The 142,985-nt window shown below is 46.2% G+C and overlaps 5 protein-coding genes across 7 annotated transcripts; 4 read left to right on the top strand and 1 right to left on the bottom strand.

Annotated features, from left to right (window-relative positions):
- The first annotated feature begins 8,766 nt into the window (after positions 1–8,766).
- On the top strand, positions 8,767–21,584 carry sepsecs (Sep (O-phosphoserine) tRNA:Sec (selenocysteine) tRNA synthase). The gene is made up of 11 exons (XM_061252309.1): positions 8,767–9,125; positions 9,460–9,614; positions 9,909–10,027; positions 10,795–10,953; positions 11,334–11,487; positions 12,572–12,674; positions 13,114–13,243; positions 14,922–15,013; positions 17,974–18,067; positions 18,680–18,770; positions 20,866–21,584. Exons 1-11 carry the CDS (start codon positions 9,012–9,014, stop codon positions 21,101–21,103), a joined length of 1,449 nt encoding a protein of 482 aa, XP_061108293.1. The 5' UTR covers positions 8,767–9,011; the 3' UTR covers positions 21,104–21,584.
- A 2,916-nt stretch (positions 21,585–24,500) lies between these two features.
- Positions 24,501–30,949, top strand: lgi2a (leucine-rich repeat LGI family, member 2a). Its single transcript, XM_061252490.1, has 8 exons — positions 24,501–24,773; positions 25,147–25,218; positions 26,411–26,482; positions 27,051–27,122; positions 27,245–27,316; positions 28,445–28,614; positions 29,503–29,667; positions 30,075–30,949. Exons 1-8 carry the CDS (start codon positions 24,595–24,597, stop codon positions 30,890–30,892), a joined length of 1,620 nt encoding a protein of 539 aa, XP_061108474.1. The 5' UTR covers positions 24,501–24,594; the 3' UTR covers positions 30,893–30,949.
- Positions 30,950–36,667: 5,718 nt separating this feature from the next.
- On the top strand, positions 36,668–63,647 carry ccdc149a (coiled-coil domain containing 149a). Of its 2 annotated transcripts, XR_009709377.1 has the most exons (14): positions 36,668–36,853; positions 41,029–41,190; positions 42,830–42,868; positions 44,514–44,621; positions 44,919–45,035; positions 46,162–46,334; positions 47,551–47,623; positions 48,138–48,222; positions 48,832–48,976; positions 49,182–49,258; positions 55,295–55,396; positions 56,943–57,721; positions 60,761–60,796; positions 61,914–63,647. XR_009709377.1 is itself a non-coding variant. In XM_061252152.1 (12 exons), exons 1-12 carry the CDS (start codon positions 36,803–36,805, stop codon positions 57,506–57,508), a joined length of 1,698 nt encoding a protein of 565 aa, XP_061108136.1. In that variant the 5' UTR covers positions 36,668–36,802; the 3' UTR covers positions 57,509–63,647. The 2 variants fall into 2 exon arrangements, 1 of the variants encoding a protein (XP_061108136.1); XM_061252152.1 differs by having other exon boundaries at positions 56,943–63,647.
- On the bottom strand, positions 63,518–65,802 carry sod3a (superoxide dismutase 3, extracellular a). The gene is made up of 2 exons (XM_061252161.1): positions 65,666–65,802; positions 63,518–64,898 (listed from the first exon to the last, which is right to left on the bottom strand). The coding sequence occupies exon 2, from the start codon at positions 64,895–64,897 to the stop codon at positions 64,265–64,267; it is 633 nt and encodes a 210-aa protein (XP_061108145.1). The 5' UTR covers position 64,898; positions 65,666–65,802; the 3' UTR covers positions 63,518–64,264.
- A 3,938-nt stretch (positions 65,803–69,740) lies between these two features.
- dhx15 (DEAH (Asp-Glu-Ala-His) box helicase 15) lies at positions 69,741–119,230 on the top strand. Of its 2 annotated transcripts, none has more exons than XM_061252146.1 (14): positions 69,741–69,950; positions 76,606–76,957; positions 79,250–79,443; positions 81,021–81,180; positions 82,407–82,625; positions 87,614–87,781; positions 100,009–100,095; positions 100,745–100,894; positions 104,359–104,467; positions 111,876–112,067; positions 115,581–115,703; positions 117,054–117,244; positions 118,078–118,247; positions 118,379–119,230. In XM_061252146.1, the coding sequence occupies exons 1-14, from the start codon at positions 69,943–69,945 to the stop codon at positions 118,494–118,496; spliced, it is 2,241 nt and encodes a 746-aa protein (XP_061108130.1). In that variant the 5' UTR covers positions 69,741–69,942; the 3' UTR covers positions 118,497–119,230. The 2 variants fall into 2 exon arrangements, with proteins under 2 accessions (XP_061108130.1, XP_061108129.1); XM_061252145.1 differs by lacking the exon at positions 69,741–69,950 and adding an exon at positions 69,980–70,137.
- Positions 119,231–142,985: the final 23,755 nt, after the last annotated feature.

The raw sequence follows: 142,985 nt of genomic DNA, 5'->3' as shown, positions 1-142,985 counted from the left end.
TAACCAGCCTGTCAAGTCTGTGTGATTATTATTGCATTGCAGCATGAAATGGAAACATTTTATTTTTCAAAAGATTAAATCCTTAATTCCAAACCCTGTGTATCACAGATCTTTTTTTAAATCCATCAATCATACAGTATGCTACTGTAGCTGACAAGTAGCAAACTGGTGTTGTTCAAGAGATGTTCATGTTTTCCCAATTTCTTCACCATTTGGAATGTATTTGTGGGATGGTCCAATTGCTGCAACATTATCTGTCAGTTGAAGAGAGCACAGATTAGGATGTATTCTTTAAGTCACAGGCCGCAGGCCACTGCTCCTCCGCTGCAGCAGGTGGGCTGACACCGGTGGAGAGGGCCTACCCTTCAGACACATCTGGGGCAGGCAGTAGATCGGGTCATGGAGGCCGGTCTACTGTCTAAACCAAGGCCACTCCACTCGAGAAATACGAACAGCCTGCCGTGCTAAAGACAAATGCTCCGCAGCTCAGGGAACTAATCATTCTCTTATTGCCTCTCCTGGGGGGACGGCACATACTGCAGCGGACGTTCACGTCCTTAAATCACGTCCCTGAACTTTGTGACTGTTGCACTTGCTCAAGGAGATGGGGGTGGGGGGGAGGGGGCAGTCGGAAAGAGCCACAGTCAGCACTGACACCCTCAGGATAAGATTCCGGGGTCTGGGGAGCATCATGGTACGTACCAAGAACCAAGAATTAGGGCATTTAGTCACACCGTCCAGTTACCCCAAACAGTACTACGTTCATCCAAAATGTCTATGCTTGTGTCTCTGAGATCAGTGTGCAATGAAACATGGTCTCACCTCAAACTGGTACCAACCAAATGGATGACAAACTGAGGTGGAAATTCCAGTACTTCTCCCTCCTGGGTGTTTGGAACAAATTACTGGTGATAACTTTTACTTTCTGAACCTGGATTACAGGCAATGAAAATCTACCTGATTGGTTTCCACATATAACAATTATATGTATCATCATTCTGCCATATCCACAATATCTGAAAACTCCCACAGAGTTGATCCCAAAGGTGCAACACAAAGTGTTTTTCTGGTCAAGGTCAGGACCCGATATCGATGTACTTTACGCACACACACATACACACACACACACACACAATTATGAATGCTATATAATGTAAGCTATATAGAATATTGAGATCTTTAAGTTCATACACAATGTGTGTGTGTGTGTGTGTGTGTGTTATACAGCCACAACTATAGACAGGCACAACTGGGATGGAGGTGGGATGACTTCCCTGTCAATGAGGTATTACTCCTCTCAATAACAATCTTTTATCACCTGTTCCATTAAGATGGTTTCTCTGGAACATGCAAAGGGCAGGGTTGTTGTTTCACCAGGATACAACAAAACAACACAGATAGGCTGGATGTGCGGGGCTGTCAGGTGGAAGCTCATGACTTAGAGTGTGTGAGTGAAGTCATATGGGAAAGCCAGTGTCTGTCATTTTGATGCCTTATTGCATCTGACGGATGACCGTATGCCTTGCTTCAAGGCTTCGGATAAATTTAGAGTATAAGACTTTGCCATACATAGAGCTGAAGCGATATGTCTGGATACATACGTTCAGCCCCTCAATTTATCAGTAATGAACTTCAATTTCAATATAGGCTGTTAAGGCATTCTTTGTTTTAACATCATAAACTGGTGCCCTTTGGCCTATATTCACATAATAATTAACATATGAATGTACTCCCACACCTAAACTCGGGGAATGCCTGGCTATGTTTTTTTATTTTTTATTTTTTCAAATTCTGCCGTTTATGTGATCATGAAGAAGCATGCACATTTTGAAGTCCACTAGTCTTTTTGCACACTGTGCTGAAAATGAATTCAAAATGCAGTGCAGTTTTCATTTTGAATACATTGAACTTCGTTTGCATTGTTTTACAAAAGGGGACAAGAAAGGGGACATTTTATACTGCACAGTTAAGATAAAACTTTGGACATTAATTATTTGGAAGGTAATTAGCAAGCTTGTTAAGAAAGTAAAATAAATGACCACAGGTTGACACCAATTCATATTTTATCGGGAATATTTCTGCCCATCCACCCTGCATTTGTAGGTCTTGCCGCTGGTTGAAGGTATGGGATGAAATGCTATGAGTACTGAAACTCAGTTTGCCTGAGGGGAAACTACTGTCTTTTTAGCTTTTCTAGCAGACCCATAGTTATGCATTAAAATGTTCATTTTAAAGTCTGCTCTGATGAGATTTCCCTCTGATACCACTCTGATACCATTCCATGCCTCTGGGGCTCGTATAAACCGTGTTAGAATAAAAGTTATGCTGACTGTTTGGAGGTGGTAAAAAAAAAAGAGATCAAACTCAATTTTAAAGTTCGCACAAGGTTTACAGGGAAAACTGGAGCAGAGATGGTGAGGATAAAAGAAGAGCTATCCTGTCTGATTCACTGTGATCTCAGCTCACTGCCATACTCTTTCAGCATCTCAACCGCCAAGACTCTGCTGATGACAGGTGACAATACAGTGGACCCTTGGCACAATTCCCAACTTTGTTTTATTTATGTAATAATTGTTCTCATCCCAGGGGAAAGCCCCTGTAGCAGTGAAAGAGGCTTGTTAAATGGTCACGATATCACATGGCACACAAGGCTGGTAGACCAATTATGCACATTCATAAGTGGCTTTATTTAGACTGAAAACCCCAGTACATTAGTAGCAAAACATACTTCACAAATTGCCTACATGAAAGAGAGAGTGAGAGAGAGAGAGAGAGAGAGAGAGAGAGAGTTTTGACTGTTGAATGTTATCAGCATTCCCCTCTCAACAGTAACAGCTGCAGATTATTTTTCAACGGAAGCATCTCCTGCCAGGACGTACAGGCCCAGAGGCCCTGGCTGACCAGTTCACTGGGCACACATAGTCTGCCAGTGCCACTGAAATGTAGGTTGGATGGTTGTATAACTTGTTTGACCTCAGGATGTATGGCAGCTCTGGGCCCAGCTCCTGGGTGTCTCTGTGGAGTTTGAATACTCTTCCCAATTCGCATATCAGTTCCATGTAGTCCAGTTCTCCCCTGTGACCCAAGAAACGGACAAATAACTGTGCATCTACCCCGAAATAGAACATCTATGGTCATGCCCACTCATGTGCTTCCACCAATCAGCTGTAGAGGAGGAGCTTAGAGGATGGCTCAGAATAAGTTTTATATTGACGTCTACCACTTTATTTATACCATCTCCACCACTTTTTATACCATTTCAACTCTCTTTTACTACTTTGCAAACTTTGCAGCCTTCCCATGTAGTGTACTCAAGGAACACTCACAAATCGGCCATTTGGTTATTCTGCAGTAAATGGAAATCTTCTCTCACTCCTCTGACTGTGCTCAATTAAGCGATCCAGTCCGCGTAGGTCAGATAAATCACTTTTATCTTCGTTGTGGTGGAATTGACAGAAATGGGTGACTAAGGGTAATGGCGGTCTGCAGCAGTGGGCTTTGTGGGGGCTTGCAGCTGGTGAGTGGGGCAGTGTGCTGCTCCCGAGCAGGGTGGTAACCGGAGAAGACCCAGCCCACGGGGCAGAAAGGTCTGGGGCGGAGTCCCGGAAGGCAGCTGATGCCAGGCTTCAGCGCTGCCTCTTCCTATTGGACGAGGAGGCAGGAAGAAGGAGACGCGATTGCCATCTTGCTCCTGCCACTTTACGATGCACTTCTGTTCTGCTGTGTTTTGCTCGCATTGTTTTGCCATCTTCTGTGCAGGACTGTTCAAGGGCCATGTTTTAATTGCCCGCACAAACAGGATAAATTTAGGCAGCTATTTAAAAAATGCACCTGTCTGCACAAGTATGGTGAGATCAGTTACTTTCGAGAGCTACATTAAAACAGCAGGTGTTAAATCATAACCGCCATTAATCAAAAGTGACTGGGACTGCATAGCTGCATAGACTTAGCCAGGAAAAGCCCACTGTTCACACATACAGACTCTCCCTCACTCCCTCACACACACACCCACATGCACAGGCACACACACATACGCATGCACTCATGAACGCACGCACGCACGCATACACACACACACACACACACACACACACACACACACATTTTGCTGGCTGTGATATGAACGTGCTTCTTCGTGTCACTTCCTGAGTGATATAATACATTTTAACTGGGCATTTTGCTGCTGGTTGCTAACCTGATTCTCCTTCAAATATGGTTCTGCTAAGTAAAATTAATGATTCCTTCAACGTATTTGGCCATACCACGTGGCATAAAACACACAAACGAAACACCAGCAACACCTTTGGTGCCTGTGTTGTTTTCTCCTTTCCACTAAATTATTGTTTTCATTTTATCAATCATTTGTGTCTGCAGAAGTTATACTAAAGCAGTCACTTTCTCCTGGCAGCACATCTTGGGGGGCTAAACCTCAATTATACATATGCTGTTACCATGGATAAAATCTAATTCTTCAGCACACTATACCTCAACAAATGCTCTTAAGCACCTGTACAACTCTGTTGGAAAATTCTCAGATAGAGTGTTGAGGAAGTGCCATGGCAGGTAGCTTAAAATCATTTTTGTTGGGGCATGGACCGCCAGCCGCGGGCAGTCTGGTGCAGGGGAGTGAAAACTCTGAGGACTCCTGATCGGAGTCGTCGCTCAGCTGATGTACGGCCCCCCGGCGGCCGAAACGCCAGACCCATATACTGTAGCCGCGCAGCGGCGAGCCCGACATCCACACCGGCACCGGCAGGGCACCCGCGAGAGGACCCGAGACGCATGAGCGCTTCACCATCTGCTGCGGGGCATTCATCAGCGGCCCGGGGCCGAGCCAGGCCAGGGGCTTTCCCGCCGGGCTGTCAGGCTGGAAAGGTTACTCCCGACGCTCACTTTCAAAAGGGCCGATCGCATTTACTGCAGGTCAGGGCCGGCAAAACCGGCCGATAAAGGTCTACATTCCGCACGCGGTGTTGCTCCGCATTTTAGCCGTGGCGAGAAGTGGTTTGGAGCCGTTACATTTTCCTCATGGTTTTCCTGGTTTCCTGCACTAAATAACACAGCATTCCTGCAATGTTTACCCACCGCAAACCAACCTTCAGCAGGTTTGGTTTATGTACTGCTCGATTCCGAATGCTTCTTGTCACCCTGTAATAAACATTATTATTTTCTCATTATTATCCTTTGTTCAGCCTTCTATAATAGTAGATAGATAATAGTAGATCATAGACCCAAGGCAATAGTTAAAGTTGGCAATCTGTTGTCATGTGAAGCAAGCAGTGTTGGAACAGTGTAAAATTAAAATGTTAAAAATGAAAAGTTAAAGCATCAGAGTGAGAATGAAATAGCAGCAGAGTTAAGGTGTAAAATTCCATGGATTGGTGGCAGCTCAAGTTTACACTGAGGAGTATAGCGCCTCGAAACATTTTAATGTCACAGCATGCTGCAGCATACTCAGGTGCATCATAAAATATACCATTGCTCTGCTGCTACACATAATGGAGTATCTTAAACTGAACTACTGAGTAACTACATTACAGCCATTTTTATACATAGTCCCCCCATTTCATGGGACCAAAAGTAATTGGACAAATTCATCTTAAATGAAGCGTTCATGTTTAGTATTTGGTTGCATGACCTTTGCAATTAATGACTACCTGAAGTCTATGACCCATAGACATTGCCAGATGCTGTGTATCTCCCCTGGTGATGCTCCATCACCTGGCTTTCTGACTTAATTCCTACAGTTAGCTAAGAAGTACCCCTGCAGCACGCCTGCAGAGTTCTGGAAAAAGGTCTTGTTTCTGCCATAGGTACTGTCTCACTTGTCTTTAGTAACCGCTGATACATCAGCAAAATGAATTCTGAAGTGTAAAGAAGCCTCTTACCATCTCAAGTTCAACCAAATGCCTCCAAACTAATTGCAAGGGGCTCCTGCAGTGATCCAAAACATTGTGCGAAAACAACAATGGAGTTCTTCAAAACCAAAACTGAAACGGAAACTGACATTTCTTATGCTGAAGTGAAAATGTAAGGCAAATAGACCCTGAAACCAGCAGGAGCTGAAGATGGCTGCAGTTCATGTCTGTGACACTAAGCACCACGTGATGCCTATGGGTCACAGACTTCAAGCTGGCATTGCATATGCGGCAAAGTACTGAATATCTTTCATTTACAGAACATTAATATATCCCAAACATTATGCTGCTCTGAAATGGGGGGTGGGGGATAGTATGTATAAAACGTTCTGCAATTTCAAAATCTGCAATGTGTAAAATCTGCACTTTATCTATATGTGAATTGCATGGTTACAAATGTAAAATTGTGGAGTGCAGAGCCCGTATGGACATTGGCCCTGGTTAAGTATATGTCAGTTAGCTGCCAGAATGCCATGGCTGTCTGGAGAACTATATTAGGGGCCTGGGTGGAGGCAGTGAAGGCCCCAAAACAGAATTTGTTGTTACAGAAACATGACTCTGAACTATCCATTTTGAGGGAGTAGTTTTTCATTAAGTATGCTGGCATGACATGATAGTAACCCGGAAGTAGATGAATGAGTTTCTGGTTTTATGGGTGTGTGGCAACTGCAGCATAAATATAAGCATGAGTCAGTGAGCAAGTTGTACTATGCTGGACATAGAAATACCTAATAATTACACCTGTTCAGTGAAAAGGCATTTTTGGTCTGAATAGTGGTGACTGTTTCTGAAATCATCAACCTTTAGTATACGATCTCTGTCTCCGTTATGTGGACTCTAGCAGTTAAGCTGGCATTTGAAAAGTGCAAACTTGGAGTGAGATCCAGTTTCAAGCTCTCTTGTGGAAGCAATGCTGGCTTGTACTCACTCGATACCAAAGGAACTCATTGAAAAACATGATACAAGTTGTGAACTACTGTTCACACACTGAGACATTTCTAGAATGTCCATAACTGAAAACAATCAAAGTGACATTATTGTTGCAGCCCTGCTATCTGCAAACTTCCTCTCTCTCCCGGTCTCTGTAGCACAGCAGAAGCATTTATGTCTTTTAAAAAAAGCAATCCAAGATATACTGAGCTGTCATCAATACCCTTAGAAATGCCAGGCATGTGTGGTTGCACCCTCCTGGCTCCAGAGTATCCCTTTCACACGTCTGAGGGACACTAACCCAGCTACAGCCACTACGGAACAGGAGTGCAGTTCCCCCATGACTTCCAGATGTGGCAGGGGCTGCAAGCACAATGCGGGAGGTGAGCCTCCCCATGTGGTCTTAGGTTCCAGTTGGGGACAGTTACGTACATTTGCTATCCTTATATCTTTGTTGCTATCGCTGTATCTCTTTAAGCTGCTCCAAACTGCAGCAACAGGTTGCCCAAACTGACATTGACGTTAGGCTACCTGTTGCTGCAGTTTGGAGCACCTTAAAAAGAGCCTCACCTGTTTATAGCAACAATCTTTGGCTCCGGGAAATATTGTGAAATATTGTGACATATTGTGTGCGCACTAATTCACACACATTCCATTGCTAGCTGCTTCACCCTGCACTAAACACATTCAAGATCAATACCAGTGTAACATGATGTTACAATATCTGGAGGATGAACAAAGTCTTTCTGATTGTCCAAGGCACATTCATTTTCACTGGACACTTCCAATTATTTGCAGTCCAGGTCTTGCTTCCGGACTGAAGGCCTGTTGAATGAGGAATGGTGTTTATGTCATATGTACCAGCAGAGGGCGCCAACGCCCCCTCTAGGATGAGATTCCTAATATGGAGAGAGTCTGCGCAGACAAAACTGTTCATAGGGTTTGCATGAAAGAGATGTATTTATTGATACTTATAGTTGATAAAGAATAAAATAGTTTAGTTTTTTCACAGTGGTCAAATTCTAAGAGAAGAAAATTGAGTTGCATCCAATATCATGTGAGGCTATTATAATGTGTCATATAGCAAGTATGTGGTAAGTGGTTTTAATAATATGGAAGATGGAAGCAACTCAGTGTCTTCTGATATTTTTCACGGAGAAATCTAGACTAAATATCGCTGTATGGGTGATCTTAGCCTTAAAAGTTAGGTTGATTGTATTCCAGAATAAATACAGTTGCTGTTTTTTCATCTAAAGGGGGCACACACACAAGGCTTTAGTGTACCTTTCCATGCAATACTGACATTTAAGGATGAAACTACAAACATTCATACAATATTTGTTGTCATTTTTACAGACATTTGATTTGAGCTGCCCATACAGATCAGTGGATTCAGACAAAGTGAAATAACTGTTCAAACTTACACATAGATAATCTGCTGTATATTCTGTAGTTTGTAGACACCTTCAAAATATATCACTAAAATTTGTATTTTGTCACTGAATGGTTGATATACTAGAACATTTCTTTAATGATGTGTGCGCGGCAATTTATTGTAGGGGAAAGAAAGTTAAATTATTCTATTTCAAAGAAAATGATTTGCTTTATTTTTTGATACCCCTTGGTTTTCCACAAATTAGCAATATGTGATTAATGTAGGCTATGTATTATTTTAGCAAAAGAGCTGCATTCATAAAATTAAGCTTTTAGAGCACGCTATTTAAAATAAAATAAAACATTTTTTAGAGACCCTTCTGAAAATGTAAAACATGAAAAAACGCTCTATTTATATTTTATTTTAATAGCGACTGTGCGCATCACATGCTCGGAACTGACGCTCGACACAGAAGGCGGGGTTGTACCAACCCCAGGTTTTTATTGGTTTAGCGTAACCCATGGCTTTCCTACGCATATTGTGTGCGTCTGTACATGTTATGATCCACCGGTAAATCACAGTACAAAGGTTGAAATCCCCCGATAAGCTTGCAGCAAACGATCATTCTGATTTAATGGCATCAACTATGATTTGATGCTTGTAGGTGTTCACGGTTAGTTGTAGAGCTGGTTGTCGTTTGTATTGCCGAGCCGGTTAGGTTGCTAATGTCAATTACAAAACATTGTTAGTGTAAAGTGGGGCTACATTCGGGCGCTAGTATTGCAAACATGAACAGTGAAAACGTTTCTATATGTGAGAAGATTGTATCATCTTCATACATACGCCAGGGTTCTCAGGCTCGTCGCAGTCACGAACAGCTAATACGCGTGCTACTAGAACAGGTAATATTGTATTTGTCGGAAAAGAAACGTAGCTAGCTAACTCACATACGACTACAATTGAATTACAGTTTAGCGTGATGTGAAATGGTCAAGTAAGTGCCCTCGAAGCGTGAATAATAGTTATTGTGATCCTAATGATATGCTTTTCAAAGCGAAAAAGTGAAAACAATATTTTAACCGCAGTTTCATGGCACTGGAATAAGAATATATATATATATATATATATATATATATATATATATATATATATATATATATATATATATAAACAGGCTGACATTGTACCAGTGTTGCATACAGATGCCAGTTTGAATTTGACTGTTTCACTGTAAAGGGAAAGTGTCCTGAGGAAGGATGGAGCGAGAGCACCATAGAACTCTTTCTGAATGAGCTGGCGGTGATGGACAGCAATAACTTCCTGGGTAACTGTGGGGTCGGGGAGAGGGAAGGGAGAGTGGCTTCCAGCCTAGTTGCCAGAAGACATTACAGGTAAACTCCACAGTAGAATGAGTAAATCTATATAGATGACTGGTACAAATTGTTGTCATGAACACTTCAGCAGTAACAATTCAGTTTCCCAGTAGCTCAGTAATAAAATCTTTCATCTTTCATCTTTATCTTCATTTCTATTTTGCAAATGATGCAATGAAGTGAAATTTTTATGTGACACAAATGCTTTGGTCAGTGGCCCTGTAGGACCATGGATTCTGTGTGTGTTGTTCTTAGTTGAACTGCTTTGGATTATATATATTTTTCCCACATGGATCGTTTGTATTTCCCCAGACTTATTCATGGAATAGGTCGCTCAGGAGACATCGCTGCGGTTCAGCCCAAGGCTGCGGGCTCCAGTCTTCTCAACAAGCTGACTAACTCAGTCGTGCTGGACATTATTAAAGTAGCAGGTTAGTGGTAATAATAAAGTGGTACCTTTCCTGTATCCTTTTATAAGACGAACTGGGTTAATAAAGTGTAACAGTGGCAACCACCTTAAGAGTCTGCAGATGTCATGAATAATAAATGCAGATTTCAAAATGGCCTGTTACAGTTCTATTTGTAGATGTTTAAGTAGCTTAAAGTATAACATGGAACAATAACAAAATGTATACTATATGATTTAATTAATCATGAGCATGAATGTGCCCAAGGGAACATATGATTGTGATCAGCAGTATATCTGTATCTTTTAACATTGCATGACATCAGCACAGCATCATAAACAGTATGATGATGGCATAATGTAGCCTACAATTGATCCGCTAGCATCATTTGAGTGGTATTCTACTCTTATGAAACCCTTGAAGCCTACAAAAGGATCAATTCTAAAAATACCTTTTCATTACTAATGATGTAGTCTATGGCATTACATTACATTAATGGCATTTTGGCAGACGCTCTTATCCAGAGCGATGTACAGTTGATTAGACTAAACAGGAGACAATCCTCCCCTGCAGCAACGCAGGGTTAAGGGCCTTGCTCAAGGGCCCAACGGCTGTGCGGGTCTCATTTTGGCTACACCGGGAATCGAACCCCCGACCTTGCGTGTCCCAGTCATGTACCTTAACCACTGCGCTACAGTCTAGTCAAAGCAAGCTTGCCATGGGATACAAAGATGGTTGAGTGTCTTCCCCTGAAAAGAAACTTGACTAAGCCTGTCGCTTTCTATGTGGAGGTGTGCGGAGCGTGGCTAGTTGTTTCGTGGTCCCCATGGCAACGGGAATGAGCCTGACGCTGTGCTTCCTGGCCTTGAGGCACAAGAGACCCCGAGCTCGTTACATCCTCTGGCCTCGCATCGACCAGAAGTCCTGCTTCAAAGCCATGATAACCGCAGGTGAGGGAGTCCCTGCCCCCCCCCCCCCCCAGTTTGCCCTGTTACCTCTGCCTCTTTGCTGGCTACTGGTTTGTCGTCACACTTGCTCAAATTGCTTGATGTAGATACCTCACGTCAAACTGACTAACATAGTTTAGTTAATATATCCCTGTAAATGTAGCACACTATGTTATTTCAGACATTCTTCATGTCAGTTTTTGCACATCTCTTATTTTTACGTTGGGTGTCAGTAAATGGTACTCAGGAGCATGTAATAGAGTCCTAAATAGTAATTAGTGACGAGTTTTTATAGTTCAAGTAGAGTGACAACCTTTTGCCTTTTATTTACTGTACTGGCCCGGGCCTAATACCAACATCTTTCCCTTTTTTCACGTCGGCAGGGTTTGAACCGGTGGTGGTTGAGAATGTTCTGGAGGGAGATGAGCTGCGCACCGACCTCGAGGCGGTGGGGAGGAAGATAGAGGAGCTGGGTGCTGACAACATCCTGTGTGTCCACTCCACCACTTCCTGTTTCGCCCCGCGTGTCCCTGACAGGTCAAATTCACACCAACCGTGTCCCGCTTCACTCTTTAAATTACCAACTGACACACAGGGAAGTACTCACTGAAGTGTTTCAAACCTTTCCAAGGGTGGCTTTCCAAGTAAAACGAGCCGTTGAGCTAACTGTTGTATAGTGTACCAGACGCACTAAAATCCTGGTTGAAAATTATACTCTGTCAAATAAATGAGAGAGAAAAAAAATTTGAATGGCAGTGTATGTTTTTGATGAATTTTTACACTGCCCATAAATGTTCTATAAATAACTGGGGCTTATTGGGTAATGAAAGTTACAGGTAGCATCTCTGTCTCCTACGGAGATCTGTGCGCTGGTATATACTGATCCATAAAGGTAGCATTGACATGATTACTGCCGCAGTTCCGGCTTATTGCTACTTTACAGTTAATTAACTTAAACTGCCAATAACCAAGGACTGAGTGTCTGCCAAGATCTATGGTAATGGTGATTTTTACGGGTATGATATATGAAGCGCATTGCACTGGCTGGCACCATCTTTGCTGGTACAATGGATTGTGAAAGTCGGATCACCACAGAGCACAAAAGAAATCAAAACCCCTCTACCGCAGAACTATTTCTCAGGATAAAAGGGCAGTGCTTCTGAAATATGTGGCATATGCGTACAGCAGAGCCTATTTCCGCACGTTATTCATTGTAACATAACTGAAAATTACAGTGTGAGTTGGCTTTTCTTAATGACTTGCCTGAGGAAAAAGTATTTCAAAGCAATCAGATTTAAGTTGGAAAGAACAGATAAATCAACCATACGGTATTAAATTCAAGCTGCATATGAGTTCACATTTTATTACCCTCAACCTCCTATTTTGCTTTGAAGATGAACCTTGTTGACATGCAGTTGTGTAGCATTGTGGTGCATAGCACTGTCTCCTCACAGCAAGAAGATATTGAGTCCAGACCGAGGGCCTTTCTATGTGGAGTTTGCATGTCCTTCCCACGGTCGTGTCGGTCTCCCACAAACAGGCCTTATTGTAATTGATTTTCTTTATGAAATAGGAAATGTAATTTGTAATGTAATGTAAATGTAATTCTGTAATTTTACAGGTTGGAAGAGTTGGCAGAGATGTGTGCCAAACATGACATCCCCCACATTGTCAACAATGCATACGGGGTACAGTCATCCAAGTGTATGCACCTCATTGAACAGGTATGAGGCTACCATTTTTTAATAATCTAAACTGTTTTAAAACATCCAAACAACATTTTCTTAATTAGCAATACTTAATGTGTAATTGTATTGTTGGAGTAGTTATGTTGCATTTAATAGCCCATTGCTATAAACTAATCTACTGTATGGTTCATTAATGGTATACTGCATTGCAGTATAATAATAAGCATTAGGTGACTAGCTAGCAATTAAAGGTAGTAATAATGGTCTCTTAGTGTAATAGGTTCCAGTAATATGACATTATTGCCCTCTTGGCCATTACATTAATTAAACTGTCTAGCCTTTGAATTGAATGATTGTGGTGGAACATTGAAAGGAATCCAAGACTGAACTGAAATTTAAATAATAAATTTAAACAAAAAACAAAAGCTAACGATTTACTTATTACAAATGTTTTGTTTTTCCAACTCCTTTTCAGGGGGCACGTGTTGGAAGGATAGACGCCTTTGTTCAAAGTCTGGACAAAAACTTCATGGTTCCAGTAGGTGGCGCCATCATCGCTGGTTTTGATCAGTCCTTCATCCAGGAAATAAGCAGAATGTACCCTGGTTAGTTCTTTTATTTTCATTATTATTATTTTTCCCTTTTTATCCCAATTTAGTAGCCAATTGTACCCCGCTCTATTCCAATTCGAGTTAGTGTTAGATACACCGTCCACACCCCGCTGAGGAAGAGCGACACGTCTTCTTCAAGACATCTCATCTCTCTAATTGTGTCCGTGATTCCGAGGCGTCTGAGGCACTTACTGTGCGGCGACCAGCTAACCCGCCAAGACCCTCCCTCTGGAGCAGCGAGCCAATTATGCCGCTCCACGTGAGCCGGCTCTTGCCAGGACCGGGAATCGAACACCGGTCCTCAGTGTGCAACTGCAGCAAACTGCAACCGCAAGTCTGCTGCGTCTTAGCCTGTTGCGCCACCGCGGCCCCCATCCTGGTTAGTTCTGTTACCCACAGTGCTATTTTACACTTTCCTATAGTTAAATGTGTGTGGCGGTTAAACTTCAGTGGGCATGGCTGGGTCTTTTCAGTGCTGAAAGGTGTCTTTTCCTTTCCCTCAGTGTGAGAGTACAGTCTTTAATTGTGAATAGTCTATTTTAAAGGGCGTGTAATTTGCTGGTTAGCTTGTTGTTGCATTGTTGTGTGTCCTGCAGAATTTCGCTGCCAGGAGGTGAGTGTAGAAACCATCTACCTTTACCCATGCTAGTGGTTTGCTCTCAGTCCCTGTTCAGGCTTCTGGCCTTGCTAATGTCATAGATAAACAAGCAGTTATCAGACACTTTGTGTTCTTACTGTGTATCTAGGCCTGTGGCCTGTAGCCATGCCTCTGAAGAGCCACATGGTGTCCTGGTTTTAATTTTAACTCGCCACTCGATTGGTCAGGGAATGCAGTTGATTTACGCAGCTAGGTCCTAATTCCTCAGCTATTTCAGGGGGCTGATCTGGTTGTCAGTGACTAAATAAAGTGCAATTGTGAATGTCAGTAGATGACAGAGCATCAGTAGGATCTACACCCCTCTTTAACCCCAGCCCTGGAGAGCCACAGGGTCTGCGGGTGTTTGTCTTCATCTTAAAATCAACAACCGGTTCGGACCAAACGAGGCAGGTCAGGTGTGTAACAACCTGTGGCCCTCCAGTATGGGAAGGCAGGCAGCCTGTAGTGTAGTGGTTAAGGTAAAGGACTGGGACACGCAGGGTCGGTGGTTCTAATCCCGGTGTAGCCACAATAAGATCCACACAGCTGTTGGGCCCTTGAGCAAGGCCCTTAACCCTGCATTGCTCCAGGGGAGGATTGTCTCCTGCTTAGTCTAATCAACTGTACGTCGCTCTGGATAAGAGCGTCTGCCAAATTCCAATAATGTAATGTAACGGAAGGCCTGCCCAACAGGCAGCACAGTGCTATGGGAACGAGCTAGCATCCATCGGAGGAGAGGTGCATCCCTCACTGATGTAGTGCTAACAGCAGGACTCATGGCTGACTTTAGCCACCCTGCCCCTTGCAGGATGGGGCCAATCATGCGTCTTCACTCCGGTGTGCTAGCCATAGGCAGCCAATGGCATAGCCCCGTCTCAAACCTCCAACTGTAGGTCACGCTCTACGCTGACAGGGATAGCCTTTACCAGCTAGCCTCAGGAGCCCAGAGGTCATGTTTTTCCCTAGCTCCTTCTACCTCCCCGCTCTCAGAACGGGGGGTATTGAGGGGTGTCGTTTTTCGCCCTCTGCCCCCAGGTCGAGCTTCAGCCACGCCCTCCCTGGACGTGCTCATCACCCTGCTCACCTTGGGCGCGGGCGGCTACAGGAAACTGCTGAGGGAACGTAAGGTAAGGCAGCGCCGCGCGCACCGCTCACCGTTTCCCCTCTGTCCAGATCACAGAGCGCTGCGGTTGCTAGGGCTACGCTGTAGCAGGCAGAAATTGATCCCGGGGAAGCGGAGCCATTTACAAAAACCCCCCCCGCCCCCCCCCCCCTATCGCTTTCAGAGACACCACAGCAGCGCTGTAGAGACCGCGATCTGCAGTTTTCAGGTGAAAACAGGTGCCGCTGCGTAATGGCGTTTCGGAGCATATGTGCGCCTCGCGTCGGGGTCAGGCTGCCGTCTCGCGAGCGACCGCCGCTCTTCACGCGATATTAATCACGCGTTTACATATTCATTATCGTTATATCACAGTATCGCCATTATCGGGAGTCATTTCAGAATTAATCATCGTTACCCGTACCTCTGTGGCTTGGCTTCCGCAGTGATACGAGACTTTTGCTTTATAGTCCCCAAGAGGACATTCGGATACAGTGCTGCAGCGCTGCAATACAGTACATCCAGTACAGATACATGGACAAACACTGCATATGGACATTGGGGCCTACTGGCTAAGTTGCTTGGCTGAGACCCAGATGGTTGGTGGTTCAAACCCCGGTGTAGCCACAATAAGATCCATGCAGCTGTCGGGCCCTTGACCCATTACATTTCATTACATCACATTACATTACATTTATGGCATTTGGCAGATGCTCTTATCCAGAGCAACCTACAGTTGATTAGACTAAGCAGGAGACAATCCTCTCCTGGAGCAATGCAGGGTTAAGGGCCTTGATCCTTGTCCCCAGCTTAGTCAAATCAACTGTAAGTGGCTTTGGTAAATGTCAGTGTTTGTTAGTTAGTGTCAGCTAAATAACTAATGTAATGTAACATTACATTAGTACATCAAGCCCTTATAGGCCCTAATATAAATATATCTGGAGGACTGGTCCTTATCCACTGAGCTGACACTCAGACGGGCCGAACACCCATGGGTCTCACCTGCTCATTCTGTTCAGACATATTGTTTACAGTGCGTTGGGCCCCCAGCTCTTAACATGGGAAGGGACTGACACGGCCTATCGATCTTCGTGTGTCCCATTCATGAATATTTGATGTAAAAACCCCTGCTGATGGAATATAATTGCATATATGGAACTGAAGGATATCCTTGTATCCTCTTAAAAGAGTAAAAGGATCCTGGATAATACAGGAGGAAAAGTGAATCTTCCCCCCCCCTCACACTATACTTTGTGAGGGCCATACATTTTATATTTGGCTAAGAAATCCTGGTTCAGTCACTCTTACTTATGAGGATACAACACTGTTTCACAGATGAAGCAATATCCTGAAACACTTTTGAAACGTTTGCTTCATCTGATGTGAAAAATTTTGTTCTCTCCCCACTTCTTTTCCCCATTTTGGAACTTTCACGCATATTTACAAGCAGATTGTCTCTTTCCAATTTGGAAGAGCACAGCCAAGCACACATGTGCCGTCATGCCAGGCCACAGATTCTATTCACGAATATACACGCTGGAACCAAGCCTTAACCGTGGGGCCATCTAACCGATCGATGAGGGTCGCTACTGAATTCTCTCAATGTCTATATGTGTGCTGTTAACCCAAAGAGCTGAATTAAGAGCAGAGTCAGTTCCTGTTTAAAGTGTTACTAATCCAGTCCTGAAGTGTCCTGCCGTGGTTGGGCAGTAGCAGCCTCGGGCCTAATTGGTGGGGAGGTTTGCTGAGGTCAGAGCTGGGGGGGTGGTGGTTATTGGTCCCGTTGGGTGTGAGTGTTGTTTTGTTCAGTGCTCTCTGCCCCGTCCCCAGGCCTGGCTCCCTGCCAGCTCAGCGTCTGTCCGATCGTATCCCACCAGGCTCCTGTCCCGCTGCCTGGGCCCCGGAGGGAAATAGGAGCTATTTTTACCCTCCATCGCTGGCCCTTCGTCATCCTCCACGGTTGTAAAGCACAGAGAGAGAAATAAATAAATAAATAAATAAAATAAATCAGTAAATAAATAAATAAATAAATAGTGAAAGGTGCTGGGGCATCAGTTTGTGTCTCCCGGGTGCTGCTCGTGTAAAAGCGCTCAGCTGGAACATATGGAAGGCGCTCCAACATCGGCGATGTCAGGGGACCGTATTTAAAACCGGTGCAGTTTTAGAAGGCCGTCTGAACACTTATTTGTGTTAGTGAATTCTGCGAAATAAGCTTTTTGTGTGTGTGTGCGTGTGTGTGTGTGTGTGAGTGAGTGAGTGTGTGTGTGAGTGTGTGAGTGAGTGAGTGTGAGAGACAGAGAGAAAGTGAGAGTGTTTGGTGCTCTTAGTTAGGTGCATTAATTAATGCACAGAGATGAGTTGAGAGGTTTTTGTGGCTGTAGGTGGCTCATTCGGTTTCTCCAGTTCAGTGCTCGACTCACCCCCTCCCCACAGTAAAAGATTTTTAAATACGGTCATTAGATCCTGCACCCACGTAACCCCCTTTACGGTAAAGACTTCTGTACACTACCGCCTTGGGTTTCCTGTATAACAAAACGTTATTTCGGTGCCAGCGCTGCAGTGTCGGTTATGTAACTCCCCATTAAATTCTCACTCCACGGCAATTTGCACCTTCTTCTGTTGTTCTCCGTCACTTAATAAGACCTCACGGCTGTACAACTTTTATCACCGCTGTACCATCCGGGGACTTTGATTGCTCTGTGTACAGTCGCGCAAATATTTCCCGGCTCCTCATTATCGCGTAATGAAAACCCACAGGTGAGTTTCGGGTTTTAATGGCGTTTCTCATTTAGCGGCCCAGCCGAGGCAAAAGGAGTTAATGGTTTTAAAGCGAGCCCCGTTCCCGGAGCGCTGGCGTGTCGGTGGCACGCTCGCGGTCGGGAAATTGCTAGATTAGCGATAAACAACCCCCGCCGCGCGAAGTGGAAAAGAGGGGGCGACGAAAACGCTGTGCTGCTATTCATAGATCTTCATTTGCATTCGCTGAAGGAGATGTACGGCCACCTGGCGCAGGAGCTTCGGAAGCTGGCTGAGACGCACGGGGAGAGGCTGCTCGAGACGCAGCACAACCCAATATCACTGGGTGAGCCCACGCTGCCGCCTTTTTACTCTAGTCTCTTACCCCCAGCCGTCTCTCCCTACCGTCTACAATGGCATAAAACGTTCTCGCGACGTTGCTGCTGTGCAGTTGCAATGTTATAACATTGACAGAACATTCCAGAATCATTGTGACGATATTTTGTGTAGCTTTCGCGGCCTGACCAATAAGTGGCTGGTCCCGAAGGCATGCAGATGCATTTGGAAACTAGTCATTCGGAATCTTTATTCATGTTTAGTCATTTATGAATCTAAGAATAACTGGCTACATTGCTTGGACCAGGTGCGCTTGTTGAAATCACTCCATTTCTTCTTAGTGCCACCTATTTGTAATATATATTTATTTTCTTAAGAAAAATAATAACTTTGACTTAGGCATTTTCACAAAGTAGCCATCTAAATACCCATTCAACCAGCAGTATTTCTCCACCGTTGAGTTGGACTCGCTCAAACGGAAACTGCATGGCTTTGCTGAAATTGCTGTACTCGATACCGCGCACCCTCGTGAAGGTGATTCTGTCCTGAGAACAGGCAGGCAGGTGGGCAGCGCAGGCTGGCGGTGTAATGTGCACCTGTTCTGCTGTTCCCTCTCTTTCAGCCATGTCTCTGGACAGCCTCCAGCGGCACAGCGACAGGGCCGTGACGCAGCTGGGGTCCATGCTGTTCACCAGACAGGTGTCTGGAGCCAGGTGAGCGCCTCCAAAAATAGCCCCCCCCCCCCCCCCCCCCTGTACCGGCTCGTACCGCAGAGACCAAACAGCCTTCCGCTTCAGCGATGGCGAGGACGCAGAGCACCACGACTAATATCAGCCCCGTCAAAACAATCTCCTTCGTTCACACTGCGCCGTCGCGACACGTGAAACCAGGCCAGCTCAGGTCCATTACCCCCCTTGCCTCCCAGTCTATTACTGGAACAGCGAACGCATTCGTTCGGAAATTAAAAGTTCCCTTTGAAAGGCCGGGCCTCCGAATTTACAAGCGATTCCTGAAAGTAATCGTGTTAGCGTCCTAATGAGAACGGCTGACTTTGCTGCCGTATTAATCTGCGGGTTTCTTGCGCCGGTTTTTATTAGCGCAGATGGCGCTTACGGCTCACCTCTGTTCTCAGGGGGCCTTCCAGAACTTTCCTCATGAGCTGTCGCTTAATTGGCGGTGCTGAAAAAGAGGGAGTCCTAATTTTATGCGTTTCAGATGGTTCGTTTAATTTCAGAGTTTTTGTTTTACGTTTCACCTGCTTCTCATCTTGCTGAGAGGACACTTTTCTGTGGAATCCGCAGTAAAATATATCTTAGATGCATAACAATACTACATAGCGTGGAAACCAGGGAGACTGCAGTGGTGATATCGCGCGGTTTTATTTGGATTTAATGTGCTTTAGAACCGATGAAATCACAGGCAAAGGGAGCTAACGGCTTCTCACACGTTCCCCGCTGTCTCTGTCTGCGTTGCTCTGATGGTTTTAAAGCACTTTCTGTTTAAAAAGTCATGACCGCTCTGAGCCGATCTCTCCATGAATGGACCTGTTTGGCGCAGAGTCGCGTTCGGTGTAGACATTAGAGCTCAGGACTTCTCCCAGGGAGAAGTCCGCTCTCCTGTTTTTTCGGAGTCATTAGCATTTCCAGCTCAGCTCTGCGTGACCTCACCTCCCTGTCTGGGCCCTTGCAGTACATGAGGTCAGGTGATCGATAGGAACTTAATGGGGACAGCGTCCAGTTTATTAATGCACTCTTCCTATCAAACAGGCTCCCCCTCTACCCCCCCCCCCCCCCCCCCCACGGCCATTTTGGCTCAGGATCCTACCATTGATTTCTCATTGTAGTGTACACTTATATAGCGTTCCCTTGCAGGGATGGCACACTTTTCTAAAAGCAGAGCAGGAGAGAGCCGCTGTTACTAATGTGCTGGGGATGACGATGTGTTTGTTGCTGCCAGAGAATCATCAGCCGACTCTTTCTTCCCCATCCTCCAAAGTCACCAGCAGGATAAATGGAGAGAGAGAGGGACACAGTCAGTGCCTTGTTTCGACAAAGACACTAAAACTCCTTCACTGTGCAGATTTTGTCGGCAGCAAAGAGGCATTGAGGAGCAGCCTGACTGCAATTCAAATGAGATGGCTTTCAATCAGAGACGGCCACGCTGCTCCAGCTAGCACTGCCGCAGTGCGTCCTGTGTTCAATTTAGCCATCGAGTTTTGGAAGAGAAAAAAAAAAGACCCAAAGCTGGATCACACACAGAGTGATATTTTAGCGCACTCCCAGGGATTCACAGGCAATGAGGAGTGCGCATCACGCTTGCCTCGTAAAAGGTTAGCTTGCTGCCCCCAAACTCTTGTTGTGATGAGTGATGAAGTGCCTGTGATCAGCTTGTTTTATAATTAGCCCTCCGCGGATCTGTTTTGGCTACGGACAATGCAGCACACACAGCTGCTTCTCTGGTCTGGCCTTCCCTTCTGACATGACCCAAGCGGGAAGGGGGAAGGGTTCTGTAGCCACTAGGCTAGGCATGACCCGGAATGTTGGTGGTTCAAATCCCCCGTGTAGCCATGATGACATCAGCACAGCTGTTGGGCCCTTCAGCAAGGCCCTTAACCCCGGATCTTATTGTGGCTACACTGGGGATCGAACCACCGACCTTGCGTGTCCCAGTCATGTACCTTAACCACGACGCTACAGGCCGCCCTGTGTAATGTAATGTAATGTAATGTAAGGTAATGTAATGTAATGTAATGTAATGTAAGGTAAGGTAAGGTAATGTAATGTAATGTGAGGCCCCTCTCCGTTGCAGGGTGGTGCCCCTGGGGAACGAGCAGGTGGTGAGCGGGTTCACCTTCCGGGGGTTCATGTCGCACTCGGAGGCGTACCCCCGCCCGTACCTCAACGCCGCCTCCGCCATCGGCATCACCCGCGACGACGTGGCACTGTGCATCAAGAGGCTGGACAAGTGTCTGAAGAGCCTGCGGAAGGAGGGCTGCTCAGAGGAGACGGCGCCCCCTGCTGGGGAGGATGGTACTGCAGGGGAGTGAAAAGGTAGCGCTCAAAGGGCCTTTAGCGCGTGCAAAGCCCTTTCAGCACACGCAGAGCCAGTAACATGGCCAGTGATTGGTCGTGGTATTTGCTTTGGACCAATCCTTGGCTGTGTTATTAGTTTTGTCTGTGCTGCATGTGGTTAGTACATCAGGCCCAAAGTCTTCAGCGGCGCACGCTTCTATATGTGGGCGGGGCTTGCGGCAAGATGGTCTCAGCGTCAGTCAGTATATCCTCCATTACGTGTTGTCTGTCTGTCTGTCTGGCTGCTGAGATATACATGTGGTTTGTATTCTCGGTTGTTACATTATTTGCAAAGCCATGACCTTACAACAGTGCCTTTAGTCTCTTTTACCAAATGAGAAAACCATTCCCGTTGTGATTATTTTTCTGAAAATGTAAAATGCTGCCTGTGGCAATATGGCCGATGCTCTGAGCCTTGAATGCCTTTTCGCTGAATAAATGCTCATTTCCTCTAAATCTGTTTTATGTGTTCTTGTCTTGTTCGGCATTGGTCGCTGTGTGATGTGCGGGGACCTGAAGTGCCCAGCGCACCATGTTGCAGATATGACCAACCGGACCAGGCTGACTGACACGATTTCAATCAGACGCTCATTAAAATTCTGGCTGATGCTCTTTCACACTAGTCCCTAATCTCATTAAACTGTGTTTAAAAGGCAGGCCTCTCTCAAGGCAGAAACATTGGATCAAAGACATGTCAGTCTTTTTTAGATGCTATTTAAATCCCATCCCAATGGCAGTTAACTGGAAGTGGGTTTTTCTGGAAGGTTTTTTCTTTTATTTTTTTTTATTACTGACCCAGTTTTGCTGTTTTTAGACCACAGTGCTAGTGCTGGCTTATCATTTAGCATAACTGAAACACAGGTAATAAATTACACAGCAAAGGCCATAGTGCACCACATCACGTATAACAATAGAGCAACTGCAAGGGGCACATTAACATTAATGCATACAAAACATAGAAGCTATAATAAAAACAAATAATAGACCTTTGTCAGTGACATCCATATCTCCCTCCTCTCTATTTACTGTAAGGGAGGCTCTCTTTGAGGAAATTGGATCTGCAGGCTTGTCTCTAAGAATGCTAATAGATTAGTGTGTCCGAGAGCATAATGCATCCTTGTTGGCTGATGGCTAATCTATATATGGATTCTGTACATTCTCTGTTCACGTCTTGTCGGAGGTAATGTGGTTTCCTCCGCTGAAAGAGGCATCGTCCCCAGCCATTGTGAATTCCTTCCTTCACCATTGCGGTGATACACAGACAGAGGCTGCCTGGGAAGAAAGGAAGCAAGTATTCACTACTGAGCTGTACGTGGCCGTTGACAAAGTAGCGTAGCAACAAGACACCAAAGAACACCCACAACACAACTCACTGTCTTGTTTTCAGTTCCAGTTCCTTCCAACCTCCCCTTGGGCATAACCATCCAGGCAACAATGAGAATTTATTTGTGACCCCCATTGTCATGTTCACACAGATGCGACGTGTCCCTGTGATGCTAGTTGTGTTTATAAGGGTTTACGGTTTAAAGCGCGGGGCAGCATTGGCTCAGGCAGTAAGAGCAGTTGTCTGGCAATCGGAGGGTTGCCGGTTCCATCGCCGGTCTGTGTCGAAGTGCAAGACAACTAACCCCTAAATGCTCCTGACGGGCTGGTTGGTGCCTTGCATGGCAGCCAATCACCGTTGGTGTGTGTGTGTGTGTGAATGGGTGAATGAGAAGCATCAATTGTACAGCACTTTGAATAAAGGCGCTATATAAATGCCAGCCATTTACCATTTGTGAAACGTCCATTGTTAAACTAGTGCTGTGCTGTGCTGTGCATGTGCTGTGCTATAGGAGCTGACTTAACGCTGAGGTTTTACAGTGTGGGCAGGTGTGAACTCCTCTCCCTCTCTGCAATCTCTGGTCGGCCCTCTCCACACTCCTCTCCGTTCTGCGGGGCCTCCCTGGACTCTGCGTCGGTGTGTGTGTTGAGTGTTTTTTGCCCCCAGGCTGTGAGAGCAGCTTCTCTTTCCCACGCCCGCTGCTCCCCTCTCCTGATGACTCCACGAGTGTGAAGTGCCGGAACACCAGCGCGTTTCCAGAAACTTCTTTCACGGCTGCAGACTTTTGAGGTGTTGCGTATCGATTGCGCCTGCCGCAGTGTTTAAATGTTTAAAAGACCGCATGCAGCTTCTGTTGCGCTATCCGTTTTATGGACTCGGACTTGTGAACATGGCCAATGAGACTAGATTTAATGAGTACTTATTGTACTGCGGTTATTTTCACTCTAATTAACAATTAGCACTCAACTGTGTTCTAATGAAATTTTTAGCTATGTAAATTGAAATAATATGGAAGGCAAGAAAAATTTCCCAACTTTGCTCATGTATTTTCAAATAGCAAGGTCACTGATGTACTTGGGTATATTATGATCAGATATGCAAAGTATGTTAAGTGCTGACGAATCGCAAGTGCTGAATAACAATGAAAAGTAGTGCATTTCAGGATCAGGATCGCAAACCCAATTATAGGGCAATCAGCCTGACACCAAAAAAATGTACCTCTTTAATCCCTAATGCCTGACGTGTACTATGTCATCCTCGTCCTGAAAAACCGCTCGCCAGCTCCCACACGGTGTCTGCTATCATACTTTACTCAAATGCCTCCCAGCCATGACACAGATTCCCGAAAATAGCCCGAGACGTCCCTCCCGTATCTCACAACACTCCATCATCGGCACGGTACCTGCCGGTTCTTCCCTGGGTGACAAAGCGCGGCCCATCGGCGTAGAGACCTGGCGCTGCTTCATAATCACTCAGGGCCCCGTCTGCGTCACAGGGGACACGGCGACGCCTGCACGCCGCCCGGCTCTTCACGTACGTCCTGCGGGGCTGTTCAGTCACGCAGTTTAGCAAACGTGGCCTTCCTGGTAGCGTCACGAGATGAAACGAAAATAAATGTGTGGGTGTCTGTGTGTCTAATCAATTATAACAATTATTTGAATAATGAAATGTAACAATGATTTGTTACTATGAAATTTCAGTAAAGGTTTTAAGACACCTACATAATGGTGATTTCAAAAACTCACGTTACAAATGATCTCAATATACAACACAACTGTATATCACTGAATCACTCAGTGAAATCTTGATTGGTTTCTTCAAGACGACCTTTTATTTTTATTTTTTTTAATTGACACAAAATTTGAATTACTCGCTCAATGTTATTCTGGGAATGCCATTAATTGTTACTAGCCAGTGTTGTGAGTAGTGGGTATATTTTCTGTATGTTTAAATTAAAGGGGACAGTCTAACCAAGAATCAACGGGATAGCGTGCGTAATAAATAATGAATTCGGCGAAGGGGGCTGCAGCCGAAATGCTGATGTCAGGGATTCGGTGCAGCATTCCATGGTGCAGGGTTTAAGTGTAGCAGTCTTGTCCGGCGTTCTTATTCTACGATATCCATGTGAGCCGGGTAGCCGAGATGTTGTCTATCGCTATGCATTGTTCGATACTATCTTTGATTGTTTTATGCTTGGCTCCACCGGTTAATCTCCGAAGGGTTTTCAGATGTCCTTCTGCGTGCACTTGCTCCAAGGAGTCGATTATTTGTGTCGGGTCTTCGTCTGTCCCACGGATTACACCTTACGACATCAATTCACTGTGAGTATTTAGAGATCAGTGACGAGTGAAGATATAATATATGTTTTTAATGCGCGTGTTGCGTTTAACATGACAATATAAGAGCAGGTACGAGTATTCCGATTGTTCAGGTATTTCGCGGTTTGCGCAATGCTTACTTAATGTTTCAGTAAGTTGTTTCAGTGTTTATATATTCATGAGCGTTTTTAATAATTCGTCGGATTGTGTTAATAACAAATGCATCTACCTGTGTTGCCGTTTACTCACTGGAAACGTTGTCAACGATAGTTCCGTGCAATTATGAGATGTTTGACATAGATGTGATAGTAGCCTACATATGTTATTAGTGTTTAGTAGCGTCAAAATCTTGATTCATATCTGTTCCTTTTTCCAGGAGCATTGTAAATGGGACATTTTCCGAAATAAAGGAGGCTATGTTCTCACACATGCCTTCTATACAATTACTGTAAGTCAATCTATCATTCATCTATCTTTTTTTTTTTGGTCCTATAAAATCTGAAATAGTTTTCTGCTCAACTCACCCCTTATCCTTCCTAAACAAAAATAGTCAAAGACAATGTAGCTCATACCTTTTAGCTTAGAATAATATACAATTGACAAAAATGCCACCAGTGACATAGAGACAATTAATGCAATCACCCTAATGCCCTTAAGAAACAGTACACCCCGTCTGTTGAAACACCCTCCTTATTTGTAGGCCTATGGGTGATATTATGGGAGTTATCTTTGTGTTTCTGTCATGCACGACTCAGTATCCCAGAGGGTCCCACTGTGGTACGGACTATAAACAAACAGCACTGTATCTTGAGATGCATGCTCTATGTTGACCATCCACAATATAAACTCATCGATTAGCCCTGTTATCGGGAACATTCATACCAACAAAAACAAAAAAAAGATCTGCCCTGGTTCCTACCAACCAAGGGTGAACGAACAGAGCTACAAGCTGTATGAATGCCCCCACGGCACTGGGCAAAAGCTCTGAGCAGTTGGGTTGTGCCTGCTCAAAGCTGCCAAGTGATTGTTAGCAGCTGCTCGCTGGGCACTGACACCAGGAGTCCCACGTGCACATTGAGCCCTTGGTCTGAGGAACAGAGTGTAACTGTCCTACAGGACATTAGGACATTATACCACTGTGTCTCGTCTCTGCTGCCACAACAACAGGGCTCCTGCTGGTAAACACACTGATGGAACAAAAAAACAAACAAAAAAAACAATAAAATAATAATAATAATAATAATAATAATACATTTTATTCATATAGTGCCTTTCCAGAGCCCAAGGTCTCTTAACAAGGTTAAAAAAAAATCAAACAGCAAGAAGCGTACACGGATACAAAGGAAGCTCATAGGTCAAGCAGGTTAGCAGGTGAGTTGAGTGAGATAGGGAGGGGGCAGGTATATATACAGCATATACTGTATACAAAGCATTAAACCTCCATAATAGCCACTTTGATCTTTTAGGGGTGCCAGCAAACCTGATATTGCTGACATGTTTTATAATGTTAATGTGTGTGAAATTGTGGAAAAACTATCATCAAAGAAAAGGTTGTATTGCTAACCCTACATTAAAGATGTAAGTACAAGTGGAAATATTCATGCCAGTATAACCAGTCTTATTATTCCTCTTATCCATAGGCTTCTCAATTCAAATTCAGTCACGAACATAAGGGACGATGCGTTCTCCGGACTTCCGCACCTGGAATATCTGTGAGTGTCTGGTTTCCGTGAGATTACTGACACTGTGCGGCGATTGAGCGGAATAGTAATGTGGAGAAGTGAGGTGACACACCCCAAGGACAACAGCATGACTGTGCAGCACTGCCCCACACTCAGAACACAAGCACTGAGGCTGTCACACACGGGCGTTTAGACTCGCCAGCAACGTTTGTGGTCTGTGGGCATGGACGGTCGAGGACAGAGAAGGAATGAGATTAAAGCTCTGGCATTTCTCTTTAGTCACCCTCAGGAGAGCTAGATTCTGCTCTGGGTGGTAATGTGCAAAATGTTAACTTGACTGTCATTTGCTATGTGTCACAGCAAAAGCAAGCCATTTTTGTAACATTTAATTTAACCTCTATTTTATCAGGAAGTCCCGGTGGGATACATTTCCTTTCCAAGAGAGACCTAGTAAAATAGCCGCGGTACACGGATACATCTTAAAAGCATGACGTGGGCTAAAAGGTTTACAGCGTTCGGTTCTTTTTCACTTCGGGGTGTATTCATTGCAGATGTGCTCTCTCTGTTTTCACAATCTTCCGCCATTTTGATTTGACAGATTCATTGAGAGTAACAAGATACAGACAACGTCTAGATATGCTTTCAGAGGTCTCCGGGACCTGACCCATCTGTAAGTCGCAATTATTGTCATCGTCACTGGATTTCCCATTATTCTGTCACCCATTGGATGTGGAGGTGCATACGGTACAGGACTGACTTGCTGTTGTCTTTCTCAATTGGCTCATCCCACAGGTCTTTGGCAAACAACCACATTAAGGCTTTGCCAAGGGATCTCTTCATCGATCTGGACTCTTTGATAGAGCTGTGAGTTGGCAATTCACTCAATACAGTGATGTACACAATAAGTCATAATTTTTTAACATTCTTTCCAGTATCAATATCATTAATAGCATATGTCCAAGTGCATTTGTACTCAAATGCAGCTGAAACTTTCTTCAAGCAATTGGCATTGCCTCAGAACTAATTATTGTATTTAAACACTTTTATTGCATTTGATATCTACTCTTTGTGCTCCAGAAGGGACTGCATTTAAATTTGCACATGCACACATTAAGCCATACATATTTATATTTAACATTTATTTATTTTTTGTCCATGGCAATGTAGATTTGTGTTTATATGGACAGTGGGTGGTTTTCTTTCTTTATTGTGTGACAACTTGCAGATGACTGAAGGAATATGATGCATTCTGTCATCAGTACATTTGAAGGCAACATAATATGTAAGAGGATCAGTTGAATTTGGATTCAAATTTAATTCCTTCTTTGATTGTTATCACAAAATTAATTATATTTTATTCAAATACATTTAAAAATATTTTGGGAAGAATAGTTTTTTGGCTAGTCATTCACCCCCAAATTAATTGATGATTAAATCAGATTATTAAAATATAAAATTAAATATAAAACACTGTGTTGGAAAGTGAGAAATGTATTGCTTGCAGCCCAGAGTGTGGTACAGTAATTCTGTTTTTGAGATGTGGCTATAAAAAGCACCATGGGTTGTGTATATCAATCCTATAAAAATAATATATATTTCTTTGCTACACACAATAAACCCTGACACACCTGCATCAAAGAGATTTAAAGATGAGATTCAATGGCTCACTCTGCAGCCCACTTTACAGAACTGACATTGTCTACATTCCTATTTTTTCATTTGTGTATATATTGTAAGAAATATAAATCATATATACAGTCTATTTTTTGGTTGTTTTAATGAATCCTTAATAAAGGAGTGGACTTAAGACCGGAATAAGTCCATAATCAGTTACTCAGATGACCACATCAGATGTGGCTCCTATGCACTGTAGCTGTGCATTCGTACTGCTCCCGGAGATACTTACAGCACTGTTGCACTGAGGAGAATTTAAGGACACGCACTCGCCTGGGATTGATTTGCTGTTGATGATATACATCCCCCCCCCCACAGTGACCTGAGGGGGAACATGTTTGAGTGCGACTGTCGGGCCAAGTGGCTGATGACATGGCTGAAAAGCACCAACGCCACGGTGACGGATGTGGTCTGCGCGGGCCCCGAAGACATGAAGGGGAAACGCCTCAACGACCTGGCCAGCCTGCGGAATGAGTGCATCTCCACAGGTGACTCTATAAGCACCTTTCGGCTGGGATGACACCTGCGCTGGCCCAGTGATATAGACACTGAGCTTGAGATAGTATAGACACCGAGCTCTGGAAGGCACAGATACTGAGCTTGAGATAGTACAGACACTGAGCTCTAAAAGGCACAGATACTGAGCTTGAGATAGTACAGACACAGAGCTCTAAAAGGCACAGACACTGAGCTTGAGAGTACAGACACTGAGCTCTAAAAGGCACAGACACTGAGCTTGAGATAGTACAGACACTGAGCTCTGGAAGGCACAGATACTGAGCTTGAGATAGTACAGACACTGAGCTCTAAAAGGCACAGATACTGAGCTTGAGATAGTACAGACACTGAGCTCTGGAAGGCACAGATACTGAGCTTGAGATAGTACAGACACTGAGCTCTAAAAGGCAGAGAGACTGACCTCTAAACGGTACACACTGAGCGCTGAAAGCCATAGACACTGAGCCCTAAAAGGCACAGACACCGAGCGCTGAAATTCACACTAACTGAGCTCAGAAAAGGCTTGCTCAGACATGGTTGCCATGGTTTTGTACTTTGGCAAGTTAGAGGAAACCAGTGTCACTTACACCAGAAATTCAGCTTCCCAGAGGATTGTCCCTGATTACTGCCCTAAGAAATAGGTCTTAAGGGTTTGATGTGAATGTGGACTCACAGTTTCCGCCTTCTTTTCAGTTCTTCTGCAAATTTTTGTTTTAAGCCTGTTATTTTTGATGCCCATTCAACTATTTTGATTTTGGACATTCATTAGTGTTATCCTCCACAGAGAATCAGATTACTTCTTTCTTTCACCCTTCCCCTTTTATGTCCTGGGATGTGCTGTGTGATATGTTTGATAATCCTCCATCCTCTCTGTTCAGACTTTGTCCTCCATCAGTCAGTGGCCACAGAGTCTCTGTCAGTGGACACCTTCTCCTATAAGAATGACGTGTACGTGGCAATCGCTGCCCCCACCGCAGAGAGCTGCATGGTCATGGAGTGGGACCACATTGAAATGACCTTCAGGAGTTATGACAACATCACTGGTAGGCCCTTTGTAATACAGCTTTGATGCTCTGCCTCAGTTAAGTCTGTTCTCTGTGGCATGATCCCTATGGAGACAGAGGACTGCAGGTGATGTAAAATGATTTCCAACATAGCACAGCAATAGAACTGCCAAGGTCTTGCTAAAAGAAGTATCTCAAGTACAGCCCCGCTCATTCATTTTGCTCAGTACAGATTTAATTGTGCCTATTTGATTAGCATACTTCATCCTTAGGCATTTGAAGTTGGGAAATGAATATTAGCAGTTTTTCTGGGTCGTCAGCTGACTTAAAGTTTCCTATATATCATTTTTAAATAGGTCTTAGTAGGTGATATCTGTATGTGGTTCTTCAAAACGTATTTTGGCCGTGTTGTTTAGAAAGTACCCTTTGCGTTTGTTGAAACTCAGGACAGTCGATCGTTGGATGCAAGTCTGTCATCATTGAAAACCAGGTCTTTGTCATCGTGGCCCAGCTGTTCGGAGGCTCGCACATCTACAAGTTTGACGAAGACCAGAGCAAGTTCACCAAATTTCAGGACATCGAAGTGACCAAGATCTCCAAGCCTAATGACATCGAAGCCTTCCAGATTGGCACCGAGTGGTTCTTCGTGATCGCCGACAGCTCCAAGGCGGGCCTCTCCACCCTGTACAAATGGAACGACAAGGGATTCTACTCCTACCAGTCCCTGCACGAGTGGTTTCGGGACACGGACGCCGAGTTCATCGACCTGGACGGGAAGGCCCACCTCATCCTAGCCAGCCGCTCACAGGTCCCGGTCATCTACCAGTGGGACAAGAGCGCTCAGAAGTTTGTGCAGCACGGCGACATCCCTAATATGGAGGACGTGGTGGCAGTCAAAGCCTTCCACATCAAAGAGGAGCTCTACCTGGCTATGACCCGGTACATCGGCGACTCCAAGGTCCTGAGGTGGACCAACAAGCAGGTAGTGGAGGTGCAGGCCGTGCCCTCTCGCGGCTCCATGATCATGCAGCCCTTCTCCTTCAAAGACCGACACTACCTGGCCCTGGGCAGCGACTACACCTTCTCACACATGTACCTGTGGAACGAGGAGAAGAAAGTCTTCGAGAGGTTCAAGGAGGTCTACATCCAGGCGCCGCGGTCCTTCACCGTGGTGTCCACGGATCGCCGGGATTTCCTCTTCTCTTCCAGCTTCAAGGGCAACACTCAGATCTTTGAGCATATCATCATTGATCTCAGCTTGTGAATGTCGGTCAGGCCCCGGGCTTCTTGCCCTGGTCCAATCTCCTCCTCTGTCAGTTAGAGATTTGAGAGAGAGAGAGAGGGGCGGGGCGGGGGGGGGGAGATAGTCTGAGGGACAGGGAGAGGATACTTGCGTTATCAGGTTTGAATTCATACTTTTTTTTTTTCCTGCATTTGTATAAAAGTTTTCAAATTAAAATATCTCTTGCAGCACTCTTTTAAATATTTAATATGCACAGGAATTGACAGAAGAGAAATTAGGCTTCTTCAGCTTTATCGTAGAGGTTAGAAAATAACATTCAAAATCACAGTAAAGCCGTTTTAACTTCAGTTTAGGAAGATTTAAAAAAATATTTGTCGTGTGACTTTAGTTGCCAAATATTCTAGTGAGACAAGAATTGCCTTACCTCTTCAAAGACTATGTGTTTTAAGCCCTTTAGCATCCACTGGCATTGGCCTTGTTCATGATTGTCACCAGTAGAGGTACTGTACAAGCTCCATTTTGAATGCAGATACTGTAGACCCTCATAAGCACAAATTCCCAGACAAGACCACACTGATGGATTCAAATAACCCTTTACCTCAAATGGTCAAGATATATTGTGGTCTTTTCTGCGTTGTATTCATTGTTATATGACATTTGCAGTGTTGCCAGTAGGGCCCTAGAGTGTTCTTGGCATTTTTCAGCATCCTATCAGTCAATCCGTTAGGTCAGGGGTGTCAGACTCCAGTCCTGGAGGGCCGCAGTGCCTGCAGGTTTTTGTGGTTTCCTTTCAATCAGTAGCCAATTAAGGCCTTGAGAACAAGGCGTGTGTACTCCTTAGCCAATGAAAGACTTTCAAATTCATATCTTGTGCTGATGCTCACCAAAACCCAGCAGACACTGCGGCCTTCCAGGACACCCCTGCATTAGGTGAACTGACTGATTCTAGCTAACTTGATTCATATCTTCTTATGCAGTGGGACCTGCCCTGGGTTTTCTCTTCCAGTCAGATTTGTGTCATTTCTAATACATTTTCTACTTAACTTTTAGTTAAATTAACAAGTTGTGCTTGATTTTAGTGGAGTTTTTTTGTTACTGAACTCATAATTTAGGGACTTATACTTGCTCAGTTCCATTACTCATGACTAAAGACAAATTGTTTTGTGTACAGATTGAATCAAGGTCTGTATTTCAGTGTATGCTTGTTTTGATACTAAAGCTTCACTTACCTTTATACATAATCTCAGATATTGTTCAATACTGCATCGTGAAACTATTTTTTATTGCAGTATTATAAAGTCTTAACATACTGTATAGAGACAATAGGCATAGCACAAATCCCCAATAGGTTTATCTTTCAATCTGAGTAAAATTAATGTTGTGACAGGTTGGGAAGTTTGGGTCGTACTTCAGGGAGTTTAACTAGGGGTGAATGAAAGTTCTACAGGACAAGTGTTTTGAAAATGATCCACGGGAGAAGAGAGAGAGATGGAGTGGATTCTTTGTCTCGCTCAGCGTCCTGACAAAGCACGTTCTTTCTCCCAGCATTCACCCAGGCCGCGTGTCTGAGGATGATGAACTGCACCCTTTGTGGTAGCTGTCCAGATTAGAGTCCTTCCACACGTAGAGTTCTCTCTTTTTCCATCCCATCCGCACGTCACTTTAATACAGACGGGCTTGTTTTTCGCTTGCCAGTTTGGCAGACCTCGGGAGCTCACACCATGAAACTTAAAATGATTGTGCTTACTGCCAGCTAAAATGGTTGAAGTAAATAACGTTTCATGTATGGCCTCCTGGGTGGCCTAGAAAAGGAGAGGTTTTAAAAGGACCAGCCCCTTTTTGGGCATTTCAATAAATGAAGACCAGGAAGTAGAGATGTGGCCTGTACCTTCCAATATTTTGCCACTGTCAGTATTGTTTTGGACGCGTTTAAATGGGGTGAGATTACATTTTTAAATGTGTTGGGCATTGTACCTACAAGGTTGCGGTCCACTTCTGCCAAATGTCCAATGTTCTGTATGTTCTGTCATGTTCCTCAGTACTGGTCTGAGTTGTCATATCATCATAGTGAATTAACTTTTATTATTTATTTATTTTTTATTCCAGAACGAACAAAGGTTGTTGATTTTTCCTGTGTGGATATGTGTGTGGAATATACATTTCATCATCTGTCACAGTCATAAAAAATCTGTTATTTCCTTTGTGTAATACAATAATGTAATTGAGTATGAAATCCCAACTTTAACATTGATATTAACGATAAGGAAATTAATATCTCTGTTTTCAGTGTCTAATGCCACTTGGAATGCCATCGAAATGGTTTGCACACAACCGATACAATACTAATGCAGCCAGTTGAGAGCATGCTGTTCCATAAGGAATGTCCAGTACATTCATATCTGATGATCTTGAAATCTTGGAAAAATCTTCATTGCATCCAGTACTACTATCACTCATATGGAATTCCTTTGGTATTGTGTCCTATGGCATTACTTAATCACGTATGCAAGCTGTATGACATGTAATTGTTTTGTATCAGGATAGAAACTTGGTTTTAAGCTTATCGAATGTTATCCATATCATTATGACTATTCTTGAAACTGAAAATAAAAATGCTAATGATTAAGAATGGTCTCCCTTCATCTGTACACATTCTCTGATGAGCAAGTAGAACCTTATTTTGATATAACTCCTGGCTTTTGGTGGATGTCTTTGGACAGGGTTCAATCAAGGTATTACAGAATAAATGATGGCCATCAAACTAGCATGTTTGGCAGATGAGTTAGATACCATGGAATCCAGGGTGACAGTACTGTAAATAAAGTGGTATAGTTACTGTACTATACATGAGAACATCTACATTCTTGGTATTTACAGTACATTACAATATTTTAAACTGAACTAAATGCATTAAACTGTTCATCGTTTTCATTTTAAAAAAAGATCATTCTGATTCCCCTGACAAGATCTATTACAAGAATAGATATTTTAATACATTGCATACACTATTATTGATCATCTGACAAAATAAGACAACTCACTGATGAATGCTTTAGCTGAACATCTTTGGCCAGTGAACATTGATTAGTAGTGAGGAAGGACCACACAGATAGAATATATGGGTTTCTATATAATTGTAGGGTAATCCATCCATCCATCCATCCATTATCTTAACCCGCTTATCCTGAACAGGGTCGCAGGGGGCTGGAGCCTATCCCAGCATACATTGGGCAAAAGGCGAGAATACACCCTGGACAGGTCGCCAGTCCATCGCAGGGCACACACACCATTCACTCACACACTCATACCCACGGGCAATTTAGACTCTCCAATCAGCCTAACCTGCATGTCTTTGGACTGTGGGAGGAAACTGGAGTACCCGGAGGAAACCCACGCAAACACGAGAACATGCAAACTCCGCACAGAGAGGACTCGGCCGACCGGGATTCGAACCCAGGACGTCCTTGCTGTGAGACGGCAGTGCTACCCACTGCATTGTAGGATAATATGACACATTAAAAAAACATACAAATTTGCTGTTGCATTGCCAATGAAATGCAGAAGGGGTGCAAAAGGGTGACTTTATGCTCATTTGCATCCCTTCAGACATAATTTGCTGGAAACATTTCCACAGAATGATTAAAAAGAGGCTGGGTTGTGGTGACAGGTGTGCTTATGTGAGTGAGGTAAGGTAAATGGTCTGCTCAAGGCAACTTTCCCCTTGATTTTGAAAAATAGATTTTTGGAACATTATTGTAGAAAAAAATCAAATAAACGAATGCATAAAAACAAAAAAGACCGAGTCAGGTTTTTTTGGTCCAGACACAAAATAATATGAAATTTGGTGCTTCATCTATGTGATCATAGAAAGGTCCAGCCTACGTGGCAGTGTGAAATTAATCACTCACGGAATGATGCTACACCAGGAGGGTCACTAACCAGAGAAATACCATTCTTGCTCTTAATGTTGTATTTTGAAATAAAAACAGGATAAAAATCTAAACAGTAAATGGCTTCTCGTGGTTCTCCGCATGCAATTCAAATCACTCACTCACCATACCCAGCTGTGAATGGTATTAACCCTGCCTATCTTCAAACCGTATACAAACCAAACGTCTCAACTCAGCCGTCTGTCCCAGCTCTTTGAGCACCTGGCAGCCACTCCTTACGGCCCTGGCTCTTCTCTCTCCTCTCTCCTCATCCCCCGTTGGAGGAAAGACCACAGTCACAAAGTAGGATTCACTGGCTGCACGTTTTTCATAAACATTAAAAACACACACTCAAACTATGCCTCAATGTTTACGTTTAATTTTTTTTTTTTTTTTTTTAGTTTCCTTTATCTTGCGGGTCTTGAAACGTGCATCTTGACAATGCCACTTAATGTTGCCGGTCTCCAGCCCTTGTGGCGTTTGCTTACAACAGCATGCGAAGTGCACTTTTGTAAGTCACTTTGGCTAAAAGTGTCGGCTGAATGACTAAACTGTCAGTAGAGGGCAGCAGAAGGATGCAAGCATGGGACCAAAAAATGAATGTGACCCAAAGGGGCTAGGAGACTGAAATCACTATAAAAATCGACCTTAAAACCCATTGTCCAGTAAGTACTTTGTGATGAACCTAATTTCATTGTCCACTGATGTAGAAAAAATGATAATGTAATAATGGCAGGTCTTAGTTCCCTTATGTGACAAGATTTTATCCTCATACGACAAAGACGCTGCACCCTCTGACGCTGATTGACAGCATGGCCATGAATAAGAATGAGTATAACCTATATTTGGCATAGCGTTGCAGTTAACGTCATCTGATACTTGCACAAAATACAGACGTTAACTTTTACTCTGATGCTTGTTTTGTATGCAAGGATAAAATTATTGGGGAGATTAATTCGCAGGATGTATATTGTAGGGAGGTTTGCTATGGTAACATTCAGGTGAAAATGCTTAATATAATAAAACACTAGATATTTCCCTTTCAGATCGAATCTCATCTATCTAGACGCTATAGGCCTTATATACCCCGTGCTTCACCGCTAAGCCGTAATCACGGTTGGGACAAAAAAAAATGCAGTATTAAATATATTTACACGTAGGCCTACATCGCAACGCTAATAATACGTAACTATGATGAAAGCGGAAGATTTAAATTTTTCATAAACTATACAATCCAACGTTACCGAGCTCAGGTACCCCATCTTGTGTTCAAAAATAGGTACTGGTACCATTACGCCAAATGCGATAACACGTGGTCTACCTAATGCAGGTGCAACAATTCACGCATTGATGTTTCAAAAAAAAAATATATATATATATATATATATATATATAAAAATGAACATTTCACATACTGAATATGCACTAGTCGCCTGTACATAAAGAAACGTCCGACAATAAATCATACTTCCACGGCTTGCATTTTAAAGGATGGATGCACCCTCAACAATGAGTATGATTATAGCCGAAGTGTGATTCTCCAAAACACTTGCACCCTAGAGCGGCCAGCAAAATAATATTTAAAGTATTGTACGACTCATTTGTTACCTCTTTATCTTGGTTGGCATGTTTTGCATTGCTTGCGTTTTTATGTGGCACTTGCTGAGTAAAAATAATTTTGCAACTCCAAAAATTATTAGACGCTATAACATGGGCTGTTGTACTTCAGATTTGACGCAATATGCTCTGTATTTCTCGGCCAAAGAAGGATTGTAACCTCAAACTAGTCAAAATCCGGTTCCTTGTACTCTACATCCTGGCCCCGCCCTTCTGCAACAGCTGACGTAAGTTAAACGGCAGATGATAGAAGTGAAGTGGCGTACGAAGAGGAGGAAAATCCCGGATAACCTGCCTGCTTATTATTCTGTACAGTTGCTTTCGCCAGCATCCGTGTTTGATACTTGCAAACGTAACATTTTAATTTTTGAGAAAGCCAGCAGAAATGAATTCTTCCAGAAGGAACGAAAATGACTGGCAAGGTTTGGTGAGCGAGGTGAGTGCGATACAGCCTCTTTTGACAGTCGAAAATGATCCAGTTTCGTTGGAGGAAATTGCTGTCCCAGATCAAATGCAGTCCTAGTGATTTTGCCATCTGCTAACGAAACCCCTCAGCGTAACGATGCGCCCCTGCAGTAACCAAACCAACGTAAACACTACGAGCGTACAGCAAGTGAAAATCATTATGCCCTGTGCAGTTGAAAAGTTGTATGTTAGCTTTCTGACCATAGAGTCGTAAATAGCCTGCTGGTGCCTGTCCATTTTGGTGGCCCTGTCTGTCGTCGTCATGCCATATGTGTATCCTACAGTACCCGTATCTTGTAATAAAGATTTACACCCACACGAAAGATGGTGCTGTCTGCATCGTATGCCCTCCACATACACGGCAAGGAAGTTGAAATTGCATTTCACCACAAACCAAAAGTATTTTACATGGGCTTGCAATACAAGTGCAACAATACTTCTAACCTTTAATTTGAATGAATTTGCAAAGCTGTTTTTGTGCTTTGCATTTTACACTGATGGGTTACCGTGCTGAATTGCCGAAAACGTAATAATATGAAGTAGATGTATATTCTGCTATTACAGTATAAACTCCACTGTGATTCGATGGTCCAATGTGAACATATTCCAATATGAACTGAACTCCAGTGTGAACACTATTTATGTGCTGTTTGTTTTTGTTTTTTGGGAGATGGAGAGCTGAAACAACAATAATCACATACTATGTATGAATCAGTATCTTTAATCATGAAAGATTCCTAGGATCAAAGGTGTGTGATGCACTGGGCTGATAGTTGAGCCACTGGAAACACTGGGAAACACTGGGAAGTGACTTGGAAGTCCGGGAAAAGAAAACATACAGCATCATGAAATTACTTGCATAGACTTTTGAATGAATCTTTTATAATATGACGCAATTAAATATTTCCAAACCAAGGAGTATGTAAAATTGCTGTTTTGTTTACTTTATGCGCTGATTCCAAAATGTATGAATAATATTATCACCTCTGTTTCTCCACATGGCTGTATTTGATTCTACCTCTACATGTAGGCCAGCAGACTGAATTGGAGATTTAAAAAGTGTATTTTGTAATGTACCACAAAAGGCAGATGTCCTGGATTTAACTCATTGGTATGGGATTCACGTATGAAACAGATGTCAGAAAAAGATGAAATTCTCTCAGTTTTAGTCCACATGTCTGATTAGAAGCAGAAAATTGCTTGATTGCAGGTTACAACCTGCAATCTCTTCTTCCATGTTCTAATGATCTAATTAAGCATTAGAACTAAATATGTACAAATTTAGCTGATAATCATAGTGAATCCGTATCTGGAAACGGACTTTGAAACTTTGCAGTTTTTTTTTTTTATGGAATAAACTTTGACAAAATTAAAGCAATACAGGCCTCTTTGAGAACATTTTTGTGCCACCTTTTGGCAGAGATGATATAGTTATCAGTCTGGATTCGCGCAACACTCCTTTCTGTGTCTTAACAATATGCTTGTAAGGCTTTTCCATCCTCAAGAACAAAGCTCCAGTCTTATCTCCTACCTTTAAACAGGTTTTGTGTTTGTTTTTCCACATGTGTAGAACAGTGTGTTTGACTAGTTTCCGGTGAAGAGGGAGGGGCTTTTCTTTATCACGAGGCTAGTGGTTCAATATCCAATATCAGTCGCAAGGTTGAATTGGGTGCAGTTATGAACACACTGTTCTGTCTCTAAAACCCACCATAGCAGGGTTACTCTGATGGTATGTATTACTTGACAGGAACAACATGCACACTGAACTTCTTTTTTTTTTAAGCTGTCGTAGGGTGTTGACAAAATGCAGTGAAAGACAATCTGGTTATTTACCCAATGTGCAGTCTTAGTTTGCAGATTTGGATAAGCATAGAGGTTTGCAGGGCTGTCCGTGACCCATCTTCTTCATCTGCTTGGTCACCACCTACCAGTGCGTTTCAACTGAGTAGTCGTAATGGCAAAGGTACGGAATAAGGATTTATTAGTCCCTGAGGTGAGCTTCACAGGGCAATGGGAACACTACAAATGGCCTGTTTCCCGAAAGCACAATTAACCAGCCAACAGGCAAGCAAACCTTAAACCCGGTATACATAAAAGAACAAAAACACCACCGTCAGAACCCGAACATATGCACCGTACTGTCACACAGGCCCCCCCCCCCCGCTTCCATTCACATGCAGTCATTAAGCATCTTATTGCTGCAGGGAGGAACGATGGTCAGAATTCCTCCACGGAGCGTCTTGGTGCAGTAAAAGGAGTGTGGAACGTGCTCGGCATTCGCATCAGTGTTCTCCTGTAGAGGATAGAGGAGAGGCTCTGGTCTGCCGTGTACCACACAGTGTCTCTGGTCTGCCGTGTACCACACAGTGTCTCTGGTCTGCCGTGTACCACACAGTGTCTCTGGTCTGCCGTGTACCACACAGGCTCTCTGGTCTGCCGTGTACCACACAGTGTCTCTGGTCTGCCGTGTACCACACAGGCTCTCTGGTCTGCCGTGTACCACACAGGCTCTCTGGTCTGCCGTGTACCACACAGGCTCTCTGGTCTGCCGTGTACCACACAGTGTCTCTGGTCTGCCGTGTACCACACAGGCTCTCTGGTCTGCCGTGTACCACACAGGCTCTCTGGTCTGCCGTGTACCACACAGGCTCTCTGGTCTGCCGTGTACCACACAGTGTCTCTGGTCTGCCGTGTACCACACAGTGTCTCTGGTCTGCCGTGTACCACACAGTGTCTCTGGGATTTGCTGTTCTGCGGTTACTACAGGCAAGTTCAGCTTCTTTCCAACTCTGGACCCTGCCTGCTTCGCTTAATCCATTTGTTCGGTTTATTAGTATTTTTCCACACCCTCACAGAACACCGCAGCATAAAGCTTTACACTACCTACCGTATCCAAAGTAAACTTGTGTTGTATATTCCTACAATCAGTATATGATATGCCCGTGTTATCATTTTTCCAAATGTTCTCTTTTATTCAAACATTGAATACACATTCTTGTTTTTTTCTTTTCTGAATTAAGGGAAATATAATTTTCTTTTCCAAATTAGGTTCACTGCACCGGCCTGTTAATTCACAGTTAACACATAAGATTTATGTGTGAGCCAGTTTCCACATGAGTGTTGTAAATGCAAATGTGGGATGGTCTCCACTCCTCTCTTCTAGAATACACCACCGGCTCTATTGTACTGAATATCATGCAGTGATATTTAATAACCAATGTGAGTTCCACCCTGAATATTATTAAAGAACTCTCCAGCCTCTGCAATGCCCTGAAATCTTTGATCGTGTGTAGTCGATATCTGCGTAGAAATTGCATTTCTTAACTGTTTTTTTTTTTGTTTTTTTTGTGTTTACTCAGTAGGAGCTTGGGGAATTCTCGAGGGTAACTTGCAATTCGTTCAGCAATTTAAAAAATGTAAAAGAAAGCAAAATCCAAACAAATAATGGAAGTGACCCATCAGTCCAGGTGCACTGTGCAGAATGAGTTATAATTCAAATATTTTACTGCCATTTTCCCCTTTGCGTGCTTGGTCCTTGTGTCAAAAAGCATTTGAGCACCCAAAGCACAAAAGTCAAAACAATGGTCCACTGTTTATTTAAATGGTCCACTTTCCAGCTGGGCCACTTCCACTTGTACCTTTCGAGCAACATACTTAACCTAAAATTGCTTCAGTCAATGTCCTTCTGTGTAATTGGATTGTATGTAAAAGGTTATCTGTGTACGGCACCCTCGGTAAGAGTGTTTGCCCAATGCAAATGTAGGTTTTTTTTTTTTGCTCCGGAACTGTCAAACGCATTTGTGCTTCCCCGGCGTTTCTGTGTCGGGGCAGCAGTGCCTCTCTTTGCTTTGCCGTGTTCAGAGTAAATGTATTCCCTGCTCACTGTCACAAAGAGAAAGGTCTTCGCTTCACAATGGCAGTGGAAAAACAAAGGTTGACGTGAGCTGTGGAGAAAAGCTTGAGAAAGCCAGGCAGGCTGAGCTGGGCCTCGGTGAGCCCTAGAAGATAAAATGGAGCCCAGCCACCAGGGAAACAATGCTGCACTATCGCCGGCCTGTCTCCCCTGCTCTGCGTCCTGTTGTTTTTCTCTCAGTCAGGCTCCAGTTTTTCCCCTTCCTCTCTCTCTCTCTCTCTCTCTCTCCTCAGTTCCTGGTCTGCAAGCGCAAACTGGAGAGCAAGAAGGAGGCCCTGCTCATCCTGTCCAAGGAGCTAGACTGCTGCCAGCAGGAGCGAGACCAGTACAAGCTGATGGCCAACCAGCTGAGGGAGCGGCACCAGGGTCTGAAGAAGAAGTACAGGGAGCTCATTGTAAGACAGCATCACACTCATACATCACACTGTGGAGCACCCGTAGGGTAGGGGATATTATACATACATCACACTGTGGAGCACCCGTAGGGTAGGGGATATTATACATACATTACACTCTGGAGCACCCATAGGGTAGGGGATATTATACATACATCACACTATGGAGCACCCGTAGGGTAGGGGATATTATACATACATTACACTCTGGCTGTTAGACATACATCACACTATGGAGCACCCATAGGGTAGGGGATATTATACATACATCACACTATGGAGCACCCATAGGGTAGGGGATATTATACATACATCACACTATGGAGCACCCATAGGGTAGGGGATATTATACATACATCACACTATGGAGCACCCATAGGGTAGGGGAGATTATACATACATTACACTATGGAGCACCCGTAGGGTAGGGGATATTATACATACATTACACTATGGAGCACCCGTAGGGTAGGGGATATTATACATACATTACACTCTGGCTGTTAGACATACATCACACTATGGAGCACCCATAGGGTAGGGGATAGTATATGTACATTACACTATGGAGCACCCATAGTGTTGGTACTATTATCCATACATTACACTTTAGACCGCCAGTTCAATGCGGGTTATTATTCATAGACTACACTGTAGAGCACAAAATAGGGACTATTATCTGTACATTGCACTATACACCACCCATAGTATAGGAAATGTTTATTTTGACTGGACATTTGGCTTGCCATCTGTTAACTTGAAATGTAATGTAATTGTCTCTTTTGAGAGATAAAAAACATTTTTTTTATCCACAATTATTCTTCTTTCTCTCCTGTTTTGGAACAAATCATATTTGTCCGCAATTCGGTAGAGCACTGTGTGTGCCCTCCCAAATGCCTGCGGTCACTTGCTGCTCCTCTGTAGTCTGCCGTCCCCAGTCTGTACCCTCTGCCATGGATGAATGCACAACTTGTGCAAGTGCCACAGGCAGAATGCTGGTCCTTGACTGACCAGAGAGGGCGCTCTTGCACCAGGAGGCAGGGAGTTCTCTGCGGACTGGATCTGTTCCTACTTGGCCGATGTTCCAGTATGTCCAGTCACATGCTGCCCTGAGGATCTAAGTGTGGACCCTGGGCTAGATCACTGTACGGGAAACCAAATGAGCCCTTTTTGGTAACTAAAAAATATGTAAGAAATGGAAGGGTCTGGACACTGAACATTCATTTTAAACTGGTGAATGGATAGATTGCATGTATTTGAACAGTGTCTTATGAACAAGTTTATCAGAAAGAGTCCAATTGTAAATGCTGACCCAAACACACAAAATAAACCACTAAAACATCTAAAAGATGGTGGTGTTTAGGTGATGCTTATGCTAGTTGTTGGTTTTCATCTTTAGATGGTAAGTTACTAAGACAAATGAATGGATGTATTCCTTGAGATGAATGGTGTGTGTGTTTCTTTTGCATTCCTCATCGTTTCAAAGCACGAGAGCAGCAGGAACATGCTTTTGCAACATCTGGCAGAGCTGCGAGTTTCTTACCATTGAGATTGTGAAGTGGGAAAAATTGAGATCGCTTCACGACCACAGCTGTATATGGGTGAGTAATTACTAATGGTGTTTTAATGTTTATTGCAGGATGGGGACCCCAGTTTACCCCCTGAAAAACGAAATCAGGTATGTGTTGAGACAAGAACGTCTTTCTCTTTTCTTTTTTTTCCTGTCCTATTTCTGTCTTGGTATTATTGAAATATTTTTCAATTACAGTATGGCATTAAAGAGCATTCCATCTGTTTGTGCTGTAACAGGGTCTTGCCAAATAAAGACAGCGTTCCCTTTGCACCATGCGGTTGTCATGCTGTTCATATAATAACGTGCCTTTGTGGTGACCTTGCGTTCTGTGTGTCTATGGGTACACTGTGTCAACAGCAACGTTTGGTTAGCTGTGGGAAAATGTCATATGCAAAGATGACAGGTGAATGTCAAATAACCAACGACCTCATGTGTTAAGCTGGAGGTTTATAGAAATTAGGTTTCAATGGTATAATGCTTGGAAAGCAAGACAAACAATCTGCCGTGCAATAGAATTGGCCACTCAAATGACAATGTGTTTGCAATGCATTCACAAGTCAAGAGGCCTCTTTAGGTTATGAATAACATATCTGGTGTAGAAAGCAGCATACATTAAGTCATGGACACTGAATGTTTCAATTGACACAAAGTATATGTGGTTGCAAAAAAACAAACTTAGCTATATGATCTTAGATTTTATCTTATAGAGTTAATCTATTTCACCAAGGGCTTCACATGGTATGGGCTGTTATGCTTTTCATTTCTAAATGTATTCTCTTTGAGTGTAGGCGTTTGCATGCTGGTCTTTGATAGTGTGCGGTGCTGCAGTGATGTTTGGGTTCAGGAGAGGGAGTAGCAGGGTGTTTGCATGCTGGTCTTTGATAGTGTGCAGAGCTGCAGTCATGTTTGGATTTCAGGAGAGGGGTGCTTGGCGTTTGCATGCTGGTCTTTGATAGTGTGAGCAGATGCATTGATGTTGCTTCTGAGCGGGTAAGCAGGTATTCTGGGCGGGTAAACGGGTATTCTGGGCGGGTAAGCAGGTATTCTGGGCGGGTAAGCAGGTATTCTGGGCGGGTAAACTGGTATTCTGGGTGGGTAAGCAGGTATTCTGGGCGGGTAAGCAGGTATTCTGGGCAGGTAAACTGGTATTCTGGGCAGGTAAACGGGTATTCTGAGCAGGTAAGCAGGTATTCTGGGCGGGTAAACAGGTATTCTGGGCGGGTAAGCAGGTATTCTGGGCGGGTAAGCAGGTATTCTGGGTGGGTAAGCAGGTATTCTGGGCGGGTAAACTGGTATTCTGGGCGGGTAAGCAGGTATTCTGAGCGGGTAAGCAGGTATTCTGGGCGGGTAAACGGGTATTCTGGGCGGGTAAACGGGTATTCTGGGCGGGCAAGCGGGTATTCTGATCGGGTAAGCTGACAGACACAGTAACATCTGGAGGGAAGGTTGGTGGCACACGCTGCTGTGCTGGGAAACCTTCCGGTGCGTTCTGTCTCTGGCTTATCCCTTCATTCCATCCTTCTTTCTTTCTCTCTTTCTCTCTGCTCCCTTCCCCCTTTTCTCTCTCCCCCCTATCTCCTTCCCCATCTTTCTCTTTTGTCTTTCTCACTCTTTACTCATCTGTATTTCTTTCTGTTCCCTAATCTCTCTCTATCTCTCTATCTCTCTATTTCTCTCTCTCTCTCTCTCTCTCTCTCTCTCTCTCTCTCTCGCTGTCCCTCCCCGGTCGTCTCTCCCCCTCTCTCCCCAGGTGAACCTGGCCCAGCTGTTGAGAGATTCCCGGGAGAGGGGTAAACAGCTCGCGGAGGAGATGAAGGAACTGAATCAGCGGCTGGCAGAGGCCCAGGGGGATAACAAGGTACAGCATCCATCTCCGCGCCCCCCTCCCCTGCCCTCCCTCCCCCCCCCCCCCAAATCTGCGGGCGCAGCTGTGGGCCTCGTGCTCCCCTTCCGCGGAAGGATACGAGGGGAAATTCTTGGCTGCTAATCCGCTTCAGCCCAGTGAACAGGTGCACGGCGCCCATGGATAACGCAGAGGCGGGGTGAACTCTTCAAACCGGCAGGGTCTGGCTTTCACGCGACCAGCCTTCGTGGGGAAACGCTTGCGGGAGTGAGTGACCACGCCCCTGAGCCCCTGGCCCTGATCTTCCCGCAGCTCCTGAGGATGACCATCGCCAGGCAGAGGCTGGGCGACGAGGAGGTCGGGGTGCGTCACTTCCCAGCCCACGAGCGCGAGGGCCTGGTGCGGCAGCTGGAGAGGGCGAGAGTCCTGGTGAGAGACTGCCGGCACCACTCCCGGCCACTAGGGGGGGGTGCTTCAGTAATGCGCTTCCAATCCCCACCCCAAAGCCGAATCCCCAAACGGAATGGGGATAATGTTTATTTCCCTTTGAAATTGTACATTCCACTGTAATCTAGACCTACTGTAAAAAAAAAACTAGAAGTAAAACGAATTGTTCGGTTCTCTTGTCCTTTTCCAGGTGTCTGTCATCTGAAGTATGTGGATACAGATAAGCAAATTAAGTGTGGTGTTAAATTATTCTGCTTGGGAAGGAAGCAGCCTGACTTGCGTCAAGGCCTGATCCCATAGACCAATGTCTCTGCAGGAGTGCCAGCAAAAATTAGTGTAAATATTCTGCATTGTGGAACATTGTTGGCCACATACCAAGAGCATTGTAATGACAATAATGCACACACAATAGCACAACTGTAAAAAAATTCAAAATCAAGGCTTGCTTGTCTAAGGCTGTTTTCCAAAACGGTGTCAAAATTACACTGAAGAATGTGTACAGGATTAGTTTCAGTACAGAAATGGGGGCTCACTTGATCCCAAGTTGGTATGACACACGATGCCTCAAAATGATCAGATGTTCAGATGTTAGATGATGGTAAAGGGGCCAGTTACCTTGTGTTGCAATTGTGTTATAATCATATTTTCTTCTATGGAAATGTATGTAGATGTAACATCTCAAATTGACTACTGAAAAGTGACACTCGGGTTGCCTTAATGGCGTATGTACATTTACATTTACATTTTTGTCATTTGGCAGACGCATAGGTTCTACCACAAGTCAAAGCATCACATCCAGAACTAGGAAAATACACAAGGAATGCTGTTCTAAACATATAGTCGTCATCATAAGTGCAATTTTTTTTTTTTTTGGGGGGGGGTTAGACAAGGATAGGGGTAACAGAAAGGGGGGGGCGGGGGAAATCAGGAGGGAGGACTAAGGTAGACTTTGAAAAGGTACAAATGTTCATTAATGCTAAATTAAGTGCTGTTTTTCTGTATCATGTAGCATAGTGCTATATTAACTGCTATAATACGTAATATGTATTGTGAAGTGTTACCGCATTTAATGTCCTGCAGTCTGTGTCTTGGTGCTCGTGCTGTGCAGACTGAGGAGCTGGAGCACGGCCTGAAGGCCTCCACGGACGAGCTGCAGGATGTGAAAGCCGAGCGGGGCGTGTTCCAGGAGAAGGCCAACCGCCTCAACCTGGAGCTCAACCACGTCCTGGGCGGTCACGAGAACCGCATCATCGACGTGGACGCCCTCTGCATGGAGAACAGGTGTGTGTGTGTATGTGTGTGTGTGTGTGTGTGTGTGAGTGTGTGTGTGTGAGTGTGTGTGAGTGTGTGTGAGTGTGTGTGAGTGTGTGTGAGTGTGTGAGTGTGTGAGTGTGTGAGTGTGTGAGTGTGTGCGTGTGTGCGTGTGTGCGTGTGCGTGTGTGTCAGGTTTTCATTTGAAATTTTCTGTGCTTATTTCCAGTACTTGCATGCTTAGCCAGATGTCAGTTTTAATGAATGCAGTAAACATTAATGTCTCAGGCACTTTATCATTTCTACCATCTTGACGGCCTTTTTTCTTGCGTAGTTCTTTTTTTTTTACCACAAGGGTAGTATCATTGGAAACAAAACATGGCAGTTATTTTTGAAAACCCATTGCAGTGAAGAACACCTCGAAAAGATCTGAAACTGTTCAGACACTCCATTGTCTTTTGTGTTTTTTACCTTTTATCTGGAGCATTGACATATCTGTCTAAAGCTTCAGCTCCCTCAAAAATATGAACGTATGCAAAAAAAATTAAAATATAATTTTTAAAATGTTTGACACATCAGTGGTTCAAGTGTACTTACTCCATCAGAGAGCTGTTGGCAGTAGATTGTTTGGCACATTTCAGAGATTTTTAAATAGTCACTCCATTAGCTTGTATTTCTGAAGCGCTTTCCTTTTATATCTTTTTAAATGACAACCGAATGAGACCGAATATATCCTGAGGCTGTTTTCTGTAAGCATCTCCATGGCAATCCTAGCTTCGTGTTCAGAGACTGCCTGCATGCTCTTTACTTCTGTCAGTGAAATAGGCAGCAGACACTGCAATGGGGACGCAGCTTAACCCCACATTGCTTAGTCTAATCAACTGTAAGTCGCTTTGGATAAAAGCGTCAGCTAAATAGCATGTAATTGGAACCCGGGTTGTTCTTGGGCTGAGGTGATGCAGCAGATGAAGTCAGGAGACATGCATATCTATGGAGACCCACGAGACGGGTTCCTTGACAGAACCATCAGGATTTCAAACGGACCGTTTGAGGATTCGCATAAAGCTTCGTTTTATGGCTGTTTTCTGTCAGCCAGACAAGTTCTCGTTGTTCCTTTTTATCGGAGTAAAGTGCTTTATTTTAGAGAATCGCCAGGAGTCAATGTGAGTTGTGTGTGTGCGTCGCTGTTTTGTCAATGAAAAGATAACCCAGCGCGACTTCACTGAAGAAGCCATTTCTTTGACAGATACCTACATGAGAGATTTAAGCAACTCCAAGAAGAGGTCAGCCTGCTCAAAGTGAACATCATGAAGTACAAGGTAGACAGCAGTTTAATCAAATCCATCCTTGTAGGCGCAAAATGAAATGAGTGTGTGAATCTTGTGTGAAATGTGTTCTGTGTGTTTGCGTGTGTTTGTGTGTGTCCGCATTTTACCGTACACTCAGCTCTAACCCATATTTGCCTGTGGAATAAATTATGCTCAGATAAAGTGAATGTTGGGTGATGAAAATACCAACAGTATCTTGTGTGGAATGCGTTTTTTTTCCCAGATGGGAAATGTGTGTTGGCATTCAGAATAATGTTTTATCATAATTTGATATGCAGTATATGAAGTACGAGATGCAGCATAAAATTGTAATGAAATTAGTAATAATAATTATGCTCAGACATTGTAGACTTTCAGAGTCTTAAAGTATGATCATTATTTTTGGCAAATGAGTGTCATATTGAGTGTTTGAAGTCTCCATTAATGTTGTTGTGTTCTGAAAATGTGTGTGTGTGTGTGTGTGTGTGTGTAATGTTTGCTGCTGTCAACATGTGTTGATTTGCAGAATGCCCTAGAGCGGAGGAGAAACTCTAAAACGTGCAGTAAATCCAATAGCAGTGGTCTCACGGGAGTGCTCTCAGCCAAACAAGGTAAGACTCACTCTAACTTCATTTCTGAACTGGGGGGGGACCGGCATCTCGCAAATGAGCTCCACAACTTTGTGCTTTCTTTGAACCGCGTTCGATCACAATCTCGCTATACTAACGCCGCGGCCTGTGTTCAGGGTTTGTTATCAGTGTTATAATTACCTGTGGCATTGAATTAACTGATAAAGAGCTCGGTAAGGAACCTCCTGTGATTGTTGTGCCCCGTAGAGGTGACTCGGGAGTTCTGGATGTTAGTGGCGCAGACGTGTGAAGCGGTGTTATTAATGCGGCTAAACAAAGGGCTGATTCAACTGTCAGAAGTATATTTGTTTGTTTGCTGATGGAGGACTGAAATGGCAGTGCTGTGAGTTGGTGATTGACGAGTGGGGCTTAACAATCTCCCGTGGGGGTGGAGCTACTGTTTGTTGTCAATCCCTGACTTGTTTACCGAGCCAATCCTAAAAACATGTCTGGAATCGAATGAGGCACTAATAGCGTCTGATAGCTCCACCCATGTTGCGGGTCGTCTGCGTGAGTGTTAACCTCTGCATTACGTGCTTAAGCGTTAAGGAGAGTCTAAGGGGAGTCTAATGTTTGGGAAACCTGCTGCAGTGCACGAGTTGCTGGCTGAAGACGGCGGGTGTGGTCTCCCCGCCACACCTCAGTCGGTCTCTGACCTCAAGTCCCTGGCCACCGCCTTGCTGGAGACCATCCACGAGAAGAACATTATCATCCAGCACCAGCGCCAGACCAACAAGTACGCAGCCCCTCTGTCTTTCTCACACTACTCCTTCCTTTTGTTCTTCCGTTCTTTTGTCATTTTTCCACTTTGTTTCTGCCTTTTATATTCTTTATTCATTGTGCACATTGGCATTTTGACAGTATCCAGTTGCAAGTGATGTATTGGGTTTAGTCCGAGGTCTAAAGACGAATGGCTGCCTTCAAACTCTCGCCTCGCACAGGATCCTGGGAAACCGAGTTGCTGAGCTGGAGAAGAAGCTGAAGACCTTGGAGGTGTCTGGATTGTGGAGTCTTCCAGGTTGGTGCCGCACTGGTCACCATTGAGCGCCTGTACTCGGCATGACAGCAGGCATGTGGTCCTGCATGGAGGGCAAGGCCTGGCCTCCTCGCGGGGTGTAGCAGTGGACCCTGAGTGTGCTGCATGTCAATGCATGAAGGGTGCTTTACTTCAGTACGGCTCTTTTGGTAACTGAACTGCTGTTTTGGTAAACTGTGGATGACATTTTTCACACAAGACTTCTTGGTTCTCAAGTTCAGTCCACAGGACCCCTGTGTATGCTGGCTTTTGTTAACAACGATCTTGTGCAATTAATGCAGGTTTGGCTGGTTATCATTTGCTTTGTCTGTGAATTCTTCAGTGGGTTGCAAACGGTTGGTTAGAGTGGCCATGTATCACCAATTAGGAGCCTTTTTATTCACCTCATTTTTAAATTTGATCAGTTATTTTTTAAAATTGCAATATAGCACTCTGAATATGGGACTTCTTCATTGCATGTATAGTTATTTCTGACAAAATGTGACTGAAAAAAAAACTTTTTTAAATTTGATTAATATGGTAAATAATTCCTCAAAACATGGAAAGCGTAATTAAGAAGAATGAAGAGCTTCTTAAAATTCTGGGATTGCAATGGTGGTTAGAACGAAAACCAGCTTACACCTGGTACCCCCATGGTCTGAACTTGAGAGCCAATGTTCCAGCCTAAACAACGGTAGCCCATCATCCATACAGCACAACCCCCATAGCCTGTTACAGCTCTGAGTAAGTGTTAAATGTAAGGAGTGCGGTTTAATCAGGCTAATGAACGTGGGCCAGTTGAAGTTAAGCAGCCAGGCAGGGAACGGTATTGCGCAGTGTGAATGAAAGGCAGCTTGTTTAGGGTTTGCTGCACGAGTGTGTATGTGTTTGAATGATGGTACTGATCTAATGAGAGAGCCTGTGAAACCAGTAATGTCTCTGACCACCCCCACCCTACCCCTTGCACTGCTATACATGTACAATTCATACTCACTGTGTGCGCACCCTGCCTGTTTCACCTAAAGTCTGTTAAATCATGCAGCACTGCTATGAGAATCTTCTCCCTGCATGTTCGCAAACTCCGAGCACCCAGACGACATGAAGTCCCCAAGCCTAGTCCCTGCTATTTTTATATATATATATATATATATATATATATATATATATATATATATATATATATATATATATATTGCATCAATATGTCTGACCCCATTTGAAGTTTTTCATTTCTTTATTTACAATATTTACCTGAGTAGTATGAACAGTTGTGAGTGGACCGTGTAACTGAACTGAGCGTTTCTCCTCTTCTCCTGCTGCCCAAAGGCCTGACCTACAGTGTGTCCCTGGGATTAGGGAGTATGTTTCTGCTACCCTGATGTTTGTTCCGTTCCATCCATTGTGTCGTGCCAGCAAAAATCCTGAGCATTCTGCCAGAAACAGCCTCACCCCGGTGTATTCCACTCCCCGCGTTCGTCTGTGTCTTATTCAGAAACCACGCTTCTGTGTGCAATTTGTCTCGCACAAGATGTATAGATAGTGCTGTTTTAAATTGTATCCAACAACTGTTATTATTGCACCCTCAGTTTAGTTTGTATTTACCAATCTTACTTTTAATTCTAGTGCACCATGTTTAATGTATTGACCATACACTCAGTTTGGCCTCTTAGCAATACTATGGTAGAAATCATAGTGATAGGTTCCTTCTCAATGCCTTCCCTGTGTGCTTAAGGTTTTTATGGTACAGTATTCAGATATCTGAGATGATTGAATGAATGTCGTGATGTAGAAGTAAATCAAAGTAATTGAGAGCCACGGAACAGCTTGTATTTGAATGAGCTAATACGCTAATCATAGCTTAATAATTATAACATGCATTTCAAATCTATTCCAATAACTTGATCTCGATTGAAATGCTTGTCCCCCTAATTTGAAGTTGAAGTTTGGGGAAGCAACAAACAGAAAGAAAAAAAACCCCGAAACTGACTAAATTGATTTTTTAAAATGCCTGGAACAACTTTCAGTATTTCTTAGACATAGCATTCGTGTGATACTGCGCTGATCTCAGAGATCAATGCCTGGCTAAGCTGCCCTAGGAGAATGAATTGTAATAACAACAATGCACTTTGATGTTAATACTCGCTGTCCCCACTGAGATTGTAAAGATATGCAGGAAGTGTTGTTCGCGATTAAACACGCCTCATTTGAATTAACTGCATAACCAGATTTTTCAGTCCAGAATATCAGGGGAGGACTACAGTGGTCCAACCACAAATCCAAATGTCTTTGAACATCATAATATGTGAGCGGAAAGGGAAATCAAATAAACAGCCGGTAAAAAATATTTTATTAAGCGAGGCTGTTCATCAATGCAAAGCATTGCTGCAGATTTCTTTCAAAGACATCAAATTTCTCACTGCAGGACTGTGTAAATAAATGCAGTTCTTCCCATGTCCAGTAGAGGGGGATGTGGCACTTTGTTTCAGGCTCCTTATAGGCTTGAGAAATCCTGCACTGTGAAGCTTGCCTGTCATAAGACTGTCATTCTCCCACCATAAAACTGACAAGCATCCATTACTGAAAATGATTGCCCACATTACAAACACATTTAGGGAATGTGCTGTTATTAGGGAATTTGTAGACGAGACAGAAAGTGGCTCATGAGTCAGTTCATGAAAGTGAAAGTGGGGAAGAGTGGCCTCGCAGAGACGGCCAGAGACCGGTGAAAAAGGGCTGCTCAGGCGTGTGATTAAAGCCCAAACATTAAAAAAAGGAAAAACGCATTGTTGCCATCTGGGGGAAAACTAAATTTGAGTCAAACAACACAGCACCCCCCCAACCCCCTCCCCACCACCCCACCCCCAAAGGGCCTTCCCTTTAAGGAGTCGCCAAAAAACATACCATCTGAAAAGCTGTCAGAGTATATCACCCACACAGGCAACAATGAGCCCACTCACCATACCGAGGACGGGCAGACAGAAACGTCCTGAAGGGCATCGTATAACTAAGGTCTGTTTAAACCGAAAAGACCGAGCACAGTGTGTTCTTTGTCTGTCCAGACCACTCATGTGAGGTAGACACAGTGCCGCTGCTCGATTGAGGTTATTACGCGCTGGCTTCCTTCCCGCTCTCTTGTTTCCGTGGCTTCGCGTCTCCGCGGAGCAGCGCTGATGTCTCTGGCAGTCACGACGGAAGGCACTCACAGCGCCATTTCCAACTGACAGACCTGCTGTATTGTCAAAATAACCTTTGCGGAGTGCATAGGTACGTTACTCCCTGTGCGACAACACGGTCCCGGTGACTCGGAGAAGACGGGCAGCGGGGTGTCTGTTTATAAAAGCTGGAGCAGGGCGAATTGGGGAGCAGACGCTCGCTAGGAGCTAAAACGCGCTCCTTAGTCCCTCTCGTTATTCAGCAAGCCACGGCGCGAACCACGCCTGATGTCGTGGGACTCCGGCTTTGTGTAGCATACATAATTGCCGCAACTTTTAATTGCCTCCGGCAAATCTGCAGAAGAAGTTGTCAGCAGTCCTGTTGTGGAGGCCAGTGAAAGCAGTTTGTTATTGTTTGACGGCTCTGCCTAAAAGCTCTTCTGTGGAACATGTTTCAATTGAATGATATGATGACATCATTGTCACACTTATCTTCACAGTGAACGTTTGTTTACACAGTGTAATCATTGTCATTATCGCAGTCGTATTGCAAGCCAAAACTGGACATACTGGAAGATTTGTGAATGTGCAGAGAGCCTTAGTCATTTTCCTCACACAACTACGGCAGTCTGGCTGACCACCTCAATTTGTATTACATCGCAGTTCAAAACGCATCCCTGGGGCATACTTACATGGAGCACTAACAGTTGTTGGAACCAAGAGGGCTGTTTTTTTTTTTTCCGTTTTTTTTTTTTTTCTAAATATTTATCTACCAGTTTACTTTCTATGTCATACCGTAATTTGCAGGAATGATACAGGTCCATATTTTGCTCCACAGACTTCAAATTGTCCCAGCCACGGTCGGCCGGCAGTGATTTTAATGCAGAATCGGTACAGTGGCACTCGACTCGGTTCCCCTCTATTTTTCTTGGGCAGAAAGTGGAGCCCTGTCTGATGCTTGATTGGATTACAACAAGCCCTCTTGTGAGTGAGACGCATGCCTAATGATCTGTGTCACTGCGAAACTCCCCCTCGGTTAGGCACCCAGGATCCAGACACGGTGCGGCTCGAACGGGACCCGCCCCTGTCCGTGAGGAACAGCGTTCACCTTCTGCGAAAAATCACCGCCTGTCCTCCCCCCCCCCCCTCCCTCCCCTCCAAATAATCTAGAACAGCCAGGGTCCAACAGCCAAACCGCGACGACGAAAATATGATGTGCTGAGATGTGATTGGTGCGTCTGACCCCTGGCAGGAGAAAATGCACTTTGGAATGGAAAGGAAAAACGCAGTCAAAGGGGGGAGAAGTCGATCAATTACTTTTATGTGCGGAATGACATGTTGTGCTCGGACAGACATGGGGCACGGCATCAGATGGTGGCGGAGTGCTTCATTTGAGCCGCATAACATCTGCGATCCATTATGTCCCTGTCCGCTTGTGACACGGTCAGTTTGGCCAACGGTCCCTTTTTTTTCCCAGACCCGTGTCTTCCGCGCAGGCTTGCATTCCCGTTTGTTTCTTCCCCAAATGTCAGTAAACAAGCCTTTTTTATAATCTGGTGTTAAGGTAGGAGCCATGGCGGAGCGCGGTTGTGATGTCTCCAGCATGCAGTGTGCGGTCCCCAGTGAATAGCATATGGCGTCAGTCCATGAGGCGTACGAGCATCACTAATGAAGACTGATGAGTGGGAACGAGAGCCGCTTCCTGTGAATCCAGCGCTGTTCATGTGTGAAACCGCCGTCTTTTCCTGCTTACACGCGCACCTTTCCAAAACAAGCCCTCGCTAGCGGCACACGGCAGCGACGCACAGCGTTTTCTCTTAATTAAGCAGATATAGGTATGCGTGTCTGTGAATGTGTGTGTGTTTGCGTCTGCGTGCACGTGCAGGTGTGAGTTTGTTTGTTGAGTGCAGGTCTGCGTGTGTTTGCCTGTGCAGGTGTGTGTGTTTGTGTGTGAGGGTGTTTGCCTATGCAGGTGTGTGTATGTTTGTGTGTGAGGGTGTGTGTTTGTTTATTTGTGCCTGCAGTTGTGTGTGTGGGTGTTTGTGTCTGCATGCGTGTGCAGGTGTGTGTGGGTTTGCCTGTGCAGGTGTGTGTATGTTTGTGTGTGTGCGTTTGCCTGTGCAGGTGTGTGTATGATTGTGTCTGCATGCGTGTGCAGGTGTGTGTATGTTTGTGTGTGTGTGTTTGCCTGTGCAGGTGTGTTTGTTTGTGTGTGTGTTTGCCTGTGCAGGTGTGTGTATGTTTGTGTCTGCATGCGTGTGCAGGTGTGTGTATGTTTCTGTGCGTTTGCCTGTGCAGGTGTGTGTATGTTTGTGTGTGTGCGTTTGCCTGTGCAGGTGTGTGTATGTTTGTGTCTGCATGCGTGTGCAGGTGTGTGTATGTTTGTGTGTGTGTGTTGCCTGTGCAGGTGTGTTTGTGTGTGTGTGTGTTTGCCTGTGCAGGTGTGTGTATGTTTGTGTGTGCATGCGTGTGCAGGTGTGTGTATGTTTGTGTGTGTGTGTTTGCCTGTGCAGGTGTGTTTGTTTGTGTGTGTGTTTGCCTGTGCAGGTGTGTGTATGTTTGTGTCTGCATGCGTGTGCAGGTGTGTGTATGTTTGTGTGCGTTTGCCTGTGCAGGTGTGTGTATGTTTGTGTGTGTGCGTTTGCCTGTGCAGGTGTGTGTATGTTTGTGTCTGCATGCGTGTGCAGGTGTGTGTATGTTTGTGTGTGTGTGTTGCCTGTGCAGGTGTGTTTGTGTGTGTGTGTGTTTGCCTGTGCAGGTGTGTGTATGTTTGTGTGTGTGTTGGGGGGGGGTGGCGGTAGGCAGGACTTTTGACATGTGTTGGGTAAACTGAACCGCAGTGAGAAGTAACCGCCACTTCTGCGGGCTTTATGATTGTGGGGAATAGGAGGACGAGACGCCATTAGCCTGAATGAGAGCCAGCACCCCCGGCCCCTTCTGCTGGGTCCCCTGCAGCAGCCTGCACCACTGAGAGCACTGCCACCCAAAGGTGAGTGTGTAATTGTGTGTAACTGGCTGCGCTGTTCATTAACGATGCCCTCGGCGGGCGACAAAAGTGGCGTAATTAGTAGTGCATGCTCTCCTTCCCGCCTCTTCTTCACAAAGCCCTCATTGGTGCTGATGGATAAGTACCCATTCCTCTCAAATGCCATGGCATTTTGAAAATGCTAGCAAATTCTGCCCACTGACATTCAAAAACGTGGGGCGTGTTTTGACGGAGGCCTATAAATATGGGCTCGGCCGTGCGAAATTGTGTTTTTTTGGGGCGGGTGTTCGGGCCGGTGGGGGAGTTTTCCTCCCCAGCGCGCAGTCTTTAACCTTTTGGCTGAACGTTCACAAATATGGGTCAGTAATCCCTGAAATGAGAGCGGCTTTTTGGGGACGTGGCAGAACTAAGCCGTTCCCGTCAACGGGCCGGCAACTCTGCTCGCCCTGTTCGTGTGACGTAATGTAGCAGCGCTAACGCTGGCTGCGCTCTTAATTTGAAATGTGAGGCCTCTCCGAGGTCTTCTTCTTCTTCATCTTTTGTATGTTTATGGGCAGTTTTTAGTCCATAGGACTGATAAAAGAAAGAGTTTCTTATTGTAGAATTGTCTTATCTCCATGCTGCATAGTTTTACTTTGACCTTTTTTGCTCCTTTCCGCTCTGTATAGAGGATAGGCTGCCTTGCCTTTGTGAACTGCAGGGCTGTATTGATTTGATTGATCTGTGAGAGGTGGAAATAACTTTATTTATAACAAAGTACGCTTGATCTTCTGTTTGTGTGCCTTGCGAATACATGTTCACTGATGTACCTTTTTCTTTCAGATTTTAACATGAAAAAAGGGCCGTATTATTAAATATCATGATTATTTATTTTGCTATGATGGGGCATCTGTTTGTGTGCCTCAGCAACATGTTGAGCAGATCTCTATGTTTCCTCATAATTGCCCCCCCGTCAGTGCACATGGTTGCATCTGCGCGGGGTTCCACGACCAGAAGGGTGCAACCATGTGTGTCCTTGACGGGGGGCCGGAATTTTCAGATGCCTTAAATCTGTTCCATTTCCACTGTGCCATGTGTCTGCACCAGTCCAAATGCCAAATGAGTGACCTAGCCCTTTTTCAACCCCCCCCCCCCCCCCTCCACCCTCCCATCCTCCTGACAGCTACATTTGCACTAGAGGCAGGCTTTTTATGTGACCTCAAAATAGACCCCTGGTTATTGCAATACAACCGGTTATTCTTCCCGCCTCGCCGAAAGAAGTTTCTGCGGCGGACTAATTCCAAAAACCTTGATTGTATTTAACTTCTCTCTCTCTTTTTTTGTGTGTGTGTTGTTCATATCCTATTCAAAACAGCCGCATTACAAAATGTAATTGCTTTATAAATCCTTTAAGGCTTTGGCATGATGAAGGAGATGAGCTGTCATCGGCCAGTCCCTGGCCTCGCCGCCTGTCCTTTGCTTAATAATGCATTAGCAAATTGGGATGCATTTCCATTATCGCCGAGCTCACACGATGACCATTAATCTTGTTTGTCTCCAATCTGATCAGATGACAGGACAGGAAGTAAGGAAGCTTCAGCCTGGGAACGTGGCACAGCTGCCTCCGACAGCCACCCGAAAGTGTGTCCGGGCTCCCAAGCTGTTCCAGATGGCAGCGGAGGGGGAGGCACACCTGTTTGTTTGGACACCTCCGCGTGCAGCGCCAGAGAGGGGGTGGAGCCCGCAGAGGAGGAGGAGGAGGAGGAGATGGAGCGGGGGGGCGCGGCCATCTTGAAGCTGACGGAGGAGCAGGCTAATGATCAAGCTGCGCTGGAGAGTCCGGTCGAGGAGCAGGAGGCCCCTGCCCCTGACGATGTCCCCTCTCGGCCCGAATCCGTCGTAGACGCCGCCTCGACACACCCTCAGTCTCAAACGCCTCCTGCTGTCTCAGGCCCTGCCCCAGAGGATGTGCCTCCTCCATGCCACACTCGGGCGGAGGAGGAGGTGCTGACAGAAACCTCTGGCCGTGAGGAGGCATCTGGCCTCATATCTGTACTGTGCTCCCAGGCGGAGGAGCCGGGGTCTGACAGTAGCGCGGAGAAGAGTGACACCTACTTCTGTGAGAGCCGTGCCTAGTTGTGTGCTCTGATCTCCCTGGTGATGAAGACGTAGAGCGCTTCACACGACCCGCGCGGAGAGACGGAGAGGAAGAGGGAGACGCCATTCCGCCTTGGGCTCCGGCTGCAGAACGTGCTTTATCCGCCACGTCGGCTTTGTTCCCGGGGTTTCACGTGCTCCGTGCTTCTTTACCAAACAGTCGCTTCTGGTGAAATGCAAAGGGGTCATTAGGTAAGGGTCTCTCAGGTCTCGGGGGTCTCTGTGGGTTTTCCTGCTGTGTTGCTCGTGAGGATACCTACCCGTGAAGCACACAAATGCCCTTGGACAGATTGACAGATGGATGGGGAGGGTGTGTGCGCTGTCCAGTGAGCAGATATATTTTTGGATTGCTCCCAAATAGGCTTTCTGCACGCTACTGTTCACGAGAGACTACCCAGGAACTCCGTAAAACCCAAGGAACTAGGAAATGATTTTCAAATATAAAATTAATTTATGGCCGCACTACCTTATTTATTATTTATGGGGTATGGTATATCGCTAATGATCAAGCTAATATAAGCGTACTTGAAGCATAAGGCACAAATTGCCCTAGTGGGACGTTGGTAAACTAGCCATTTCTTAATGTTTGTGGTTCTTAAACTGGGCTGTTATTTTTGTTGATTGTTCAGCTCAGAGTTCAGGCTCTCCTGCTCAGCCTTGTGTGGTTTATTGACTGTACATAGGGCTTCAGAAAACATGATCATGATCTACAAAGCACATATCAAAGTCCAAAGGCTAGCAGCAACCTCTCGTGATGTCGTTGCACAACATTTGTCCCGGTCATAGTCGTGGTGGGGGTCCGAGCCTATCCCAGCATGCTTTGGGAACGAGGCAAAGAATCCATCACAGCACACACTCTCCGTTCACTCACACACTCATACCTACGGGAAATTAGCAGTCTCGCATTGGCCTAATTTGTTCAGTGTGATATTGTGAGCTCTCGTGTTCCGCTCACCACGGTGAGAATCGACAGCCAGACCCCTTTCATTTCAGGAGATCGTTCCCATTGCCGAAACCATAAGCATGTTTCATTATTTTCTGGGGATGTAAGTTACATTAAATGGGATCTCCGTGTGAGTTTGTACAATGCCTTCATTCTCGCTCGCGCGCCCCTTCCCTAAGACTCAAACCCGTCACGCCAGCTGGCCTCACTGAGAGAAAAAAAAAGAAAAAAAAAAGCATGGTGCCAAAATTCATAAACTGCTTATTTCGCAGAATGCCGTTTTCTATTTTTACCCCGCCACAACGTTGGCGGGATTCAGTACGCGCGCTTCCCTGCTGCCCCGCAGCTGATTTGGCAGATTGGCGCGGCGTTCGAGGAATGAGATGGCTTTATAAAACTGATACAGTTTTTTTACCAGCGTTGTGTTGTAGCAGCGTGGGCTTTGGAGGAGCATTAAACCAGTGTAGCGGCTCGCAGTGGCGTCCGTTAATCGCAGCCATCGCCGGGGCCTGTGTTTTGTGAAATAACTGTTGACGGAAGCAACATTTCTCTCCTCTTCCCCTCGATGCAGTGCCGAGTGCTATCTGAATAAATCTAATAAAGTTTGAGTGGGTTTCTATGGGAGACGACAAAATGTATCGCAACTCGGGATTGAGCGAGTTGAACAGTTTCAGCTCCTGCTGAGAGGGTGAAAAGCAGGCTTTGTCTGGGCGCGAGATGGATTGAAGTCGACAATTCACTTTTCATCCCCTTCTCTTGCAGATTGCCTAGCGCAGTCTGTCATTGGCGCAGTGGGAGAGCAGATCTTCCCGCTGCATCTTCTGCCTCTTGCCCGATTAGAAGGGGAGATGCACATTTGCAAAAGCTGAGGCACCGTTCAATTAAACCTGAGGGTGCCTGGGCGAGATCTCATTCCGTAGTGATGGATCGAACCCTGCTTTTCGGACACCGCATTTTTCTTGCTGGAGCAGACTTTCTTTTCTGGTCCGTGATGGCGTAGGCGGTTTAGTGCCGTCCTGTGCTTCTCTGGACCAGGGGGGGGTATTTCACAAAGCTGGCTAACTTACTTTGCTTGACTTCTGCACTGAATGAATCCTGGAACCCCCTCAAATATGGAACAGTAAAAATGGCTGTTCCGGGTTTTAATTGGTGCTTCGTGAAATACCTCCCAGGTTTCTGATGCAGGTCTGGCTGGAGGTCTGTAGATGCCGGTTTCAGTTTACGGCCTAACTTCAGCACTAGTGTGAACAGAAGATCCAGTGTCTTCCACTGGAATGGTGGGAAAAATGCGGCCACAGTCGCTGTTGCCCTTCCCACTGCCCATCGGAGTAATTTTAGTTTTTCATACCCGTATCCCAGCAGCAGTGTGTAGGGAGTGCTGATTGGCTGTATGGGAGCAGGGTATGCTGGGAGGGTCCAATGGGCAGAGCCCTCTCCGCTTGGTGACAGACGCAGTCATCTGACTCCAGGAGCCAGAGGGGGGTGTAATTAGGGGCGCCACTGGGGAAAGCACTCATCTACTGATTTTAATCAAACCCCGAGGAGCCGAGTGTGGTGCATCAGCTGGGGGTCACAGCGGGAGGCCTAGTCACTGCAACAGGAACCAGCCTTTCCACACAGTCCTCCATCGGGTTAGTGCAGGGCTCGACCACCCTGGTCCTGCGAATCTAAAGTCTTCAAGCCCCAAAGGTCTCTCTGAAGTTTAGCTTTTTTTTTTTTTTTACTTTGGTGGACAGGTATATAATTCAAAACTGGAAAATAACACTGAACGCTCAGTAAAGCGTAATGCCCTTGTCTTGTAGAGCATTTGACTCCTTGTTAAAGTCTTCTCATGCATTGATTAACAAGATTTGTGCAGAAAATCAGTGTACCATATTTCACACAGTAACTGGACCCTATCTTTTGTTCTTATTGGATGAAATTGGCAAAAAGTTTTATTATTATGATTATTATTATTAATGATGGAACTGCAGATAATCTTTTTGAATGTTTTGTCTGTTTCTTTATTGTCGAGGAATCAGTGTTTGTATAATAAACAGGCATAGTAAAGTATTAAATTGCTGTTCCTTCTTTCAACTGCGACAGCTGCCCCCAAACACACTATTTTAGCTGGCTATACGGGGGTGATCATGCTTTTGTTTGGATTGGCCTTTGTATTAGTAATTTCTTAAGGTCTCCTAGTTTGCTATGTGGTTAAACCTTCTTTTTCTCTTATGTTCCAGTGATACTGAGTTGTGCCTCTTTGAGTTATTTATTGCCTGTAATTATGCTTGTTGTGTTTCCACAAGGGCAAATCCTGCGTAAACCGTTGGTGGAACAGAAGGGTCAGTGCACTTTATGTCATTATTTATCTTCCATTTCATTTGTTTATGTATTTTGAACCGAGGTGGAGAATATGTGAATAGTTATGCAAATAAAGTACATAAATCACATCATATGCTGCTGAATGCCCTCCCGCGCAAAGGGGAGAGACCCAGTCAACTTTGTTTTATTCTTTCTGCATTTCTGGGTTCCTGCAACTTACTGGGGAGCAGGCCCCGAGACTGGGAATATTTTCTAAGCCATTGTTGAATGAATATTGTGACATTTAGCTGGTGACGTCACTGTTGAAAAGAGATACGCTTGTCAAGAGCAGATAAGCGCGGGGGCCATGCAGCAAGTCTGCAGCAGCTGGGCTGTACAGTCAGATCTCTATTAAGATAGTCGATTATGGGCCTGCCTGATAGCAGGAGACAAGAGTACTGATATCTAAAGTGTAACAGAAGTAATGGACTCTATGCAGTTCTAATGCGAAAGCGCTCTAGAAGGGGGCGAATTAGCCAAGCTAGCAGAGTGTGCGCCGTTACAAATTTAAATCCCGAGACTTGCCATCCTTTGTATTTCCAGCTCATGACGATGGTTATGCAAATGCAGGGCCACATTCGAGCACGACGTGGTTCTAAAACCCTGAAAATGAAGCCTTACAGTTTACAGAAAAAAAAAAAAGAATTGAGTCTCTCACGTTGTCTCCTAATAGCTTTTCCTTCGCAAGTGAAAGTGTGCCCTGCTGGGGAGACCCCTCCGGAGTGACAGTTGGTCGCTTCAGTGGCCCGGCAGGGTTCGACTCCTCCAGTCCTGGAGGGCCTGCTACCTGTGGGGCTTCAATCTCAATTACCGCTGCCTGTGATTAAGACCCGGAAAATCGCAGCTTTTCACCTCTTAATCAACTGACAAGGCCCGAGGTGGAAGGAAAACCAGGAACTAATGAAGGACCAGAATCAGTCAGCCTTAGTCTGAGAGCCATAATGCATCAGCAGGTGCAGCCCAGATAAAAGTGGCCGCCACACAGTCACTGAAGGTGGGAGTGAGGCTGGCATGAAGCACTTTGTATGCCTAATAGGAGGGCGGGGGGGGTCCTCATTTAAAGTTTTGACATTTCTGTCTCTCTTTCCCCCTCTCCAGATCTCATCAGCAGTGACCTTTAGCAGCTCCAGATGTGGCTAACTTGATGAATGCGCCGTGGATCTAAATAATGTTCCCTTTTATGAAAGAATAGAGTACTTACGCCTTGTTATTTCTGATATACGCTTCATTTAATGGTTTTATTAAATCTTTAAGCCCTGCATTTGGTTTGTCTTGGATTTTTACTTTTAGATGTTGGAGATATTTGTAACGTATCACTGAAACACGACAGTGGAATTATAGCAAGTGAAAGTGGTACTGCTATATAATAATTATGACAGTAAGTTGAAAAAATTAAAATGACAATTGAAATGAATTCATCTGGATTCCAGTAGAGGAATTTTCTATTAATAGGATTTTAACAGAGGGAGTATGCACAGATGGCAGTCTCAGCCCCCATGAACACAATCGTACACTATCAGGTAGAATATTTGTAGAATAATGTTTTGATCTTTTGCATAGCCAGACTGCATTTCACATTTTGAATGTTAAGCACAATGTTTTGGACGGTGGTCAGACTTATGAATATAACTAAAACAACGTATCAGAATTAAAGCGCATATGCCAACACTATAACTATACGATTACACTATACTGAATAGTTATGTTTAATGTAGGCTCTTGTGAGGTTTAACTATTTCCAAAGATTTATGACCACCCCTCCAGGCAGATTCTCCAGCTGCTTCACATTTCTGGAGATCGTAGTGACCATTTCAAAACCTTCATCTGTCTTTCCTGGAAGGTACTTCATGGTTGACTTCGAGGTATGCTCTGGATCATTATCTTGCTGGAATATCCAACATTTCTTCAACTTCAATGTCTGGACATTAGCCTCTACAATTTCTTGCTATTTAAGTCTTTCTTGCTGGTGGAATCCATTCTTCCTTCCACTCGCACAATATTTCTTGTGCCCCCAGCTGCCACACAACCTAAAACAATAATGGATCCACCTCCATGCATCACAATTGGCAAGGTGTTCTCTACAAAGGCTTCACCCTTTATTCTCCAAACATACGTTCTTTGATGGTGGCCAAAAAGTTCCATTTTGGTTTCCTTCTGGCAACTCTGCCATGTCGGTCTTTGTTGTTTAAAGTACGTTGTAGTGTTGTCCTGTGAACCGCTAGACCTGTGTCTGCTACTTGATGTGTGGGTTCTTATGAACATTTCTCACCAGGTCTCAGGCCATTCTATCTGAAATATTTCTTGGTCTTCCAGACCTTGCCTTGACTTCAACTGTTCCATTATCTTCCATTTTCTAATAATGTTTCTGACAGTGGAAATATGCAGTTGAAACATTGAGTTTTGGTAGGAAATTAACCATTTTTGCACCCCACTGTATTACACATTAATCCCTCAGGTCCTGCTCACTTGTTGCATTGCCTTTCTGTTCAGTGTTTTTCATTCTATTGTTGTAGTGCACATATCTATACCTTTTTTGATGTATATTTGAAGGATTAAAGGAAAGTAGCCTGTGCTGATTTACTTGTATAAAAGTTTTATACCAATATTATTTGAGCCTTCAGCAAACAATATAAAATTCTGTCTTATTTTTATATAACTTTTTGAAGAACTTATGTTAGGTTTGATGTGATTACAATACACAATTCAGCTTTTCCAGCGACCTTTATTTTGATGAGTAACACACAATTACACTTAATTATTATCACGATATTATTCTGTGTAATATTGTCATAACAAAATAAAACGGCAAAGAACTGCGATTAGTAATGCTAATCTAGACTGTCAGTGGTAGATAATTATTCTGTATGTCCTGTGTCATTTTCCAAAATACATGTCATTTTTGATCACCTTCACTTCTCCCTCTGATTTTAATTTTGCTTCACATCACTGCATCCTATCACAGATTCCTTACACCAGCCAGAAGGCTAGCTCCTGCTTTCCTTCCATCCTGACTACTTTCTAGGGTTTGTAGCTATATTAATGTTTATGAATATGGAGTACACTACAGCCATGACCAGAGAATTGTCCATTGTCATGCCCCCTTCATGCAAAAGATATAAAGGTAATGCTTCATTTTACAGCCTGTTAATTACCTAGTATTTACTGGGTAGGTACACAGCTACTTGTGTAATTATTAGTATTACAGTACTTTCATTTCAGTTGGCAAGTACTGTGAACCAAAGTCAGTATTGAAATCAAAATAAAATATAATTACCTAATAAGTACTAGGTAATTAACAGTCTGTAAAATAAAGCATTGCTGATATAACTACTAGAAATGTTTCAAAGACTGAGAAATACACCTTTGAAAGTGAACACAGAGCTGGATATCTGGTTGCTTGTTTGGAATCTGTGATGATACCCAGTGGCTGATAACGGCGGTCACATGGTTTATTCTTCCCTGGTGGGCTCCAAAGTCTGATCCCAGTGTCTGGAGGTGCTGATTCCAACAATGCAGCAGGCCAGCCTCCGACCTGCGTTCCCATGCAGCAGGCTGCCCTCGTCGCCTCCCAGGCCCATGTCGTCCTCGTTCTCGTGGATCACCACGGCCCGACCCAGGATGGACTGCTCCCCGAACAGCGTGGCTGGGGCTCTCAGAAGCTTCTGGATGTTCTTGTGGTGAGCCGAGAAGTTTCCGAGGTCCCCAGGGTGATTGGGGTGGTCGACATGCACTGGGTTATAGTGGCCACCGGTGGACTCACAGCCACTGGCTAGGTCCCCAAACTCGTGGATGTGGATAGCTCTGGACTGCTCATCCTTGTGAGGGAAGCCGTGTAGGTTGACCATTACCCATAATGTGCCCTTGGGGTGACCCTGCTTGAACAGTACCTGCCCATTAATCTGAAGCTTCCCCTCGGGCAGTGAGAAGCTGGGTCTCATCTCGCAGACGGCATACTCGGTTCTATTGAAGTCAGGGGCGTCTTCACTTAATGGGATCCCTTCACAGCAAAATGTTTGAAAACCAAGAAATACCAGTAGCTGCAGGTAGCTGAATGATGGTCTATTTCTTGGCATCTTTGTCATCCTAGAAAATATGAGTCAAGAGTAAATTGTTTTAAAAAAACCAAAAAAAAAAAAACCATGACATAGAACAGTAATTTAAACATTCCTTAATAAAATGTACTTGCAACAATGCACAGTATTATTAGAACAGTATTATTAGAAATCAAAAGGAGCAAATATATTTCTACATGACATGCATTACACACAGGTAACGTAAAATGTATTTACAGTTCAGAGGCTAGAGTAAATGGACTATATGCAATAAGGATCTACAGCTGTTTATACAAACATAACCTGGATGTAACCGTTTTTCGGATTCTAACGCAGCTAGTGCTTGTACCAGCTGAATTCCAAGCTTTTCCACACACGTCTATCATCTATCATCTCAAAAACAAATGTTTGAACTCGCAAGTGATATTTCTGTATTTATTTATTTTTCGTATTAGGATTACAAGAAAGACTTAAATATTATGTCGTGCGTTAGCTTATAATGCATAGAGTACCATGTTTTGCATACGCAATACGGATGTTGCAAAAAACGTGGCCAAAATGTCATGCAAAACTGGTTGTTCAACAAAGGATTACAAAGAATAAATCACTTAATGTATCATACAACAAAGTGATTAATTCAAAGACAACTCAAGAATAAGAAATACAGTATAAAAAAAAGCAACTACGACATAAAAAGCAACTACCAGTTCTACTACAGAGGCACCCTCTGTAAACACAAGCCGCGTGTAGGATGAGAAATCCTAAACCTAAAAAGTTGCTGTAATAACCTGTACTTACTTGTTAATAGGCTGAGCATGAACGATCTCTACACAGCCCAGAAAACGCGATACAGTTGCTTGCGAAGACAAATCCCCTTAGTTTCCAAACGAGAAGAACTTTAACCAGGCTTTAGACAAACTTCAGAAGTCTTACGAAATTATCATATTTACAATGCAAATACGCACGCAATGACTCAAATTTGGGCAGGGCTTGCATAACAAGCAAGCTGCACTACGCTGACGATTGGATTATACTGACAGACTTTTTTCCCATTCAAATAAAATGGCAAATCGTTACATGCAATATAAAAACAATAAAAATGAATGTGAAATTACTTTCCTCATTTAAAATTGTGCAGCACAATCACATGTTGATCAATGGTTCCCAAACTTGGCCCTGCGTATGCTGTTTTTTGTTCAAACCACAATTGGAGGTTTAAATGGCTATTTTGACATATAAGAGGTGATGAAGCCATGACTCGTAACTAATCCATGAACATTACAGAGCGTTTAAACTAAGAAAAGTACAATAATGCAATGCCTAATGAAAACAGCAAGCGTGTCTGCTTGGCATATGCCAATTACAGTCTTTCCTGTAAAGCTGACACAAAAATGCACTTGTTCTGTTTTTTTGACACATGAAATATGTCGGTTTTGTATTTCTTTTATTTATCCTTCATTTGATCAGAAAGCCCTATGATTAGCATCTCTTTTTCAAAGAGGAGCTGACATATACACACATTAGCAAGACACATATTTTGTGTGTGCAGTGCTGTCTGAGCAGCAGAGCACATTATTAATTGAATATGAGAAAAATATTCAGAGGTTATTTTAATAGATGATTTTTAACAAAGCCTTCTATTAATAGAATCATTATGTCTTTCAGCTGGAGCTTTAAAATCTTCTGATCAATTCTCACTTTTTTTCTGTCCATTCTCAGAAAGCCCCTCTCTCTCTTTCTCTCTGTCTTTCTCTGTCTGTCTCTTGCTCTCTCTCTCTCTCTCTCTCTCTCATTCTGTCTGTCGCTCGCTCGCTCGCTCTCTTTCTCTTTCTCTCTCTCTCTCTCTCTGATAGCAGGCCTGCCAGGCTTTCCTATTTCACACACAACTGGACTGTTATTTAATTGCCTGTGAAAGAAAGAGAAAAAAGTCTGGTATTTTAAATTAGCCTTGGATATAGAGCATTAGTAAGGCTTTGTTGTAATGTTAACTTCCTCTTCCCCATCACCATCAATCCCCAGTTACAAGCAATGAGCCATTTGCCATTACAAAGCTTGTTAGCAATGCCCAGGTTGTGTAATTACCTGTGTCGATGGCAATGATTGTCTTAGGTACTGGCCGATTCATCACTGTATAATCCAATAGGTTTTAAGTGGCAAGGAAACATTTAATGAATATAGATAAGTAATATTTTTAGAATTATTACATATTCCTGTGTATAGTGCACACTGTATGTGTCCTTTGCAAAAATTCTGTTTACATTAGTATTAAGGGAAGAAACAATGTTGTGCTTTTCTAAAGCTGTGTCTAACACTAATGCAGTCACTTGCTGTTATACGTTTGGGTACTTTTAAGTGAAACATTTTAAACACTGACTACCCATGGGTCTTTGTATTTATTCATGAGCTGAGCCACCAAATGCCAGGGAAGTGGTCATTACATCATAACTCATAATATTACATCCGGGATATCCAAGAGCTAACCGAAGACAAATAACAAGAGATAACAAGTCGCAATCCACTGAAAGAAAGACTGGTAAGGGCTAATTTGTTCCTGTCTAAATGAAATTTTCCATACTTCTTTACAATCATCCCACTGTATTCATGTTTCAGCTTATTTCACTTTGATGCCCATAAGCACAGTTTGACATTCACCAGAATGAACTGTGGCCTAGACCTCATTTGTATCATACCTCAAACTGCTGTCTTCCTAGAAAGGACACCTAACCCTCCCTTTATTTTAACAGTGTGTTGAATTAACTAGTGACAGGGAAATTAGCAGTGCAATCATGTACTATTTCTCACAAGTCCCTACGACGAATGTTATTATCCACAGTAGCATGGCGTTCACACATAGTGTTCAGCACTCTCACATACAGTAGTACAGAACATCAGTGTAGTTCTCAGGAACACAAAAATGCAATATCACCAAGAGGGCCTGTCACGGACTAACGCCGCGCCGAGACTAACACTGTTACAGACATGCAACACAAACACCGCAACACAACACGCTTTACATTTTAAACTGAGCGGGAGTAAACAACGCACAGCAGGTGCTTTTAAAAATGTTTTACCGCATAAACCAAAAGGTTTACCTGGGTCTGTTCGATCCTGGTCTCACAACCAAACAGGAAGTGAAGGGAACCAGGTGATATTTATGAAGGGTGATTTGTGGGAACGACACTTTTTTAATTTAGACAAGGGGGGAATTTCTGTTTAGTACCCCCTTGTTATTCTTGTGTGTTTAGCTGTTTGTTATTCTTGTTATGGCCATGTGTGTTATGTTCTGTTTGATCATTTTTTGTTTTATTTTGTTAATTGATTATATTTATTTTTTTGTGCATGGAAGGTGCCAGGTGGGAGGGGCTATGCCCATTTATAGCTCCAGGAGAGAGCTGAGGGGGCTCTCTTTTTTGGTTTGAGACATGGAGAGGGTGTGCTGTGTAATGGGCCTACTTTTTGAGGCATAGCCAAAGTACATGCCATTTTCATTAGCATTTTCTTTTGTTTGTTGTAAACTCTGTCTTCCTAGTTTATTATTATTATTATTATTATTATTATTATTATTATTATTATTTTGGTCATCACTGTAAATAAAATACACCTTCAGCACCTCATCATCGCAGTCCCTCGTCCTTTGTGTCTTCCACCCTCGGTGCACCCTAACAGGGCCCATTAATAATCTATGAGTATAATGTCAACATAAAAAACTATTTGTATTGTGACCAAAGAAAATACCACTGGACAGAAAACGTATCATGTAATACAATATTATATAGCCAAATTATAGGCTAGACATAAACTGTAGGTAATATTAGCAAACATCTGCACCAATATTAGTTTAGTTTAGTTTGCAACTTGCAAATTTAAACTTTTCCACTGATTAATGATGGATGTTTATGTATGGTGGAAACATGGGCACAGCATAGGTTGTCATGGTAGTGATGCACCACAACCCTCTGTGAAAGAGCTCAGTGTTCATGCACGGCTGCCAGTCTAGTCAAACAAGAGGCACCAGCATGTGGAGCATAACAGAAGAGTATAGTAAAAGCATTCAGTGGTGTCAGTGCTTTCCATAGATACCCCAGGTATGCTACCATACAACACTCCTGATAGGACCAATTACATATAGTCAGGTTTAGTTGTATTTTTCTCTCTCATTTAGAAAAAAACACAACCTGAAGTAAAACAGGATTCAAATGCATATAACATAACATAATGATGGTATACTCACTATTAGGAACACCTGTACATCTTCTTATTCATGTGATTATTTAATCACCCAATCGTGTGGCAGCAGTGCAATGCATAAAACCATGCAGATGCAGGTCAAGAGATTCAGGTAATCACATCATCCAGCAGAATGAGGAAAAAATGTGAACTCAGTGACTTTGACCGTGGGATGATTGTTGGTGCCAGACAGGGTGGGTTGAGTATGGCGCAAAAAAATATCCAGTGAGCAGCAGTTCTGCAGACAGAAATGCCTTGTTAATGAGAGCGGTCGGAGGAGAATGGGAGAAGCTGACAGGAAGTTGACGGTAACGCAAATAACCACACAATACAACAGTGGTATGCAGAAGAGCATCTCTGAACATACAACGCATCAAACCTCTAAGTGGATAGGCTACAGCAGCAGAATAAAGGCCTATTAAATTATTACACATAATTTAAGCGATTAATCCAAATAATCTCAACTGAAACAAGCGTGACAGTGCTTTTAATAAATCTAAAAAATAAGTGTAATAAATAAATACCTAATAAAGTGCTCACTGAGCGTACATATGCATTGGTCTACATGTCCCTATCTGTTAAAGAAGGTACTACACGCAGCAAGAAGAGGGGGCGGTCGTCTTCACTGGCGCTCAATACAATATCTTCCGACGCGAATTTGTACCGGCTTCCCTAGGCTTTGGTCTATGGCATTGCGCGCAGCTAAAATTCCCGCTACGTACTCTTAACATTTGTCTTGTTCATTAATGAACCTCTTAAAAATACCAATTCCTTCTCAAAAGCAGTATACGGCTCATTTTAAATAGGCCACCAATTTAATATTTTCCTTTATTTTCCCTGAAATAATAATGATGAGGTAAGTGCTTCCGGTCGCCATCTTGTCGCTAATGGTATGTGTGGGAAGGAGGGTTTGTTTGGAATAATTGTCTACTTTGGTTGATTATTTGAAACGTGTGTGTATGTGTGAATAAAATGTCTAAAAGACATCGGCTGGATTTGGGAGATGACTATTCATCTGGTAAAAAGAGAATATCATCTGACGGGTACGTATAAAAGGCTATATTATTAGCCAGAATGCTGCTACTAGCTTGTGTTGTTTGGATACAGCGTGTTAGCTGAAACGACCACGCTGTATTGAACGTGCACCATGCTGCAAAGAAATTGATAGCTACCTGGCTAACCGTTAGCTGCCTACTATGCAGTAGCCTAGCAATATGCTGTATTTTTCGCTCGCCAATACCGTTGGTCGTGTAGTAGCTAGTGTTATGTATCAAGCTAGGAGTAGCTATGAACACTCAGTCAGGTATCGCTAATATAACGTTAGCTAGGTAACGGTAATGAATTTAGCTAGCCAGGTTATATTTTGGTTACTTGTTAGCTACCACTGAAACGGACGGCGGAAAACATTCATGTTAGACTACCTAGTATCTAGATAGGCACATATAGCTATCCTAGCTTGCAAGTGTGACCTTCTTGGACATCGGTAGCGAGCCAGCTATCATGCGCACGGGGCCTACAAAGTCGCGCCCCCTTTAGAAAACGATGAACTTACGTGGACTAGCTTTGGTTCTGACCCTGTAGTTTTCAACCTATGGATAAATTCTGTTGAGTACTCACGTCAGTTAGCTAGCTAAAGGTAAACACTGCCTGACCGCTACGGTAACCTCAACATTATCGAATTAACGTTAGCTACCTGGCTAACATTGGGCATCCCAGCAAGCGAGCATGACTGAAATTGTCCGTCCTATTGGGAACTATCTAGGTAACGTTACAGATAAATCTAACTAGCCAATAATTATACTGCTGATAAGATGGTTACCTTAACTTGCTTAGCTACCTAGCTAGCTACTTAGGCCTATCGAGAAGTGTCGAGACTGGCATGTCCATACTGGCATGGCTGCTAAGCTGTTGCAGTGTGCCAGACATCATTCCTGTCAAGAGGCAATTTGATTGACCAGCTATAAAGGACATTTTCTGCTTAATCATCGGTTGAATGGAAGAACACCTGGTTGTTCCAGTGACTCGATCCTAGGGCACCCTGTTATTCTTGGTTTTCTCCCAACCACAACTACAATCCCAGAATTTTAACAAGCCTTTTAAATTAATTTGGGGCTTTAATGATTAGACTGATTATTTACCCTCTAATGCTACATACTGTGAAATGCACAACGCTATGCATGCCATGAATAAAGTAAGATACTACAATTCTTGTGCTATATTTCAAATAATTACAAACAGTGCTTTTAATTGATCAAATTAAGGACTGAGGTGGTTCTGAGACCAATCGTCTCTTAATCGGTGAAAATGTGGACCTGATGGCCGATAAAACTCAAAATAAAATAAAATAAAATAGGTGTTCAATAATCAAATTATGCGCCTGTTGATTCATCTTCGTCTTTAACTTGATCAGTTAAAAAACACGAAAACACACAATTTTTAAAAAATGTGTTTACAATATAGCGCAGTTTGAACATGGGACTTAATGGCAGCCTTGCCGACATTATATGGCTTAAGAGTGTAAATAATTCCTACAAACTCCTGTAATTAAGATAAATTAACAGCTTGTTGAAATTCTTGGATTACATACACAGCAGGGTCCTGGCCCAAATTTGAGAGCCACTGCTGTAGTATAATGTAAATGCTATATTGCTTAATTTATGTTCAGGAACTCCACATTTTCGCTAGTGCAAAATCAGATGGTTTTGGCAGAGAAATGAGAAATGTCAAAAACTGACTTTCAACAGCAGTGCTATCAGTCTGTTAATTTTAGGCTAATTTGAATTGTGATTATATGCACCATAATGTTTTTGAATGGTGGCCATCTGTTTAAGATGCATTCTTAAATATGAACATGAATATGAAAATATGAATGAATGCATCCCTGAATTAGACTTGGTGACTTGGAATTTGAGTCGTTTGTCAAGGGGCAAAAAGGATAATTTATGCATAGTGTTTCATACACCAATGAGCAAAACCATATGACCACTCTCAGATTAAGCAAATAACGTTGATTGTCTCTTAACAGCTGCGCACGTCAAGGTCTGGGATATATTAGACGGTAAGCGAACAGTTGGTTTTTGTAGTCGACGTGTTGGTTGCTTGAGAAACGGGCAGGCATAAAGTACTGAACGGCTTTGACAAGGGCCAAGTCGTTATGGCCAGGCGAATGGGTCGAATCATCTCCGAAACAGTTTTAGGCTTGTAGGGTGCTCCCAGTCAGTGGTGAGTACCTACCGACAGTGTTCCGAAGAGGGAAAAACCACGCACCAGCAACAGGTTGTTGGGCACCCAGGGCTAATTGATGCACAAGGGCAACGAAGGCTATCCCGTCTGGTCCGAACCGACAGAAGGGCTACTGTGGCACAAGTCGCAGAAAAACTTCATGATGGTTTTGGGAGGAATCTGTCACAACAGGCAGTGTATCTCACTCTGCTGTGTATGGGGCTGCGTCGCCGCGGACCGGTCAGAGTGGCCCTGCTGACCTGCGTACAGTGGGCATGGGAGCGTCGGAACTGGATCTTTTATTTTACATTACATTACATCAATGAGCTCTTAGCAGATGCCCTTAATTGTTGTCTTTGTGATTTACTTTGTGTTTTGGTATTTTTAGTTGGCTAGGGTAAGCAGTATTTGGATAGTTAAGTTTGGTCACTTTTGCTTTGTTTGTTTATTTGTTGATTAAAAAAAAAAAAAAAAAAAAAAAAAAATAGGCCCTGGTCCTTATCTTTGTTGTACGGGTAGCAATTGAAATTGTACTTCCCTCTAGGGTCTTTCAGCTTACTTAGCCCTGGTTATGGGTATGCACTTTGTTGTACGTCGCTCTGGATAAGAGTGTCTGCCAAATGCCAATAATGTAATGTAATGTTATCCAGAGCGACGTACAGTTGATTAGTCTAATCAGGAGACAGTCCTCCCCTGGAGCAATGCAGGGTTAAGGGCCTTGCTCAAGGGCCCAGCGGCTGTGCGGATCTTATTGTGGCTGCCGCGGGATTCGAACCGCTGAGCTTGTGGGTCCCAGTCATGTACCTTAACCACTACGCTACAGGCCGCCCTGGAGCAATGAGGAAGGTCATGTAGTCCAACAACAAGTCTGATCCACGGTGGCTCCACCATCGCAACATACAGGACTTAAAGGATCTGCTGCTTATGTCTCGGTGCCCGATACTGCAGGGCACCTTCAGAGGTCTTGTAGAGTCTATGCCTCGGCAGGACAGAGCTGTTTTGCCGGCACACGGAGGTCCAACAGCATACTAGGCAGGTGGTCATAATGCTTTTGCTCATTGGTGTATATATGCAATGAAGTCATCTCTGTAGAGCACATGACGTACAGAAAAACGTGATGGCTTGAAACACTGACATGTTGACTCACCCTCTGCCTGTGCTTACAGTCCCTAGTCAGGTTTCAAAATATACAGTCGATGCACTGACACTGTACCAAAACATTGTACAGCCGTACAATAATTCAAGCTCATTGGTTGAAAATTGGCTCTAATTGCCACAGCCAATGGCGTTTCAACATCCGCGCATTCACAGAGAAGGGGGAGGGATAAACAGTGTTGTTGTTGCTGCAGTTCCTCTCTTGGCTGTTAGAGAGGAATTGCAGTCTGAAATGACCTATGACTATACAATTGTTTTGTACTTTTTACTTTTGCTATTCAGGGTTCTTGGTTTACTTTTTGTTCGATTTTGACTAACACTTGTAATTTGGTCTGCACCTGTAGGTTGTGTAATTTTCTGTTTTGTGTTCTTGACAATAGCCAACCGCTTCTCAAGGCTGCGGCCGCCGAGCCTAGTTTGAGAACATTGGGCCCATGCTGGGGTACTATCTTAGCTGACAAAGATGCTAATTACACGTCTGTTCCCAACTGCTTCACTCAGTGGTGTAAATATCACGTGCCAGCAACATCTTCTGATTTCGTAGTTTTATTTATACATAAATAACCCGAGAAAACAACAACTGTAAATATGAAGTCTTTTCTGCTCCTTTGATGTTTTTAGTACCCATTACAGGAGGATTTGGTATTGGCCATTGGAACCCGTAACTGTACGTGGCAACTCGCATTTGGACCAATCAGCAGCATGTAGCTGTTTAGTGAGCTGCCAATGAGGTGTTCAAGAACTAGATAATGGATATTCCCGTCAGACCTCCTGCTCTCCTGCATTGAAATTACTTAACTATAAAATGTCCTTTTGATGTATTCATATTTATAAAAAAGAAATGTAAATCTTTTTCTCATGAACGCTTTAAAAGGCAGAAAAGATTTTATTGGGAGTAATGAAATGCGCACATGACTAATGAAATGTGACTAATTAAGATGATATAAGTTCATTGTAAAGACTCAGTCCAGGTCTGTGTGTTTGTCTTTTTACGATGTCTGCTTTAAATGTCTGTGCCAGTGGTACACTAGCATGCCTTTAAACACAGTACTTCAACAAGAAATGCCGAAATTCGTTATGATAAATAATGTAACATTCCATGCATAAGCATCTTTAAAAATCCATGGCTTCTATAAATGTAAATAAATCAATAAGTACTACTCCAGCTTCACTGCTTCACTGGCAGGGTTCAGTACTCGACGTTCAGCATCAGGGGGGTCCACTCAATTGGTGGGACCCACTGATATTCCATTGCCATTGAATTTGCACACGTAGTATGTCAGCGTAATGCCCATTGTGCTTATAGATTTAGTTGTGGTCTTTAACCCGGTAAAGTGCAGTTCAATTTGTCATGTGCTTGATCAGAAGTGGTAGTGTTTGGCCTATGATAACATTAGGTTAGCTGACTACTGTTAAAAGCGCAGTCTGTTTCAGTGAGATGGAGTTACCATCCTCTCGGTGGGCGTGGTTGGTGGCGTGATGTTAAAGGTGCAGTTGGAATTTGATCTGAATAGTTCTGTCATTGAATTCTCCTGCTCATGACAAGCTGAATGTACGCAGGTAAATAATTGAATTAGACTTGAATTCCCTCTCTGAGCTTTGGCTGCCACTGGGCAAAAAGAACACATTGAGCTATCAATCCTCTGTTGCTACAGTATCTTAATGTGCCTTTTGATCGTTTCATTGTTTTTTAGGGGCATAAAAACCTCTTTAGATGTTCATGTTCATGAGCTTTTCCCCTCAATGCGGATGCGATTGCCTACTCTGGTTCAGCTGGTCTATGACCAGAGACACTTGAATGTTCTCATCCTTCATCGTAGCTTTCACTAGCACCGAGCGGAAGGTGAATGCTCAGTATGTTCAGGAAATTCCGTTTACATGCAGAGGACACACAGTTTCGGCGAAAATGCTAATATAGTTGAATTCCAATAAAACACGCTCAGCATTTCATCCCCTGATATTCATTTCTTTGGATTATAATGAAGATAAATCTTTCTGCATTTTAAAAGACTGACAAGCCTCGTTTCGGCCTGTGTTCTCAGACACATTTTAGTATCCTTTAGTATAATACGGATTACTTTTCATCTGAAATGAGCACAAGATCTGTAAATCGCTGAGTATTATTGTATTTCATTATTTAGTTTAAATTGTTTGTTCTTTGTGCCTAAAAACATGAATTCCATTCATGTAGAGCAAAATATATCAATATACCATTATTTTGTCACGCTAGAATGAACTAAAATGGACAATTTCTATCTCACTTCATACACCTTTGGAAATTAATTGAAATTTATACATATAAATATAAATTGTTGGAAAAATCCCCAGAGAACCTTGAGCTTCTTCAGTTCATTAATTGAATTTCAGTTAATTTTTTTGAATTGACCTCCAGCCCTGGTGCTGGTACACGCATGGCTGATAATTCTGTAAATCTTGTGTCCAGCAAGAAAGCAGCATTCTCTCTGCAGTCAATGATAAGCGAACCTTACTGCCGGCCGGACGTGGTCATTAGCATACATGTAAAAAGAGCTTTTTAACGAGTGGGGCACTAGTTCTCCTGTGAGAATGACGTTGACTCTTAATGGTTGGGCCTCGTCTATTTGGTCCACTCCTCATTGGCCTCCGCTGGCTTCTTATTGCCGCACGCATCCTCTTCAAGGCCCTAGTGTTGGCATTTCAGGCTGCTAAGGGGACTGCCTCGCCTTACATACAATCCTTAATCACTCCCTAGCTAGACCCCAGCTAGACCACTCCGGTCTGCCAGCTCTGGTCGCCTTATGGTTCCCTCACTACGAGCACCTGGCGGTCGAGCTGCACGTTCACGCCTGTTTTCCGTTCTGGTTCCTCTGGTGGAATGACTTGCCTACCACTGTCAGGACAGCAGAATTCCTCCCCATATATCCCCCCCCCCCCCCCCCTTTCTGATATCCCTCTTGTCTAACCCCCAAAAAATTATAATTCCACGTATAATGACTATTTTTGTTTAGAACGGCACCTCGTGTAGTATACTAGGTATGTACGTGATGTTTTAACTTGTGGAAGAACCTTTGCTTTTGTAAGTTGCTTTGGATTAAAAGCGTCTGCCAGATGACTAAATTATAAATGCAAATGTAAATGTGAATTTGTCATTGCAGAAAAGACCGCGAGCGCGACAGAGACCGCGATGACCGGTCGAAGGACCGGGACCGCGACAGAGACCGGGACCGCGACCGGGACAGGGAGAAGGACACGAAGGCGCCGGGCGTGTCCCTGAACGCCGTGCTGCCGGGCGGAGGGGGGGGCGGCCTGCTCCCGCTCAAACAGACCGCCATGCAACAGCAGGTCAACCCCTTCACCAACCTGCCGCACACGCCGCGCTACTACGAGATCCTGAAGAAGCGGCTGCAGCTGCCCGTGTGGGAGTACAAGGAGCGCTTCGGCGACATCCTCACCCGCCACCAGAGCTTCGTGCTCGTGGGAGAGACGGGCTCCGGCAAGACCACGCAGGTCAGACCCTCCCCCGAGCCTCCGAGCGGGGCTGTCAAACTCCCGACCCGGAGGGCCGCAGTGTCTGCTGGTTTTTGGTGTGTTTCAGCGCGAGAGATGCGTTTCGAAGTCTTTCATTGGCTAAAGGGTCCACACGCAATAGTAAACCAATGGGGGGGAAAGATTCCGCCTCCTTGGGCAGCATGTTGGCTCTCTGCTCGTGCTCGTTAGTGTCCTTGGTCACATGCACAATGAAGAAGACTACGTCCAAAGTAAATTACCGGAGAAATGATGCAAAAACAATATGTGGCATAGATTGGGGGGGAGGGTGAAATATTTTAAATTTGCTGTCAAATGCTGTCAAAAGTCCAATGGGAAAATGGGCCTTTTGAGCAAAAAATGTAGGTATCAAAAAAATGTAGCGGGAGACTTCATATGAATTGACGAAACCAGTAGCTGGAAAGCTGGCTGCTTTCCCCAAACCCGCCCACACCCTGGACCAGGTGTGTTCCCCCCCGCCCCTTATTCCCTCACTCTGCAAAGCAGGGGTCCCCTGCTCCTCTAGACCCACAGGGTAGGATATTAAAACCTGTAACCATTTCACACACAAGAAATCGCGCCAGGTGAATTGTCTCTAATGAGGTGCAGTAATTGATAAGTTAAAATGCTGAGTAACCGGGAAAACCAGGGGCCCCTGTGGCACTGCGGGGCCACGGTTGCAGGCACCTGCAGCCCCCGAGGGTGGTTGAGTGCGCTGGGAATCGGGCGGGATGCGTTTTTGCTGCCAGTGGCGTCCTCCCACTGCTGCCCTGTTGTTTGCTTAACGGCTCAAATCCATTCCTGAAGTTTTGGCTTGGCGGCCGCTTATTTACGCTGCTTAGTCCTGCGACGTTCGGGTCCCGGCTGGATGTTTGTGTGCCATTAAGCCCTGCCGTAGCGCGCGGACCGCTAGCGTTTCCCCAGCCGACGCCGGGGCGGCGCGGCATCAGAACAGAGTGGCTAACCGCTGGCCCCCACGCTACACTCCAGCCCGCAGCTTTCATCTCTGAGTTTCATCAGCGGCTGAACTCCGCAGCCCCAGAGAGAGCGGGAAGGGGGGGGAGCGCGTTGTTGAAGCCCCTCGTCTATAAGGAGGCTTTGTGGCAGAGTTATCACCAGCGCCTCACATAGGTTAGCCTGCCTTTCTCGCTGTGGATTTGTTGACATGTTAAATGCAGGGAGTGTTTATCTCAGCAGCCAAAAAGGGTTGGTGCCACTGACGGCCACTCATCCGAACACAAGGCTAATACGGTGGAAAGAACAGCTTCTAAGTTTAGTTCTCTCTTAGCGGGTCTCATCATTTCTAAACCAGCTGGGATCCCTGCTGCAGACGTGCGGGAACAGGAGCTGGGGCAGGCTTTCACCCCTCCTTACTTAGAGTTTTTATTTTGCCTCACAACATTTCCAAATCCATTTTTACTTTTATGTGTGCCTTTTACAGAGAACTGTCATAAAGTGTAGTAACAGACACGGAGTAACAAAAGGAAAATTGGTGGGAACAAAAAGCGGCGAAATAGTGGCAAGACAAAAACTCGGAATAACCCTCGGGAGGAACCCGGATATAGAGATGAGTTCCATCCTCGACTGGATGATCGTGTCAAAGGTAGAGGTAGAATGGATGTAACAAGGGGTCTATCATGGAAAATAATCAAATGGGCTTAGCAGTTGAGCTATTAAACTAGAAAGTCCAAATGAAGGGGTGTAGAATATACAGGTTGGTCCAGGGAATTGCCTTCTGGCGCTGTTGTGGCTGGAGCGTACAGACCGACTTGAATGTGGCCATGATTACAAACCTGTGTGTGCTGCTCTCTAACGTCACAACAGGCTGTCTATTGGCCGTGGCTGTCTGTAGCGTAGTGGTTAAGGTAAATGACTGGGACAGGCAAGGTCGGTGGTTCTAATCCCAGTGTAGCCACAATAAGATCCGCACAGCCGTTGGGCCCTTGAGCAAGGCCCTTAACCCTGCATTGCTCCAGGGGAGGACTGTCTCCTGCTTAGTCTCATCAACTGTACGTTGCTCTGGAGCGTCTGCCTAATGCCAATAATGTAATGTAATATAATGTTTCGCACTTATGACGATGACTATGTTTAGAACAGCATTTCATGTGCATTTTCCTAGTTCTGGATGTGATGCTTTGACTTATGGTAGAACCTGTGCACTTGTAAATCACTTTGGATTAAAAGCGTCCGCCGAATGACAAAAATGTAAAATGTAAAATGTCTGTCTATTGGCCCTGACTGTGAGCGACACGCCCTGGCCCCTGCCCCTCTCAGATCCCCCAGTGGTGCGTGGACATGGTGCGGGCGCTGCCGGGGCCCAAGCGGGGCGTGGCCTGCACACAGCCCCGGCGGGTGGCGGCCATGAGCGTGGCTCAGCGCGTGGCGGACGAGATGGACGTGATGCTGGGCCAGGAGGTGGGCTACTCCATCCGCTTCGAGGACTGCAGCAGCGCCAAGACCATCCTGAAGTGAGTCACCCCTCGCACCTGGCTCTTCCTGCCGTTCGCCGTGCTGTTCAGGTGTCACCATGCTGTTCAGGTGTCACCATGCTGTTCAGGTGTCACCATGCTGTTCAGGTGTCACCGTGCTGTTCAGGTGTCACGGTGCTGTTCAGGTGTCACGCGCTATTCAGGTGTCACAATGCTATTCAGGTGTCACGATGCTCTTCCTGCCGTTCACCATGCTGTTCAGGTGTCACCATGCTGTTCAGGTGTCACCATGCTCTTCCTGCCGTTCACCGTGCTGTTCAGGTGTCACGATGCTGTTCAGGTGTCACGGTGCTGTTCAGGTGTCACGCGCTATTCAGGTGTCACAATGCTATTCAGGTGTCACGATGCTCTTCCTGCCGTTCACCATGCTGTTCAGGTGTCACCATGCTGTTCAGGTGTCACGGTGCTGTTCAGGTGTCACGCGCTATTCAGGTGTCACAATGCTATTCAGGTGTCACGATGCTCTTCCTGCCGTTCACCATGCTGTTCAGGTGTCACCATGCTGTTCAGGTGTCACCATGCTCTTCCTGCCGTTCACCATGCTGTTCAGGTGTCACGATGCTGTTCAGGTGTCACGCGCTATTCAGGTGTCATGCGCTATTCAGGTGTCACAATGCTATTCAGGTGTCACGATGCTCTTCCTGCCGTTCACCATGCTGTTCAGGTGTCACCATGCTGTTCAGGTGTCACCATGCTCTTCCTGCCGTTCACCATGCTGTTCAGGTGTCACGATGCTGTTCAGGTGTCACAATGCTGTTGAGGTGTCACCATGCTCTTCCTGCCGTTCACCGTGCTGTTCAGGTGTCACGATGCTGTTCAGGTGTCACGCGCTATTCAGGTGTCACGATGCTCTTCCTGCTGTTCACGATGCTGTTCAGGTGTCACGATGCTGTTCAGGTGTCACGATGCTGTTCAGGTGTCACGATGCTGTTCAGGTGTCACGATGCTGCTCGTGTTATGGGATACCTGCTGATTGTGGACGCCTAGTCCTGTAAAATTCTGCGTTGCCTCCCGTGAACCATATGTTGGAACAGTAGGCGCTTCTGTTCGCTCTGTTTACGGTTCGAGACTGTGAAACCAGAGTGGTATTTGCATTATGTTGAACTCCAGTGTGTGTTGTTCATTGTTTGTTTAGCAAGAGCTTAAATTGACTGAAGAGGTAAATCTGTGATCCTCCCATAGTGTCATGAGATTTGTAGCGTGAGCTATGCAGCAGTGTCAAGGATTATCCACTGCACCAAAAACACCGTCACAGGTTCGAATCCCAACTGGGGGTTGAATCTCTTTCTGTGTTTGCAGCTTTCTATTTTTCAGCTTTTAATCCGTCTACCGACCTTATCCCTCTCCCAGTCTCCCTCCTTGTTGGTGGTACATTTTGGGAGGAGTTGAGGAGGGAGGTGGGGTGGTGAGGCGGTCCAGACCACACCCATAAAATCCTGACATACAGAATGTGTTATTACAGTTATTTACAATACTTTGCATAGGGATTTGATGGATGCAGTGGACGCATCCCTCTGTGCCGATGTGTGGTAAAGTTACCTGGTTTAAATCCTCAGGTACATGACGGACGGTATGCTGCTTCGGGAGGCCATGAACGACCCCCTGCTGGAGCGGTACGGCGTCATCATCCTGGACGAGGCCCACGAACGCACGCTGGCCACGGACATCCTGATGGGCGTGCTGAAGGAGGTGGTGCGCCAGCGCTCCGACCTGAAGGTGCGCCCCCCGCGCTCCCAGAACCCCCCGCAGACGCGCGCGCGCCCGCACGCCCGCCTCCCCTCCGCCGCGGCCGTCCGGCCCGCTTTCCGCCGCAGCTGTCTGCGTCTCGTTCCCCCCGCCGCCCCTCCTCTCCCCCTCTCCTTCTGCTGACAATCGGTGATGAAGTTTCTTTGTTTGACAGCTGCGCGGCTATTGAGGAAAGACAAACTCCGGCATTTAGCTCAGAAATGCATAGCCAGTCACTTTTTGGCGGCGCGGAGATTGTTCCCGGGTCAGCCCGTTTAGAGCCATCAATCCAGAACGTGAGGAAGCGTGGAGTTTTTATAGATGGAGAGCGCCGGACACAATTCTCATAAAGCAGATGGGTAATGACTGCTTGTTGTTAGGAGCGAATCAAAGGTTATACATGTGTTCAAAGACTGTTAAATGAGGTCTAGGTTATTCTGAATGATCTTCTGCCTGTGTCCCTTCTAAATTTAAAGTTTAATTTGCCTTGATTAAGAGCAATTATAATGTTTTGCAGTGCGTAAAGCGGATACGGAGACAGTGGCCCGAAATATTTAGATTGAAAATTGAGAGCGGCTTCCCATCAGAATCCTAATGTGTTTTATCTAATGGGCCCGGTGGAGGAGCGTGCCCGCTGCAGTGCCTGGCATGTAAACTTACCCGACCTGGCCCGCTGGACCGGAGCCAGGGCGGTTCTGCTGCCCGCTATTCCACTACTCTCACCTGTAAACCACATCAAATCCTTTAACTGCTTGATTTCTGTTTCGTATTAGTCACTTTTCATAGATTTTTTATACATCTATATATTTATTGTTTTTTGTCCAAAATCAGGTCATTGCTGCTGCCTATTTCACTAATTTCACCGTTAAAACGTGGAGAAAAAAAGGCTGCATGCGCTAAAAAAAGCCTCAAATGCACGTAAAGCTGTAACTTTTAATCGAGGGAAAATGGGCAAGTCGTAAGTCGTTATGGCTTGTCCTTTTTTTTGTCAATTAAACGTTATGGCTTTATGCATATTTGAGGCATCTTTTGGTGCACAGAGCCTTTTTTCCCCTTGATTTATGACTTTATTTGCAGACCCAATTTAAGTCTTGAGTGCAGTAATTTGTGCCTTTGTACCTGTAAAGCAAGTGGAAAAACATTAACCTGTTGATTCCTGTTTTTAGTGTGTCGTTTTTATTGATGGGTGTTTTTATTTGATTTTTGTCCGAGCTCAGGTTATCGTCATGAGTGCCACGCTAGACGCCGGAAAGTTCCAGGTGTACTTCGACAGCTGCCCCCTGCTGACCATCCCTGGCCGCACGCACCCCGTGGAGATCTTCTACACGCCCGAACCCGAGAGGGACTACCTGGAGGCAGCCATCCGCACCGTCATACAGATACACATGTGTGAAGAGGAGGAGGGAGACGTGCTGCTCTTCCTCACCGGCCAGGAGGTACGCTCAGACACACACACGCGCGCACACACACACACACACACACACGCGCACACACAAATACACACGCATACACACACAGGTATCTAGTGTGTGTCAGAGACACACACAGAGACACACACAGAGACACACACAGAGACACACACAGAGACACACACAGAGACACACACAGAGACACACACAGAGACACACACAGAGACACATGTGTGAGGAGGAGCAGGGTGAGGGTCAGGAGATGAGAGCGCTCCCTAACCCCGGCGCTGAAACAGCTTTAGTTCTGACGCGGCGGGGGGGACGGGGGGGGGAGAGCTCGTGTGTGGATACTCCCCTCGCACGCACGCACGCACGCACGCGTGCACAGAAACACACATGCACACAAAGGTTAAAAAATCAATGCTCAGACTAATAGTGGTATTTAATGTCTGGCCCGCTCTGTTTGGAAAATACCCTAAAAATGGGAGAAAGTGACCCAGATTCTGCCCTCCTCATGAATCCCTGAAATTAAGCAATTTATTATTTTTTGCTCCCGCAAATGTTGCTTACTGATGTGTAATAGAGGCCGAGGTTCACGCCGAAAGTGATGAATTTGGTCACAGCTGGGCAGGCTCCAGCCTGGCGGAAATGTGTCTGACAGCCTCGTGATCTCCAGCAGCAGGCGGGGACGGAGGCCGCGGGGAATGGCCGCGGCTGTACCGCCAGTCACCGGGGAAAAGGGTGGGAATGGCATTAGCCCCTGCCTATACAGCCGGGGGGGGGGGGGGGGGGCAGGGAGTGAAAGTAGCATTAGCGCCTGTCTCTATCGCCAGGGTGGAAGTAGCATTAGCGCCTGTCTATACAGCCAGGAGGGAAGTAGCATTAGCCCCATTGTACAGGGTGGAATTAGCATCAGCGCCTGTCTCTATAGCCGGGGTGGAATTAGCATTAGCGCCTGTCTATACAGCCAGGAGGGAAGTAGCATTAGCCCCATTGTACAGGGTGGAATTAGCATTAGCGCTCGTCTCTATAGCCAGGGTGGAATTAGCATTAGCGCCTGTCGCTAGAGCCAGGGTGGAAGTACCATTAGCGCCTGTCGCTAGAGCCAGGGTGGAAGTAGCATTAGCGCCTGTCTCTATAGCCAGGGTGGAAGTAGCATTAGCCCCTGCCTGCAGAGCCAGGGTGGAAGTAGCGTTAGCCCCTGCCTATACCGCCAGGATGGGCATAGTGTTAGCCCTGTACAGAGCCAGGTTGGGAATGGCATTAGCCCCTGCCTACCGAGCCAGGATCGGAATAGCATTAGCCCCTCTGTACAGGGTGGAATTAGCATTAGCCCCTGTGTACAGAGCCAGGGTGGGAATGGCATTAGCCCCTGCATGCAGAGCCAGGGGGAAGTGGCATTAACACCTGCCCTACAGAGCCAGCTTTACAGTGTATGAGGTAGCCCAGTATAAATGCTCCTCACAGCAAGCTAACTGAAGCATATTAATGGGCGCGCAGCTTTCAATTACTTTCAGTTTTGTCCAAATCGCTCGTGTTCCCTGGTTCCTTCAGAAGCCGCCCATGGAGCAGTCTCGCTAATGAAATCATAATGGCTGGGCTTTCCAGATCAGATGATGTAAAAATCAATTCCTTAGTGATTATTCATTATTAGCTTGATTAATAATGAATTCTTATTCATTTCCCAATGGCTTAGGGTAGTGATACCCTTGCATGTATAATATTGTACTTTTCCTGTAAAAAAACTAAAAAATATAATTAATCCAAGGTGATCGGTCGCCTAATGCCATTGAGAGGTCTCTCTACAGCCGGTAATATATCGTGTGTGAACACAGGCTCGCGGAAGGCTGTGCGTAATTGGTTAAACTCAGATAGAAGTTGCGATACCGTATCCTCCCTCAGCAACATGGAATGCGTGGAAGGTTTTCAGCTGAAATGTGTTGGGAATAATCAGGCTAGCTTCAGAAGTGGCGCTCCAAACCCTTGCATGGTTAGTTCATTAATGGCCTCTTAATTAGGCTGGAGTCAATGTGAGGTGGGCCTGACAGTAATGATGTTCAAAGGAGTTGCCCGGGAAATGCCCGCGAGAGCGTATTAACCTCTTCGGGATACGCTCCAAACTTTGATGTCTCCTAACGACGGGGAAGGGGAGACCCGTTTTTAAAGCGGGCGAGCCTCTCCATCTTCCCGCGATAAGGGAAGCATCATTTATAACAAAACAAATCGGGGCGGAGGAGCTTCCCCCGGTTACGCCGCGAGATGTTCTGTAGCGATTATCCGCGGCGGAAGAAGAATGGGCGGCGGAGAGGAGCGGTCGCCGGCTCGCTGCTGCACCGAACCACTTAAGCTGCGCCCGCAGCAGTTAACCTCGATATGCAGATATGCAGGAGTCTCTTCCTCATTAGCTGGACTGAGAAGAGAGCACTTAATTACATCAATTAAGTGGTTAACACCCATCTCGGCGTGTATGGAGGGAGCGTGCGCGGTTCCGCGCGGCGGTTCCCCGCGGCGGTTCCACGAGGCGGTTCCCCGCGGCGGTTCCCTGCGTTCCAGGTACGGAGGCCGCTCGCCCGCTTTTCCCGCCACTTGGCACCAAATGTTATTTTTCATGACAGCTGCTGCGTCCAGAGTGTTGATGGGCTATTAATGCCGCGGCTAATTCCGCCAATCCATTTGTTTAGCACTCCAGCGCGTACCTTGGCGGGTTGATGAAGACACATGGCCACTTTGGCCCCCCCCCTCCCCAAACACACACACAGACACACACACACACACACACACACCATCACTTTTGTAACAGAGGCGCCTTGAACTGGTTAAAAAAAATAGAAGTCGCACACAGCCGAAAGGCTTTGAGGAAAGGGTATTAATTCTGCTGCGCCCGGATTAGACTGCAGAGCTTTCAGTGTCAGAGAGTGGCCTTGATATGATAATGGAAAACAATGTATTAAAAATGGCTCCAGTAATTTCAGAATGCACCTCACTCCAGGTTTCCATGGAACATTCTCTCCAGCAGCCAGCGCCAAGTAATTCATCTGGATCACATGACCTCCCGGGCAGCGAGCTGCAGTACCCGCTGCCGCCTGAGGGTGGTGCTGCAGCCCAGGCAGAGGCGCTCCGCTGAGCCAGTTATGTAGGTTACATGTTATGGCGTTCGTTTGAGACAAAACAATTGGATCAGTTCGTTAAGCGAGACCCGTTCTTGCAGCGCATTACACAGTTCCGCCCAAATCGCTCCCAAATTGCCTGTGTGAAGCATGCGTTTACATTTTGGCAGGGATGTACCCTCCACTACTGAAGGCAGCGCCTCTGTTGCCAGAGGTTACCCTCCTTGAGTGGTTTAATTTAGTGTCTCGTACTATTTTAAGGGAATGCAGCTCTGGAAAAGGAGTGCTGAATTCATTTGGGGAGCCAGAAGATGTATTGAAGATAAGCTTTTGAAATCATGCAGGGCTTATTTTTTTTATTTTTTTTTACTCTTCCCTTTTTAAAAGATAAGATCGAAGCTCCCGCTAATGCTAAGTGACAGCTCTTGCACTTGTTGAATTGTTCATTTAGATTGTACTAAACCTTCCTTTATATGCATGCGTTTGGGATTAATTGCATATTCCAGCAGATTGTGTGCTTGATACCTCCCTGAATGCCCCTGCCAAGGATTCTGAAATTTAGGACACTTATTCTGCGAAGCCAGCAAACCTAATCCTTCTGCTGGTACAATATGTTAAGGTACAGCTTGTGTGTCCCTTTTTGTACAGGAATACATATTGAGCGTCCTGCTTAAATCTTTTTCCAAGCCTTGCTTGGCAAAAATAGCTAATAGTTCAACTACGTTCTGTTAGTTATTTGACTAATAGCTCTTGCCTGCCAAGGCGGTACTCTGACGACAAAAACAAGCGTAAATTGCTAACGCAGGTAGCCACCTTTTGAGGCACAGGTCCCAGCCAGGACTAATGCACCTGGTGCTGGTCCTCATTATTCTCCCTCTCATTTGGGCTTTTAGCAGACGCTCTTATCCAGAACGACGTTCTGTGCCTGACCAGCCCAGTGGGGACCCTAATGACTGTTTTACCCTTCTGGCCAGACGGTAGTTTTGCTTTGTGTCCCACCAGAAAGCTTTTTCAGAGGTGACCCCGGCCACTATCAAATCCGTGTTTTCAAAATAAGGCGACCGCCTGATAAAGTTTGGTCTGGCAGTTTGCAAAGAGTGCAGGTGCACGCAGGCCACTCGCACAACCCGAGTGGAATAACCACGGAGAAGGGGCCGGAATGCTCCTTGCCCCCCCCCCAGCTCCACCTCCTTTTGGTTGCGGAAACGTGGCGGGCGACCCGTGACCTCGGCGGTCAAAACCCCGGCGCTCCGCGCTTGGGTTAAGCCCCCCGGCAGCCCCCAGCAGCCCCCTCTCAGGTCCACCACCGCCATTTCAGCCATCGCTCACCTGCTCTCCTGCGACCCTTAATCTGCAGGGCCCAGCTGCGTCCGTCCTGACGTCTCACCTGAGAAAGCCGGGAGCAGGAGTGCGAGCGCCTTCATGAATATTTCAGGGTGCTGCTAGCTAAATTCTGGAAAGAGTCCCATCCTCTTTTTAAATGGTCTCCGGGGAGTTTTATTTTTTAAAATAAAATGGCAATGTTTGGACAATGGTGATCCTCATCGGGACATTGAAGGATCGCTGTTTTGGATCAATGAGACGTTCTTGAGAACTTTTAAACAGTTTGTGCCGATGTGTTAGTTTTCGCGTCGCGGTGCGCTTTAAGTGTCACGCTCCCTCTCTTTCGTACATGATTGAAGGCGTAATGAAGTTTTTGCTCTTTTTCCGAGCGCTCCGTCTGACAGCCGAGCCGTTGGGAATTGTGATCCGGGCTTAATTTCCCTCGGTTAGATGGTCGCGGGCGCCCGGCGCTCCGTATCGGATATCCTGCCCGCTGCGCGCGTCCCCGGGTGTCCTTACCGTCTCCGTGGGTGATATCGGGCCCCGGGGCCCGCGCTGACGTTAATCGCGCGCGTCCTCTTTCAGGAGATCGACGAGGCCTGCAAGAGGATCAAGCGGGAGATCGACGACCTGGGCCCCGAGGTGGGCGACATCAAGATCATCCCGCTCTACTCCACCCTGCCCCCCCAGCAGCAGCAGAGGATCTTCGAGCCCCCGCCGCCCCGCAAGCCCAGCGGGGCCATCGGGAGGAAGGTACGTACGCGGGCGCGCCTTCACGCTCCGACCGGGCACCCTGGCGCTCGTCTCCTGGCCTAAAAAAAGAGAGACGGCAGAGGGAGGGAGGGAGGGAGGGAGGGAGGGGGGTTCCTTCAGCTTTGCTGCAGAACTGACTCACGACATATGCTGCTTTTGTCAGCATATGATTCTCTCCAAATTATAACTTGGGTTTTTTTTTTCTTTTTTTTTTTTCTTCCTTCCTTAATGCTCTCGCAGAGAGCTGCCTCAGGAAAGCGGGGAAACTGCAGTCTTATCTGGCCACCTCTGTTTTGGCTCTGCAAATCCTCATTCTCAGTTTGAGAACACAGGCCAAAACTGTCTGCCGTCTTAATGCCAAAGAAACCAGCATGAATTATTGATGCAAAACACTCGTCCACAGCTGTGTGTGTTGTGTTGGAGCAGGGCTCTCTATCACGCTCAACTGTGCCGCTGATTTGAATATAATTTTTTTTGTCTATTTATGGAAATTATGCAGATATTACCCGCGTTCTATGCCTTTTTTTTCCTCATTGTTGATTTAAAAATCCATACATCATACCCACAAAACCTCTTGGACTGCAGCTCCGTTGGACAGGGATATAAGGGAATATTAAACTCGTTTATAAATTTGCAAACATTTACCCAAACATCTGATGGTTGGTTTGATGAATGGCTCATCGCCGCTGTCTTCCCGATGGTACCTGATTGATCTGTCATCGTTGGTATAAAAGATTATTAATAACTGTGTTCGAATAATCAAAAACCTGCCGGCGTGTACGCCGCTTGCTTGTGGAGCGCGCAGCTTGCGGTCGCGGTACGCCGGTACGACCGCGCGCGAGAGCCCGGGAGTCTGATGCGATGGGTGGTATTCACTTTGATGCCGCCATTTTTTTTGGTGTTTCTTCAGATGTGTGTGCGAGGCCGCTCCCGGCTTCCTTCTGTCTCGGCGACCGGCACTGCGGGTTTTTAACAGGCTCCGACTGCAACCGCCAATTCTTTATACCCCCCCCACCCGTTTTTTTCCCCCCAATTTGAAACGGCCAATCATATTTTTTTATCAGCGCTCCGCTGCCACCTCCGCTATCAATTTGGGAGAGAGCAGGCTGGCGGGCGCTCTCCCGCCAAGCGCGGGGTGTCAGCTGCTGCTTCTTATCGCTCCGCGCTTGGCGGGGCGGGTCTGCGGAGCTGTCGAAGGACGGCGTTTCGTTTGCAGACGCCCCGATCGACAGACACAGCCCGCTGGTGCGTGCCGCCCCCCTCCCCGTTTCCGTTTTGTCTTCCTGCTCGGCGGCTGGCCAACTGCCTAGGGCACGGTCCAGATTTGATGCCCGATCCAGGCGCCAGAACAGGGCCTTAACAGATACCTGACTGTGGGGTCCATCCACACTAGAACCTAGCCTTAGCAGATACCTGACCATGGAGGTCCGTCCACACACTAGAACCTAGCCTTAGCAGATACCTGACCGTGGGGTCCATCCACGCACTAGAACCTAGCCTTAGCAGATACCTGACCGTGGGGTCCATCCACACACTAGAACCTAGCCTTAGCAGATACCTGACCGTGGGGTCCATCCACGCACTAGAACCTAGCCTTAGCAGATACCTGACCGTGGGGTCCATCCACACACTAGAATCTAGCCTTAGCAGATACCTGACCGTGGGGTCCATCCACGCACTAGAACCTAGCCTTAGCAGATACCTGACCATGGAGGTCCGTCCACACACTAGAACCTAGCCTTAGCAGATACCTGACCGTGGGGTCCATCCACACACTAGAATCTAGCCTTAGCAGATACCTGACCGTGGGGTCCATCCACGCACTAGAACCTAGCCTTAGCAGATACCTGACCGTGGGGTCCATCCACACACTAGAATCTAGCCTTAGCAGATACCTGACAGTGGGGTCCATCCACGCACTAGAACCTAGCCTTAACAGATACCTGACCATGGAGGTCCATCCACACACTAGAATCTAGCCTTAGCAGATACCTGACCGTGGGGTCCATCCACACACTAGAACCTAGCCTTAGCAGATACCTGACCGTGGGGTCCATCCACACACTAGAACCTAGCCTTAGCAGATACCTGACCGTGGGGTCCATCCACACACTAGAACCTAGCCTTAGCAGATACCTGACCGTGGGGTCCATCCACACACTAGAACCTAGCCTTAGCAGATACCTGACCGTGGAGGTCCATCCACACACTAGAATCTAGCCTTAGCAGATACCTGACCGTGGGGTCCATCCACACACTAGAACCTAGCCTTAGCAGATACCTGACCGTGGGGTCCATCCACACACTAGAACCTATCCTTAGCAGATACCTGACTGTGGGGTCCATCCACACTAGAACCTAGCCTTAGCAGATACCTGACCGTGGGGTCCATCCATACACTAGAAATGGGCCTTAACTAGAATTGGGCCTTGGTCGGTACCTGACTGTGGGGTCCATCCACACACTGGAACAGAGCCTTAGCAGATACCTGACTGTGGGGTCCATCCACACATTAGAATAGATCCTCAGCGCGTATGTGACTGTCCATCTATGCACTAGAACAGTGCCTTAACAGAATTAGCTGCCCAGAAGTGGGCCCTTTGTGTGTCCCATCCCTGGAGTTGGGTCTGGAGCCTCCTGCTTCATGGGCTCTGCGGCTGTGTGTTCCCTGGCTGCTGCTGCAGTAGTGGACAGCTGCATGAACACAACACGTGGCACCTGAGAATTTACACCTGCGGTTTACAGCAATCCGTACCGTTATTAAGCTGTCTAATGTCCAAACACATGGTCATTGCTTCACAGTTGAGGAGGTCAGCTATTGAGGAGGTCAGCTATTGCGGCGGTGGGGAAGAGGTGGATGGACGGTTTGCCATGGTCCATAACTGATGGAAACTGTGTGGACGTTTTTCTCTGTCCAGAGCTAGGGGTAGCGGCAAGCTTGGCCAAGCGACCATAGCCCTTCATGCTGCGTTTCCGAGTGATGCTGTTAAATTCTTTACACTTGTTGGCCAGTTATTCTGCTGGCTTTTTATTAAAATGCAAATTCCGGCCGACATCTATTAGCAGAACAAGAAGGTTTCGGGGAAGAGTATTGAAAGGCTAATTTAGCACCTGCGCTAGGAAATATTTTGCACAAATGTTTTCCCTCCATTTTAAGAGTGCCCAACACGGACTATAGCCCAGTCTCACTGCTACAACCTCCTCCCAAGTTGGGAAGGTGCCTGGCAGCACCTGCATTCTCTGTGTGAAGTCAGGCCAACGTTTCTCTTCCAGGCTGTGCTTGCAGAAACGGCATTGCAAAGGAATAGACATCAAATTTTAAGTCTAAAAATGAAATTATTTTTATTAGTTCTGTCAGAATATTGGCAGCAATTTGTTTAAATGATACTAATTTGAAAACACGCAAACAATTCTTATACTTTGTTAAACTCAGCATCCCTACACATGTATTAGTATACACAATGCTACAATTGGCTCAGGAGGTAAGAGCAGTCGTCTGGCAGTCGGAGGGTTGCCGGTTCGATTCCCGCCCTGGGTGTGTCGAAGTGTCCCTGAGCAAGACACCTAACTCCTAATTGCTCCTAACGAGCTAGTCAGCGCCTTGCATGGCAGCCAATCGCCGTAGATGTGTGAGTGCACGTGTGACTGAGAAGCATCAATTGTACAGCGCCTTGAATAAAGGCGCTATATAAATGCCTGCCATTTACAATGACTAGGAATACGCACCGACATGCGAATATTCAACCAAAGGTATGCACACTCCTACAGCACATTTATACTGGAATATGCACAGCATGTATGGCTCTTCCACCACACTACACAAACCATACATGACGAACCGCGTATAACACTTTCTTGTTATACGCAGGCTCCATATTGAAAACTAGGCACTCAAAACAAATTTCAGTGTTGAGAGGCATCAAGGGTGTATTAAAAACTGATACCACATTTAGCCTTGTCATTGCTTCCAGCTACAATATTATTCATCTGTTTTTACTTTGGCTTTGAACCAGAACAAACTGATGCCTTCATTTTGTAAAATAACTGTCCTGGCTGGTGTGCGCTGCTAATTTCAGAGCTCGTTCCAAATTTTCAATCCACACCTGGAAGCAAGCGTTCTCTGAATGTGTTCCACTTAGCTGTCAATATCCGTTTTAACGGTTGAAATATTTGTAATTCCTATTTGATGAGAATAATCATGGGTGGAAATTTTGTGTGCTAATAATTCATCTGAATAATTTCAATTGTAAATAACATTACCGAAAGAATTGCTTGCTTATTATTTTTTATTGAATAATTGTAATGGAGCATGCTGTTAATCTGTGTAGTTTGTTCATTTTCAGAAGAAAAAAAAGCAAGATTGTGTTCATGTAAGATCTAATGTAATTCCCTCTTCATGCCAAGACGCACATTAGCTGGCTCAACAAAGCTGCTAGCAGTCTAGTGTTCAGTAGGTACCAATGCATTGATATGATGCACACAAATAAACAGCGACCCCATTCTATGTGTGTGTGTGTATTCACAGAGTATTGGTTGGCTTTTATGTTGAAAGAAGTGGTTAGCCATGATGTCTACAGGATGTTTAAACTGCCCATTGACTTTAACCCGAGAAAGTGAAAACAACATGACCCACATCTTCCATTACTTTTAACTGACCATAAATGGCATTTATTCTTTCTCTCTCCCCTTGTGAGTAGTCGATGAAATGCTCGTGTCAGCGGTTAGGAGGACGAAAATAAGCTGTGCACTTCCTGTATGTGACTTGCAGTAACTTCCGTCTTGCTGGACTGCCGAAAAATTTGAGCACAGTACTATGAGGTAATTTATGATGGTGCAGTGGGTAGGTCCTGGGTTCGAATCCCGGTCGGCCGGGGCCTCTCTGTGTGGAGTTTGCATGTTCTCCCCGTGTTCGCGTGGGTTTCCTCCGGGTACTCCGGTTTCTCCCACAGTCCAAAGACAAGCAAGATAGGCTGATTGGAGAGTCTAAATTGCCCGTGGGTGTGAGTGTGTGAGTGTGTGGGTGAATGGTGTGTGTGCCCTGCGATGGACTGGCGACCTGTCCAGGGTGTATTCCTGCCTTTCGCCCAATGTATGCTGGGATAGGCTCCAGCCCCCCTGCGACCCTGTTGAGGATAAGCGGGTTAAGATAATGGATGGATGGATGGATTGGTTTATGGGAATCCAGGCTTGGCGCCTTTCGATCGGTGTGCCGAGCTGGGTTCTTTCACCTCGTGCGTATCGGTACTTCTTAATCGGCAGGTTTTTATCTCCGCGGCGCTGAAACGCGAGAGAAAACGTCGCGCTCGGTCTTTTCTCTTCCCGCCGCCCCGCATCATTCCCCCCTCCTCCGGCTCCCTTTGTGTGCACAGAGGGCTCAGGATTTGCAACAGTTTGATTGCGCTAAGCCGCGGACAGGAATTTTTAAAAGTTCAAACATTATCTGTGTTTGCTCTCGCCGTTCCCAGGCATGTTGACATGAAAGAGCGACACGGTTACTCTGGGGCCGGTTTGAATATGGCACGGCCCCGGAGATGCCATCTCCGCGTTCGGAGAGAGAGAGAGAGAGAGAGAAAGAGAGAGGGGGGGGGGAAGGGAAGGCCCGGCCGATTTGCATTCCACGTTTTCCGGAGCCCGGCGTGTTGGACGCGGCGGCGGCCGCCTTTTCCCAGGTGATTCCGGCGGTGCCTGGACAGTCTGCCCGCTTTCAGGTGTCATTTTCCCCTGCCCCTCGGATATCCTGGGTGACTCCGGTCACATGGAGATGAGCTTAAATTACCTTGTTAAAATGTCAGGTTGTCAGAGCCCCGAGTATATATAACCCCACCATGCAAATACGGACCTGGAGGCAGCGTGTAAACACCTGAACAAATTCCTGGCCATCAGCACCTTGGCAAGGTCGAATAATTGAACCTGCTCGGCCGCCCACCGGAGCCCAAACGGACTTGTCATTTTTATTAGGATTGGACGGCGGCGGTGGTGGCGGGAGGGGAGGGGAGGGGGGGTTGGGAGGGGAGGGGGGGTTGGGAGGGGAGGGGGGGTTGGGAGGGAGGGTGGGGAGTAATTGAACGCGGGCTCAGCTCAGCGTGGAGCAGGCGTTATGTCAGAGACTGATACTGATGTTAGTAGGGGTGTGGCGTGATGTCGCCGGCGAAAGCTCGCGGAAAGGTAATGAAAGAATTAAGACGGGGCGCGACCGCCCCCGCGCATACTGATGAGCGCATTAAGCCGGGCCGTCCATTAACACGGGCCTCTCCCCATCAGCGCTCCGTTTCTCCAAAAAAAAATAAAACGCCGCTGATCTCTCCTTTACAGTTTAATGATTTTGTGTTGGAGCTTCCATTCACTGTAATTACCAACAAAGACTTTAATCCTCCCCCACCCCACACCCCTCGCCCTTCTCAAGTACCCTTCTTAAGCATTTTTGACAAATGGGCTCTATTAGTACAAGTTTTTTTTTTTTTGTCTTCTGGATATTCCTTCAAATGTCAGAAGCCGTACGCCCATGGTAAACGTTTTGAGCGCCTAGCGGAAACGTGTCCGGGCCCAGACCATTAAGGACCTCTCCGTGTCCTTACTAATCGGCCGATGGCTTTATTTGTCAACACAGCGGTCCCCCCCCACCGCGAGGGTGAGGAATGGCCTTGTTAGGCAGTCCCCGGCCCTTGCTTGGTAATAACCTGGAAGTAACACGCGGTGATAATGATGTAATGATATCTCTGATGAAAAGTCTGAGCTCTTCAAAATGGCCGCAGACTCGCGGGAGCCAGCCCCCCCCGTGCCTCTTAAGCAGTCCCGGGCTCCATATGTGCTTAGAATCAATGTAATCGATGGGAGGCTGTCTCTGGCTCCCCTCACGGTTATGAAATGTCAGCGGGCGCTGTTGCAGTCGCGCGTTCTCGCCGTCCCCGATATCCCCCCGCGCCCGTTAGCGCCACGGCTAGCCTGCTTAGCGCTCGCGGTTATGTAATGTAATGTAATGTTGTAAATATTTACCGCGTGTCATCATGCTGACGTGAAGACCGGCGCTGGCGGTTCTGAGCTCGGCCCGATCCGCTCGGCTTCGGCGGTGCCGGGAGCGGAGGGGGACTCGGGCTGCGGTCGCCTCGTTTCCGAGCGAGAGATCGCCCTTTTCGTCCTCGGCCGAGGTGCTTGGTCACCTTGGTTCCGGCTCGTTCGCCGGTGGATCATTGGCTCGAAAAAAAAAAAAAAAAAAAAATCTAGGAAAAAAAAAAAACGCAATTTCTCAACACCCGCGGGTCACTAAATGCGGTTAAGCGCTGTTAATTTCTCGCATGCTTTGCCAAGCAATTTGTAGGGGTTTAATTTGGACGAGGAAGGAGAGGGGGGAGCCATTTTTAAGATTTACGCCACTTGGGCAGACATGCGTGCCGGCTCCCGTTGATGGCTCCAGACATTAATAAGTGTCAGCCCATGCTCTGCTTTGTTTTGCGATCTGTCTTGAAAGTGTCTCCAATTCATAAATGGTATGACAGCCCGCGATCCCTTTGATATGTGCGCTGACAGTTTCACGGGCACATATTAAATTAGAGTGGGGCCACGCGGAAAAAAAACCCCAACTTGGGGAAGGGAAGACGACTGGTTGAGTAGTAAATGTCACTGCCGCCATCTCTCTTATTAGTTTGAGGGGTCCGTAGATCGAAGAGACCAAATCTCTGTCATTTATCTGCCCGCCGGTTTCACTCAGACCGCTCCGTTCTGGTCCCGTTCTGCCGCCCCGGCCGTGTTCATTGGCTGCCTGCTTTCCTCCTCGGCTGGGCTGAATGATAATTTTGGGGCGGGGGTGACTCATTCTCGGGCTGTTACACCGGGTTAAGGGCTGGAGGAACCTCGGTGTGATCCGCGGCGTTTAAAAAGCGAACGATGGGAGCCGCGGTGGCGCAACAGGCTAAGACGCAGCGGACTTGCGGTTGCAGTTTGCTGCGGTTGCACACCGGGGACCGGGGTTCGATTCTCGGTCCTGCCAAAAGCCAAGTTTGGCCGGCTCACGTGGGGCAGCAATAATTGGCTCGCTGCTCCAGAGGGAGGGACTTGGCAGGGTTAGTAGATCGCCGCACAATAAGCACCTCGGGCGCCTCGGAATCACGGCAACGGGCACGAGACGAGACGGCTTGAAGAAGGCGTGTCGCTCTCATTCGGGCCGCCGAGGGACGGGGTACGGGCGGTACATCTAATACGACTACCTCCAATTGAATCAGACGAGGTACAATTGGCTACCAAATTGGGAGAAAAAGGGAAAAATCTGGAAAAAAATTTTTTTTAAAAGCAACCGATACGGCGGTGTACTCGCAGGGGAGAGGCGCTGGTGAACGGCGGTGTTTAAGCGCCAGTGGTTCCCGGGCCTTCACGTGGCCCAGAGCAGCTGTGGCCCCTGGGACAGGCCTCAGGAGCTGGAGGCTGGCGCTCTCCTGCCCCGCGGCGCATGCTAACGGCCGCAGGCCAAACCGTACGCTCGCTCTCTCCCGCTCTTATCTATCCATTTCAGCCTCAAAACACCCCAAGAAAAACTTGATTCCAGTGATAAGGGAAGCATTTAAAATATATTCTAAGGGTTCAGTGGGGGAAGCGGAGGCTTTAAAACCAATGGTTCAAAATGCAAACCCCCTAAATGGGCCTCTGCCGTTTTGCTTCCGAGTGCTGTACTTAACTGGAATGGCTTTGTGAAATGCCCAGCTGGAAGTAAAGTTTAAATGTTTACAAGGCATGCGGAGGCCCGCTTACAGCCGGGGCATCTCCTGAACAGTGCGGTGTAGTAATTTAATTAGGTGTTTTTGGGCTCTGTACCCCGGCCTGCCCCTCCCAGGGCGGTCCACGTGACCGCGCCGCTGCGGCGGGTGGGCGGAGGGGCGGGTTGGCGGTTCCCCGCCGGACCGCGGCGGTCAGCGGTCGACGCGGATGAGCCGGCGGGGTCAGCTAGCCGCCGCCGCCCCGGACTCGCGCGCGTCATTAGCCGCAAGATGAGCTTCCCGAAGCGGAACCCCGAGATCACACGGGTCAGCGTAGAGAGGAAGCGTTCAGCGCCCGCCCCCTCAATCAGGCCCCACACTGTGAAATCTGCACACACAAAAAAACGATAATTAAAACGGGTCAATCGACGTTTAAATGGGGAAAAGATACACCGGTGCAAAGGTCCTGTCAACTTTGTAGCCTTTTGGGGCCGGGTGACTCATTATGTTTGTTTTTTTTCCTTACATTTGAGATGATTTTGGTATTATTTTTTCAGGGGTATTGAAATGTGCTCCAGAGCGCTCAGGCCTGTGACGGCCGTGGCGTGACGGAGTGATCGAAGAGTCGGGTTGAAGCCGCAGGTGGGCCCACCTCCTGTTCTGGCTCCTGCGGTCGCTCCCGTGGTCTCAGAGAGAGTCTAAGGAGTGGCCTCGGCTTGCTGGCCTGGGAGGGGAAGCGCTAGGTCGTCGTTATGCTTATGGTCTGGAGACTGAGCTCCTGAAGCCTGGCCCGGCTGCAGGTTCTGGCCCGGCTGCAGGTTCTGGCCCGGCTGCAGGTTCTGGCTCCGGTTGGCTCTTCCCAGGGCAGTGCAAGCCCCCTCCCTGTTCACTGCCGTGAGCCTCCTTCGCTCTTCCTGCGGTTGGACGTGCCCCCTCCCTGTTCACTGCCGTGAGCCTCCTTCGCTCTTCCAGCGGTTGGACCTGCCCCCTCCCCGTTCACTGCCGTGAGCCTCCTCGCTCTTCCTGCGGTTGGACCTGCCCCCTCCCTGTTCACTGCCGTGAGCCCCCTCGCTCTTCCTGCGGTTGGACGTGCCCCCTCCCTGTTCACTGCCGTGAGCCTCCTTCGCTCTTCCAGCGGTTGGACCTGCCCCCTCCCCGTTCACTGCCGTGAGCCTCCTCGCTCTTCCTGCGGTTGGACCTGCCCCCTCCCTGTTCACTGCCGTGAGCCCCCTCGCTCTTCCTGCGGTTGGACGTGCCCCCTCCCTGTTCACTGCCGTGAGCCTCCTTCGCTCTTCCAGCGGTTGGACCTGCCCCCTCCCTGTTCACTGCCGTGAGCCTCCTTCGCTCTTCCAGCGGTTGGACCTGCCCCCTCCCCGTTCACTGCCGTGAGCCCCCTCGCTCTTCCTGCGGTTGGGCCTGCCCCCTCCCTGTTCACTGCCGTGAGCCTCCTTCGCTCTTCCAGCGGTTGGACCTGCCCCCTCCCCGTTCACTGCCGTGAGCCTCCTCGCTCTTCCTGCGGTTGGGCCTGCCCCCTCCCTGTTCACTGCCCTGAGCCCCCTCGCTCTTCCTGCGGTTGGACGTGCCCCCTCCCCGTTCACTGCCGTGAGCCTCCTCGCTCTTCCTGCGGTTGGACGTGCCCCCCTGTTCACTGCTGGTTTCCCTCTGTTTGTTTAAGGCTGACAGAAAGGACCCTCTGGCAGGTGTTACTCATTACATTCCTGCCCCGCCATTCAACTGTCATCCGCACATACACGGGCTCGCTATGGGGGATGATTGTAACGGCGATAGACCCGGGATTCTGAGACGTTCAGATTCCCTGGCTCTCCTCGCGTCGTGTAGAATCCGAGTGGGAATCCATTATTTATTAGCTTATTTAAGATTATTTGTCAGGGCCCTGTTAATATTTGAGAGTAAGTAAATGTTTCAGCCCGCTCCAGTGCTTTGATTGTCTGCAGCACGTCTGGCAGTGAAGAGGGTTAAGCATTTCCCAGCTCCACATTACTCACTGTGGCCTTGGCTGCAGAATATAATATTTGGAAATTAAAGTTCCATTTTATTTTGAGATTTTTATTTTATTTATTTATTTATTTTTTTGTTGCTCCAGTCACTCTCTTTAAAGTGGCATTCCATTCCACTAACATGAATTTGCAGTCATGTTTGGATAATTGCAGTTCACCAGAAAGCTCATTAATTTTAATGCAACTTATCTCTCATTTCAAAGTAGCTTTTTAGCTCTCTTCCAAAAGTCAATTTGAGCGATTTGGATTTGGCAAACTTAGTGGGAGCACTTGCCTGTACGTTCACCTCCAGGCACATGAATCATCGCAGCGTTCACATACGACGGGGTTTTTTTTTTTTTCAGAGCATTTTAGCGAATGATTTACCGCACCTTTTTATTTTTGTCTCAAATTAACAGCTACGGCTTTCACAAAGTACAAATCGAGAACGCCGTCGTAAAGCAAGTTTGAAATCGGCTCCGTCAGTGTAATGTGCCCCAATTGAAAAAAAATAATAATAATTGGATCGCGAAAATAATTTGGACGACGCTTTAGCGAAAGCAGAAGGCGTTTCTTCCAAACATAAAATAAATAAATAAATAAAATAAAAAACGGAGAGGGCTTTCGGCGTACTGGGCGGGCGACGAGGTGCGGTAATGTGTTTGGACGAGGTGTCCTGCTGAAAGCCCGTTTTAGCGTGCGGACGCTCCGTTGGGCGCCTCTGCGCTCCTCTGCTGGGTTCTGTTACACCGCGTGCCCGGAATGTTCCGCACAAGCGTCTGCCCGATTTAATTCACTCACAATATGTCGCTCTTGCCCTCTGAAAAGTATTTTTTGGGGAACTGGAACACAGTCTCTCCCCCCCTCCTCCTCCTCCTCCTCTTTCCTCTATGGCTCTCTCTCCTTTGCAGAGCGCTCTTTTGAACAGCACTGCCGGTGGAGCTGTAATCCGCCTCTTGCGTTGCTCTCTCTGCGGCGACCCGGTGGGGGGGGGGATGATCATTTATTCCTAATGTTTTTGTCCATGTCCCCTGCGCTAACACCGTGCCGGTATCCACGCCCTTCCGTCGAGCTCCGTGTTCAGCCGAGCGGAATCCTCCCCAGCTTTCCGTTTCCTCTGCTTTGGCTGTTTTCAGAACTGCTCCGAATGAATGCATAATCCTACTGCTGAATGTATCCAAGTTTATGAATGAATAAGTGAATGTATGACTCAGTGAGGCAATCAATAAGTATGAATAAGAAAGTGTATGAATCGGTCATGTAATCAGTGAATGAATGATTCAGTGAATAGATGAATCTGTGAATGAATGAGTCAGTGAATGAATGAATCAGTGGATGAATGAATCAGTGAATGAGTAAATGTATGAATCGGCGTGTGGATGAATCAGTGAATGAGTAAATGTATGAATCGGTGTGTGGATGAATCAGTGAATGAGTAAATGTATGAATCGGTGTGTGGATGAAAGGATTTGTGGATTCGTGTGGGCTTGTTTTCCGGGCTGCGCGATCGTGAGCCAGAATAAACTCTGCCCGCTCATTTCCTCAGGTTGTGGTGTCGACAAACATCGCGGAGACATCGCTGACGATCGACGGCGTGGTGTTTGTAATTGATCCCGGATTTGCCAAGCAAAAGGTTAGCCGCTGCTACCCCCCCCACCGCCCCATCCCATCCCGCATAATCTCCTCCCATCACCTGCTTCTGTTGCCTACAAAATCCTCAGATAAATGCTCGCATGTGCCTGACAGCGCCGAGATGGAAATGCTATTTATTTATTCTTCTGACATTTGGAAGCCCCGCGAAAGAGAGGGAGGCAGAACAAGAAAGCCATTTAAGATGGAGTTCTCACTCCTCCCAGGAATCAAAATGGTGGAACAGCTCACAGCCAGGAGCTACCAGGGGCAGCCTGGAGCGTAGTGGTTAGGTATACATGGCTGGGACCCGCAAGTCCAAACCCTGTTGTAGCCACAGTCCAAAGACACGCAGGTTAGAGGCTGCGGATGAAAATGAGCTCATTAGCTAACTCTGGCACATTTACATTGATGTGGAATGTTGATTAATTTGCACTGCCCCTGATATATAAAATATATTTTTAAAAACGGTAAGATCCGCACAGCTGTTGGGCTCTTGAGCAAGGCCCGTATCCCCTCGATGCTCCAAGTCCCCTGCTTAGTCTAATCAACTGTCAAGCTTAATCACATGTAATGTTGCTGCCGTGGCTTTGGCTGTTCTCACCGGGCTGTTCCGTGGTCTCCTCCCCCCTCCCCCCCACCCCCCCCTCCAGGTGTACAATCCACGCATCCGGGTGGAGTCGCTGCTGGTGACGGCCATCAGCAAAGCCTCCGCCCAGCAGAGGGCGGGGCGTGCCGGCAGGACCCGGCCGGGGAAGTGTTTCCGCCTCTACACAGAGAAGGCCTACAAGACGGAGATGCAGGCGAGTGTCTTTCGGCCATTTTGTTTTGCCAGCGCTCTCGGGGGGGGTCCGTGAGGTTAAAGCAGCGTTTGGTTTCCGTGCTCGACCGGCGCTCCTTACGTTAGACCCCCGCGCTTCTCTGGAGGTTTCCCCTTCCGCCTCTCCCCCGGAACGCAACGGAGCCTTTTTTCCTGAACGATTACAGAACGAAAAACGCATCAAGCATTCCGCTCGCAGGCGAGCGTACAATATAAATACCAAGTAAAGTGCAGCCTTTTCAGATCTTTTAAAACGCCCGGCTCCGTGTTTAAATGCGCCGGGCGTCTGGGGTCGCGCCGGGTTCGTTTTGTGATCTTAAGGAGATGTGTTTCTTGCGCAGGTAGGAAAAGGCTTAAAACGGTCGCACAGCCGAACGCAGACTGCGGCCCTGCATAGAGCCTCGCCCTGCAGCCCCGTTTGACTGCAGCACAGCTGGATACAACACTCTTCCCTTAACACAATCTCATGAAGAGTATCGGCGAGACTTGTGTGTATTTGAAGGTAGCGGCGTGCGTGTCTGAGGCGCGGATGCCTCTCTCTGGGGTGCGGATGCCTCTCTCTGGGGCGTAAACGTGCTCGGAGCCCCGATGCTCAGGCGGCCACCCTCTCCCGCGTGCCCCCGGCCCCCTGGGGGCTGTTTGCTCCTGATATTGGGGACACGTTCGGTGTCATGTGGCCTCTCCCGGGCACGGATGACGGAGCGAGCGCGGCGGCTTCATGAGGTGAAGGGGAAAGTGCCTCTCCCTCTTTCCCTCGCTCTGCCTCTCCCTCTTTCCCTCGCTCTGCCTCTCCTTCTTTCCCTCTCTCTGCCTCTCCTTCTTTCCCTCTCTTTCCCTCTCCCTCTTTCCCTCGCTCTGCCTCTCCTTCTTTCCCTCTCTCTGCCTCTCCTTCTTTCCCTCTCTTTCCCTCTCCCTCTTTCCCTCGCTCTGCCTCTCCTTCTTTCCCTCTCTCTGCCTCTCCTTCTTTCCCTCTCTTTCCCTCTCCCTCTTTCCCTCTCTCTGCCTCTCCTTCTTTCCCTCTCTCCGCCTCTCCCTCTTTCCCTCTCTCTGCCTCTCCCTCTTTCCCTCTCTCTGCCTCTCCCTCTTTCCCTCTCTCTGCCTCTCCCTCTTTCCCTCTCTCTGCCTCTCCCTCTTTCCCTCTGCCTCTCCCTCTTTCCCTCTCTCTGCCTCTCCCTCTTTCCCTCTCTCTGCCTCTCCCTCTTTCCCTCTCTCTGCCTCTCCCTCTTTCCCTCTGCCTCTCCCTCTTTCCCTCTGCCTCTCCCTCTTTCCCTCTCTCTGACTCTCCCTCTTTCCCTCTGCCTCTCCCTCTTTCCCTCTCTCTGCCTCTCTCTTTCCCTCTCTCTCTTTCCCTCTCTCTGCCTCTCCCTCTTTCCCTCTCTCTGCCTCTCCCTCTTTCCCTCTCTCTGCCTCTCCCTCTCTCTCTCCCTCTCTCCCTCTTTCCCTCTCTCTGCCTCTATCTCTCCCTCACTCCCTCACTCCCTCTCTCCCTCTCTGTCTCTCTTTCTCTCCCTCTCTCCCTCTGTCTCTCTCCCTCTCTCTGCCTCTCTCCCTCTCTCCCTCTCTCTGCCTCTCCCTCTCTCTCTCTCCCTCTCTCTCTCCCTCTCTCCCTCTTTCCCTCTCTCTGCCTCTATCTCTCCCTCACTCCCTCACTCCCTCTCTCCCTCTCTCCCTCTCTCTGTCTCTCTTTCTCTCCCTCTCTCCCTCTCTCTGTCTCTCTCCCTCTCTCTCCCTCTCTCTCCCTCTCTCTCCCTCTCTCCCTCTCTCCCTCTCTCTGTCTCTCTCTCCATCTGTCTGTCTCTCCCTGTCTGTCTCTCCCTGTCTCTGCCCTTGTGGGCATGGGGCCCGTGGCTTGTTGCACGCCCCAGAATGCGTGTTATAGGTGAACGTGTGTACTATTGTTCCTTTGCCAACAGCCTTAGTGGGTATCTATGTTTCATGAAATGTCAGAGTTTTCGGTTAGCCGGGAAACAAAAGCGGGTTTTTTATTTTTTATTTGGGGCTTTGTTTTCACACAAAGGCGGTTGCAGTTCTTGACATAAGAACAGCTCAGCCACTGAGGGGAAGAAGAGGATGAGAGAGAGAGAGAGGGAGAGAGAGGGTATTAGAAAAAGAGAGAGGGAGAGAGGATGGATGATTTTGCACCACGCTGTGGTACTGCAGACTTGTTTATCCTGCTATTGCTCATGGTGCAGTGGAACGCCCCACGGACCGCAATCAAATCCTGACCGTGTCATTGCTGACCGCGAACGTCGCCCTCCCTGTAGTAGTGCTACGAAGGGTCTCATTCTGACCGCGAACGTCGCCCTCCCTGTAGTAGTGCTACGAAGGGTCTCATTCTGACCGCGAACGTCGCCCTCCCTGTAGTAGTGCTACGAAGGGTCTCATTCTGACCGCGAACGTCGCCCTCCCTGTAGTAGTGCTACGAAGGGTCTCATTCTGACCGCGAACGTCGCCCTCCCTGTAGTAGTGCTACGAAGGGTCTCATTCTGACCGCGAACGTCGCCCTCCCTGTAGTAGTGCTACGAAGGGTCTCATTCTGACCGCGAACGTCGCCCTCCCTGTAGTAGTGCTACGAAGGGTCTCATTCTGACCGCGAACGTCGCCCTCCCTGTAGTAGTGCTACGAAGGGTCTCATTCTGACCGCGAACGTCGCCCTCCCTGTAGTAGTGCTACGAAGGGTCTCATTCTGACCGCGAACGTCGCCCTCCCTGTAGTAGTGCTACGAAGGGTCTCATTCTGACCGCGAACGTCGCCCTCCCTGTAGTAGTGCTACGAAGGGTCTCATTCTGACCGCGAACGTCGCCCTCCCTGTAGTAGTACTACGAAGGGTCTCATTCTGACCGCGAACGTCGCCCTCCCCGTGGCAGAGTCACGGGGAGCGCCTCCTCTGGCGGTTCGGGGTATTGCGCTCTGCCTTCGCAAGCAGCGTGGGAAAAGTAGTGATCCGGTACAGTGGCGGCAGTTGGGTGGAGTCCTGCACCTACACATAGGGGACGTGATGATGTAGCAGTGGGCCAAGCTCACGATCGCGATCGGACGTACCTGGTTTGTGGAAAATGGAGAAATACTGAGTGTTTGTCCCGACGCTGAGAACAGCTGGCCATTGCTTTGGGCTCCCAGGCGTTTCCCGTTTCCCGTGCCCGTGTCTGGTGGTGAACGGTGCGCAGACCCACCGTGTCCCGGGCCCCGCCGCCGAGACCCCGCTCTGAATAAGTGCCCACAGGAGGAACAGACGCGCCCTGACAAATGCGCGCGCGAAGGCAAAGTCCTCACTTTAACTGGGTCATTCTTTCACGTCACGCCGGGCGAGAAAGTGAATTTTAAAAGGAGTTAAATAGCCTTTCACGGGCTCCAGTCAGTAGGCTGTGTTCACTTGACATACGAGTATGTGTGAAAAGATAATCGACCCCTGGCTAATTTATTTCAATTTTCTCCTCTTTTTGACAGGACAACACGTACCCGGAGATCCTGAGGTCTAATTTGGGCTCCGTGGTCTTGCAGCTGAAGAAGCTTGGCATCGATGACCTGGTGCACTTTGACTTCATGGACCCCCCAGGTACAAATCCGCCCCCAACACCAAATAAATCTTTAACATTAACCACACACTCTCACACTTTCTATTTATTTTTCCGTTCTCTGGTCTTGTCTGCCTTGTCCGGTCCTAGGTTCCTTAAAGCACCCCTTTCTGATTGACTTTATGAAAACGGAATATGCTGCGCTATATTGTAAGCGTGCACATTTTTGGGAAATGCAATAATGAATATAGTCGCCGCAGCAATGTATTTCAGAAACGATATTGCACCGTATGGAAGTGGTAATAACTTGTGAGTTTTCCCAAGTGTTGCAATATTTTCAGATTTTGGTAATGTATTTGTTTTCAGTATATTGCAGCATAATGCTTTTCTGTGAGGGTCTGATAGTGGGGGTTTTTAGCAGGGTTTTTAAATGCTGAACTGTTCAGCTGGGTGTACAGTTCAGCTCCTGTAGCTCACTGACTCCGGGAGACAGGGTGGCTCCTGTAGCTCACTGACTCCGGGAGACAGGGTGGAGGGTTCAGTATTTTTTGGGAGGATCTTCCCCTGTCAGTTTAGCTGCCACCCCTCCTCATTCATGGTCTCGTGGCTGGAGGGTTGCCAGAACACCCTCAAATGCCCACCTCCTGTCTGGGCTGATCTGGCGCCCCCCCCCCCCCCCCCCGCCCCATAGCATGTAGAGCACGGGGGCGTGGTGCAAAACTCAAACAGAAGAAGCGCCTCTCTAAACGCCACCCTTCATCCCGGGGCAGCCAATCAGAGCCTTCACACCTCTTTTGAGCGAATCAGAGATTGGTTCCTCGAGCCGGCCTGGGCCTGTCATTGTCCTCGTTTTATGCTGGTGCGCTCACCCTGGTGGCCCTGTGCAGGCCTGGAGAGGTCTGCCCCTGTTACGCCCCTCCGCAAATTTCGCTCCGCTGCCTTTAAAAGAATTATAATAAATCCTGTTGCTTTTACGGTTTCTGCCTTTTTGGAAACGGCCCCTTGCAGTATAATTTGTGATTCCAAATGAGAATTTGAGCGATTAAACGAAAAAATGCATTTTATTAAAATTTTAATCAAATTTTATTGTCATAAAGGCATGAAGCTAAGAAGTTGATTTGTTTTTAATCACAGACAGATTAATAGGGAATCATTAAGTGAACGGTTAAGGAAGAGACGCTCCTCCTCGTCTGGGCCCTACTTAGATATTTCCCTCCTGAGTTATAAGCTCTTATTCCTCCTGGAAGATGGAGTATGAGATTTTAATAATGATGCCTGGAGTTTGTAAAGCTGGCTTCTCAAACACCGGCTTGCTAACTTCAGACGGCAACTCCCATTTACAGTTTTCAGCCTTCAAGTATAAAAGAACATATTTTTAAATTGTGGACATATTTTTGAATTGATGACCTAGTTCATGCCGTGTTTAGTAGGCTAAATGCTGCTTTGGACTAGCCCTGGAATTGAGTTTGCTGAAGTTATTTTGGAGACGGTGCGCAGCCTAGCGAATATGCGGCACTGGCTGCTTTATGCCGTGCCGAGACACGGACAAATATTTCATCTGTTCATGACTCACAGAAATATGCCGCCGCACGTTTGTTGACAGTAACGTGTGTGTTTTCTGAACACTGAAGTGGCTGTTAGCGCGCGCGGATTAAGGGTAAGTGAATATTGGTGATGCAGATTTTTCACAGATGGTTCACCTTACTGCCTTCCCTTTGAGCTGGCAGCTCCGTGCGGCACTGTGCTCGGTCCGAACGCCGTCCCGCCATCCCGCCGTCCCGCCGCCCCGCCGCCCCGCGCTGACGTGTGATTGGCAGCCGCTGCAGGCGCCAGCATCAACCCAAACGGCGGACATTCTCACGCTCACAGAACCAGGCTGCGTTCTCTCATGCTCACAGAACCAGGCTGCGTTCTCTCACGCTCACAGAACCAGGCTGCGTTCTCTCATGCTCACAGAACCAGGCTGCGTTCTCTCACGCTCACAGAACCAGGCTGCGTTCTCTCATGCTCACAGAACCAGGCTGCGTTCTCTCACGCTCACAGAACCAGGCTGCGTTCTCTCATGCTCACAGAACCAGGCTGCGTTCTCTCACACTCACAGAACCAGGCTGCGTTCTCTCATGCTCACAGAACCAGGCTGCGTTCTCTCACGCTCACAGAACCAGGCTGCGTTCTCTCACGCTCACAGAACCAGGCTGCGTTCTCTCACGCTCACAGAACCAGGCTGCGTTCTCTCACGCTCACAGAACCAGGCTGCGTTCTCTCACGCTCACAGAACCAGGCTGCGTTCTCTCACGCTCACAGAACCAGGCTGCGTTCTCTCACGCTCACAGAACCAGGCTGCGTTCTCTCACGCTCACAGAACCAGGCTGCGTTCTCTCACGCTCACAGAACCAGGCTGCGTTCTCTCACGCTCACAGAACCAGGCTGCGTTCTCTCACGCTCACAGAACCAGGCTACGTTCCCTCGCGCTCACAGAACCAGGATGCTTTGAATTACAGCATCTCCAGCCAGCGCAGTCTCCCGAACAGACTCATGATGCCGTGTACTTTCTCTCACTGAAGTCTATTGAATATATAAGGCTGTGTTATTCAACTGGTGGCCGGAGGCACCAGATTCAGCCTTCTATAGAGAAGCCCCTCTTAGCACTTTCCTCTCCGCGAAAAATAATAAAATACTCCTATTCAGACTGGGCATCAAAAATTCTGACTGTGTCCCGGTCTACACTTGTACAGTGTCAGCCTACCTCCCCTTAATGGTGGAATGAAAAGTGATGGCCATACATATTTTAAGAAGGCGTCCGCTTTGTTTTGACACAATACATCTCATTCGTATTTTCATAAGCGGCGTGTGGAAATCTTTTGGCCCATTAGCACCGTTTTTAAAAAGGCCCCGGCTGCCTCCAAGAAGTGGCGGAACTACCCTGATATAAGATATGGACTCGAATGAATGTGGTGACATGAGGGTGTCAGGGCTCCATTGTGTGCGAGAGGGCCCTGTCTGCCTCACTCCCCTGCTGGATGAGCCCGGGCGTGCCTGCGTTTGAATGCATATTGAGCCTGTCAGACCTGCGCGCGGGACCGCGGAGATTCTCTCTCTCTCTCTGCCTGTCTGGGTAGAACACCGTCTGACCCATGTTGTACTCTCGCTGCTCAGTGCTGCCTGAGGAGTGGCAGGGCAGGGCAGGGCAGGGCAGGGCAGGGCAGGGCAGGGCAGGGCAGGGCAGGGCAGGGCAGGGCAGGGCAGGGCAGGGCAGGGCAGGGCAGGGCAGGGCAGGGCAGGGCAGGGCAGGGCAGGGCAGGGCAGGGCAGGGCAGGGCAGGGCAGGGCAGGGCAGGGCAGGGCAGGGCAGGGCAGGGCAGGGCAGGGCGTGTGTCTCTCTGTGTGCCGGTGTGTTGTGTGAGTATAGTATGTGTAGTTGTGTGTGTATTTGTTTGTGTGTGTGAGTGGCAGTGTGTGTGAGTATAGTATGTGTTGTATGTGTGCACCTGCGTGTAGTGTGTGTATTGTATGTGTAGGTGCGTGTGCTTGTGAGTGTGTGTGTGTGTATTGTATTTTATGTATATGTCTGTGTGTGTGTCTGTGTGTGTCTGCGTGTCTACGTGTGTGAGTGTGTGAGAGAGTGTCTGTTGTATTTTGTGTGCATGTCTGTGTGCGTGGTCAGACAGGATCAGCTGTGTGAGCAGCAGCTCGTGGGCTCTGTAGTGAGCAGTGGGACTGCTGATCGGCCTCACCAGCGTGCCCCCCTCAGCGAGCAGCAGCGCTCTCCCTGTCAGTCCCCCCGCTCTGTCCACCTGACTACCCCGCCCTGTTCAGCTCCAGCCCGCTGTGTGTCCACTCTGTTCGGCTCCGTTCTTGTTTCGGGTCGGCTGTAAATGGCCCGTGAACAGAAGCGCCGCGTAAACCCGGGGAGCTCCGCCGTGCTCAGATTGCTCCTGAGAGCCGGCGCGCGGGGCGGAATGGTGGCTGTCAGGGGCGCTTTGCTCTCTCCCCGCGAGGTTCTCCGCCTGTCGCCGGGGGAAGAGCGATGTTCTGCGGAGGAAAGGGCCCGCGCTTCGGATCCGGGGCCCAGCGCGCCCCCGCCCCGCCCCGGCCCCGGCTTTCCAATCCCCCCGCGCGCTGACTGATGAGGCCACACACAGCTGAATGAATTAAATGTCAGGCCCTCAAAAGGGAAAGATGGAACGTTTCCCTGGGCCGATCGGAATCTCTTTTAGCGGCCATTGTTTTCCTTCTTAATCAGGCCGCTTCCATTAAAGGGATTCAATCGGCCAATGCGCCGGGAGAAGGTGATGTCACCGCGCCAATGCCCTCATCGGTGAAATGTCTCGGTGTCAGTGTCAGGGGTGGAAGGCACCGGAATGGGGACTCCAGAGAAGGGGGGGGGGGGGGGGGGGGGTTGAATGCAGCCGGCGGTGAACGGACCGGCTTTTAGCCCTGATTGCGTTTTTGCTTTGCTAAATTGAACAGGGGGCCTTCGTCAGTGGCCAAGCCGGTCATTTGGAAAGCAGACTTATTTTCCTGTTGACCTGCCCTCTCTGCGGTGCGCTGCTCCCCATGCCGTGCTGTCGGCAGTGCGTGAACAAAAGGTCCTTCTTCGGGGAGTTATTCGTCATTAAAGAAGAGCCTGGCGTGTACGGACGGTGGGAAGCGTGCCGCATTGACGTTAATGACGGCTTGGCAGGTCCGCGTTTAAATTTGGAACTTTATACTTGCGTGTAAGAACAACAAGAAGGGCGAACGCTCGAACGTTTTCAATGCATGTAATGTCAACACCTTTTGCAACTTGCTGCAGGCTATTTAATTAACTAGAGAGGGATGAATTAAGTAACTGAATAACCTTTAATCTGAACAGAAAAAGGACGATTCGGGGGTTTGTTCAGGATTGATAGCAGCAGAGTGAAAGGCACGCACGCACACACACACACACACACACACACACAGAAAGAAAGAAAGAAAGAGTCTTTCAGCCAACTATCTTCAGATATCCCCCCCATCCAGACTCACAGCATAGTTTTCTCATTTATTTCTTACATTTTTTGTCATATTTTGTTTAAACGGGCACAACGCAAGGCCCGTGTTTGTTATTCTTTCATTCGCATGCATTATACAGTGAAAGATGGAGTATTTTTTTCCTTGTCTTTCTTCCCCGGACCAAAACGGTGCAGCGCGTTCGACACCCTGCTGTTTTCAGGAAGGAACATGTCATTTCTACTAGGATTTGCAGAGACAAACATGTTGGATGTGTTGACATGTGCTTTATGTGACATGGTGCTTTACTTGGACAGGTTGGCATGGTGATACCGTATGTTCGGGTACCTAAGGAGGCTTATTTTTGCCTGCATTTGCTGCGATGGGCACATTGGCAAGGAAATATACTGAAATACATTTTACATTGAACAAGATGTTTACCATATATAAATGTAATCATAAGTATCGTATAACATTTCAGTGTGATTAGCTGAACATATCATCAATCTCTATTGAGATTCATACCCCTCTCAATAGCATTTAGCCTAATGTCGACCTGATTTTCCTTTGTTCGTTTAGCCCCGTGCTCGGGGAATGCATATCTGCCCATCTTCACGATTGTGCGTGATGCGGTTTAATAGCTTTTTTCTGACTTGGCGTTGCTGCGTATGGATTACATTTTACATGGTTCATAATGCGACCGTGAAGCCGGGCTTTAACCGGGCCCGATGTGACTGCAGCCCTGGTGTTATAAGTAATGGTGCTCGCTTTCACTCTAAACGAGAAACAGAGCCTGAACCCTAAATCGATATCTCTTCCTTTTAATAAAATGCACTGGAGTTTTCCCGGGTTCGGGGAATAGAACCTGTCATCACCGGGGTCTGTGCCTGACACCCCATGCCTCTGAGCTGAAAGCCTTGCCTGTAATTTTCACTTAACATGCAACTGATGATTAGACTTCAGTTTTCCAGAGCCCAAGGTCAATAATTGTTTCTCTGGGACGTTCTTTTGACCAAACGGTGTAAAGCTGCTTTCATTCATTAAGTAAAGGGTTCCCCCGTAATTGCGTCGGGCAGTGGTATATGGTGAAGTTGTTTTGAAGCACTGAAGCGGTGAATGAAAAATGAGCTGGCTGGGGTTAGAGATGCTGCCGCCCGGCTCTCTCTCTCTCTGTCCTTCTGACGGGGGCCCCCCGTCCCTCCTCTCCTTGTCTCTCCTCTCCCTGTCCCTCCTCTCCCCCTTTCTGCTCTCTCTGTCCCCTCTCTCCCTGCCCCTCTGACGGGCTCTGGTCCCCCCTCTGACGGGCTCTGGTCCCCCCTCTGACCGGCTCTGGTCCCCCCTCTCTCCCTGTCCCTCTGACGGGCTCTGGTCCCCCCTCTGACGGGCTCTGGTCCCCCCTCTGACCGGCTCTGGTCCCCCCTCTCTCCCTGTCCCTCTGACGGGCTCTGGTCCCCCCTCTGACGGGCTCTGGTCCCCCCTCTGACGGGCTCTGGTCCCCCCTCTGACGGGCTCTGGTCCCCCCCTCTCTCCCTGTCCCTCTGACAGGCTCTGGTCCCCCCCTCTCTCCCTGCCCCTCTGACAGGCTCTGGTCCCCCCCTCTCCCTGTCCCTCTGACGGGCTCTGGTCCCCCCCTCTCCCTGCCCCTCTGACGGGCTCTGGTCCCCCCCTCTCCCTGCCCCTCTGACAGGCTCTGGTCCCCCCCTCTCCCTGTCCCTCTGACGGGCTCTGGTCCCCTCTCCCTGTCCCTCTGACGGGCTCTGGTCCCCCCCTCTCCCTGTCCCTCTGACAGGCTCTGGTCCCCCCCTCTCCCTGTCCCTCTGACGGGCTCTGGTCCCCCCCTCTCCCTGTCCCTCTGACGGGCTCTGGTCCCCTCTCTCCCTGTCCCTCTGACGGGCTCTGGTCCCCCCTCTGACAGGCTCTGGTCCCCCCTCTCTCCCTGCCCCTCTGACAGGCTCTGGTCCCCCCCTCTCCCTGTCCCTCTGACGGGCTCTGGTCCCCTCTCCCTGTCCCTCTGACGGGCTCTGGTCCCCTCTCCCTGTCCCTCTGACGGGCTCTGGTCCCCTCTCTCCCTGTCCCTCTGACGGGCTCTGGTCCCCCCTCTCCCTGCCCCTCTGACGGGCTCTGGTCCCCCCCTCTCCCTGTCCCTCTGACGGGCTCTGGTCCCCTCTCCCTGTCCCTCTGACGGGCTCTGGTCCCCTCTCTCCCTGTCCCTCTGACGGGCTCTGGTCCCCCCTCTCTCCCTGCCCCTCTGACAGGCTCTGGTCCCCCCCTCTCCCTGCCCCTCTGACAGGCTCTGGTCCCCCCCTCTCCCTGTCCCTCTGACGGGCTCTGGTCCCCTCTCTCCCTGTCCCTCTGACGGGCTCTGGTCCCCTCTGACGGGCTCTGGTCCCCCCTCTGACGGGCTCTGGTCCCCCCTCTGACGGGCTCTGGTCCCCCCTCTCCCTGTCCCTCTGACGGGCTCCGGTCCCTCTCCCCCCAGCTCCGGAGACGCTGATGCGGGCGCTGGAGCTGCTGAACTACCTGGCGGCGCTGAATGACGACGGGGACCTGACGGAGCTGGGCTCCATGATGGCCGAGTTCCCCCTGGACCCGCAGCTCGCCAAGATGGTGATCGCCAGCTGCGAGTTCAACTGCTCCAACGAGATCCTGTCCATCACCGCCATGCTGTCAGGTAACGCCCGCGCCGCACAAACCTGCCCGAAGAACCCCCTACGAGCCTCTCCAGGGCCCAAAACGCCACACAAACCTGCCCAAATAACCCCCTATGAGCCTCTCCAGGGCCCAAAACGCCACACAAACCTGCCTGAAGAACCCCCTACGAGCCTCTCCAGGGCCCAAAACGCCACACAAACCTGCCGAAAGAACCCCCCATGAGCCTCTCCCGCCAACGCCACACAAACCTGCCTGAAGAACCCCCTACGAGCCTCTCCCGGGGCCCAGCGCCGCCAACGCCACACAAACCTGCCCAAATAACCCCCTATGAGCCTCTCCCGGGGCCCAGCGCCGCGAACGCCACACAAACCTGCCGAAATAACCCCCCATGAGCCTCTCCAGGGCCCAAAACGCCACACAAACCTGCCCAAATAACCCCCCATGAGCCTCTCCCGGGGCCCAGCGCCGCGAACGCCACACAAACCTGCCGAAAGAACCCCCTATGAGCCTCTCCAGGGCCCAAAACGCCACACAAACCTGCCTGAAGAACCCCCTATGAGCCTCTCCAGCGCCACCCGCCCCGCCCCGCCAACGCCACACAAACCTGCCGAAAGAACCCCCTACGAGCCTCTCCCGGGGCCCAGCGCCGCGAACGCCACACAAACCTGCCGAAAGAACCCCCTACGAGCCTCTCCCGGGGCCCAGCGCCGCGAACGCCACACAAACCTGCCGAAAGAACCCCCTATGAGCCTCTCCAGGGACCCCGCCCAGGGCCCAAAACGCCACACAAACCTACCAGGAAAAAAAACCCCAGTAAACCTCCTCTCCAGGTCTTTTTCGTGGCGACTGAGTTCATTTCCTTGTGGCTGAGGCTTGTCCTAGCGGTAGCTCAGGACGTCCTGTCCCCGAGCGGTCTCCTGGCAGTCGGAGGGTTGCCGGTTCGATCCCCCACCTGGGTGTGCCGAAGTGTCCCTGAGCACGACACCTAACCCCCAATTGCTCTCGACGAGCCGTTTTGTGTCCTGCATGGCAGCCCTTTGCCGTTGGTGCGTGAGTGTGTGTGTGTGTGCGCGCGCGAGTGTGAATGGGTGAATGAGAGCCATTAATTGTAAAGCCATAAAAGCGCTATGTAAATACAGTCCATTTCCCCATTTACCTTCGCTGGAATTAGCCTCTTCACCTGGGCTGCCTCTTTATTTCGGCGTAGGCCCCCCTGCTCGCAGGAGGTGCGGAGGGCCCTCTCCGCCGCTCGAGGGCTTTGGGAAGACGGTGACGTGCAGAGGAGAGAGAGTGAGAGAGAGAGAGAGCCGCTGGTGTCAGTTAATATTTGTCAGGGGGGGAAAAATGCATGTCTACACTAAATTAATGAGTTTATAGTCTGCACAGCTAGAATGTGCTGCTGCAGTAATTGCACTTTAGGCTGCTAAAGCAGAATGCTGCTTATTGAGATGAAAACAGATGCCTTTGAAGGGGAAAAAGGAATTTAACTAGCTGTTTGAACGGCGGGCGCATTAATAATGGGTGCGCCGGAGAGCGGCTTTCTGCTGAGTTCATTACCAAGTCAGCAGCGCTAGCACGGCCGTCATACCGCCACAGCGGCTGGGCGTTGTGTTCAATAAACGCCACGCTCGCCTGTTAAGCTCTTGATTGAATAGGAGCGCGCGCTTTGACGGGGGGGGGGGGGGGGGAGAGAAGGGAGAGGAATGGTGGAGGGAAGCGTTTTGAAGGAGAGGAGTCAGGGTTGTTTAATCGGAGCGCTTTGAGAGCGAGCGGCGTGAGGTTTAGCGCAAGGTTTTAACGTGGGGGGCTTCGGTGGGATTTGCCCCCTTTGGGAGGGTTCAGGCCCGGGGCTTCGGTGGGATTTGCCCCCTTTGGGAGCGTTCAGGCCGGGTGTGGTGGGGTTTGCCTCGCTTTGGGAGGGTTGAGCCCGGGCGTGGTGGGGTTTGCTCCACTTTGGGGAGGGTTGAGGCCGGGCGTGGTGGGGTTTGCCCCACTTTGGGGAGGGTTGAGGCTGGGTGTGGTGGGGTTTGCCCCGCTTTGGGAGGGTTGAGCCCGGGCGTGGTGGGGTTTGCCCCGCTTTGGGAGGGTTGAGGCCGGACGTGGTGGGGCAGGGCAGAGCAGGCCAGATGTTCCTCCTCCTGCTCTGTGTGTTCCTCAGAGACGCCGGTCTGGCTGGTGCGCCTCTGTGCCCTGAGGTCCAGTGGTACACACTTAGCCCTGACCTGCACTTAGTTTATCGGGTTATATGAAGATAAATCATAACGTGGTAATTCGGTGCTGTGCAGCTGTGCAGCGCTGTACTGTGAAACCTTTTTTTGTGAACGTTTTAGGTGAGAATGAGTTTTAGGTGCATCAGCGCAATGCTTTGGGCATTTAATTGAACAAATATCCTAACAATGCTTTAACGTCGCTATTCTAATGTGCAGTCTACCGCAGACCGTAAAACCAGCTTGTAATGTTAGATAGATGTCAAATATTTAATGGATGTTTCTCACTAACTGTGAATACACGACTATCGTTACTGTTAACTAATTAGGTTACCTAGTGGGCTAGCTAAATGGAGTTAGCTAGCCACACATCTAGCTGACCAGCTATGAACTTTTAATTCTGCCATATTAAAAAAGATTACCCTAAAATTTGCCCTAAACCTAGTGTATTTTAGCTTATTTTCACTGTATGCCCCTCCCCCCTCCCCCCACACCCATAGATCAGCAGTTTTGCTCTGTATATGCAGCCGATTGGACATACATAGCAGGTTGAATCTGTTCAGTTACTACGTTTTTATCTTTCTTGTTAGTTTCCTTGGTTGCAGATCAATAAAAAAGTTTTCTGGAATTATATATGAGGAGCTTTGATCTACTTCCAATTACTGTAATTTCAGAAGATGACTAACCTGGGAGTATAAATAATTTGAGAAGTGTGGCTTTTTTTTTTTTTTTCACCAAATGTTCACAGTTCTGTCTTCATTAAAAAGCTCACATTATTTGCGTCAGTACTTAAAATTCCTGGGATCCGTGCGTTCTCCCTGTCCTAACATTTGAACAGACCAAAATGCATATTTTAGTTTTTCTGACAGATATCGTCTCGCGTGAGGTTTAAGGATGGTGTGATACTTGGCTGTGTGATAAATTGGGGGGCACTATATGTCTGCCAGGGCCTTCAGAATGCAGGTCTTTCTGTGCCTTCTCGATAGTAAGTGGCTTCGTAAACATGAAAATGGGTGAAAAAAACAAACAAATTTTCTTGCAATTTACTGTGCAGCGGTGCAGTTTTATTTCTTTTTTTTTTTTTTTTTTGGAAATGCTGTTTTGCTTAAACTCTTGGCTTCCAGATGTGGTTGACAACCCCCAGCAGCTGCTAGGCAGTTCATCATGCATTTGGCGAGCCCGCCAGCAGGGCCTGCCCCTGCCCTGCCCCGCCCCGCCCCCCTCAAGTGCTTTGACTCTAGGCCTTGGGCCTTGCTCCTCTGTCTGTGAATGCTTGACTTATCCCTATGGGCGTCTGTGTTGGGGCCCATACCAACCTTGTTTAGTCCCACAGTGCTTTGTTCGTCCAACGGAGGCCAAGAAGGCGGCTGACGAGTCCAAGATGAGGTTCGCACACATAGACGGAGATCACCTGACCCTGCTCAACGTCTACCACGCGTTCAAACAGAGTACGTGTGTCTTTTAATCAATGTCCGCTTCCCCTGGTCAGCCGGTGACCCCGCATAGTTTAGAGAGCATGTTCCCGTCTTGTATTCCTGACAAAAGGATGTGCTCATGAAGTAAAAATGTATGTGGGTGCTATGGCACAATGTAATGCCATTGACAAAAATAAAGGCCAGCACTGTACTGTCTAAATTCAATGTTTGATTCAATTATTTGAATGCCAGGGCCATATTTGCCCAAAAGTGGCTTAAATAAGTCCAGATTAGTTCAAGTTGTCTGGTTTCGCTTGCTCAGCTCACATTAGCTGGCTAACCTCCTGTCAAGACGCCTGTTTTAAGATTGTCAAACCGGCTCTAGACTGGCATGTTAAATTAAACCAAATTCATGTGCATGTCAGGAATTTAAAAGCACCTTTAGCAGTAATCACTTGCCGGTAGAAGGGGAATACAAGGTGCTGAAGCACGTCTTATTATGAATGTGGAAAAAAAACATGAATGTGAATGTGCTGGCTCCTTGGCTTAATATAGGACATTGTTAAAATGAGAATACAGTATGTGCAATATAAAGAAAAATAATCACTGAGCACGCTGTAAAAGGATGAAAAGTAATGAAAGGTACCCAGAGAAACTGAAACAAATTGCAGCGTGGTAGATATCCTGGCTAATTGCTACATCCCCTGTTGATTTCAGCAGTAAATATGAGGTTTTATTTGCACACTGCTGTGCGTATCTCATCGAGTTATGGCTTATTCTGCCAACGGTGTATGAAAGTGGCCAAGTGTCCACCGACAATTCTAGTTAAAGTTTTTTAAAACACCAAAATTCTTCTTCCTCTTGCCCCCAATCAATCAGCTTTTCTGACGGACTGCGACAGTGTACAGGGACAGCCAGGCTGAATGCCATGACAATGGGTGTGGCTAACCTTTAGCACAGTCGTGTGAAACTGAAGAAACGATTTCTGTCCGATATACATCAGGCAGCCAGCTAACTCATTCTTCCTGTTCATGGAATATTGTTGCCGTGTTAATATGAATAGTGAATGTATAAAGATGTCTGTTTATTGTGGACGTTTAGGTTTTCACACATTGGCCTGTGAGTTTTTGCGCAAGACTTTTACAATTTTGGAGTTCACTCTTTTTTTGATTGTTGTCTTTAATTCATGACCGAAGGGGTTTACAGTTCTGGAGTCGATTCATTTATTATTATTTTTCTCTTTGTCTTAAATGCACGTCCGAAAGAGATCATAGCCGACTCTGTTTTTCTTCGTCTTAAATCTACGTCCAAAGTTATTCATAATTCACAATTCAGAAGCTGACTGCTTTCCCCCCCCCCCCCCCCCCCTCATCTTCCCGGCAGACCACGAGTCGGTCCAGTGGTGCTACGACAACTTCGTGAACTACCGGTCGCTGATGTCGGCCGACAACGTACGGCAGCAGCTCTCCAGGATCATGGACCGCTTCAACCTGCCGCGGCGCAGCACGGAGTTCACCAGCCGCGACTACTACATCAACATCCGCCGCGCGCTGGTCACCGGCTTCTTCATGCAGGTGCCCCGGGCCCGCGCCGCTTTGCGCCCGCGTTACTGCCGCGTCATTTCCTGTAACGCCTCCCCGCCGCGTTTCACAAGAGCTCCGTCCTCAAAGACACGGACCGGAGCCGTGAATGTGGTCTCGCAGCTGGGCTGCGGCTGTTTATGATCGTACGTAAAATATTTGGCATGCGTGTGAGGTTCCTTAAGAACGTTTTCGACGTCGACCGCGCGCCCCACTTCAGAATAAGAAATCAAGCCAATTTCACCTTGTTCAGAAAAATAAATAACATTTTGAGAAAGTGCATGTCCAGGGGATACGAAATGAGCACCCTGACAAGTTGAATTACTGTATTAATATTTAAATATTTGAGAACATTAACCTTTTTCAGAAAGACAAATTTGCCACTTATGTTTGAGTGAGGGTCATTTTCCCCGCATGCTTTGTTTTGAATTGTTTTTATTGAGACTGATTGCTTCAGCAATCATAACAGCCGTCGTCTGCATATTTAAGTGTTGCCGGGAAAAAAAATGAACTGGCCCTTTCTGATTCGTCTAATATTGCTCAAGTCAACACTTTAGAACTAAGGCCAGTCCCTCAGTTCTAATGTGTTAGCCATAGTGTCTCTGTGGATTTTTGTTCAATCGCTTTTAAAAAATGTTCCAAGTGTCAAAGACTGGTTGGAACCTTGAAACTAAGTAATGCTAATTTCAGACAACCACGAGAGCCCCTGCTCTTTGTTCATTTGCATGCGGCGTATGTGAAGCGCATGACTGATGCAGTGTGGGACTGACACACAGGGCTGGAGGGGCCTTGCTGTTTAAAACGGCGCTGTGTTTGTGTCTGAGCAGGTGGCCCACCTGGAACGCACAGGGCACTACCTGACGGTGAAGGACAACCAGGTTGTCCAGCTGCACCCCTCCACGGTCCTGGACCACAAGCCCGAGTGGGTACTCTACAACGAGTTCGTCCTCACCACCAAGAACTACATCCGCACCTGCACCGACATCAAACCGGAGTGGTGAGCCCTTCAAGCCCTGCGCACACTGTCCTCGTTTTTCCGTTTTTCAGAAATGCTCCGCCATCGTGCGCCCGTTCTTCCCGCCCGTGAATGAGTCTCTCTCTCTCTCTCTCTCTCTCTCTCCCCCGTAGGCTGATCAAAATCTCTCCCCAGTATTACGAGATGGGCAACTTCCCCCAGTGCGAGGCCAAGAGGCAGCTGGAACGCATCGTGGCCAAACTCCAAACCAAGGAGTACTCGCAGTACTAACCCCCCTGAGAACAGCCGCCCCCACCGCGGCGGCCCACACTCAGAGTATCACAACTTTATGAAGTTGTACACAACACGTCTAACATCCATCATTTGGAGGATTTTAATGTTTTTCTCTACTGTTCAGATTTGATTATTTTTATATATTATTTTCTTTGGCCCCCCCCTTTTTTTTTTTTTCTGTTCGTCTGACAACATGCTATAGAATTGTCATAATCGGCCGAAACGACCTAGTTTGCTTTGGAAGTGGATATTAGCTTGCCCTGATGCAGGCGATCAACAGGAAAGCAGTTTTTGACCATGTCGTGCATGATCAGCCATGTTGGGTGTTGACATTCCTTTTAGACATCGTGACCTGTTAAAAATGTACTTGTGTAGACAGTCGTTGATTATTCACCGACCTCAATAATAATAATTATTATTAAAAATCGACTAATATCAGTTTTGGCAGCTTCAGATGCATGTAGTGTGTACCAGTGCATTGTCACAGATATGCATTTGCAAACAAAATGAGCACTGTCTCTTTTTCTAAGGAAAGGCCTCCTATACTTCCCTCTATTGGACGGAGTCTTGATGTATCCAAAGGACATCTGAAATGTATGGATTTTTTTTTCGTTTTGTTGCTAGCTGTTGGTAGCTACAAATACGGTAGCCCTGGAGGAGTTATGTATATGTGGGAAAGTTTGGAAATTTGGATTGAATGGAAATAAATGGGGAAAAAGTTGCACAAATGAGCTTAACCGACTTTTCTTGGCATTATTTAAAGGAGTTTGTCGCAAACTTGTTTCGTATTTTTTTATTTTTTTATGCAAGAAGTGTTTTTTTTTTTTGGGCCTGACCTGCAGTAAAACAATATACTGAAGGGACAGCAGAGCTCCCTTTCCCATTAGTGCTGAAAAGTGAGGACTTGAAGGACTGGGTACACTTACAGGAAAATTCTTAATGCTACCAATCAATTAAAGCCCACGTATTTTTAGCAGACATAAATGGGGAATTCAAGAGGTAATCTGAGAGAACTGTTGTTAATTATAAATGTTTAGAAAGGCAATCAATGGAAAGCCTCTGGCCGAGCTCTGTGTGTGTGTGTGTGTGTGTGTGTGTGTGTGTGTGTGTGTGTGTGTGTGTGTGTGTGTGTGTGTGTGTGTGTGTGTGTGTGTGTGTGTGTGAGTGTTGTGAGTGTGTGAGGTAGGGCCTGCTGCGGCCCCAGCTGGGGGCCTTTGAAGCCGCTTTGGAGGGCATTAAATAGTCATGGTGCTGATAAACACAGAGTGCTCTGGCACTGAGGACCCCTCTGGGACCCTTCCGTCTTAAACGGCTTGGACTGTCTTCTGAGCCGAGGTCCCGAGTGCTACCCACTAAAATGTCCAGTGTCCAATTCCGACTCTCAGAGTGCGTACGAGACCAACAGGGGCCGTATACTCTGTGAGAGTTGATGTAAAGCTGAGTATTTTTATCCGTGTGTGTGCTAGATTGGTTGGGTGGGTAGAAGTGCTCCAACAGGAAGAGATTTTTGACTGGAAAATGCCGAAGCTTTTTCGGAAATTGGATTAAGCTGTTATTGCACATTTAGGCTGCTGATGAAATGGTGGGCATCAAAACCTATAGGGTGCCATTGAGTCTATTTAAGTCTATTTAAGATGTCATGCCAAAATCATTTCCACTTCCCACTTGATTATGACAGTATACCATTAGCCCAATATATAGAGGAATGATTTCATAATCGTGATATTTGCCGTTTGTACTTTTTTGACAGGTGTTATGCTTGTACAAATTTTCAAGAAAATCAGTGAGGATTAAGCCAGCTCAGCACGTATACATTGTCTCTTAAAAATTATCCTTTTAAGTGAAATTTACAGAACTTCAGGGAATTGGGTATTCAAGGCCCATTGAAAATTCCGTTCCTGAATGTCTCCCACTCTGGGTAATTTCGTCACTCGATAATAGACCGATCTGGAGATCTCGTCTCTAGTTCCGGCTCAAACCATTTTAAAGTTTAAAAAAAGAAAGCGATATTGATCTTGAGTCAGTATTTATGAGCAGACGCTTTCCTACACTCGGGAGTCTCCGGAGATCTGCGAGGCGCTGCTGCCTTCCTGGTGACATTGGTGTTTCCCTCGAGTGCGAGCGGATCTCTTCTGAAATGATCCGTTTGGGCTGACGCGTTCGGTCTCCTTTGAGTTTAATGGCTGTGCTTTGCCTGTGCCGAGAGGACTTTGAGGAGCTGTGGGTTTCGCGTAAACTATTCGGAAACAAAATGTGCATTGATGGGGACAAGTGATAACATCTAAAGCCCTCTGCTCATTACATCTTCAATGGCTCCGTGAATGTAGCCTGATTAAGCAGTCAATTCCAAACTGCATAGAGTCAAGAACTGGACCAATTAATATGTGCTGATTTGTACAGCACAGTACTTAAATTGTATGCATTTCGTGAAGGAAAAGACATTTAAATAGATTTTGAACCCTTGAGGCTCATTCTCACTTGAAGGTTTTTGTTTTTTTTTCATTTGGATAGTAGTGTAAGCATCACAGATTGGTAAACAAACTTAAAACCTCTTGAAAGATGGTCTTAATCAGCAATAAAACATTCTGAACAGGCAAGTGGTGAAGGTCCTTTTACATGGCATGCGAGGAAAAAAAATGAACATTACATTATTATACATTATTTTTAGTAAATTATCATATATGCCTAAAAACCGCATACACCAGCAGCTAAAAATGTGATGGAACAGAAAGCCACTAATTTGCCGTAGATTCCGTCACCCAAAAGAACGACTGGAATCTGAGCTCATACTATTTTGTTAAACATATGAAAGAGGATCAACAGCCTTGGGCAAAGTAACTGAGTTACTGAATGGTCCTACATTAGAGCCACGCCTTCGTAAGCACTTCATATCACCTTCGTAAGCATTGCATAGGCATTAATGTTTCTGGCTCAGTGTTGACACACACCATATTCTGTGTTCTGCTTATGAATGGGTTGTGTAGCTCTTATGTAGTGCCATTGCAAAATGTCTTACCCAACATTTTTAATCATAAGAATAGAAATGGATGTGCATGAGCATCACTGTTGTATTGACATATAATAACACTGGCCTTCACATGGAGTATATACATTTATATACAAGTCTTCTGCTGCTGTAGCCTATCCACTCGGAGGTTTCATGCATTGTGTGTTCTGAGATGCTCTTCTGCATACCACTGTTGTAATGTGGTTATTTGTGTCACCTTCTTTCAGTTTTTTTTTTTTTTTTTGCGCACCATTCTCTGCAAACTCTAAAGACTGATACTCAAACCGCCCTGTCTGGCACAAACAATCATTCCACGGTCAAAGTCACTTTCATCACATTTCTTCCCAACGCTGACATTCGGTCTGAAAAAAACAGCTGAACTCTTGACCAAGTCTGCATGATTTTATGCCTTTAGTTGCTGCCACACGATTGGCTGTTAAAATATTTGCATTAAGAAGCTGGTGTAGAGGTCTACCTAATAAAGTGATCACCAAGTGTAGTAGACCTAATGCTTATGAAAAGTGTATAATGACTTAATTGCCATAGTGTAAGGTCCTTATAAATCATTTACTAGCTAGGGGGCAAGAATTTTGGTCAAAGGCTAAAGATAATTGGCTGTGTGTTATGTCACAGTTGGGAATGGCATTTTGCATAATATGACATGTCATCTACATAAAGCAGGAACTTATGTTTGACCTAGTATGTCACATCATGCGATGTGTAATTTGTTTTGTACTTTGTGTGAAAGAACCTGCAATTTTCACAGATTCACAGGGTTTAATGTTATATGCTCACTCTTTAAGAAAATAATATCGAAAGGTGCAAGACTGGAACGGCAGTTCCAGTACGCAAGCAAACACTGATAGAATGTAGCATTTCAACTGTTTTACAGTTTTGGTATAGTGGAGACAGGCAATTACCTTTGGCTGGTATATCAAACCTTTGTTTTGTTTTGTTGAAATGTATGGGGAAAGTTGTGTGAGCCAACCAGACGGTTGCATGGAATTCTTTAAAAAGTTCCCTCAAGCTGTTGGTCAGCAATCCCAAATAAAATGAACTACATGAAATGGAGCTTGAACCTAGGAGGAATTCAGTGGCGAGAATCCACGAGAGGCCTCGGAACCAAAACTCCGTAAACGGGTCTGACCCTCCAGGCTTGGGTCAGTGGAGGTCCTGAAACATTGAGGTCCCCAGAAGTTAGAGGATCACCAAAGTCCACTGCCTCGGGGATACGCGGACACGGCTCGTCGACTGCGTTCGCTGTGCCAGTCCACCGTTCGCGGCCAAGTGTACGTTTGCTTGGTACTTCATAGAGTCAACGCATTATTCAAAGTAAAATAACTAAATAAACCTTTGACAGTCGCTGAACTTGTGAGTCTAGTCCCAGTGGTGGATTATGCTAAAATGGCCATGGTTCAATGCAGAGAGGAGTCTGTTCTTTTTGAGATTTACTATTTATTTCCTTATGTCTGGGGCATTTGCTTTCATACTGTTGACAATGTATTCAGTAGGTTTTGTTCCCGTGTGAGGTTTTCTTTCTCTTCACTCATTGTGTATTCCAACTGTTAGCGAGTTGGTCGGTCTTTTTCAAACCCAAATTTCACCGCACCTGAATTATAGTGCATGCCTTTTCTTTGACCTTCTCACACGTAGGTACAAGTAGTTTTTATTATTTTTTTCCACACCTGCCGATTTGAAACCGTTAGAAAGCGGTTTCGGCGCATTGCTAATGTAGCCGCAGCCTATTAAAGCAGACGTGTTTATGGCAGTAGCCAGGGGTTTCTGTTCCACACCATGTTAATCCATTAGTTGAAGATGGAAGAATCCCTTTTCCACCTATGGCATTGTACATTACAGCGGCGTATGCCCAAGATGGGGGTGAATATTATTTACGGCTGCATGTGAGGAAGACGCTAGAACTTCAAAAGGGACCTTAAGTAAGCGCTTGCCCCCTGATTGAAGTTACAGAAGCGTAACGCTATGAGGCGAGGGGCAGCCAAAGTCTTTTGAGAACGGACTTTTATGAGGTGATATATGCAATAGTGTTCCGAGAAAGAGCTGATAGAATAATAAGGGTACTGACAGCATTTCCAGGTGGATGGGAATCTTGGCGTGTGTATTTTAATATTCTTTAGAGAGCTTGGAGCTGTATGTATGGCTGAGGTTTTAAGTATATGGCTTTTTTCCATTAAAAAAAAGTCGTGCGTTGTTTTTTTTTTTTTGTTTTTTTTTTTTTTTTTAATTAACAATAAAATAAACGGAAATGTAACCGTGAAATTGCACTTAAAGATTAGCCTCTTAAATCAGCCCAGCAGAAAACACATTCGTTTTAGATGATCGGAAATTATATGCAATTGATCTTGAGGAGAGTTTTTTTTTTTCTATGCTCAGTGTTTTGCATTGATCTTCTTGAGCATAATTACTGAAAAATCATTATTTTTTTCTCGAGTTATATTTTATGAGAGAAAGGCTAATGACATACAGTCAGAGCTTAACATACAATTACCCGCTTTTCAGCTCATGACATCACTCATTCCCCCTCCTATTGTATCTTTAATTGCAGAATTACAATATTGCTCTATGAGGGGAAAACCATCAATAGAAACATTAAGGATTAGATAATGGCTATTAAAATGTTTACCTCAACATTGGCCCTGAACTCGGCAATTAAGTGAATAATCATACAAAAAAGGAAAATGTATCTTTAAATAGTTTTCCAAGGGTGTCAGTTGGAAGAACTGAATCTTGAAATACTTTTGTATATTCATCTGCATTAGCATGCATTCATACCATGCATGCATGCAGTTGTTTAGTTTAATGCGGCATGGCTTAAAATGGTGTACATTTATTTACTTTGTGTTGGTGATCGGAGGGTTAGGACGGGGAGTTACTGCATGCTGGCTGCCCCTGCCTGTTGAGGTGGTCCATCTTTGGGCAAAGGGAGGGTTTCGCCATGTGTTTGGCATTGCGAGCTGATATAGCCATTTCGCATTCAACTGAGGCAATCGCCCCCCCTTCAGTGCGACCCGGGGGACGGCATTCGGACACATACGAGCGCCGATTCTGAGCATTACCCAACAAAAACGCAAACTCAGGGACAAACAAGAGTCAGGATGACTGTATCAGACAGCGGTGGATTGTTGCTATAATCACCGATTTGAGCCGAAATGGCTCCCTCTCCGGCCCAAATAGTCTGCGGGAGGAAGGCTTCGCCTTACCAGCGCACAGTTTGTGGGAGAATTTATTGCAGACACCTCAGCAGTCCCCACGCTGGCACCCTCCGCCCGCCACCCCAAATCTGGTGCAGACAGGTGTCTTATCTCCATCACACAGCAGAAGCACAGCCAATCTAGGAAGAAGATGGCAACCCGAATGTGACAAATCCATCTGTCCTGGTTTGAAATTGTATGCTAATTTGAAGTAATAGGCCCTCTGGTGACAGTGCAATGGAACAATTCAATCATGCCATCTTTGACTTGCTTGCTAGTCTATCTGCAATATTACATATATACCACAGTTGGTTTATATATTGGACGTCTTATGGGAGATGCTTTCTGCTTGTGTAGTTAAATTAGGTGTGTTATGTTGACTCTTTTTCGCTTAGTCTTGACCTGAGTAGGATTATATGTTGGAATAAAAATGAATCCAGTACCTTGCACTACTATAAAAGTAAATCACATTAACACTGAACATCTAGGATCCCGCCATTCCTTTCTGAAAATAAGACTTGGGATTGGGGTGGGGGCATTTGAATAATTAAACATAATTAAAAACAGCAGTAGAATTGAGGAAATGTAGTACATTATGCATAAAATGAATATCAGATTTTTCCATTTTGTCTCATTCGATTGGAACCGCTGTGGGAACATTAACACGAAGCCCTGGTCACATTAATATATCAATATATTCAAACTACATCAGGAGGCAGATAATATGCAGACAGGAACTCAAATCCTATTCAAATACAAGGTGGGCTGTCTTATTTAACCAGCTAATCTTTTGAGAAGTACAGATACAGTGACTATGTTCGTACTGAGCCAGTTATTTCTGACAGAGGGGCGGTTGGAGAAAAGCTTTGTTTTCCCTTTGCTTGCTTCTGAAAATATTGTCTCCTCCTGTTTGTTTTGTTCTCTTGAAATGTTGGGGCATATTTGTTGCCAGGATTGCGGCTCAATGTCTGGGTAATATAGGCAGTAAGAAAGAACCACACATTCACTGAGAACAAATAGTGTAGGATATTGCAATAAAGTAGAAATAGTAAACGGGAATCACCTCTGGCATCCTCAGAGAGTCTTGCCTTTGAAATTACGACTCGAAAACCTTGGCGATTCTCTCTTGCTTTGCTGGGTGATTCTTGCTAACTGAAAACTGCAGGTGCCCTCTCTCTTGAGCCTTGCAAATTCATTGCGGTCCATAATCTTAATTTAATCTGTAACAGATGACAGATTATGGTCGATTGAGACACGGTGATAAAGATAAGGGACAGGCCATGCATTTGAATGTTTATTTCGCCTGGAATACGTTCTCTGTCTCCGAGAAAGCGATCCAGGTGAAATCAGACTGCTGGATATAAACAGGCCTTGCATTTTCTGTTTGAGAATACAAGCGTCCATTTCATTGATTCATGTATTATGTATTTTACAGAACTTTGGTTGATGTAATTATCATCATATAGATATGGAACCAAAGGGTTGCAAGCACATTAGGAATACTTTACATAACATAAATATTTATATTAACATTATAACGGCAATTATTGTTTCTGGGGTCTATAAAGATATGAAATTAACTAGTCCTGCATCTCTGATGCATAGAATAGCTTCAAAGAGATGCACAGCACAGCCCTAAAATAATCTTGTAAGGAAATGACTCACCCACAATTATGCCTAAATAAATCTTTGTCTCTTAAATTACACATTACATAATACTAGTGTTTTGGAAGTCGTAAACTTGTTTCTAAAAATTCCCAGGGTGTTAATAATCTAGTGAGTATCATTGGAGTCCAAGCAATAGTGTTTACAGAGGAAGAGGGGGAGAAGGAACTAAAAATGGAAATACACCAGACTTATTTTAGAGATTTCCTCTTCCTTTTATATAAGTCATTGAAATGGGTCTTAATCCCGTCTAAATCGTATTTAGACTGGAAAGTTGTTCTATATTAAGCCAATTTAACGAAATTCAAAAGGTTAAATCAGACTTGCACCCACGTCAGATCAAGGGAGACGAAACAAAGGCGCGAACACAAAAGGGTCCCCTCTGTCAGGAAAAGCCAGCCCTCCCTTTTACAAAGCCTTTCGCCAGACATTAAAAATCACCAAATTCACAGGCCAACAATAGAGCAGGACAGGCACAACCTGCTCGGAACGAAAATAGGCAAGCAAATACCGGCGCAAAACACCATGGCCCCAGAGAACTATGGGTAGGATTTCTTTGTGACATAAGGTCATCACTGCCTGCAGGTTTCCCGCTGTAAGAGAGGGGGTGTTCCCCCATGAAGACGATGAATTGCCTTTGGAGGACCCCGGCCGAGCGGTTGCCAGGATGCAGAAAATGTCTTCAGGAAAACAGCGTACATATAGATATAGAAAATGAAATGATTTTCATGGGTCAACCCATACAAATTGTAATTGAGTCTCTGTGGAGCTATTTTCTCATTAAATTGAAAATGAGTCATTGCCGCTGGTCAGGCATGCGGTACCAGGAGGTCAAATGCTGCAAAATGCAGTCTGTCCCAGTCCAATGAAAGGGTGACTGACCACCTGCAATTCTTGATCACTTGGTGGCCAGAACAGCACACCTCTATTAGAGCTGGTCTGGCAATCCTGCCCTCCCCCCCGCCCCCCCACCCCACCCCCCTTTAGGCATGATAGGATGGGAGAGGATTTTGTTCTGTTGAAGTAAACAATATGTCTGATATCCTTCATATCACAACATCGAGGAGCTTCTTCATTCTGATCTGTCCTTGAACTGTAACCTCAAGCTCATCTTGCACACACTTTCAATCAGATGCTGAGTGACACTACTGCATGACGTCCCTGTGTAGACTATATGGCTATATGACTCAAATGACCATCAGTGGCTGTTCCCCAGAAAACATTCCCCAATCTCTTGGTAAACACAGAATATGCCTCTTTAAATACTATCTCCGTAGTTTCCATTTCCATTCCTAATTTAATTATCTAATTAAGTCCATATGATAAAAGGTCTGAGCTCCTTATACTTGGCCTTTATTATGGTCATGATATACGCTCACTGAGCACTTTATTAGGAACACTATACTAATACTGGGTAGAGCCTTCCTTTGCTCTCAAAACAGCCTCGATTCTTCCTGGCATGGATTCCACAAGATGTTGAAAACATTCCTTTGATATTCTGTTCCATGTTGACATGATTGCATCATGTAATTTCTGTGGGTTTGTCAGCTGCACATTCATGCTGCAAATCTCCCATTCTATCACATCCCAAAGGTGTATGATTGGATTCAGATCCGCTGACTGGGAAGGCCGCTGAAGAACAATGAACTCTTCATCATGTCCATGAAACCAGTTTGAGACGACTTTTGCTTTGTGACATGGTGCATTGTCATACTGGAAGTAGCCATTAGAATATGGGTAAATTGTGCCCATGAATGGATGGTCAGCAACAATACTCAAATAGGCTGTGGCATTCAAGTGATGATTGATTGTGTGCCAAGAAAACATTAAAACATTCCCCACGCCAGTACACCACCACCACCAGCTTGGACTGTTTACACAAGGCAAATTGGGTCCATGCTGCGTATTCATGCTGTTGGTGCCAAAATTCTGACCCTACCATCTTATGCATTGCACTGCTGCCACACAATTGGCCGATTAGCTAATCGCATGATTAAGTGGGTGTACAGGTGTTCCTAATAAAGTGCTCTGTGAGTGCAGTTGAGCAATGTCAACCAACTTATTGGTTATTTAAGCATTACTTATTTTCGCTAAAGTAACTGCAACATTTCTAAATTGCAATGAATATTTATAAACACTTTCCTTCCTTAATGGTTTTTGAATTGCAGGAGTAAAACAAAGCATTTTTTTGCTAGAGATAAATTACTGGTTATCTATACACTTCACTATTAGCAAGAAAAAAATGGAATTTTGGAAGTTTAATCAATTTCATTACTAGTGTGCCTAAAAAAACCCCCAAAAACGACCTGTTGAAGCTCCCTAATGAACTGTGAACACTAATATTACTTCTGCACTCTCTTCGAATTAGATTTTTAGTTAATATAACCGAGATTAAAAGGGTTACGTAGTCTCACGGTGAATAAATAAAGAAGCATGATACAATCTTGCTCCAATGAAGGCTTCTCGGTTTTCTAAAGGAGGCGTCCACGTGACAGAGCAAAGCAGCAACACACAGTTCCTTCTGGTTAAACACTCGGCGCCGGAGAACAAGCAGGGCAGAGACTCGTCGCGGGAAGAAGAAAGATTTCCAAAACTTAAACATTCTCCACGTTTTTTCCCCCGACATCGCACACGATGGAAGGTTATGCGCTGTCAGAAGATGAGCTGTTTTCCTCCTGTCTTCACAACTTCACCTGGGAAAATGCACACGACCAGGTAGGACCAACACTTCGTCGGTATTCTGAGGACTCCAACTAAGTGCATGACTACTTATTTTCTGCTCTACAGTTTTATAGGTAGGCATACATATGAAATAGGCATTTATTTTCGCATAAATGCCAATACAGTACAATGCATATTTGAACGCGAGGAGTGCAACTAGAGAAAGCAATTGTAACAGCATGCAGTACAGTACATCCAGATCCCATGATACAACGTGCGACGCGGTGCTGACTACCGACCCTCAAGGCTCGACATTGTTTTTGAGAGATTTTAATTTGCATTTTTAATGGAATGATGGTTTGAGCGAGTATTTCACCGGGAAATGTGCCAATTATCCCGCGAATATAATATAATTAACTCTGCTGGAATGGCTGGGGTTGGTGTGAGGGATACGGAGTGTCAGTGCAATACCTTAGTGTGCACTAATCACCAAATGAACTTGATATAACTTAATGGACCACTTCCATGCACTGCATGTAGTTTGAATAGTCTGCTGTTCATTTCGACAGTAGCCTATAGGGGACGTATGTTGACTCTCAGCAAAGTCCTGTAAACAATAACGGATATATTTTACCATAATAATCTTACACTCGTTTTTTAAGGATGCAGAACGTGAAAGAACAGAAACGCGATGTGCACATCTGTGCCTGCGTCACCATCAGTGTCAGTTGTGGGCTACCTTTACTGTCGTCGGGGTCAGCAACATTCGCCTGCCTATAAAACGAAGTATGCAGTAATGTCCCATGTGCAGATTCGTTTGTCGCCCAAGTGAAAAAAAAAAGAAAGAAATCCAATTGCTTTAATGAACACAAATGGTACGTGGCGTCCAGGAACTTTGGGCGCTCTTTGCCCGCGCCACTGTCGCGTGTGTTAAGCTGATACAACGGAAAAGCATGGACTCGTTTCTAGGAAACTGCTACCCCCTAACAGAAACCAGTCTAAAGTTACACGTCGTCGCAAGGCATCAAAAACCCTCACCATGACCGTTATATTAATTATGTATCAACACAATATACAGAAAAGTGATCTTATTCTGTGAATATGTGATAAACTCAAACCACAGTACATTCCTCCCAAAAACTGGAGGAATTTAGAGGCCTACTTAGGACCAGGGGCACACATTTATTAAAACTTTTAAAGGTACCAATCTACATTTTAATCAAATTAAATGTATTCAATAAACTAGTGTATGCTACCAGAAGAAAGATGCAGAGGGAACTGTTTGAACAATGAACGTACTGCACTGTAGCACTAACAGATCTGATGTTTTGCATGCAGAGCTTATTCTGGACTTGTGATAGTGAAAGTTGATTGCTTCTTTCTCTATGTGATTTTAATGGTGTCGTTATCCTTAAAAACATTTTCCCACATGGTACGGAATTAATTCGCTCAATTCCAAAGGAAATAGTTTTTACTAGAAATAGTCATTCCGCTTATACAACAGAAGGTATGTAGCATATCAACTGTGAAGCATTGTACTTTCACGAACAATCAGATATGGAGTTTAGCAAATTAATATATAGCAATTACATACCTTTTAATATGAAATGCATGTCTCTTGATCTGTATTGTTGACTGCTTTGCAAAATATATCAATCTGCCGGGGGAACTTGTTCTGTTCAAGTTTGGAAAGTTTGGGACTACTACCTAGAAAACAATTACACTGTGCACTAGAATTACCACTAAAATGACTTTTTAATGATGGTAGATTGCAAAAGGTTCATGAATGGGGGTCAATTAGACTGACGACTTTTTACCAAGTTTAACCCCAATGACACGGAGAGCTGGACGCCATCTGGAGAGGCTACAGGCTCACACACAGAGCAGGTAAAAAACATCAGCAGGCTTCTTAGAGCATGTCTTAGTCTTCATTGTACACTGAGGACAGAGAGGGGAAATGGGCCAGGCAATGATGATGGCCTAGGTGCTGATGCACATTTGCCGCTCTATCCTCCATTTGCACCGAAGGCAGGGAAATGCACTGTGCAAGAAGCCTTTGGCTATTCTTGTAGCTAAACGGTGTGTGGGCCTTGTGGTTTTGCTTCTTTAATCTCAATGAAAATAAGGAATGTTTGTAAATGAAAGACAACCCCGACATTATTAAAATAACAAGCAATTACGAACGACCTCTGAGATTGATGTCAATAAGGCCACATTGGATCCTTAGCCGAAGAGAGCGCCAGTATCAATCGGCGTGCAGAAACTTAAGTGTGGAGCAAATGACTTGAACTACTCATTAGAGAGGACAGAATAGTTAATTCATCCATTACCGCTGCTGATTGTTTCCTTTGACTTACAGACGACCGAGGCTCTTCTGCAGGTTGTGAGTTTAGCTTTGCACTGGACTCGCGTGGAGCTGATTTACACTCAGTGAGCACTTTATTAGCTATTTATTAGACTTCTACCACTGTAGCCCATCCACTTAGAGTTGTGATGCGTTGTGTGTTCAGAGATTCCTGCAGTTCTCCTGCATACCACTGTTGTAATGGGTGGTTATTTGCATTACTGTCACCTTCCTGTCAGCTTTGTCCAGTCTGGCTATTCTCCACTTACGTCTCTCATTAACAAGGCGTTTCTGTCTGCAGAACCGCTGCCCACTGGATATTTTTTTAGCCTTTTGCACCATTCTTTACAAACTCTAGAGACTAGTGTCGGTGAAAATCCCAGGAGATCAGCCGTTTCTGAGATACTCAAACCACCCTGTCTGCCACCAACAATCATTCCACGGTCAAAGTCACTTTTTCACATGTATATAAGTAAATAACTAAGGAACATGTTGACGCAGAGTGTGGTTGTGGCCAGATTACCCACTCCTGCTTGAGCACTGTGTAAAAGCTCTACATTATTCAGCCTGCTCTGCGTCACAGGCCTGGAAACTGGAGTCTCTGGGCCTCACAGGGAGGGCAGCCTGCAGCTTGGCCCCAGAAGAGAGCACTGTGGCCACGGGCCACGCGTGGTAGTCTCTGTCAGGTCCACTTAATTATGACTGGGGGAAATGCATTTTTCCGGTTCCGTGTTTTCCGGCAAAGGAACGAGTGAGCGTGAAAGGGGAGTAAGGGAGGAGAAGAGAGGGAAAAAAAACGAGTCCCCGTTCGCTCAGTTTCTTCACGTAGCTGTCCAAGGTGCTGAAAATTTCATGACACATCAGCATGTCTTGACATTCCAGACTGAATCGCTGTCTGGCACTCGCACTTCAGAAAGTGAAAGATTCGACGTGCTTTGACATCGGTGGGGAGTATTTACCACTCCGCCGTTTAAGAGTGAGGCCTATCACTCAAAAGCTTTTTAACAAAGGGCCTTGGAAAACAGACTGCTTTCCATATGTTTCCGAGGAGCTCGCCTCATGCATTTTTCAACCTGTCAGACGCGTAGCACCTACGTATCTCTTTCTGTGAGGCGCGTTCCAGACCTGCTCTGCCTCAGCTGGGGTTCCCTTCACCCTAAAACCCACGTATCTCTTTCTGTGAGGCGGGTTCTAGGCCCCCTCTGCCCCAGCTGGGGTTCCCTTCACCCTAAAACCCACGTATCTCTTTCTGTGAGGCAGTTCTAGGCCAACTCTGCCCCTGTTGGGGTTCCCTTCACCCTAAAACCCACGTATCTCTTTCTGTGAGGCAGTTTTGGCCAACTCTGCCCCTGTTGGGGTTCCCTTCACCCTAAAACCCACGTATCTCTTTCTGTGAGGCAGTTCTAGGCCAACTCTGCCCCTGTTGGGGTTCCCTTCACCCTAAAACCCACGTATCTCTTTCTGTGAGGCAGTTCTAGGCCAACTCTGCCCCTGTTGGGGTTCCCTTCTCCCTAAAACCCACGTATCTCTTTCTGTGAGGCAGTTCTAGGCCAACTCTGCCCCTGTTTGGGTTCCCTTCACCCTAAAACCTACGTATCTCTTTCTGTGAGGCGGTTCTAGGCCCCCTCTGCCCCAGCTGGGGTTCCCCTCACCCTCTACCCTCTTACAGTCACATGACGAGGGCAGTTCCACTGTGTGGTTTATGGTGTAGTACCTACTCTTTTACCTGCTTGTGTTCTCTTAGCAGGGTGGTAAGGGGCGATGCAAGAGGGTGAGTACTCTCTCAGAAATAAAAGTGTGGGTAGTGGCTAAAAAGGTTCAAATGCTTGTTGCTCAGGCGGTACATAACATTGTACCCCTAACCAGTAATATATCATTAATTTGTACCTTTTTTTCTTGTAAAACATGCTCATTTGTACCTGAAGAGAACACTACTGTACTTTCAGAGTACATTTGGGAAATTTGATCCTTGAAGGACACAAATGTACCTCTTAATTTCTGAGAGCGTACATGTTCATGTACAAAGGTTTTGCTCAGCTTATTTTGGTAAACCTCACTCATGGTGTGTCAAATCTAAACAGCACATGGCAAGTGTCCTGGGACACAGGGATCTAACAATCTTACAAATCATTTGTACAGCTAGATCAACTAAAGTATCTACTGCATTTTGCAATATCGTGCATAAAAACTGCAAAAAAAGACTGTATTAGCAATCTTGAAAGAGGCACTTAGTTTCCCCTTAGTTGTCTCATACCCTGTCCTTTCTCATGCTATTCACACCCACCCATATTAACTGCCTTTGATGTGACATATAAAGACCTTGTTTTTTCCACTTTTTGACAGTGAAATCTATAATCCCAGGCTTCAGAGGCCAGCTAGTGGCAATGGCCGTTTTCATTACCCGCAGTTTGATCAGTTGTAAATCTTGTCTGCCATTTATTTTTTTATTTTTTTTATTTTGTGGCTTTTACCTTTGCTGCTGGGAAATTCCTCCTGCTATTTGCTCATATCTCGGGCGCCCATTTTGTTTCCTTTGACAGAAACTCCCATGGGTCCAAGCTATGATGGGAGCATTAATGGAATCCTCTCTTCTTTACCTTGCGACATATTGCTATTATATGGATGAATAATTATCTAATCAGACTTCATAAAAGTGCTGCCACTTACTCATTGCTGACCGGTTAAGCTTCTGCCTGCTGCTGTTATTTGTTGTGCGAAATATGAAAGCGAAAATATAATAACAAGTGGTGCCGGGGCTCTTTGCTGCTAATCCTCGTTGTGGGGTACGAGCAGGAGACCACAGCAGGCTCGCACAGTGAGGAAGTATCATATTTAATTGGCCTGTGAAGGTAAGATGAAGAGACAGTCTGGAATGGAACAAGAACAATGTTGGCTGCTGCTGTCTACTTTTGCTGGGGTTGAAAGTTTTTTTTTTTTTTTTCTATCCTTTCTCAGGAAAAGAATAGCGCAGTAACAAGCACTAACAAGGCCCGTCTCTGGGGAAGGGAATTTACAGAGAGTTTTGACATTAAGAAACACTGTTTTTAATTCCTTTTTATGCCAAACAGCTCCCGGATTCCCTCCGTGATGATCAGTGAACACGTAGACGTTCCCGTGTTTTTGTCCTTCTGCGGCTGCGGTGCCTCACGGAGCCAAAAAGCTGGAATGATACACATTTAGCAGCTCACTGAGAGTGTAATGTGGCATAGCGACAGATTCTGGGAGACAGATTGGACTGAAAAACTGCAATACAATCGATGAAATTCTTAATAAAGCGCAATTAGATATTGATGTCATTAGCTAATGCATTAATTTTTATGTCTTCCTTGCTCACGGACGTGAAATGTTGCGCTACGGAAATAAATAGCTGGACTGAAAAGGGCGGAAAAACTGCATTAGCGTGCCTGGGCAGGCCGGGGTAATAATGGCGTCTGGAATTGAGAGCAGAAAACAGTCCGTTGTCTGCTGTTAATTTCGGGTGAATATAAGGGATTTTTGCTTTACAGGAGATCGCCGGTGTTGGGTGATCACGCCGGCGAGTCCGTATAAGGAGTGTTTTCAATCCACTTTTCCGCAGGCGTGTGTCGGGAGGTGACCTCCTTTTGATTGTGGAGAATGCGGATTAATTGCTTTTCTTAACCTCTGCGTGCGCGTGCAGGTGTGACACGGGCGGCACCGTGCCGACGCGCCCCCCCTTTCGTCCTCAAAAAGATGCGAGAAAACAAAAACAAGGAGCGTCGCGTCTCCCGCCACGTCGGTAATTATTGACCTTCCCCGTGTTTGTTTTTCCAGCGGGATGCGCTGATGCGGGCATGAGGACCCAAATTACACCGCAGACCCGTGAGTTCTGGTGCCGGCTCCGGGCGAGCACGCTCGCCTTTCCGTTTCTGATGAAATGAGTTCGGTATTGGCGGGCTGGCACTTAGATGTATTCCGCATCATAAACTGCGGCCACACTTCTGGCAGGGGGGTCAGGAGTTGAGGCTGTGGAGTTTATGCAGGGAATATTACATTGCCACTTCTTGAACTGTCCTTATTCTGTGATTAAATAGATTTCGGCCTTGAGTTATGCTGCCCAAGCACTTTTTTTCTTGAGCCTTTCCCACTTCACCACTTCACCTTTGAAAGCACGTGTGCTTCCCTGGAAGGACCACCCTGCTGGCACGCAAGGAAGCGGGCCGTCCAAATCGCCTCCTTAGACCTTGGCCTTTTTAGGACGTTCTGATAGCACGTCCATCACCAATCTGTGATTTATGCGCTGAATTTAAAATGTGGACCGCCTGCCTTCCGCCGTTTGGACCGGTAAAGTCATTTCAGGAAGGATAAAAAGCTTGGGGCGAATTAAAAAAAGATAATTCTCGTTTCAGAGGGGAGACAGATTATCTTGCTGGCTTCTTGTTGATTGTGCGCTTGCACACAATAGAAAATTGCCATTATTTAGTTGATAGCGGTTTGTTCCTTGAAGCTTGGGCCTGGCTGATTGTGTTCTTAGAGGAGCTATTTCTAACCATTTGTCTTTACTGGGAATAGTTTGAGTACACGTTTTTGTCCGATCTAAACTGTTACTTTTCTACAGCTGTCTGCCAACGGTGCTGTGAAACGGATGTATAATCTTGTGTGATGCTATCGCGCTGCCCACACCGCACCATCAAATAAGCTCATTTCAGGTTTATACAGACATGATCAAGGCATCAGGTAGAAAAAACTTGCATAGCACTAAAAATTCAAGACAGGCCGACTGGAAAGGAGTTTCAAAGAAGCGAAGCTAGCAAAATAATCTTGTAATGTTATTCAAGCATTATAGGGCAGAAAAGTGCCCTAGTACAAGCTGCATCACAAAAATGTACAAAAACACATGCAGCAAATGTTTCGGTCGAAGGACCTTCATCAGTGCAACTTACACTACCACGTCAATTTGTGAAAACATCTCTATATCTATGATATATGGTGCAGTACCTGCTTACCTTCATGTAGAGATATGATGAAAACAAAAAATGAACACGGCAGTGAGCACATATTTAACAACCTCCACCATACTATCATCATGTGACATCCGTAATGCTGCTCAGCTCTGCTTGTGTAATCACAGTCCAGTCTGGCCCTACAGTGGACTGCACCGAACACCCGTTCATTAGAACATGCTGTAAGAACTAGGGTTGAAATCCGTCGACCTAGAACGAGTTAAAAAAAACGAGGAGTCCCGGTATTGTAGGCTGTAGTAGTAAGGGCTGCCCCCTGCTCTCTCTCTCTCTCTCTCTCTCTCTCTCTCTCTCCTGCTCTTCTGTGTTTATTCCTTCATCAGCAGAAAGCCTGGGTGAGTTAAGCTAATTGAGCTGGGAGTCTTGCCTGGGGAAGGGCCTCTCCAGAGGGCCTGCGTCACTTCCTCACTGAAGCGCCGCCTCGCGGATGAGTAATGGGGGTTCTGCTCCAAACCCAAAAACTCAGCACAAACCCACGCTACGGCACGCCTGACAGCAATCTGTCGCTGTTAAACCCCGGAGGTAAAACTCCGGATCGCAATCAGATCCGACGCAGTAGATTTGTGTCATTAGACGTACTGTAAGGCGTTGTGTGTCATCTGATTATGTGATGGAAGTGTAAGAGAATAACAATGCCGGGGAGTAAACTGAATTCCCAGAGAAAGGGCTCTTTGCATTTGTATGTTTCAGAGATGTATGTAGAGAACATGGTGCTTTTTGAGAGTAATGTAATGCACATTTTATTGCTGTGCACAGTTTTTAAAGGTACAATAGGTAAGATTTTTGTGTTAAAACATTGTTACAAGACCATTGTAAATCCCTTCCTATCATTGGAAACGGCTCACTGACATGTTGACTCACCCTCTGCCTGTGTTTATAGTCCTTAAATTCGGGTTTCAAAATATACAGTTGATGGCCCGACACTCTGTACCAAAACATTGTATAAATGTACCATAATTCAAGCGCATTGATTGCTTCTAATTGCCATGGCCAATGGCGATTCAACGTCAGCGCGTTTGCAGAGAATGGGGAGGGATAAACAGTGTTGTGGTTGGAGCGTGTTTGTCGCTGCTATTCCTCTCTTGACTGTTAGAAGGCCCGAAATTACCTATTGTACCTTTAAAGTAATTTCCATGGCTGCTATTTGGTGATTCCAGAACCTTCCTTTGTAAAAGGATTGTAAAAGGCACCCAGAAGGCAGAGGCCAGGCTTGTGGCAGTCTGCTGAAATGGATTTCCAAGTGTTTTAGCCCTCCTTCTGATGTGCTGGTGACAGTTGGTCGAGGGATTTCCAGACTTTTGACAACATTTCAGACACCTGAGACAGTTTGAGCTTTTGGTGCAGGGCTATTTTTCATTTTCAGATGTTACTGATAAGTAGAGATTATTTATGAAAGTAAGTGGACAATACTCTATATAAAAGTGTCTTTTTACTTCAAGCAATTTGTCTAAGAAGTTCATCAAACATATTGAATAATATTTTACTGCATAATGAATGTTTTATAGATATGATTGTGCTGATGTCATGAAGAAGTGTTCTCAGTGTACCGAATGTGGTTTTCCTGGAGCTAACTTAATCTTCATGCCCTTCTCTTCTTTGTCTGAATGCCCTTATGGCATTTAGTAAGATTAGCGATACAACTGCGTTCCTATTAAAACTTTTAATTTGTTTTGATACAAGAAAAAAACTGCTGGAGTCTTGTAACAACTGTCCTCCAGAAATGTTGAGGAAAGGAAAGAGCAAAGGTGTGTGATATTCTGTTGTATTATTCAGTTGTATACAATTGATGTGGTTGGGTCACCATAAAAGCTTTTTTTCACATTAATTAATGTAGTGCATCTCTTGCTGACTGCCTGGTTAATAAGTTATTTTGTTGCTGTTGTTGTTGTTGCAGTAGTAGTAGTAGCTAAAGTAATCCGTTTTCAATGCGCTTTCGAGATCAGTAGGGTGTCTGGGTGTGCGTGTGTGTGTGTCTGTGTCTGTGTGTGTACACATATGCGCGTGTGTGTCCGTGTGTGTGTACGCATGGGTTTTTTGTGTAGACAAATCGTCTCAGTTGCCAGAAACAAGAAGTGGAGGAATTATAGGGAATATCTGTGAGTTATCATCAGACAATCATGACAAAGACAAGAGTAGAGAAGTGGGGCCAAGTGTGTAGTGTGCATAGCTGAGTCAAATGAAGCTATGATCAGGTCTGAGATTTCACTGCAGCTGAAATGGTGTGAATGCTTTATGAATGCGAGTACATTGGAAGCAACAAGCAAGCGCCCTGTAATTTGTCATTTTCACAGACCATATCTGTGGCTTACAACTGTTGATACCGGGAGCGCGTATTTTGAGACCGTGTGTCATTTGCGGAGATTTTACTGCCTACATTTATTTTTGCAGAAAAACATGCTGCAAAAAGGGAAACACAGATAATACAGATACAGTGATTCTCTAGGGCTGGCACTGCCCTTTAACTCATCTGAAGATGCTTCAGCTGACTTTGGGATTTGTGCCTGGTCCCCTCTCCAGCAGGGCACGCGCTTGCGTTATCTCCGCGGAACAGCAGAACTTTCCATGACCTTCCACACCAGTCATGTCACCTGACGTGACTAATGGAACATAGCTTGGCTGAAAGAGGACCCTGCCTGTAATGTCACCCGTTGCTAGAGTCTTTTGGCAGGAGGAAGCTCTTTTAGATGGAGATACCCGAGGCATGTGTGCAATGGTGGGTTTGATTAGCCAGGGCTTTGCGCTGGTTATGTTTGGACACCGCACGCTGTGCCAATTTCGACAGCACAAGATGACCCGCGGTGAAGAGGTTTCAGTGACAGGCAGTGGTTGTGACTGCGTTCATCTTGAAAGCAGCCATGATGTTTCTTTTTTTGTCACTATTAGCCTGTACTTTGATGGTCGTGTTGCGTTACAGCACCGATATAAAGTAGCTTCAGTGGAGGCTCTGTATTCTTAACGTCACTGATGTTGTAGTGTTGCTAGCATTTAGAAGATTACATGCACTTTAGAATTCGCTCTGCAAAACAAAGGTTTAATTTCATCATTAATTATAACACCCTTGGAAGTTTAGTTGTGGAAATATATTCTGAAACAATAAATTGGGTACAATAAATGCAATGCATCACAATGTGTTTACAGTGTTTATAATTTGGAAAACTGGAGAAAACAGTATGTTCGCATCCTTTAAACAATGTCACTGGTGCAGATTATTTCCTTTGTAGCCATGGGCCAGTGTAATGAATATAAATAAGGCTATATTTTTAATGTATTCCAGCTTGTCAGATACTTCAAAGTCCCTTCGGAATTCCGTTCCCTTCGTTTCAACAGTGTACAAGTCAATTAATCAGTTTAAACAATCCATGATAATTCTGACAATAAATCTATCCGAACAGCGCATTTATTGTCCAAAGTGTCACGGGGGTAGCGGTTAGTTTTCTCCTGAGACACCGTGTGCTTTTTTTTTAACCAAAGTGGCGTGACACTGGCCTTTTGGTTTCGGCGTGAAATGGCTGAATTATCAGACTGCTTCCATTCAGTCATCCGTACTGGTGGCAGCCAGCGTTGGGGCTCACTGTGGTGCCTCACCTTTACCCAGCGTCCAGCCGCACATAATTTGATTGTCGGTGACATTAAAGCGGAGATGCTCCTTTTTCTATTTAATCTTTTTTTTTTTTCCGCTTTCCATTAATGGCTTGAAATATACACTCAGCGAGCACTTTATTAGGTATTTATTAGACTTCTACTGCTGTAGCCTGTCCACTGAGAGTTATGATGCCTTGTGTGTTCAGAGATGCTCTTCTGCATACCACTGTTGTAATGTGTGGTTATTTGCATTACTGTCACCTTCCTGTCAGCTTTGACCGGTCTAACCATTCTCCTCTGACGTCTCTCACTAACAAGGCGTTTCTGTCTGCAGAACTGCTGCTCACTGGATTTTTTTAGTTTTTTTGCACCATTCTTTGCAAACTCTACGGACTAGTGCACGTGAAAATCCCAGGAGATCAGCCGTTTCTAAGATACTCAAACCACCCTGTCTGCCACCAACAATAATCCACGGTCAAAGTCACTTAGATCACATTTTTTCCCCATTCTGATGGTCGATGTTAACAGTAACAGAAGCTTCTGACTTGTATATGCATTGCGCCGCTGCCACACAATTGGCTGATTAGATACTCGCATGAATAAGTAGGTGTAATAAAGCAAAAATGTTCCTAATAAAGTGCTCAGTGAGTGTAAATTCCATCAGAATGCCTGACAGTACACATCTAGGGCCTTTGAGCCGAGCCATAAAAACACTGGTCTCCTTTAACAGCGAGGAAAGCAGGGCAGATGTTGTGCCTGTGAGAACGCCTCATTGTATCGCCTTCCTACACCTCAGCGTGCCCTTGCTCACTGTTTTCAGAAGCGTTATTTTCGCTGATCTCCGGTTCCGGCTCTGCGCTGCATAAGGTGAGCTTCATGGCAGGCCAGACTGCAGTCAATGAGGGGGGGGGCAGGGGGGGGGGGGGTGTTATTGGAGCGTGCAGGTTGTTGATTTAGAGGCCCTTTGTAAGGGTCGTCCTGTCCTGAGGTTGGGCTCTCCGGCTGGACGTACAGCGCTCGCGTGAGAGGGGGGAACGTGGTCACCTTACCCCAGGGCTCGCCGCGGCCGAGGCAGGGGAGGCGCTCCAGAGGCCCATCGGAAATCAATGCCCCCGCTCTTTAATTGTGAGAAAAAGATTCACTGCTTTACTGCAACAAATCATCCCTCGGACAAACTTGACTTTGATTTTTTTTTTTTTTTGTCTTTGCCTTGTAGGTTTTATTAGAGCTTTGTATTATCAGAGTATAATAAAAGGCCAGGAATATCTGCAGTATAGACTGTAGTATATCATGAATAATAGCTATATTGATTAGCGACATATTATTATATGTGCATTTATTCATTTATTGTATTTTTAATTAGGTTGACGTGTAATTACATGACACGCGTAGTGTTTTGGGAGTCTGGAAACAGTGGAGTGGTGATGTATATGAAATGAGCTTGTTTGGAGAGTTAACTGCTGGCTTGTCCATGTCTGCAGCCCTTTCTGTGTGTCTGTGTGTGCGTGCATGTCTGTGTGTGTGCCCGTGAGCATGTGTGTGTGTGTGTGTGCAGAGGAGCGTGTGTGTGTGTGTGTGCAGGTGAGCATGTGTGGATGTGTGTATGTGTGTTTGTGCGTGTGTGTGTATGTATTCGCACTTGCGATGAGGCTTGAAATGCCACCTTTGCACATCCCACTCACATTCCTGTATTCCTTTTCAAGCATTTCGTATTAATTTATTATCTTGGAGAGGAAAGCGATCCAAAACTCTGATTAGGCGGCCTTGACTAATTAACTGCAATGGCCGCAGTTGGGCACTTGCGTTTAATAGAGGACCTTGCTGCAGCTGTCCTTCATCTGTCACTCGTATGGTTTCTGCCCTTTATTCTGTCATTTCTGTCACCGGAATAAAAAGTATAAATGGCCAAAATGAGCATAGCATTTATCTCTCTCATTAAGCAGCCATAGACTAGAGTGCATGCTGTGCCTTAATGCTAGCGATAGCAATGTTTTGCTTTAATTACAAAAAGAAAAAAAAACAGAAAAAAAACTGGGACCACTTCCACATTTTAGTCATAGAAATTCCTGGAAAGAGCGCTTAATTATGTGCATGTCGTGGTATTCTTCAGTGCTCAGAGCACGCTCGCAATTCTGCTTCTCTTTCTCTACTCTCAGGCTATTCCAGGGACCGGCCTGCTTAATTATTTATCCATCCCAGTTATGCTGTGAGAATCCCGACACGAACACGCACACAACAAAGTAAATCTAATATTCCCCCTTTGTGTGTCTAGTGTAAACTCCCGCCGTATGAAAACCCCTTTTCTGTCAAGTCACATTACTCTCACGGCTGAGGAAGGGGTTGCGCTTAGGTGAATCCTGAACAGATGGGACGTAGACGCAGACGTAGTCGCGCAAACGCGCGGACACACACACACACACACACACACACACACACGCACACACGCACACAAACACACCCACACACGCACAGAACGAATGTTGGGTGACCCAATTTTCGCAGCCAGATAGGCTAAAGCTAAAGCGCCAGCCTCTGTAATTGCCGCTCGTGCTTCGTCATTAAGGTCCTCTGGCGTTTCTGTTTTTCCTCACGTAGCCCCGGCAACTTCCTCGCTGGCGTGGAAAGGATTCCTCTTCCTCCGGAGAGGGGTGCCGTTCCCGGGGGATGCGGGCGGCGCGTGCGGATCCTGTTTGATTAGCAGGGCTGCTTTTGAGTAGGCCTATGGTTCCCGGGATGATGGCGGAGCAGAAACAAACAGAGCCCCGGCCTCCCCAAGGGGTGACCGATACACCGCTCCCAAGGAAGCCCTCCAGAGAACTTATTTAATCTTCAGCTGCTGTTAGCGCCGGGGTTTAAATATCACGCCTGACACATCATTGCTCTTCTGTATTGCAAAACGCTGACATCCTGTAGGTTAATTATATGTATGTTTAAAAAGCACGCCGGAAAAAAGAAGGAAGAAATCAGTCGGGGAGTGAGATTATATGGTGTTTCACTGCGGAGGCCTTTTAAAATTTGTCAGCAGTCCTCAAAATCCAG

This window comes from Conger conger, chromosome 8 (assembly GCF_963514075.1).
Source record: "Conger conger chromosome 8, fConCon1.1, whole genome shotgun sequence".
Taxonomy (NCBI): domain Eukaryota; kingdom Metazoa; phylum Chordata; class Actinopteri; order Anguilliformes; family Congridae; genus Conger; species Conger conger.
Note: the sequence above shows the minus strand (reverse complement) of the source record. Positions and strands in the feature narration are given on the sequence as shown.

Bases quoted from the DNA above. Each gene is read 5' to 3' on its own strand.
- ccdc149a (XM_061252152.1), top strand. From the start codon at position 36,803: ATGAATTCTTCCAGAAGGAACGAAAATGACTGGCAAGGTTTGGTGAGC. The intron at 42,869-44,513 runs GTATGTGTTGAG...CTCTCTCCCCAG, and splicing joins CCCCTGAAAAACGAAATCAG to GTGAACCTGGCCCAGCTGTT. The intron at 47,624-48,137 runs GTAGACAGCAGT...GTTGATTTGCAG, and splicing joins TGAACATCATGAAGTACAAG to AATGCCCTAGAGCGGAGGAG.
- sepsecs (XM_061252309.1), top strand. From the start codon at position 9,012: ATGAACAGTGAAAACGTTTCTATATGTGAGAAGATTGTATCATCTTCA. The intron at 13,244-14,921 runs GTTAGTTCTTTT...CTCTGCCCCCAG, and splicing joins AATAAGCAGAATGTACCCTG to GTCGAGCTTCAGCCACGCCC. The intron at 18,068-18,679 runs GTGAGCCCACGC...CCTCTCTTTCAG, and splicing joins GCACAACCCAATATCACTGG to CCATGTCTCTGGACAGCCTC.
- dhx15 (XM_061252145.1), top strand. From the start codon at position 70,067: ATGTCTAAAAGACATCGGCTGGATTTGGGAGATGACTATTCATCTGGT. The intron at 82,626-87,613 runs GTACGCTCAGAC...GTCCTCTTTCAG, and splicing joins TCTTCCTCACCGGCCAGGAG to GAGATCGACGAGGCCTGCAA. The intron at 117,245-118,077 runs GTGCCCCGGGCC...GTGTCTGAGCAG, and splicing joins TCACCGGCTTCTTCATGCAG to GTGGCCCACCTGGAACGCAC.
- lgi2a (XM_061252490.1), top strand. From the start codon at position 24,595: ATGTTGTCTATCGCTATGCATTGTTCGATACTATCTTTGATTGTTTTA. The intron at 27,317-28,444 runs GTGAGTTGGCAA...CCCCCCCCACAG, and splicing joins CTGGACTCTTTGATAGAGCT to TGACCTGAGGGGGAACATGT. The intron at 28,615-29,502 runs GTGACTCTATAA...CTCTCTGTTCAG, and splicing joins GAATGAGTGCATCTCCACAG to ACTTTGTCCTCCATCAGTCA.
- sod3a (XM_061252161.1), bottom strand. From the start codon at position 64,897: ATGACAAAGATGCCAAGAAATAGACCATCATTCAGCTACCTGCAGCTA.